The following is a 138662-nucleotide window of genomic DNA, read 5'->3' as shown; positions in this document are numbered from 1 at the left end:
AAGATTTGCTCGTCTCTTCCCAGAACAGCTTCACTCCGGAGAGCAAGAAACAGCTCCTGCCGAGTCCGTCTTGTAAGACAGACATAGAAATCCGCGACACGGTAAATACACTGACATTGTATAATTAATTCTGATGCTCAATCAAATCTGCGGAACACGTGCGGAGCGCAGTCCAGAGCACTATAAAGACTACATTTCCCACAAGCCCTGTGGCGACTTCCTTTTGACGTAATCGATTCGCGTCTTTTTATTTTTAATTATAACAACAATACATGCCATAAAAACAAGAATACATATAACACAGAGTATAGCCAGGGGTACATACGATAATACATGTACATGTTATGGAAAAAGATTAAACAAGTAATCTTGTTTAATAGTAAACAAAAGCAGATGAGGTCCGTACATGTTTCAAATTGTCTGTACAGACGCATTTACATCCGTTTTAAAGTGTTTAAACATGGGTCTCCTCTCACAGCATTTCGTTAATTATTATGAAGTATCATATTTTTTTAAATACAAACGATATTTTCATATTACTTTCAATAGGTTTAAAATGTAGTATTATTTAACTTCTTTAAAAGTAATGTCAATATTAGTTTCCTTCTTTACGTTATCTTTCAGAGTTGCTGTCACAAACGTCACAGTTATCATCTGTATTGATTTTCAATCTCTGCACAACGAGGATCTGTACGGAGGCGCTATTGGACTCGCCGCCATAGACTCGTGTATCTCTGTCGCCGCCCAGTGGACATTTCTCGAAAGTGCAGTTCTTTTTAACTTTTTATGGTAGCAATAAGAATAGATACAATACAAACAAGAGTATATTTATAGCACATCAATAATACCATCAGGGGTACATAGTATAATATATTTACACTTCTGAAAAAAAGATTAAACCAGGTTAATAAAGATAAGGGCTGATATAGTCTGTAAATACACTTTTACATCTATTTAAAATGTTCTAACGAAGCTGCCCGAGGAAAGAACTTACTGTTTTGATTACATGAATCAGAGATTGTGACTCTGCCTTTAGCTTCCCATTCCTTCCAAACAATTTCAATTTCACACCTCTGGTTGTGCCAGAGGGTCCTCAGTGGAAGAGATACCAGGGTCCCCAGCACTGCTGTCACCTCTTCTGTACTCCTCCTATGCTAACAGCTGTGTATCTACTGCTGACTCCGTGAAAGGAATCAAGACTCCAGATGATCCCACCCAAATAAAAAAAAAATTCTGGAGTGGAAGGAGGTCTCTGCTTTAGTCGGCTGGTGCCGTGAAAACAACCTCTAACTCTATATAACTCCAACTGCCTGTGTCTCAGGAAGCCCTGGTCCGTTTGTAATGGAAAACCATTGAGAGCACTAGAATGACTGATTTCCATCTTCACTCTAGGTCACTGTGCTGAACAGCACATTACTGTATTCTGCATATGATATGTCTGTTATTTACACCTTTTCTTTCTCACTTTGTCTCTCTGTCCGTTTGGATCAGGTATTTGGAGAGCACCACCACACCAGCCAAACTACCCAAACAGTTGCTTAGGCACTCAAGTGGACTTGATCAAATTAAACTTTCCAACCTAAACAGGGAAATGACAGTTTAAATGGATTCTACTGCCTTATTAATCATATTTCTCTTCTAAATTCTTTTAAAATAAAAACAAATATTTCTGACATGATACACACAAATAGCTATTTTTATACTTTCTGGTTATATTTCAATCTTATAAATGAAGCATTTCTTTCCTGCGGTTTGAGGTTGTTAAAGAGAAAGACCCCATACTATCACAACCCCCTTTACAGGCTGGTGAAAGAGGTGAAATGAGGTAGCGGAGGTGTAATTGAGTCGGACAGCAAACTCTCACCTGCTGCTTGCCAGGACAGGAATCTTACAAAGGTCCCCTCCTCCCAGGAGGGTCACAGTAACAAATACTAAACACGAATGATTACAGTTCAGGGCCCCAGCACTGCCACCCACTAAAATAAACATGACACACAAGAGAACCCATAAGACAGTCATAGAAATCCATGACACGACAAACACGCTGAAATGGTACAATATAATTAATTCTGATGTTCAATCAAATCACCGAAACACGTGGGCAGTGCGGGCCAGAGAACTACAGAAACTACATTACCCATACGCCCCGTGGGCGACTTCCTTCTGACGTCATCGACTCGCGCCTTTTGAACGTCATTTTAATTTTTGGTTTATTGTATTTATTTTGTATTTTGTATCCATGTACAATACATTCATTCATTACTCTTGTTTGCAAGGCAATGTATTCTTTGCTGTTGAAAATGCTTAAATATTTTTAAAATTAAAATAACTAATTAATACGAACATTACTAACGGTATTTTAATTAAAAAAAACCTTCGGTGAAATTTTGCTGAATGACCACCAAGCGGCGCCATTGGTACATCATTGTAAGAATAATCATTTCAAAGAAATTTTCCAGTTTAATTCCACTGACCGGCCATCAGAGGGGCACTTTACTCGTCCTGCTGCTTCTCTTGAATGAATAATTGCTTAAATTATTGTCTGGTTAAATTGCCTGGTGCTAAGTATTTGTAATATAGGATTGCTCATGTCTGATCTGGAACCCGAGATGGAAGTTTAACATGTGTGATTCACTGAGGTGGAGGGGTGGGAAATGACTGAAAGAAGTCTTGCCATGCTGTATTATTAATAGTAGTAGCAGTATTGTCATATTAACACGAATCCTCAGACTCACTAACATCTCCAATAGAACGACAAGCTCACACATCAAATATTAGAGGACCCTTCCTTTATACCTAAAAGCTTTCAGTTGTTGGACAATGAAAAGAGTGCTTGCAGGAATCTAATTACTGTTGTTATAAACTCATTACAAGCTAATTGTCTCATTTCTTTTTTTTTTTCTTTCTTCTCTTTTCAGCAGCAAATAAACCCATTACTTGATCCCTTACATTTCAAAACGCTCTGAATCAAACCAACAAATCGGGCATAAATTTATAAACCATGTTTTTGAGAAACTAGCCTTAAAATCAAAATGACTACATTCATATGAAACACACTCAGAAACAATATCAAATGGTTTGATACAGAGTGCAGAAACAACTGAAGAGAACTACCAGAACTAAAACAACACCACACCACTCTGAACTGCGCCTCAGATACTGTGAGATGGTTAGACACTACATGCACACCCTAAAGAAGATAAGCACATACACAAACAGACAACTCTCAGACCACAAAAGGTCTGTAGCCAAGACACAGTCAACAACGCTTGATCCAACTGCAGCTTAGACCTGCAGCAAAGCCTGCTCAAACTCCCCAACCTCGTCCTGACGGCCGGCTGTTTCCCTGAGGCCTGGAATCAAGGACTGATCACGCCCATCTGTAAGAATGGAGACAGACTCGACCCCAACAGGTACCGGAGCTTCAGTGTGAACAGTAACCTGGGGAAGGAACTCTGTCGTAACTTGAATATCTGATAACCGGCCCTCCTTATTGAGCACAATGTCCTGCATTAGAGTCAGACTGGCTTCCTACCAAACCGCCACACATCCCATCACATTCACACCTGGGCACTGCCAGCCCATCTGGACCCAGAACAGCAGAGCCTGGCATTGCTGGAGCAGGACTGTCACACCTGGGCACTGCCAGTCAATCTGGACAAGACAAGAGTTATGGTTTTCCAGGAGAAAGCCAGACCTCAGGGAAACAGGTACAAATTCACACTGAACAACAACACATTGGAGCACACATCCAGCTACACATATCTCGGTCTCACCATCAGCTCTTCTGGGAGTTTTGACCTGGCACTAAAGGCACTGAGGGAGAAGGCACTCAGGGCTTTCTACGCAATAAGAAGGAGGCTCTTCAATGTCAACCCACCAACAAGAATTTCGCTCCAAATATCTGAAAGTGTAATCCAACCCATTGCCCTATACGGCAGTGAAGTGTGGGGTCCCCTCACAGACCAGGAGTACACTCTGTAGAAACTCTAATCAATCTGTAGAAACATCCGCCTTGCGCAGAGAAAAACAGCTAACAGCGAGTGCAGGGCTGAATTAGGCCAGTACCCACTATTGATAAACATACTGTCACGCCCTCTGCAGCCAGAGGGCGCTCCTTCTCTGTCCTGTCCCTAGTTTCCGGTCTGCTGTCCTTCCTGTCCCTCTCTTTCCCTTGGGCTATATATTTCCGGGTCTTGCACTCTGTCCTCGCTCAGCATTGTTGTTCGGATGTCCTGAGACCTGCCTAGCACCAGGGCGCCCCACGTCCGCTCCCTGAGGGCATAGGTTTCTATACGGCATTCCTGAACTCTTTGCACTAATGAGCCCGGGCCTTTTTCCCGTCTCGCCGCTACGCATATGGGTCTTTTTCCGCTCTCCTGCTCCCTACGGTAAGTCCCTTTGGACGTCCGTGACACATACAGAACAGAGTAATCAAACACTTGTTACACCTGAGAAACAGAGGCCACAATTCATACCACCACTAGGCCCTGCTGATCCCAGAGTACAGCTGGTCTTGACACCAGTCAGTCTCAGGACAGCACAGCTACAGCAACACCAATCACAATCATCCAAATGCGGAGGGGACTGCAGTCCAGAGAAACCCAGCATTTGACAAGGACTGGAGGCCATTTCGCACCACAACTGTAGAACAGGATTCTTTCTGCACACCCAGTACTGGGGGCTGTGTTGGAGGCTCCTCACCAGAAGAGACTTGCATTCCTGTTGGCTCCTCTCGTTCTGTGATGATTTTAGACGTCGAATCGGGCAGGAGGCAGGCGCTCTTCGGGAGCTCTCGTCCCGTGCTATAACTCGGACCACGCGATGGCACAATTGCTTCCTACATACAAACAGAAACTTCAAACAACAAACCCCAACAAGAAATCTGTGCACACTTGGACTCCTGCTTCAGCTGAGGAGCTGTCACGCACACACCTCCTGTGTGGGTAGTGTTGGCCGTAGGACCTGTTGTTCACAGAGAGAAAAATACACCATAGCAAGTCAGCACTCAAACAAACCAAAAGGCCAGTTTTATTGAAGTTGACGCAGCTGGCCACTCAAACACTCACTGCGTCTCTTCACCAGGTATCAGAAACAAAATAAAGGAACAATCTTTTTATCATATCCACTCGCACCTTGCTCTCATTTCCAGACTCCTAACTCACCACTCCCAACAAACCCCAGTGCTCACAACACCCTTTAAATTGGATTTGGCCCATACCACTATGGATACAATAGGTGTAAAACAGAAAATTCAAAAGACAAACAACACATAGCACAGCAGTCCGGACTACTTGGACACACAAATACATGAAACCCTTAACAATTCACAGGACAGACAGTCAGCAGCCATATCACCCTGCAACTCACAACTGGCAACCCACTGAAGCTAAGCAGGTGTGAGCCTGGTCAGTACCTGGATGGGAGACCTCCTGGGAAAAACTAAGGTTGCTGCTGGAAGAGGTGTTAGTGGGGCCAGCAGGGGGTGCTCACCCTGTGGTCCATGTGGGTCCTAATGCCCCAGTATAGTGATGGGGACACTATACTGTAAACAGGCGCTGTCCTTCGGATGAGACGTAAAACCGAGGTCCTGACTCTCTGTGGTCATTAAAAATCTCGAAAAGAGTAGGGGTGTAGGTGTGCTTCTCGAAAAGAGTAGGGGTGTAACCCCGGCATCCTGGCCAAATTTCCAATTGGCCCTTACCAATCATGGCCTCCTAATAATCCCCTTCTATGAATTGGCTACATTACTCTGCTCTCCTCCCCACTGATAGCTGATGTGTGGTGAGCGTTCTGGCGCACTATGGCTGCCGTCGCATCATCCAGGTGGATGCTGCACATTGGTGGTGGTGGAGGGGAGTCCCCATTACCTGTAAAGTGCTTTGAGTGGAGTGTCCAGAAAAGCGCTATATAAGTGTAAGCAATTATTATTATTATTATTATTCAGCAGATCGTCTATGCCTAGTTGCCATTTTTCGCAATAACATTAGGCTCTGATAACCTCCCCTCTCTGAATTCCAGCAATGTTATGTTCCTCTAGCTAAGCTTCAGGCATGTAACCAGTCTCCTATCTGTTTGCAACCTTTTGACCTTTCTGAGGATCCCTCGGAACAAATAGACACTGGAGTCTCCTCTCATGCAGTGCTGTTAAGACTTAAGCTAGTGGCATCCTACACTATGCTTTGTTCCTTTAGGACCATTTCTCTAAAAATAGTGTTCTCTACCTTTTGTTTCCCCTCCTGTCCACAGCTGGAACAACTGTTTGCTAACAAAGACTGTTTATCTGTCTGGAAAGGTCTCCAAACTGTTACCAATTACAAAAGAAAATCCCCTCAGATACATCTTGATCACTCTCTACCAGATAACACATTTTACAGCAGGCCTGAAACACAAAGGATCTCCAACGACCTTGTCCATGGCAGTCTCGCAACTCCTCCAAATAATTCACATCCTGGGGATGAGCTATTGTCCCCCACTCAACTGGAGTGCCACACCCACTCACACTCAATCTCTCACGAAGACTTGACGCCGTTAACAAGTCTTGAGAATGCCCTGTGAAGCAAAGAACAGGATGTGTTAAGGCTATTCAAAAAGCAAAACTGTAAAAAGGCAGCAGGACCTGACTGTGTATCTCCAGCCACACTACAGCCCTGTGCTGGCCAACTCGCTCCAATCTTTACAGACGTTTGTAAGCAATCATTGTCCCAGTGCACAGTGCCAGACTGCTTCAAATCTTCTGTTATTGTTCCTGTTCCAAAAAAGGACACAAGAACCTGCCTTAATGCCTACAGACCCATCGCACTTACGTCAGAACTGGCGCGTCTTCCCAACACGTTCGTGTCAGAGTGAGGTGACCCCTCAAACAACAATTATTTCCTGCCTCATATATGACTACGGCACCTAGCAATGCAACAGGTTCTGTTGATCTTCCAGATCCACCAATGCCCACACAGACCAGCGACAAGCATGTGTATCGTATAAGTGACCTTTTTATTTTCTATCCACTTTCACCATCAGCCAAAGACACAACGAAAACAGCAGCAACAAAAGGTCCTTCCAAGGGTCATAATGAATCCAGAGGGACGGCAGTCTTTTCTGTCAAGTACCGAAGAGTGGCCACTCGAACGATTCTTCTTCGTACCTGTAAAGTCTTTGATGGCCCCAGTGAACGAGAGGCCGGTCCCATTTCCCCAGACTCCGTTCAGGTTCCACTAGAAATCCTCCCGCGAACTGTATTCCATTCCCCTCAGTTTGGAGCGGCTAGCCGGGCCGGTTTCTCGCTCCTTGCCTTCAGGTATTAAAAGTCTCTGTACAGTACCTCTGTTCCGATGCCACTGTCTCCCGTGGTCGTCAATCGGTCCTTGCCTCCGTGAACTCGAGCGCCACAGCTTCCCTTGTGCTGCCTGTGTCGTCTCCCGGGTCTAGTGGGAATCGGGAGCGCGCTCCGTTCCGGCTCAGATGGTTTTATTCCTCCCCTCAGCCCATCTCCCTCAGGGGGTTTTCCACTGTCCCTGTCAGAAAGGGGCTTGCCCAGTATTTTACCAGGAGGAAGCTCGTGTGGCTGAAGAGTGTGAGAGTGCCGAGCTTAGGTGTTATGGGCCCTTATCACTTCTTTGTTCACTCTCCGGGTCGGAGAAACCTGAAAAGAGACAAACGTTGTGAGACCATTTATAAGCTTGGTGACCTCGAATTAAACAGAACAATAGCAACACTGTTCTACAAACCTTTCATTGAAAGGGTTTTCAAACACTGTCCCACTTGCTGGTTCAGTAGCTGGAATTGAATATGCAGCCATTAGTCTGCCTGGCAAAAAACAACCGGTCTCTCCAGTGGTCTGCATACAAGTGAACACACAAACCCCATACTATTAAAACCCCTTTAGGGCACACTCACACCACAACACAATCAACCCGACAGACTCACCAACACTGGACTGCAGAAGCGGCAGGAAACCCTTGAGAACATGAGCAGAGCATGCAAACTCCACACAGACAGCACTCCAGGAAACCAGACACATGAGAACATGTGCAGAGCATGTGCGCCGTCTCTCAGCCTTTCACCTCCACATGCAGATCAGGACGCGACCGGAGACCGGAGACTCCTCACTCCTGCAGGAGGAGGCGCCGACGGACTCGCTCAGCCCAGCGCTTACATTTCCCCGACAGTCCTGTCACACAGCCTGCGACTCACCGTTTCTTCCTTTTCTTCTGCATAATGTCCACAAAATACTCAGCCAGCGCTTTTTAGACTAACGTTTCTGCTTTGCTCGCTGATTAGATTACAAAAGCCGACTGTTTACCTCCTAGAGGTCAGCTCGCAACAACTTCTGCAGCACCGTTTCCCCGGCAACCACGTTTTATTGACAAAGTAAAATAAACACAGGAGAAAAGTTTGCAAACAAGACGGGAGCTAAGAAACACGAGGACAGTGGGTTTGCTTTATGTGCCAAGTCGATTAACCAGCGCCGCAGACAAGTGAAATACAAGAAAACATACACACAAGGGAACACATAAGAGAGACAAAGAAATACAAGACACGATAAATACGCTGAAATTGTATTAATATAATTCATTCTAATGTTCAATGAAATCAGCGAAACACATGGGCAGGGAAGCCCAGTGAACTACAGAGACTACATTACCCATAAGCCCTGTGGGCGACACCATTTTGACGTCATCGACTCATACTTTTGTATTTTTTATGAGACCAAAAACTACAAGAAAACGTAACGTAGCAGTCGTATTGTCAGGGTACATGCAATAATACATGTACATTTTATGGAAAAAAAGATTCAACAAGGTAAATGCAGATAAGGCCCGTCCATGCTTCAACGTTCTTACAACACAGAAACAGACACATTTCAGAAAGACATTCTGAAATAAAATGTCTTTACATCCGTCTTAAACTGTTCAAACACGGTCTCCTCTCACACCATTCCCTTAATAATTATGTTGCGCAAGTATAATAATGTTTTAAAATACAAACGATATTTTCATCTTCCTTTTCAATGGGATTAAAACGTAACAAATGTATTTCTTTCCGATTTCAAGTCTTTCCGATAGCGCTTTGAGACTCAGCTCCGTGTATCTCTGTCGCCACCCAGTGGACATTTCTCGGAAGTGTCACCGCCCGCCGGAATTCGGAAAAGTCCCGGGACTGAAGCTGTGTGACTGGACAAGAGCCTGTCTCCCGCCTCCTGCTGAAATCTCAGCGCCGATTGGACAAAAGCTGCTCACAGTCCGGATCCAGTGGAAGGCCGATCCACTCCGGGTTTTCCGTAGCCGGCAGTCCGGATCCAGTGGGAGGCCGATCCACTCCGGGTTTTCCGTAGCCGGCAGTCCGGATCCAGTGGAAGGCCGATCCACTCCGGGTTTTCCGTAGCCGGCAGTCCGGATCCAGTGGAAGGCTGATCCACTCCGGGTTTTCCGTAGCCGGCAGTCCGGATCCAGTGGGAGGCCGATCCACTCCGGGTTTTCCGTAGCCGGAAGTCCGGATCCAGTGGGAGGCCGATCCACTCCGGGTTTTCCGTAGCCGGAAGTCCGGATCCGGTGGAAGGCCGATCCACTCCGGGTTTTTCGTAGCCGGAAGTCCGGGTCCGGTGCAATGGCTGATCCACTCCGGGTTTTCCGTAGCCGGAAGTCCGGATCCGGTGGAAGGCCGATCCACTCCGGGTTTTTCGTAGCCGGAAGTCCGGGTCCGGTGCAATGGCTGATCCACTCCGGGTTTTCCGTAGCCGGAAGTCCGGATCCTTTACGATGCACGCAAGACTACGTTACAGATCACCGGAGTACATTATACAGTCAAATAAAGAGAAGGTACGCACAGCTTTCATGTTGTGATACTTAGACATGGTTTGGAGACGTTCCCTCGTGTGTATTTTGAATTATTCAAATGCGTGTCGCTTTAATTTGGAAGCGCATCATTTCAGTGCATGAGCTTACCTGTTATATTGGGCGAGATTTCACACGGATAATCAAACAAGAACGAGTTTGCCCTGGAATCCAGTCCACTGCCCAACCTGAAAGTCAGAGCATGAGAACGGACGGATTGTATGGCGATTGTGGAGTTGCTCGACCACATCAAGTAGGCGAGAAGTACAATCTGCTACTACGACATACGGTCTAATTATTCAATTTTCGATTATTTCTCATCTTTAGGCTATTTCTACATCTAATAACGAGCGAGTATAATGATTAAGCCAATGATACATTATATTTTAGATTCGGTTCAGCAGTATTGAGCAGTAAAATAACATCAATTTGTCTACAGGAAATGTCAGAATTAGAAGCCTTCTTTACACCATTTTGCCGATCTGTTCAGAGTGTTTTAACAACAGAACAAAACAAAAACAAACGTAAGGTTTCTGGGCTGCTTTGAGATAGACAATTATCATCTATATTACTTTTAAATCTATGCACACTGTGTATCTTTACCGGGTCGATTCAATGTACAATTTTGTACTGACGCCTTAACCTTATTATTCATACAAAATCTGTTTGACAATAGTCATGTTTGATTCCACTCACTTTCCCCAAAGAGGTGCTCCAAAATAGTTTGACAAGATATTGTGAGATTGCGAGAGGGATCTGAAGTATTTATTAGTACACGTATAACTACATTGTTTTCCTTGTAGTCTAATAAAGGTTGTAAATTCTTCCATAGGTTCTGATGGGCTACTGTTAGTTTCTTAAAAGCATCAATACCTAGTTCCTGAATGATTAAATTAGGGAAACATACATCACCTACTTTGCTTAATTTTGTAAATAATACTGTCGGTATCGGTATTAGATGCTCTAAACCCTGTAGCATTTAGGCCTCCTTCTGCCCGTGTTTGACAAATAGCAACCATGAATAAAGTTTTTTTTTTATTTTACTAAGGTAGAGAACATCAAATCACAAAATCACCTTTTTGAAAATCTTAATACCAAGATATTTAATCACATCTTTTACATGAATATTACGTACGGAGCAGACACTTTCCAACAGCCACCAGTTCACTTTTCTGATATGTAAAGAAAGACCAGAAACAGAGGAAATGACTTGTAAACGCATTTAATTGCTTTGTCCACCTCTGTGTGCTTTCTCAGAGAGAGAGAGTTGTATCCTCAGCCAATCGGGAACACCTGTCATCTCTTTATCCTGTACTTGAATACCCTGAAACTATTTGTTATAGGGGTGTAAGCAGTGGGAAGAGGAGTGGGCTCGTGTCGAATTGCCTTACCCGTTCCCAATCTGCAGGAGGTCCCACGACGGCAGGTAGCTGCTCCAGTCGCTGGAGCTCAGTTCACTGTCGAGGGAGGACGAGGGCTCTGGCTCGGGGGAATCACGGCTCCACAGCTCCTACCTGTTGCAGAGTGTTTCTGCCCTCCCGATGGCCTCTGTGATTTAGAAGGATCTGTCTCTTTTCGCTTGCTTACACCACAGGTTTCATCGACGATAGTGTGCATCCTGAAGCAGTGAGTTATCGGTCTTATTTCTACTGAGAAACAGTTCAAGCACTCACAAAACAATAACCAGGAGACGGTGTATGAAAAAGAATTGTAAGACTTGCAGAGTAGATTTGAATAGACAGTGGACGTCACACTGCGTGCTTGAATATCAGAGATTCAATTCATTCTTTCCTGTAGGTTAACTTCCTGTTTGACATTGTTCCGCTGTCACTTCTTCACAAACTCATAACTCGCCGTGTTCAATTTTGTGTTGAGTTACAGGAACCTCAGCATCAGATGAAATCCTCTTCAGCGCCCCAGGGAGAGTGGGGGACTTGCCAGATTTTCAGCTTTATCACTGGGTCCTTTGGCTCAGGGCTGTTGAGCAAAGTGCTCCCCTCTGCTGGAGAGCCACAGGGGCACTACAGAGCGGCCTCGTGTTCCCTGCTCCTGCCCGTGCCTGTGGACGGCCAGTGTGACCGCGCGCGAGACAAAGTAGTGCATTCGTGGTGTAAATGCAGAATGTTCACTAGCTGACTGAGGAAAGTTACAGAGACGGGAGTATACGTTCTGAAATAATGTGAACCACTGTTACTACACACAGACAGACTACTTAAAAATCATGTGGCTTTTTAAGGTCGTTTTGTCTGCCTAAAGTACGTTAGATTTGTCACAGCAAAGAGTTTGAATACTTACAGAATGCAGCAGCTAGAATTGTTACTTGGAGCAGAAAGAATGACCACATAACCCCCATACTTCTCTCTCTTCATTGGCTTCCTCTCAGGTACAGGGCGGACTTCAAACTCCTTCTACTTACTTACAAGGCTCTCAGAGGTCAGGCACCTGTCCTGCCTCGCAGGGATACTGCAGAGGAGAAATACTGTCTGTCATGGGCTGGGCACCATGTGAGTTGAATGCTGCATCAGTGCCATGGATCCAAGAGGGGCATCATGGATACAGCTGTCGTTTAGGAGGATTCTGCTGGTCTGCAGAGACCTGCGTGGGGTACTGACATACAGATAATGTGATGGATGGATGGATTAATACCCGCATTCATTTCTTTCTTTTTTTTTAATGATATAATGTTAGCATGCCCAAAGGGGTTGGGCAGCCAGTTGACCTTGGACCCCTAGAGGATTTTATTCTCCTTACTGAGTCTTTGGTTCCTTTCCTCCATTGTCTTCAGTTCTGTATTCACAAAATGTATATTTACCTGCATTGTTAAGCGCCTTGGGGCAACCTTGTTGTGAAAGGTGCTATATGAAAATAAATTGAATTGAATGGAATGACAGAGTCACGGCTTTTCCAGTTTCCTCTCCTATTATCTTCTTTATCTGCACTCTAAAACACAGTGAAACCTTGAACCTTTCAACTGGACCACTGCCGTTCTACATCACAATGACTAACTAGGACGGAGACTTGAATGGGATGAAAAAGGAAAAGGCATTATTTGCAGGAAGAAATTAAACTGTTCCACCTGATCACTTGCTAAACAAAGTGATTCACTGGAGTGGAGGCGGTGAAAGCTTTGTGAATCAACTTACAAAAGGAAACATGTAAGAAACGTGGCTCCCATATTTAACCCTTGAAAAATCTATGAGTGTTATGTGGAGGTGAAAGTATTGTTAAATTATTCTAATAAAGCTCACTCAACTAAGACCCAGAAAAGTACCAGAGTATTCTCACCTAAGAGGAAATACTAACAAGTAGGATGTTCAAATGAAAAGCATTAAAAAGTGAATGATCTTCAGTAGCTGAAATGATTATTGAGCTCTGGGTCACAGTGCTCCTGAAAAAAAATCAAATTTCAGCAGACACCCAAGGACAGCAGGTGAGCACCATGCTGAGCCAGTGTATCAGTGTATGAATCACAGTTTCAAGGAGCTTTTTTCAGTTTCGTTCCACTGATCGGCCAACACGGGGGGAACTTCAGTCTTACTCGCCCTATTGCATTAAGAAACTGTACAACATTCTCCAATAAGAACTTGCGACCTCACCTAACGAAAAGCAATTTGCGTAGCAGGGAAAGACTGGACTCCCACTGGGGATTTTTGTTTTTCATCCCGATGGTGATGTGCACTATATAGAACGTTGCTGGACCCTCCTCGGGAAGCGTGCAGAGATCACATTAGATGTGTTGCTCAAGCTCTTTATTGTCACGTACAGTAAACCCAGCAGTGTGGTCAGTGCGGGATGTGTTCTGTCCTGACGGCAGGGTCAGCAGCCAGAGGAGACCTGAAACACAAGACGGAGAGGTAAGACATTGATTCCGACAGAGAGAGCTTTCACACCGGATTACTGACAAGAGGAGCAATAAGAGAAGAGTTGTAAAGACACGCCGAAGAGAATATTCTCATCTAAGAGGAAATATTAACAAGTAGGATGTTCAAATGAAAAGCATTAAAAACTGCATGATCTTCAGTAGTGAAATGATTACTGAGCTCTGGGTCACGGACAGCAGGGGAGTGAATGAGTTGTTTATTTTGTTTTCTGTGAATTATGTAGAATTCACAACGTGTTCCAATTGTACAGGAAAACCATTGAGAGCAGATTCATTTCTTCTGCACCAGAATGAATGATTTCCATCTTCACTCTAGGGTACTGTACTTTACAGCACTGTATTGTATTCTGCATATATGTCTGTTATGTACACATTTTCTTTCTCACTTTGTCTCTCTGTCCATTTGTATCAGTTTGTTGGAGAGCACCATCACACCAGCATCACAACATTTATTCTACTGCCTTATTAAGCAAATGTCTCTACTAAATTCTTTTTATATATAAAACATTTTTTGACATGATATACACAAATGGCTAATTATACTTTCTGATTATATTTCCATCTTAGAAATGAAGCATTTCTCTCCTGCAGTTTGAGGTTGTTAAATAGAAAAGTGGATCACTCCAGGGCCGAATCTTCTCCCTCTCTTACACTCTCTTACATTCGTTCACGAATGATCACAAGAGCAAACACACAGACTGGCTTCTCACAAAGTGTGTCGATGACACAGTCCCGGACAGCTTACTAAAGGACCCAGAAAATCACCACGGGCCAGTCTGAACAGTTTCACGGAATAGTCTGTTGACTTCTCTTTGATGTTTCATGTTACAAGAGCAAAACAATACTCACTGATTTGAGGATAATTGCGCCATCCCTCCAGCCTACTGAAATGAACCGTCAGACTGCAGAAGCTGTCAGTGACTACAGGTCCTTGGGCCTGGTCAGAGAAACCTGAGATGAGACAAACGTTGTGAGACCATTTATAAGCTTGTGACCTCAAATTAAACGGAAGTCAGACATTTTCAAAGGGGGCAACACTGCGGCACAGTGGTTAGCATCGCTGCCTCATAGCACCGGGGCCCTGGGTTTGATTCCAGGGCTGCTGTCTGTGTGGAGTCTGCATGTTTGTTCGCGCTGCAGGGGACACCTCACCCCCACAGACACAAACTCACACCACAACACAATCAACCCGCCAGTATCAGTTTGTGTTCAGTGCTGGGGAGGTGCCTTGTCCTTGCAGAACAAAAACAAGGTGATCAGGACTGACGGCAAGATTCAGGTATTCAAGTACCCAGTAAATCCAGGGCTCAAATGGGGGAACTGTTTCACGAGCTACACAACATCCTCACACACGATGACAGAGCCTTGGAAAGCCGTGTGGAGAGTGAGGTGCTCGTACCCAGCCGGAGTTAAAAGACCACGCATTGAGCAGAGCAACTGAGCAAAAGCACACTATCGATCTACCCAACCCAGAAGACATCTCTGTGATACAGAGGCTAAGGCAACATGTGAGTAAAGGATTTTGAATCAGCAATTGTGCTGATGAGCCAGTCAGCAATTTTTCAGAAACAGCAAACATGTCGTCAGCCTCCAGGAGCTGCAGAAGATTGTGAGATATAAAGGAGTGAAACCAGGGCAGGAGAAACTGATTCCTCGTGTAGGAAGCTGAGGAAAAAGATGCACACCCTGCAGACTGAAAGGAAGACAGCACAAACTATCAGTAATGTCAGCCTAGAAGAAAGTGTAGTGCAGTGTGTTGCAACTAAGTTTTTGTTCAATATTTGTTTTGTCTGAAAGAGACTGTTTTGATCAGATACATGCAATACTATTTCTTTCTCATTCTCTGTCTTTGTATGTCATATTTGGATCACACCATAAAGTTCATAACCCAGCCAGTTGCTTTGGCTCTGAAAGCATCCCTCAGCAGGGACAGCCCTGATCCCCAAACACAGGGCTGCCCTTCCCACTGCCCGTCTGCTCTCTGCCCAGTGGAAGTAGCGTTTCTGCCCCGCAGCTGTGTGAGAGAAGATGACCTGAGAGCACTAACCCACCTCTGGAGAGGGAAGAGTCTCAGCTGGAAGGGAGGAGGAGCTGCCGGGCTGCCGCAGACAAGGCGCCGCTGAAATGATAGAGAAATCTTTTAGAATCAAACGTCACCTGGCTCAGTGTTTAAGCTGTAGTACATGATCACATTAGATTATTAAAACATGCAGACTGCCATTTCCATTCTGTACAAACAAAGGGTTTTCCATTGTAGAAAACACCACTGCAAATCCAAAGCGGAGTGCACTGGGACTGCAGTCCAGAGAAACCCATCATGTTACAAGAACTGGAGGCCATTTCACACCAAAACTGTACAATAGGATTCTTTCTGCACACCCAGTACTGGGGGCTGTGTCAGAGGCTCCTCACCGTTCTGTGATGATTTTAGACGTCGAATCGGGCAGGAGGCAGGCGCTCTTCGGGAGCTCTCGTCCCGTGCTATAACTCGGACCACGCGATGGCACAATTGCTTCCTACATACAAACAGAAACTTCAAACAACAAAACCCAACAAGAAATCTGTGCACACTTGGACTCCTGCTGCAGCTGAGGAGCTGTCACGCACACACCTCCTGTGTGGGTAGTGTTGGCCGTAGGACGTGTTGTTCACAGAGAGAAAAAATACACCATAGCAAGTCAGCACTCAAACAAACCAAAAGGCCAGTTTTATTGAAGTTGACGCAGCTGGCCACACAAACACTCACTGGGTCTCTTCACCAGGTATCCACACAGACAGCACCCCAGGAAACCAGACCCATGAGAACAGGGGCAGAGCATGCAGACTCCACACAGACAGCACCCCAGGAACAGGACCCATGAGAACAGGGGCAGAGCATGCAGACTCCACACAGACAGCACCCCAGGAAACTGAACCCATGAGAACGGGGCAGAGCATGGAGACTCCACACAGACAGCACCCCAGGACACCAGACCCATGAGAACAGGGGCAGAGCATGCAGACTCCACACAGACAGCACCCCAGGACACCAGACCCATGAGAACAGGGGCAGAGCATGCAGACTCCACACAGACAGTACCCCAGGAAACCGAACCCATGAGAACAGGGGAAGAGCATGCAGACTCCACACAGACAGCACCCCAGGAAACCAGACCCATGAGAACAGGGGCAGAGCATGCAGACTCCACACAGACAGCACCCCAGGACACCAGACCCATGAGAACAGGGGCAGAGCATGCAGACTTCACACAGACAGCACCCCAGGAAACCAGACCCATGAGAACAGGGGCAGAGCATGCAGACTCCACACAGACAGCACCCCAGGAACAGGACCCATGAGAACAGGGGCAGAGCATGCAGACTCCACACAGACAGCACCCCAGGAACCAGACCCATGAGAACAGGGGCAGAGTATGCAGACTCCATACAGACAGCACCCCAGGAAACCAGACCCATGAGAACAGGAGCAGAGCATGCAGACTCCACACACACAGCACCCCAGGACACCAGACCCATGAGAACAGGGGCAGAGCATGCAGACTCCACACAGACAGCAGCCCAGGTAACACACCCCAGCAGGAGGAGGCGCCGACGGACTCGCTCATGGTGCAGTGAGCCCAGCGGTGTGAGGCTGGTGTCCAGCGCTGATGTGTCCCTGATAGTCCTGTCCCACAGCCTGCGAGTCACCGTTTCTTCCACAAAATACTCCAGCCAGCGCTTTTTAGACTAAAGTTTCTTAAGTTTCTGTTTTTCTCGCAGATTAGATTAAAAAAGCCGCCTGTTGACCTGCTGGAGGTCAGACCCGCTCCGGCAAACACTACTGCAGCTCCGTTGCCCCGGCAACCACGTTTTATTTAACAAAGTAAAATAAACACCGGAGAAAAGTTTGCAAACAAGACAAGAGAGCTCAGAAACCCACAGACACGACGGCAGTGGGTTTTGTTTCTGTGTCGAGTTGATAAACCAGGCAGGACGAGCGCTGCAAACACACTAGAGTACACATAACACAATCAGGGGTACACAAGACTCCTGCTTTTTACACAAACAGGTTCAACAGGCCTATAAAGAGCAGGTCGGCACAGCTGTCATGATGATGTCTCATTTACAAAGAGTCTAAAGATTTGCTCGTCTCTTCCCAGAGCAGCTTCACTCCGGAGAGCAAGGAACAGCTCCTGCCGAGTCCGTCTTGTAAGACAGACATAGAAATCCGCGACACGGTAAATACACTGACATTGTATAATTAATTCTGATGCTCAATCAAATCTGCGGAACACGTGCGGAGCGCAGTCCAGAGCACTATGGAGACTACATTTCCCACAAGCCCTGTGGCGACTTCCTTTTGACGTAATCGATTCGCGTCTTTTTATTTTTAATTATAACAACAATACATGCCATAAAAACAAGAATACATATAACACAGAGTATAGCCAGGGGTACATACGATAATACATGTACATGTTATGGAAAAAGATTAAACAAGTAATCTTGTTTAATAGTAAACAAAAGCAGATGAGGTCCGTACATGTTTCAAATTGTCTGTACAGACGCATTTACATCCGTTTTAAAGTGTTTAAACATGGGTCTCCTCTCACAGCATTTCGTTAATTATTATGAAGTATCATATTTTTTTAAATACAAACGATATTTTCATATTACTTTCAATAGGTTTAAAATGTAGTATTATTTAACTTCTTTAAAAGTAATGTCAATATTAGTTTCCTTCTTTACGTTATCTTTCAGAGTTGCTGTCACAAACGTCACAGTTATCATCTGTATTGATTTTCAATCTTTGCACAACGAGGATCTGTACGGAGGCGCTATTGGACTCGCCGCCATAGACTCGTGTATCTCTGTCGCCGCCCAGTGGACATTTCTCGAAAGTGCAGTTCTTTTTAACTTTTTATGGTAGCAATAAGAATAGATACAATACAAACAAGAGTATATTTATAGCACATCAATAATACCATCAGGGGTACATAGTATAATATATTTACACTTCTGAAAAAAAGATTAAACCAGGTTAATAAAGATAAGGGCTGATATAGTCTGTAAATACACTTTTACATCTATTTAAAATGTTCTAACGAAGCTGCCTGAGGAAAGAACTTACTGTTTTGATTACATGAATCAGAGATTGTGACTCTGCCTTTAGCTTCCCATTCCTTCCAAACAATTTCAATTTCACACCTCTGGTTGTGCCAGAGGGTCCTCAGTGGAAGAGATACCAGGGTCCCCAGCACTGCTGTCACCTCTTCTGTACTCCTCCTATGCTAACAGCTGTGTATCTACTGCTGACTCCGTGAAAGGAATCAAGACTCCAGATGATCCCACCCAAATAAAAAAAAAATTCTGGAGTGGAAGGAGGTCTCTGCTTTAGTCGGCTGGTGCCGTGAAAACAACCTCTAACTCTATATAACTCCAACTGCCTGTGTCTCAGGAAGCCCTGGTCCGTTTGTAATGGAAAACCATTGAGAGCACTAGAATGACTGATTTCCATCTTCACTCTAGGTCACTGTGCTGAACAGCACATTACTGTATTCTGCATATGATATATCTGTTATTTACACCTTTTCTTTCTCACTTTGTCTCTCTGTCCGTTTGGATCAGGTATTTGGAGAGCACCACCACACCAGCCAAACTACCCAAATAGTTGCTTAGGCACTCAAGTGGACTTGATCAAATTAAACTTTCCAACCTAAACAGGAAAATGACAGTTTAAATGGATTCTGCTGCCTTATTAATCATATTTCTCTTCTAAATTCTTTAAAAATAAAAACAAATATTTCTGACATGATACACACAAATAGCTATTTTTATACTTTCTGGTTATATTTCAATCTTATAAATGAAGCATTTCTTTCCTGCGGTTTGAGGTTGTTAAAGAGAAAGACCCCATACTATCACAACCCCCTTTACAGGCTGGTGAAAGAGGTGAAATGAGGTAGCGGAGGTGTAATTGAGTCGGACAGCAAACTGTCACCTGCTGCTTGCCAGGACAGGAATCTTACAAAGGTCCACTCCTCCCAGGAGGGTCACAGTAACAATGATGATGAGTAACACGAATGATTACAGTTCAGGGCCCCAGCACTGCCACCCACTAAAATAAACATGACACACAAGAGAACCCACAAGACAGTCATGGAAATCCATGACACGATAAACACGCTGAAATGGTACAATATAATTAATTCTGATGTTCAATCAAATCACCGAAACACGTGGGCAGTGCGGGCCAGAGAACTACAGAAACTACATTACCCATACGCCCTGTGGGCGACTTCCTTCTGACGTCATCGACTCGCGCCTTTTGAATGTTATTTTAATTTTGGGTTTATTGTATTTTTTTTGTATTTTGTATCCATGTACAATACATTCATTCATTCATTCATTACTCTTGTTTGCAATGCAATGTATTCTTTGCATTCTTTGCTGTTGAAAATGCTTAAATATATTTAAAATTAAAATAACGTATTAATACGAACATTACTAACGGTATTTTAATTAAACAAACTTTCGGTGAAATTTTGCTGAATGACCACCAAGCGGCGCCATTGGCACATTATTGTAAGAATAATCATTTCTAAGAAATTTTCCAGTTTAATTCCACGGACCGGCCATCAGAGGGGCACTTTACTCGTCCTGCTGCTTCTGTTGAATTAATAATTGCTTAAATTATTGTCTGGTTAAATTGTCTGGTGGTAAGTATTTGTAATATAGGATTGCTCATGTCTGATCTGGAACACGAGATGGAAGTTTAACATGTGTGATTCACTGAGGTGGAGGGGTGGGAAATGACTGAAAGAAGTCTTGCCATGCTGTATTATTAATAGTAGTAGCATTGTATTGTATTGTCATATTGTCATATTAACACAAATCCTCAGACTCACTAACATCTCCAATAGAACGACAATCTCACACATCAAATATTAGAGGACCCTTCCTTTATACCTAAAAGCTTTCAGTTGTTGGACAATGAAAAGAGTGCTTGCAGGAATCTAATTACTGTTGTTATAAACTCATTACAAGCTAATTGTCTCATTTCTTTTTTTTTCTTTCTTCTCTTTTCAGCAGCAAATAAACCCATTACTTGATCCCTTACATTTCAAAACGCTCTGTATCAAACCAACAAATCGTTCATAAATTTAAACCATGTTTTTGAGAAACTAGCCTTAAAATCAAAATTACTACATTCATATGAAACACACTCAGAAACAATATCAAATGGTTTGATACAGAGTGCAGAAACAACTGAAGAGAACTACCAGAACTAAAACAACACCACACCACTCTGAGCTGCGCCTCAGATACTGTGAGATGGTTAGACACTACATGCACACCCTAAAGAAGATAGGCACATACACAAACAGACAACTCTCAGACCACAAAAGGCCTGTAGCCAAGACACAGTCAACAACGCTTGACCCAACTGGAGCTCAGACCTGCAGCAAAGCCTGCTCAAACTCCTCAACCTCGTCCTGACGGCCGGCTGTTTCCCTGAGGCCTGGAATCAAGGACTGATCACGCCCGTCTGTAAGAATGGAGACAGACTCGACCCCAACAGGTACCGGGGCTTCAGTCTTGAATATCTGATAACCGGCCCTCCTTACTGAGCACAATGTCCTGCATTAGAGTCAGACTGGCTTCCTACCAAACCGCCACACATCCCATCACATTCACACCTGGGCTCTGATGGCCCATCTGGACCCAGAACAGCAGAGCCTGGCACTGCTGGAGCAGCACTGTCAGACCCAGGCACTGCCAGCCCATCTGGACCCAGAACAGCAGAGCCTGGCACTACTGGAGCAGCACTGTCAGACCTGGTCACTGCCAGCCCATCTGGACCCAGAACAGCAGAGCCTGGCACTGCTGGAGCAGGACTGTCACATCTGGGCACTGCCAGCCAAACTGGACCCAGAACAGCAGAGCCTGGCACTGCTGGGGCAGTACTGTCACACCTGGGCACTGCCAGCCCATCTGGACCCAGAACAGCAGAGCCTGGCACTGCTGGAGCAGGACTGTCAGACCTGGGCACTGCCAGTCAATCTGGACCCAGAACAGCAGAGCCTGGCACTGCCAGCCCATCTGGACCCAGAACAGCAGAGCCTGGCACTGCTGGAGCAGGACTGTCACACCTGGGCACTGCCAGTCAATCTGGACAAGACCAGAGTTATGGTTTTCCAGGAGAAAGCCAGACCTCAGGGAAACGGGTACAAAATTCACACTGAACAACAACACATTGGAGCACACATCCAGCTACACATATCTCGGTCTCACCATCAGCTCTTCTGGGAGCTTTGACCTGGCAGTGAAGGCACTGAGGGAGAAGGCACTCAGGGCTTTCTACGCAATAAGAAGGAGGCTCTTCAATGTCAACCCACCAACAAGAATTTGGCTCCAAATATCTGAAAGTGTAATCCAACCCATTGCCCTATACGGCAGTGAAGTGTGGGGTCCCCTCACAGACCAGGAGTACACTCTGTAGAAACTTTAATCAATCTGTAGAAACATCCGCCTTGCGCAGAGAAAAACAGCCAACAGCGAGTGCAGGGCTGAATTAGGCCAGTACCCACTATTGATAAACATACAGAACAGAGTAATCTAACACTTGTTACACCTGAGAAACAGAGGCCACAATTCATACCACCACTAGGCCCTGCTGATCCCAGAGTACAGCTGGTCTTGACACCAGTCAGTCTCAGGACAGCACAGCTACAGCAACACCAATCACAATCATCCAAATGCGGAGGGGACTGCAGTCCAGAGAAACCCAGCATTTGACAAGGACTGGAGGCCATTTCGCACCACAACTGTAGAACAGGATTCTTTCTGCACACCCAGTACTGGGGGCTGTGTCGGAGGCTCCTCACCAGAAGAGACTTGCATTCCTGTTGGCTCCTCTCGTTCTGTGATGATTTTAGACGTCGAATCGGGCAGGAGGCAGGCGCTCTTCGGGAGCTCTCGTCCCGTGCTATAACTCGGACCACGTATTGGCACAATTGCTTCCTACATCGAAACAGAAACTTCAAACAACAAACCCCAACAAGAAATCTGTGCACACTTGGACTCCTGCTGCAGCTGAGGAGCTGTCACGCACACACCTCCTGTGTGGGTAGTGTTGGCCGTAGGACGTGTTGTTCACAGAGAGAAAAAATACACCATAGCAAGTCAGCACTCAAACAAACCAAAAGGCCAGTTTTATTGAAGTTGACGCAGCTGGCCACACAAACACTCACTGCGTCTCTTCACCAGGTATCAGAAACAAAATAAAGGAACAATCTTTTTATCATATCCACTCGCACCTTGCTCTCATTTCCAGACTCCTAACTTACCACTCCCAACAAACCCCAGTGCTCGCAACACCCTTTAAATAGGATTTGGCCCGTACCACTATGGATACAATAGGTGTAAAACAGAAAATTCACAAGACAAACAACACATAGCACAGCAGTCCGGACTACTTGGACACACAATTACATGAAACCCCTAACAAATCACAGGACAGACATTCATCAGATCTTCTATACCTAGTTGCCATTTTTCGCAATAACATTAGGCTCTGATAACCTCCCCTCTCAGCATTCCAGCAATGTTATGTTCCTCTAGCTAAGCTTCAGGCATATAACCAGTCTCCTATCTGTTTGCAACCTTTTGACCTTTCTGAGGACCCCTCAGAACAAATAGACACTGGCTTCTCCTCTCATGCAGTGCTGTTAAGACTTAAGCTAGTGGCATCCTACACTATGCTTTGTTCCTTTAGGGCCATTTCTCTAAAAATAGTGTTCTCTACCTTTTGATTCCCCTCCTGTCCACAGCTAGAACAACTGTTTGCTAACAAAGACTGTTTATCTGTCTGGAAAGGTCTCCAAACTGTTACCAATTCCAAAAGAAAATCCCCTCAGATACATCTTGATCACTCTCTACCAGATAACACATTTTACAGCAGGTCTGAAACACAAAGGATCTCCAACGACCTTGTCCATGGCAGTCTCGCAACTCCTCCAAATAATTCACATCCTGGGGATGAGCTATTGTCCCCCACTCAACTGGAGTGCCACACCCACTCACACTCAATCTCTCACGAAGACTTGACGCCGTTTACAAGTCTTGAGAATGCCCTGTGAAGCAAAGAACAGGATGTGTTAAGGCTATTCAAAAAGCAAAACTGTAAAAAGGCAGCAGGACCTGACTGTGTATCTCCAGCCACACTACAGCCCTGTGCTGGCCAACTCGCTCCAATCTTTACAGACGTTTTTAAGCAATCATTGTCCCAGTGCACAGTGCCAGACTGCTTCAAATCTTCTGTTATTGTTCCTGTTCCAAAAAAGGACACAAGAACCTGCCTTAATGCCTACAGACCCGTCGCACTAACGTCAGAACTGGCGCGTCTTCCCAACACGTTCGTGTCACAGTGAGGTGACCCCTCAAACAAGAATTATTTCCTGCCTCATATATGACTACGGCACCTAGCAATGCAACAGGTTCTGTTGATCTTCCAGATCCACCAATGCCCACACAGACCAGCGACAAGCATGTGTATCGTATAAGTGACCTTTTTATTTTCTATCCACTTTCACCATCAGCCAAAGACACAACGAAAACAGCAGCAACAAAAGGTCCTTCCAAGGGTCATAATGAATCCAGAGGGACGGCAGTCTTTTCTGTCAAGTACCGAAGAGTGGCCACTCGAACGATTCTTCTTCGTACCTGTAAAGTCTTTGATGGCCCCAGTGAACGAGAGGCCGGTCCCATTTCCCCAGACTCCGTTCAGGTTCCACTAGAAATCCTCCCGCGAACTGTATTCCATTCCCCTCAGTTTGGAGCGGCTAGCGGGGCCGGTTTCTCGCTCCTTGCCTTCAGGTATTAAAAGTCTCTGTACAGTACCTCTGTTCCGATGCCACTGTCTCCCGTGGTCGTCAATCGGTCCTTGCCTCCGTGAACTCGAGCGCCGCAGCTTCCCTTGTGCTGCCTGTGTCGTCTCCCGGGTCTAGTGGGAATCGGGAGCGCGCTCCGTTCCGGCTCAGATGGTTTTATTCCTCCCCTCAGCCCATCTCCCTCAGGGGGTTTTCCACTGTCCCTGTCAGAAAGGGGCTTGCCCAGTATTTTACCAGGAGGAAGCTCGTGTGGCTGAAGAGTGTGAGAGTGCCGAGCTTAGGTGTTATGGGCCCTTATCACTTCTTTGTTCACTCTCCGGGTCGGAGAAACCTGAAAAGAGACAAACGTTGTGAGACCATTTATAAGCTTGGTGACCTCGAATTAAACAGAACAATAGCAACACTGTTCTACAAACCTTTCATTGAAAGGGTTTTCAAACACTGTCCCACTTGCTGGTTCAGTAGCTGGAATTGAATATGCAGCCATTAGTCTGCCTGGCAAAAAACAACCGGTCTCTCCAGTGGTCTGCATACAAGTGAACACACAAACCCCATACTATTAAAACCCCTTTAGGGCACACTCACACCACAACACAATCAACCCGACAGACTCACCAACACTGGACTGCAGAAGCGGCAGGAAACCCTTGAGAACATGAGCAGAGCATGCAAACTCCACACAGACAGCACTCCAGGAAACCAGACACATGAGAACATGTGCAGAGCATGTGCGCCGTCTCTCAGCCTTTCACCTCCACATGCAGATCAGGACGCGACCGGAGACCGGAGACTCCTCACTCCTGCAGGAGGAGGCGCCGACGGACTCGCTCAGCCCAGCGCTTACATTTCCCCGACAGTCCTGTCACACAGCCTGCGACTCACCGTTTCTTCCTTTTCTTCTGCATAATGTCCACAAAATACTCAGCCAGCGCTTTTTAGACTAACGTTTCTGCTTTGCTCGCTGATTAGATTACAAAAGCCGACTGTTTACCTCCTAGAGGTCAGCTCGCAACAACTTCTGCAGCACCGTTTCCCCGGCAACCACGTTTTATTGACAAAGTAAAATAAACACAGGAGAAAAGTTTGCAAACAAGACGGGAGCTAAGAAACACGAGGACGGTGGGTTTGCTTTATGTGCCAAGTCGATTAACCAGCGCCGCAGACAAGTGAAATACAAGAAAACATACACACAAGGGAACACATAAGAGAGACAAAGAAATACAAGACACGATAAATACGCTGAAATTGTATTAATATAATTCATTCTAATGTTCAATGAAATCAGCGAAACACATGGGCAGGGAAGCCCAGTGAACTACAGAGACTACATTACCCATAAGCCCTGTGGGCGACACCATTTTGACGTCATCGACTCATACTTTTGTATTTTTTATGAGACCAAAAACTACAAGAAAACGTAACGTAGCAGTCGTATTGTCAGGGTACATGCAATAATACATGTACATTTTATGGAAAAAAAGATTCAACAAGGTAAATGCAGATAAGGCCCGTCCATGCTTCAACGTTCTTACAACACAGAAACAGACACATTTCAGAAAGACATTCTGAAATAAAATGTCTTTACATCCGTCTTAAACTGTTCAAACACGGTCTCCTCTCACACCATTCCCTTAATAATTATGTTGCGCAAGTATAATAATGTTTTAAAATACAAACGATATTTTCATCTTCCTTTTCAATGGGATTAAAACGTAACAAATGTATTTCTTTCCGATTTCAAGTCTTTCCGATAGCGCTTTGAGACTCAGCTCCGTGTATCTCTGTCGCCACCCAGTGGACATTTCTCGGAAGTGTCACCGCCCGCCGGAATTCGGAAAAGTCCCGGGACTGAAGCTGTGTGACTGGACAAGAGCCTGTCTCCCGCCTCCTGCTGAAATCTCAGCGCCGATTGGACAAAAGCTGCTCACAGTCCGGATCCAGTGGAAGGCCGATCCACTCCGGGTTTTCCGTAGCCGGCAGTCCGGATCCAGTGGGAGGCCGATCCACTCCGGGTTTTCCGTAGCCGGCAGTCCGGATCCAGTGGAAGGCCGATCCACTCCGGGTTTTCCGTAGCCGGCAGTCCGGATCCAGTGGGAGGCCGATCCACTCCGGGTTTTCCGTAGCCGGCAGTCCGGATCCAGTGGAAGGCCGATCCACTCCGGGTTTTCCGTAGCCGGCAGTCCGGATCCAGTGGAACGGCCGATCCACTCCGGGTTTTTCGTAGCCGGAAGTCCGGGTCCGGTGGAAAGGCCGATCCACTCCGGGTTTTTCGTAGCCGGAAGTCCGGGTCCGGTGCAATGGCTGATCCACTCCGGGTTTTCCGTAGCCGGAAGTCCGGATCCTTTACGATGCACGCAAGACTACGTTACAGATCACCGGAGTACATTATACAGTCAAATAAAGAGAAGGTACGCACAGCTTTCATGTTGTGATACTTAGACATGGTTTGGAGACGTTCCCTCGTGTGTATTTTGAATTATTCAAATGCGTGTCGCTTTAATTTGGAAGCGCATCATTTCAGTGCATGAGCTTACCTGTTATATTGGGCGAGATTTCACACGGATAATCAAACAAGAACGAGTTTGCCCTGGAATCCAGTCCACTGCCCAACCTGAAAGTCAGAGCATGAGAACGGACGGATTGTATGGCGATTGTGGAGTTGCTCGACCACATCAAGTAGGCGAGAAGTACAATCTGCTACTACGACATACGGTCTAATTATTCAATTTTCGATTATTTCTCATCTTTAGGCTATTTCTACATCTAATAACGAGCGAGTATAATGATTAAGCCAATGATACATTATATTTTAGATTCGGTTCAGCAGTATTGAGCAGTAAAATAACGTCAATTTGTCTACAGGAAATGTCAGAATTAGAAGCCTTCTTTACACCATTTTGCCGATCTGTTCAGAGTGTTTTAACAACAGAACAAAACAAAAACAAACGTAAGGTTTCTGGGCTGCTTTGAGATAGACAATTATCATCTATATTACTTTTAAATCTATGCACACTGTGTATCTTTACCGGGTCGATTCAATGTACAATTTTGTACTGACGCCTTAACCTTATTATTCATACAAAATCTGTTTGACAATAGTCATGTTTGATTCCACTCACTTTCCCCAAAGAGGTGCTCCAAAATAGTTTGACAAGATATTGTGAGATTGCGAGAGGGATCTGAAGTATTTATTAGTACACGTATAACTACATTGTTTTCCTTGTAGTCTAATAAAGGTTGTAAATTCTTCCATAGGTTCTGATGGGCTACTGTTAGTTTCTTAAAAGCATCAATACCTAGTTCCTGAATGATTAAATTAGGGAAACATACATCACCTACTTTGCTTAATTTTGTAAATAATACTGTCGGTATCGGTATTAGATGCTCTAAACCCTGTAGCATTTAGGCCTCCTTCTGCCCGTGTTTGACAAATAGCAACCATGAATAAAGTTTTTTTTTTATTTTACTAAGGTAGAGAACATCAAATCACAAAATCACCTTTTTGAAAATCTTAATACCAAGATATTTAATCACATCTTTTACATGTATATTACGTACGGAGCAGACACTTTCCAACAGCCACCAGTTCACTTTTCTGATATGTAAAGAAAGACCAGAAACAGAGGAAATGACTTGTAAACGCATTTAATTGCTTTGTCCACCTCTGTGTGCTTTCTCAGAGAGAGAGAGTTGTATCCTCAGCCAATTGGGAACACCTGTCATCTCTTTATCCTGTACTTGAATACCCTGAAACTATTTGTTATAGGGGTGTAAGCAGTGGGAAGAGGAGTGGGCTCGTGTCGAATTGCCTTACCCGTTCCCAATCTGCAGGAGGTCCCACGACGGCAGGTAGCTGCTCCAGTCGCTGGAGCTCAGTTCGCTGTCGAGGGAGGACGAGGGCTCTGGCTCGGGGGAATCACGGCTCCACAGCTCCTACCTGTTGCAGAGTGTTTCTGCCCTCCCGATGGCCTCTGTGTTTTAGAAGGATCTGTCTCTTTTCGCTTGCTTACACCACAGGTTTCATCGACGATAGTGTGCATCCTGAAGCAGTGAGTTATCGGTCTTATTTCTACTGAGAAACAGTTCAATCACTCACAAAACAATAACCAGGAGACGGTGTATGAAAAAGAATTGTAAGACTTGCAGAGTAGATTTGAATAGACAGTGGACGTCACACTGCATGCTTGAATATCAGAGATTCAATTCATTCTTTCCTGTAGGTTAACTTCCTGTTTGACATTGTTCCGCTGTCACTTCTTCACAAACTCATAACTCGCCGTGTTCAATTTTGTGTTGAGTTACAGGAACCTCAGCATCAGATGAAATCCTCTTCAGCGCCCCAGGGAGACTGGGGGACTTGCCAGATTTTCAGCTTTATCACTGGGTCCTTTGGCTCAGGGCTGTTGAGCAAAGTGCTCCCCTCTGCTGGAGAGCCACAGGGGCACTACAGAGCGGCCTCGTGTTCCCTGCTCCTGCCCGTGCCTGTGGACGGCCAGTGTGACCGCGCGCGAGACAAAGTAGTGCATTCGTGGTGTAAATACAGAATGTTCAATAGCTGACTGAGGAAAGTTACAGAGACGGGAGTATACGTTCTGAAATAATGTGAACCACTGTTACTACACACAGACAGACTACTTAAAAATCATGTGGCTTTTTAAGGTCGTTTTGTCTGCCTAAAGTACGTTAGATTTGTCACAGCAAAGAGTTTGAATACTTACAGAATGCAGCAGCTAGAATTGTTACTTGGAGCAGAAAGAATGACCACATAACCCCCATACTTCTCTCTCTTCATTGGCTTCCTCTCGGGTACAGGGCGGACTTCAAACTCCTTCTACTTACTTACAAGGCTCTCAGAGGTCAGGCACCTGTCCTGCCTCGCAGGGATACTGCAGAGGAGAAATACTGTCTGTCATGGGCTGGGCACCATGTGAGTTGAATGCTGCATCAGTGCCATGGATCCAAGAGGGGCATCATGGATACAGCTGTCGTTTAGGAGGATTCTGCTTGTCTGCAGAGACCTGCATGGGGTACTGACATACAGATAACGTGATGGATGGATGGATTAATACCCGCATTCATTTCTTTCTTTTTTTTTAATGATATAATGTTAGCATGCCCAAAGGGGTTGGGCAGCCAGTTGACCTTGGACCCCTAGAGGATTTTATTCTCCTTACTGAGTCTTTGGTTCCTTTCCTCCATTGTCTTCAGTTCTGTATTCACAAAATGTATATTTACCTGCATTGTTAAGCGCCTTGGGGCAACCTTGTTGTGAAAGGTGCTATATGAAAATAAATTTAATTGAATGGAATGACAGAGTCACGGCTTTTCCAGTTTCCTCTCCTATTATCTTCTTTATCTGCACTCTAAAACACAGTGAAACCTTGAACCTTTCAACTGGACCACTGCCGTTCTACATCACAATGACTAACTAGGACGGAGACTTGAATGGGATGAAAAAGGAAAAGGCATTATTTGCAGGAAGAAATTAAACTGTTCCACCTGATCACTTGCTAAACAAAGTGATTCACTGGAGTGGAGGCGGTGAAAGCTTTGTGAATCAACTTACAAAAGGAAACATATAAGAAACGTGGCTCCCATATTTAACCCTTGAAAAATCTATGAGTGTTATGTGGAGGTGAAAGTATTGTTCAATTATTCTAATAAAGCTCACTCAACTAAGACCCAGAAAAGTACCAGAGTATTCTCACCTAAGAGGAAATACTAACAAGTAGGATGTTCAAATGAAAAGCATTAAAAACTGAATGATCTTCAGTAGCTGAAATGATTATTGAGCTCTGGGTCACAGTGCTCCTGAAAAAAAATCAAATTTCAGCAGACACCCAAGGACAGCAGGTGAGCACCATGCTGAGCCAGTGTATAAGTGTATGAATCACAGTTTCAAGGAGCTTTTTTCAGTTTCGTTCCACTGATCGGCCAACACGGGGGGAACTTCAGTCTTACTCGCCCTATTGCATTAAGAAACTGTACAACATTCTCCACTAAGAACTTGCGACCTCACCTAACGAAAAGCAATTTGCGTAGCAGGGAAAGACTGGACTCCCACTGGGGATTTTTGTTTTTCATCCCGATGGTGATGTGCACTATATAGAACGTTGCTGGACCCTCCTCGGGAAGCGTGCAGAGATCACATTAGATGTGTTGCTCAAGCTCTTTATTGTCACGTACAGTAAACCCAGCAGTGTGGTCAGTGCGGGATGTGTTCTGTCCTGACGGCAGGGTCAGCAGCCAGAGGAGACCTGAAACACAAGACGGAGAGGTAAGACATTGATTCCGACAGAGACAGCTTTCACACCGGATTACTGACAAGAGGAGCAATAAGAGAAGAGTTGTAAAGACACGCCGAAGAGAATATTCTCATCTAAGAGGAAATATTAACAAGTAGGATGTTCAAATGAAAAGCATTAAAAACTGCATGATCTTCAGTAGTGAAATGATTACTGAGCTCTGGGTCACGGACAGCAGGGGAGTGAATGAGTTGTTTATTTTGTTTTCTGTGAATTATGTAGAATTCACAACGTGTTCCAATTGTACAGGAAAACCATTGAGAGCAGATTCATTTCTTCTGCACCAGAATGAATGATTTCCATCTTCACTCTAGGGTACTGTACTTTACAGCACTGTATTGTATTCTGCATATATGTCTGTTATGTACACATTTTCTTTCTCACTTTGTCTCTCTGTCCATTTGTATCAGTTTGTTGGAGAGCACCATCACACCAGCATCACAAGATTTATTCTACTGCCTTATTAAGCAAATGTCTCTACTAAATTCTTTTTATATATAAAACATTTTTTGACATGATATACACAAATGGCTAATTATACTTTCTGATTATATTTCCATCTTAGAAATGAAGCATTTCTCTCCTGCAGTTTGAGGTTGTTAAATAGAAAAGTGGATCACTCCAGGGCCGAATCTTCTCCCTCTCTTACACTCTCTTACATTCGTTCACGAATGATCACAAGAGCAAACACACAGACTGGCTTCTCACAAAGTGTGTCGATGACACAGTCCCGGACAGCTTACTAAAGGACCCAGAAAATCACCACGGGCCAGTCTGAACAGTTTCACGGAATAGTCTGTTGACTTCTCTTTGATGTTTCATGTTACAAGAGCAAAACAATACTCACTGATTTGAGGATAATTGCGCCATCCCTCCAGCCTACTGAAATGAACCGTCAGACTGCAGAAGCTGTCAGTGACTACAGGTCCTTGGGCCTGGTCAGAGAAACCTGAGATGAGACAAACGTTGTGAGACCATTTATAAGCTTGTGACCTCAAATTAAACGGAAGTCAGACATTTTCAAAGGGGGCAACACTGCGGCACAGTGGTTAGCATCGCTGCCTCATAGCACCGGGGCCCTGGGTTTGATTCCAGGGCTGCTGTCTGTGTGGAGTCTGCATGTTTGTTCGCGCTGCAGGGGACACCTCACCCCCACAGACACAAACTCACACCACAACACAATCAACCCGCCAGTATCAGTTTGTGTTCAGTGCTGGGGAGGTGCCTTGTCCTTGCAGAACAAAAACAAGGTGATCAGGACTGACGGCAAGATTCAGGTATTCAAGTACCCAGTAAATCCAGGGCTCAAATGGGGGAACTGTTTCACGAGCTACACAACATCCTCACACACGATGACAGAGCCTTGGAAAGCCGTGTGGAGAGTGAGGTGCTCGTACCCAGCCGGAGTTAAAAGACCACGCATTGAGCAGAGCAACTGAGCAAAAGCACACTATCGATCTACCCAACCCAGAAGACATCTCTGTGATACAGAGGCTAAGGCAACATGTGAGTAAAGGATTTTGAATCAGCAATTGTGCTGATGAGCCAGTCAGCAATTTTTCAGAAACAGCAAACATGTCGTCAGCCTCCAGGAGCTGCAGAAGATTGTGAGATATAAAGGAGTGAAACCAGGGCAGGAGAAACTGATTCCTCGTGTAGGAAGCTGAGGAAAAAGATGCACACCCTGCAGACTGAAAGGAAGACAGCACAAACTATCAGTAATGTCAGCCTAGAAGAAAGTGTAGTGCAGTGTGTTGCAACTAAGTTTTTGTTCAATATTTGTTTTGTCTGAAAGAGACTGTTTTGATCAGATACATGCAATACTATTTCTTTCTCATTCTCTGTCTTTGTATGTCATATTTGGATCACACCATAAAGTTCATAACCCAGCCAGTTGCTTTGGCTCTGAAAGCATCCCTCAGCAGGGACAGCCCTGATCCCCAAACACAGGGCTGCCCTTCCCACTGCCCGTCTGCTCTCTGCCCAGTGGAAGTAGCGTTTCTGCCCCACAGCTGTGTGAGAGAAGATGACCTGAGAGCACTAACCCACCTCTGGAGAGGGAAGAGTCTCAGCTGGAAGGGAGGAGGAGCTGCCGGGCTGCCGCAGACAAGGCGCCGCTGAAATGATAGAGAAATCTTTTAGAATCAAACGTCACCTGGCTCAGTGTTTAAGCTGTAGTACATGATCACATTAGATTATTAAAACATGCAGACTGCCATTTCCATTCTGTACAAACAAAGGGTTTTCCATTGTAGAAAACACCACTGCAAATCCAAAGCGGAGTGCACTGGGACTGCAGTCCAGAGAAACCCATCATGTTACAAGAACTGGAGGCCATTTCACACCAAAACTGTACAATAGGATTATTTCTGCACACCCAGTACTGGGGGCTGTGTCAGAGGCTCCTCACCGTTCTGTGATGATTTTAGACGTCGAATCGGGCAGGAGGCAGGCGCTCTTCGGGAGCTCTGGTCGCGTGCTATAACTCGGACCACACGATGGCACAATTGCTTCCTACATACAAACAGAAACTTCAAACAACAAAACCCAACAAGAAATCTGTGCACACTTGGACTCCTGCTGCAGCTGAGGAGCTGTCACGCACACACCTCCTGTGTGGGTAGTGTTGGCCGTAGGACGTGTTGTTCACAGAGAGAAAAAATACACCATAGCAAGTCAGCACTCAAACAAACCAAAAGGCCAGTTTTATTGAAGTTGACGCAGCTGGCCACACAAACACTCACTGGGTCTCTTCACCAGGTATCCACACAGACAGCACCCCAGGAAACCAGACCCATGAGAACAGGGGCAGAGCATGCAGACTCCACACAGACAGCACCCCATGAACAGGACCCATGAGAACACAGGCAGAGCATGCAAACTCCACACAGACAGCACCACAGGAACTAAATCCAGGCTCCCAGCGCTGCCACCCACTGCGCCGCCGTCTCTCACCTCCACTTGCAGATCATGACGCGACCGGAGACCGGAGACTCCTCACTCCTGCAGTAACACACCCCAGCAGGAGGAGGCGCCGACGGACTCGCTCATGGTGCAGTGAGCCCAGCGGTGTGAGGCTGGTGTCCAGCGCTGATGTGTCCCTGATAGTCCTGTCCCACAGCCTGCGAGTCACCGTTTCTTCCACAAAATACTCCAGCCAGCGCTTTTTAGACTCAAGTTTCTTAAGTTTCTGTTTTTCTCGGAGATTAGATTAAAAAAGCCGCCTGTTGACCTGCTGGAGGTCAGACCCGCTCCGGCAACAACTACTGCAGCTCCGTTGCCCCGGCAACCACGCTTTATTTAACAAAGTAAAATAAACAAAGGAGACAAACAAGACAAGAGAGCTCAGAAACCCACAGACACGACGGCAGTGGGTTTTGTTTCTGTGTCGAGTTGATAAACCAGGCAGGACGAGCGCTGCAAACACACTAGAGTACACATAACACAATCAGGGGTACACAAGACTCCTGCTCTTTACACAAACAGGTTCAACAGGTCAATAAAGAGCAGGTCGGCACAGCTGTCATGATGATGTCTCATTTACAAAGAGTCTAAAGATTTGCTCGTCTCTTCCCAGAACAGCTTCACTCCGGAGAGCAAGAAACAGCTCCTGCCGAGTCCGTCTTGTAAGACAAACATAGAAATCCGCGACACGGTAAATACACTGACATTGTATAATTAATTCTGATGCTCAATCAAATCTGCGGAACACGTGTGGAGCGCAGTCCAGAGCACTATGGAGACTACATTTCCCACAAGCCCTGTGGCGACTTCCTTTTGACGTAATCGAGTCGCGTCTTTTTATTTTTAAATATAACAACAATACATGCCATAAAAACAAGAATACATATAACACAGAGTATAGTCAGGGGTACATACGATAATACATGTACATGTTATGGAAAAAGATTAAACAAGGAATCTTGTTTAATAGTAAACAAAAGCAGATGAGGTCCGTCCATGTTTCAAATTGTCTGTACAGACGCATTTACATCCGTTTTAAAGTGTTTAAACATGGGTCTCCTCTCACAGCATTTCGTTAATTATTATATCGTGGAAGTATCATATTTTTTTAAATACAAACGATATTTTCATATTACTTTCAATAGGTTTAAAATGTAGTATTATTTAACTTCTTTAAAAGTAATGTCAATATTAGTTTCCTTCTTTACGTTATCTTTCAGAGTTGCTGTCACAAACGTCACAGTTATCATCTGTATTGATTTTCAATCTCTGCACAACGAGGATCTGTACGGAGGCGCTATTGGACTCGCCGCCATAGACTCGTGTATCTCTGTCGCCGCCCAGTGGACATTTCTCGAAAGTGCAGTTCTTTTTAACTTTTTATTGTAGCAATAAAAATAGATACAATACAAACAAGAGTATATTTATAGCACATCAATAATTCCATCAGGGGTACATAGTATAATATATTTACACTTCTGAAAAAAAGATTAAACCAGGTAAATAAAGATAAGGGCTGATATAGTCTGTAAATACACTTTTACATCTATTTAAAATGTTCTAACGAAGCTGCCCGAGGAAAGAACTTACTGTTTTGATTACATGAATCAGAGATTGTGACTCTGCCTTTAGCTTCCCATTCCTTCCAAACAATTTCAATTTCACACCTCTGGTTGTGCCAGAGGGTCCCCAGCACTGCTGTCACCTCTTCTGTACTCCTCCTATGCTAACAGCTGTGTATCTACTGCTGACTCCGTGAAAGGAATCAAGACTCCAGATGATCCCACCCAAATAAAAAAAAAAATTCTGGAGTGGAAGGAGGTCTCTGCTTTAGTCGGCTGGTGCCGTGAAAACAACCTCTAACTCTATATAACTCCAACTGCCTGTGTCTCAGGAAGCCCTGGTCCGTTTGTAATGGAAAACCATTGAGAGCACTAGAATGACTGATTTCCATCTTCACTCTAGGTCACTGTGCTGAACAGCACATTACTGTATTCTGCAAATGATATATGATATGTCTGTTATTTACACCTTTTCTTTCTCACTTTGTCTCTCTGTCCGTTTGGATCAGGTATTTGGAGAGCACCACCACACCAGCCAAACTACCCAAACAGTTGCTTAGGCACTCAAGTGGACTTGATCAAATTAAACTTTCCAACCTAAACAGGAAAATGACAGTTTAAATGGATTCTACTGCCTTATTAATCATATTTCTCTTCTAAATTCTTTTAAAATAAAAACAAATATTTCTGACATGATACACACAAATAGCTATTTTTATACTTTCTGGTTATATTTCAATCTTATAAATGAAGCATTTCTTTCCTGCGGTTTGAGGTTGTTAAAGAGAAAGACCCCATACTATCACAACCCCCTTTACAGGCTGGTGAAAGAGGTGAAATGAGGTAGCGGAGGTGTAATTGAGTCGGACAGCAAACTCTCACCTGCTGCTTGCCAGGACAGGAATCTTACAAAGGTCCCCTCCTCCCCAGGAGGGTCACAGTAACAAATACTTAACACGAATGATTACAGTTCAGGGCCCCAGCACTGCCACCCACTAAAATAAACATGACACACAAGAGAACCCATAAGACAGTCATAGAAATCCATGACACGACAAACACGCTGAAATGGTACAATATAATTAATTCTGATGTTCAATCAAATCACCGAAACACGTGGGCAGTGCGGGCCAGAGAACTACAGAAACTACATTACCCATACGCCCCGTGGGCGACTTCCTTCTGACGTCATCGACTCGCGCCTTTTGAACGTCATTTTAATTTTTGGTTTATTGTATTTATTTTGTATTTTGTATCCATGTACAATACATTCATTCATTACTCTTGTTTGCAAGGCAATGTATTCTTTGCTGTTGAAAATGCTTAAATATTTTTAAAATTAAAATAACTAATTAATACGAACATTACTAACGGTATTTTAATTAAAAAAAACCTTCGGTGAAATTTTGCTGAATGACCACCAAGCGGCGCCATTGGTACATCATTGTAAGAATAATCATTTCTAAGAAATTTTCCAGTTTAATTCCACTGACCGGCCATCAGAGGGGCACTTTACTCGTCCTGCTGCTTCTCTTGAATGAATAATTGCTTAAATTATTGTCTGGTTAAATTGCCTGGTGCTAAGTATTTGTAATATAGGATTGCTCATGTCTGATCTGGAACCCGAGATGGAAGTTTAACATGTGTGATTCACTGAGGTGGAGGGGTGGGAAATGACTGAAAGAAGTCTTGCCATGCTGTATTATTAATAGTAGTAGCAGTATTGTCATATTAACACGAATCCTCAGACTCACTAACATCTCCAATAGAACGACAAGCTCACACATCAAATATTAGAGGACCCTTCCTTTATACCTAAAAGCTTTCAGTTGTTGGACAATGAAAAGAGTGCTTGCAGGAATCTAATTACTGTTGTTATAAACTCATTACAAGCTAATTGTCTCATTTCTTTTTTTTTTTCTTTCTTCTCTTTTCAGCAGCAAATAAACCCATTACTTGATCCCTTACATTTCAAAACGCTCTGAATCAAACCAACAAATCGGGCATAAATTTATAAACCATGTTTTTGAGAAACTAGCCTTAAAATCAAAATGACTACATTCATATGAAACACACTCAGAAACAATATCAAATGGTTTGATACAGAGTGCAGAAACAACTGAAGAGAACTACCAGAACTAAAACAACACCACACCACTCTGAACTGCGCCTCAGATACTGTGAGATGGTTAGACACTACATGCACACCCTAAAGAAGATAAGCACATACACAAACAGACAACTCTCAGACCACAAAAGGCCTGTAGCCAAGACACAGTCAACAACGCTTGATCCAACTGCAGCTCAGACCTGCAGCAAAGCCTGCTCAAACTCCCCAACCTCGTCCTGACGGCCGGCTGTTTCCCTGAGGCCTGGAATCAAGGACTGATCACGCCCGTCTGTAAGAATGGAGACAGACTCGACCCCAACAGGTACCGGAGCTTCAGTGTGAACAGTAACCTGGGGAAGGAACTCTGTCGTAACTTGAATATCTGATAACCGGCCCTCCTTACTGAGCACAATGTCCTGCATTAGAGTCAGACTGGCTTCCTACCAAACCGCCACACATCCCATCACATTCACACCTGGGCACTGCCAGCCCATCTGGACCCAGAACAGCAGAGCCTGGCATTGCTGGAGCAGGACTGTCACACCTGGGCACTGCCAGTCAATCTGGACAAGACCAGAGTTATGGTTTTCCAGGAGAAAGCCAGACCTCAGGGAAACAGGTACAAATTCACACTGAACAACAACACATTGGAGCACACATCCAGCTACACATATCTCGGTCTCACCATCAGCTCTTCTGGGAGTTTTGACCTGGCACTAAAGGCACTGAGGGAGAAGGCACTCAGGGCTTTCTACGCAATAAGAAGGAGGCTCTTCAATGTCAACCCACCAACAAGAATTTCGCTCCAAATATCTGAAAGTGTAATCCAACCCATTGCCCTATACGGCAGTGAAGTGTGGGGTCCCCTCACAGACCAGGAGTACACTCTGTAGAAACTCTAATCAATCTGTAGAAACATCCGCCTTGCGCAGAGAAAAACAGCTAACAGCGAGTGCAGGGCTGAATTAGGCCAGTACCCACTATTGATAAACATACTGTCACGCCCTCTGCAGCCAGAGGGCGCTCCTTCTCTGTCCTGTCCCTAGTTTCCGGTCTGCTGTCCTTCCTGTCCCTCTCTTTCCCTTGGGCTATATATTTCCGGGTCTTGCACTCTGTCCTCGCTCATCATTGTTGTTCGGATGTCCTGAGACCCGCCTAGCACCAGGGCGCCCCACGTCCGCTCCCTGAGGGCATAGGTTTCTATACGGCATTCCTGAACTCTTTGCACTAATGAGCCCGGGCCTTTTTCCCGTCTCGCCGCTACGCATATGGGTCTTTTTCCGCTCTCCTGCTCCCTACGGTAAGTCCCTTTGGACGTCCGTGACACATACAGAACAGAGTAATCAAACACTTGTTACACCTGAGAAACAGAGGCCACAATTCATACCACCACTAGGCCCTGCTGATCCCAGAGTACAGCTGGTCTTGACACCAGTCAGTCTCAGGACAGCACAGCTACAGCAACACCAATCACAATCATCCAAATGCGGAGGGGACTGCAGTCCAGAGAAACCCAGCATTTGACAAGGACTGGAGGCCATTTCGCACCACAACTGTAGAACAGGATTCTTTCTGCACACCCAGTACTGGGGGCTGTGTTGGAGGCTCCTCACCAGAAGAGACTTGCATTCCTGTTGGCTCCTCTCGTTCTGTGATGATTTTAGACGTCGAATCGGGCAGGAGGCAGGCGCTCTTCGGGAGCTCTCGTCCCGTGCTATAACTCGGACCACGCAATGGCACAATTGCTTCCTACATACAAACAGAAACTTCAAACAACAAACCCCAACAAGAAATCTGTGCACACTTGGACTCCTGCTTCAGCTGAGGAGCTGTCACGCACACACCTCCTGTGTGGGTAGTGTTGGCCGTAGGACCTGTTGTTCACAGAGAGAAAAAATACACCATAGCAAGTCAGCACTCAAACAAACCAAAAGGCCAGTTTTATTGAAGTTGACGCAGCTGGCCACTCAAACACTCACTGCGTCTCTTCACCAGGTATCAGAAACAAAATAAAGGAACAATCTTTTTATCATATCCACTCGCACCTTGCTCTCATTTCCAGACTCCTAACTCACCACTCCCAACAAACCCCAGTGCTCACAACACCCTTTAAATTGGATTTGGCCCATACCACTATGGATACAATAGGTGTAAAACAGAAAATTCAAAAGACAAACAACACATAGCACAGCAGTCCGGACTACTTGGACACACAAATACATGAAACCCTTAACAATTCACAGGACAGACAGTCAGCAGCCATATCACCCTCCAACTCACAACTGGCAACCCACTGAAGCTAAGCAGGTGTGAGCCTGGTCAGTACCTGGATGGGAGACCTCCTGGGAAAAACTAAGGTTGCTGCTGGAAGAGGTGTTAGTGGGGCCAGCAGGGGGTGCTCACCCTGTGGTCCATGTGGGTCCTAATGCCCCAGTATAGTGATGGGGACACTATACTGTAAACAGGCGCTGTCCTTCGGATGAGATGTAAAACCGAGGTCCTGACTCTCTGTGGTCATTAAAAATCTCGAAAAGAGTAGGGGTGTAGGTGTGCTTCTCGAAAAGAGTAGGGGTGTAACCCCGGCATCCTGGCCAAATTTCCAATTGGCCCTTACCAATCATGGCCTCCTAATAATCCCCTTCTATGAATTGGCTACATTACTCTGCTCTCCTCCCCACTGATAGCTGATGTGTGGTGAGCGTTCTGGCGCACTATGGCTGCCGTCGCATCATCCAGGTGGATGCTGCACATTGGTGGTGGTGGAGGGGAGTCCCCATTACCTGTAAAGTGCTTTGAGTGGAGTGTCCAGAAAAGCGCTATATAAGTGTAAGCAATTATTATTATTATTATTATTATTCAGCAGATCGTCTATGCCTAGTTGCCATTTTTCGCAATAACATTAGGCTCTGATAACCTCCCCTCTCAGAATTCCAGCACTGTTATGTTCCTCTAGCTAAGCTTCAGGCATGTAACCAGTCTCCTATCTGTTTGCAACCTTTTGACCTTTCTGAGGATCCCTCGGAACAAATAGACACTGGAGTCTCCTCTTATGCAGTGCTGTTAAGACTTAAGCTAGTGGCATCCTACAGTATGCTTTGTTCCTTTAGGACCATTTCTCTAAAAATAGTGTTCTCTACCTTTTGTTTCCCCTCCTGTCCACAGCTGGAACAACTGTTTGCTAACAAAGACTGTTTATCTGTCTGGAAAGGTCTCCAAACTGTTACCAATTACAAAAGAAAATCCCCTCAGATACATCTTGATCACTCTCTACCAGATAACACATTTTACAGCAGGCCTGAAACACAAAGGATCTCCAACGACCTTGTCCATGGCAGTCTCGCAACTCCTCCAAATAATTCACATCCTGGGGATGAGCTATTGTCCCCCACTCAACTGGAGTGCCACACCCACTCACACTCAATCTCTCACGAAGACTTGACGCCGTTAACAAGTCTTGAGAATGCCCTGTGAAGCAAAGAACAGGATGTGTTAAGGCTATTCAAAAAGCAAAACTGTAAAAAGGCAGCAGGACCTGACTGTGTATCTCCAGCCACACTACAGCCCTGTGCTGGCCAACTCGCTCCAATCTTTACAGACGTTTTTAAGCAATCATTGTCCCAGTGCACAGTGCCAGACTGCTTCAAATCTTCTGTTATTGTTCCTGTTCCAAAAAAGGACACAAGAACCTGCCTTAATGCCTACAGACCCATCGCACTAACGTCAGAACTGGCGCGTCTTCCCAACACGTTCGTGTCAGAGTGAGGTGACCCCTCAAACAACAATTATTTCCTGCCTCATATATGACTACGGCACCTAGCAATGCAACAGGTTCTGTTGATCTTCCAGATCCACCAATGCCCACACAGACCAGCGACAAGCATGTGTATCGTATAAGTGACCTTTTTATTTTCTATCCACTTTCACCATCAGCCAAAGACACAACGAAAACAGCAGCAACAAAAGGTCCTTCCAAGGGTCATAATGAATCCAGAGGGACGGCAGTCTTTTCTGTCAAGTACCGAAGAGTGGCCACTCGAACGATTCTTCTTCGTACCTGTAAAGTCTTTGATGGCCCCAGTGAACGAGAGGCCGGTCCCATTTCCCCAGACTCCGTTCAGGTTCCACTAGAAATCCTCCCGCGAACTGTATTCCATTCCCCTCAGTTTGGAGCGGCTAGCCGGGCCGGTTTCTCGCTCCTTGCCTTCAGGTATTAAAAGTCTCTGTACAGTACCTCTGTTCCGATGCCACTGTCTCCCGTGGTCGTCAATCGGTCCTTGCCTCCGTGAACTCGAGCGCCGCAGCTTCCCTTGTGCTGCCTGTGTCGTCTCCCGGGTCTAGTGGGAATCGGGAGCGCGCTCCGTTCCGGCTCAGATGGTTTTATTCCTCCCCTCAGCCCATCTCCCTCAGGGGGTTTTCCACTGTCCCTGTCAGAAAGGGGCTTGCCCAGTATTTTACCAGGAGGAAGCTCGTGTGGCTGAAGAGTGTGAGAGTGCCGAGCTTAGGTGTTATGGGCCCTTATCACTTCTTTGTTCACTCTCCGGGTCGGAGAAACCTGAAAAGAGACAAACGTTGTGAGACCATTTATAAGCTTGGTGACCTCGAATTAAACAGAACAATAGCAACACTGTTCTACAAACCTTTCATTGAAAGGGTTTTCAAACACTGTCCCACTTGCTGGTTCAGTAGCTGGAATTGAATATGCAGCCATTAGTCTGCCTGGCAAAAAACAACCGGTCTCTCCAGTGGTCTGCATACAAGTGAACACACAAACCCCATACTATTAAAACCCCTTTAGGGCACACTCACACCACAACACAATCAACCCGACAGACTCACCAACACTGGACTGCAGAAGCGGCAGGAAACCCTTGAGAACATGAGCAGAGCATGCAAACTCCACACAGACAGCACTCCAGGAAACCAGACACATGAGAACATGTGCAGAGCATGTGCGCCGTCTCTCAGCCTTTAACCTCCACATGCAGATCAGGACGCGACCGGAGACCGGAGACTCCTCACTCCTGCAGGAGGAGGCGCCGACGGACTCGCTCAGCCCAGCGCTTACATTTCCCCGACAGTCCTGTCACACAGCCTGCGACTCACCGCTTCTTCCTTTTCTTCCACAAAATGTCCACAAACTTCTCCAGCCAGCGCCTTTTAGACTAAAGTTTCGGCTTTGCCAGCTGTCTCCCTCCCGGAGGTCAGATCGCAACAACTTCTGCAGCACCGTTTCCCCAGCAACCACGTTTTATTTAACAAAGTAAAATAAACACAGGAGAAAAGTTTGCAAACATGCAGGCAGGATGAGCGCTGCAGACACATGCTGCTGCCCGGGTCCGTCTTGTGAAATAAACAGAATTTTGCACCCCAGAAAACTGGAGCCACGAGAACATGAGCAGAGCATGCAAACTCCACACAGACAGCACCCCAGGAACTAAATCCAGGCTCCCAGCGCTGCCACCCACTGCGCCGCCGTCTCTCACCTCCACCTGCAGATCATGACGCGACCGGAGACCGGAGACTCCTCACTCCTGCAGTAACACACCCCAGCAGGAGGAGGCGCCGACGGACTCGCTCATGGGGCAGTGAGCCCAGCGGTGTGAGGCTGGTGTCCAGCGCTGATATTTACCGACAGCCTGCGACTCACCGTTCCTTCCTTTTCTTCTGCATAATGTCCACAAAATACTCAGCCAGCGCTTTTTAGACTAACGTTTCTGCTTTGCTCGCTGATTAGATTACAAAAGCCGACTGTTTACCTCCTAGAGGTCAGCTCGCAACAACTTCTGCAGCACCGTTTCCCCGGCAACCACGTTTTATTGACAAAGTAAAATAAACACAGGAGAAAAGTTTGCAAACAAGACGGGAGCTAAGAAACACGAGGACAGTGGGTTTGCTTTATGTGCCAAGTCGATTAACCAGCGCCGCAGACAAGTGAAATACAAGAAAACATACACACAAGGGAACACATAAGAGAGACAAAGAAATACAAGACACGATAAATACGCTGAAATTGTATTAATATAATTCATTCTAATGTTCAATGAAATCAGCGAAACACATGGGCAGGGAAGCCCAGTGAACTACAGAGACTACATTACCCATAAGCCCTGTGGGCGACACCATTTTGACGTCATCGACTCATACTTTTGTATTTTTTATGAGACCAAAAACTACAAGAAAACGTAACGTAGCAGTCGTATTGTCAGGGTACATGCAATAATACATGTACATTTTATGGAAAAAAAGATTCAACAAGGTAAATGCAGATAAGGCCCGTCCATGCTTCAACGTTCTTACAACACAGAAACAGACACATTTCAGAAAGACATTCTGAAATAAAATGTCTTTACATCCGTCTTAAACTGTTCAAACACGGTCTCCTCTCACACCATTCCCTTAATAATTATGTTGCGCAAGTATAATAATGTTTTAAAATACAAACGATATTTTCATCTTCCTTTTCAATGGGATTAAAACGTAACAAATGTATTTCTTTCCGATTTCAAGTCTTTCCGATAGCGCTTTGAGACTCAGCTCCGTGTATCTCTGTCGCCACCCAGTGGACATTTCTCGGAAGTGTCACCGCCCGCCGGAATTCGGAAAAGTCCCGGGACTGAAGCTGTGTGACTGGACAAGAGCCTGTCTCCCGCCTCCTGCTGAAATCTCAGCGCCGATTGGACAAAAGCTGCTCACAGTCCGGATCCAGTGGGAGGCCGATCCACTCCGGGTTTTCCGTAGCCGGCAGTCCGGATCCAGTGGGAGGCCGATCCACTCCGGGTTTTCCGTAGCCGGCAGTCCGGATCCAGTGGAAGGCCGATCCACTCCGGGTTTTCCGTAGCCGGCAGTCCGGATCCAGTGGGAGGCCGATCCACTCCGGGTTTTCCGTAGCCGGCAGTCCGGATCCAGTGGAAGGCCGATCCACTCCGGGTTTTCCGTAGCCGGCAGTCCGGATCCAGTGGAACGGCCGATCCACTCCGGGTTTTCCGTAGCCGGAAGTCCGGATCCAGTGGGAGGCCGATCCACTCCGGGTTTTCCGTAGCCGGAAGTCCGGATCCGGTGGAAGGCCGATCCACTCCGGGTTTTTCGTAGCCGGAAGTCCGGGTCCGGTGGAAAGGCCGATCCACTCCGGGTTTTTCGTAGCCGGAAGTCCGGGTCCGGTGCAATGGCTGATCCACTCCGGGTTTTCCGTAGCCGGAAGTCCGGATCCTTTACGATGCACGCAAGACTACGTTACAGATCACCGGAGTACATTATACAGTCAAATAAAGAGAAGGTACGCACAGCTTTCATGTTGTGATACTTAGACATGGTTTGGAGACGTTCCCTCGTGTGTATTTTGAATTATTCAAATGCGTGTCGCTTTAATTTGGAAGCGCATCATTTCAGTGCATGAGCTTACCTGTTATATTGGGCGAGATTTCACACGGATAATCAAACAAGAACGAGTTTGCCCTGGAATCCAGTCCACTGCCCAACCTGAAAGTCAGAGCATGAGAACGGACGGATTGTATGGCGATTGTGGAGTTGCTCGACCACATCAAGTAGGCGAGAAGTACAATCTGCTACTACGACATACGGTCTAATTATTCAATTTTCGATTATTTCTCATCTTTAGGCTATTTCTACATCTAATAACGAGCGAGTATAATGATTAAGCCAATGATACATTATATTTTAGATTCGGTTCAGCAGTATTGAGCAGTAAAAGTTTATAAAGTTATAAAGTTTTTTTTTTATTTTACTAAGGTAGAGAACATCAAATCACAAAATCACCTTTTTGAAAATCTTAATACCAAGATATTTAATCACATCTTTTACATGTATATTACGTACGGAGCAGACACTTTCCAACAGCCACCAGTTCACTTTTCTGATATGTAAAGAAAGACCAGAAACAGAGGAAATGACTTGTAAACGCATTTAATTGCTTTGTCCACCTCTGTGTGCTTTCTCAGAGAGAGAGAGTTGTATCCTCAGCCAATTGGGAACACCTGTCATCTCTTTATCCTGTACTTGAATACCCTGAAACTATTTGTTATAGGGGTGTAAGCAGTGGGAAGAGGAGTGGGCTCGTGTCGAATTGCCTTACCCGTTCCCAATCTGCAGGAGGTCCCACGACGGCAGGTAGCTGCTCCAGTCGCTGGAGCTCAGTTCGCTGTCGAGGGAGGACGAGGGCTCTGGCTCGGGGGAATCACGGCTCCACAGCTCCTACCTGTTGCAGAGTGTTTCTGCCCTCCCGATGGCCTCTGTGTTTTAGAAGGATCTGTCTCTTTTCGCTTGCTTACACCACAGGTTTCATCGACGATAGTGTGCATCCTGAAGCAGTGAGTTATCGGTCTTATTTCTACTGAGAAACAGTTCAAGCACTCACAAAACAATAACCAGGAGACGGTGTATGAAAAAGAATTGTAAGACTTGCAGAGTAGATTTGAATAGACAGTGGACGTCACACTGCGTGCTTGAATATCAGAGATTCAATTCATTCTTTCCTGTAGGTTAACTTCCTGTTTGACATTGTTCCGCTGTCACTTCTTCACAAACTCATAACTCGCCGTGTTCAATTTTGTGTTGAGTTACAGGAACCTCAGCATCAGATGAAATCCTCTTCAGCGCCCCAGGGAGACTGGGGGACTTGCCAGATTTTCAGCTTTATCACTGGGTCCTTTGGCTCAGGGCTGTTGAGCAAAGTGCTCCCCTCTGCTGGAGAGCCACAGGGGCACTACAGAGCGGCCTCGTGTTCCCTGCTCCTGCCCGTGCCTGTGGACGGCCAGTGTGACCGCGCGCGAGACAAAGTAGTGCATTCGTGGTGTAAATACAGAATGTTCAATAGCTGACTGAGGAAAGTTACAGAGACGGGAGTATACGTTCTGAAATAATGTGAACCACTGTTACTACACACAGACTACTTAAAAATCATGTGGCTTTTTAAGGTCGTTTTGTCTGCCTAAAGTACGTTAGATTTGTCACAGCAAAGAGTTTGAATACTTACAGAATGCAGCAGCTAGAATTGTTACTTGGAGCAGAAAGAATGACCACATAACCCCCATACTTCTCTCTCTTCATTGGCTTCCTCTCGGGTACAGGGCGGACTTCAAACTCCTTCTACTTACTTACAAGGCTCTCAGAGGTCAGGCACCTGTCCTGCCTCGCAGGGATACTGCAGAGGAGAAATACTGTCTGTCATGGGCTGGGCACCATGTGAGTTGAATGCTGCATCAGTGCCATGGATCCAAGAGGGGCATCATGGATACAGCTGTCGTTTAGGAGGATTCTGCTTGTCTGCAGAGACCTGCATGGGGTACTGACATACAGATAACGTGATGGATGGATGGATTAATACCCGCATTCATTTCTTTCTTTTTTTTTAATGATATAATGTTAGCATGCCCAAAGGGGTTGGGCAGCCAGTTGACCTTGGACCCCTAGAGGATTTTATTCTCCTTACTGAGTCTTTGGTTCCTTTCCTCCATTGTCTTCAGTTCTGTATTCACAAAATGTATATTTACCTGCATTGTTAAGCGCCTTGGGGCAACCTTGTTGTGAAAGGTGCTATATGAAAATAAATTTAATTGAATGGAATGACAGAGTCACGGCTTTTCCAGTTTCCTCTCCTATTATCTTCTTTATCTGCACTCTAAAACACAGTGAAACCTTGAACCTTTCAACTGGACCACTGCCGTTCTACATCACAATGACTAACTAGGACGGAGACTTGAATGGGATGAAAAAGGAAAAGGCATTATTTGCAGGAAGAAATTAAACTGTTCCACCTGATCACTTGCTAAACAAAGTGATTCACTGGAGTGGAGGCGGTGAAAGCTTTGTGAATCAACTTACAAAAGGAAACATATAAGAAACGTGGCTCCCATATTTAACCCTTGAAAAATCTATGAGTGTTATGTGGAGGTGAAAGTATTGTTCAATTATTCTAATAAAGCTCACTCAACTAAGACCCAGAAAAGTACCAGAGTATTCTCACCTAAGAGGAAATACTAACAAGTAGGATGTTCAAATGAAAAGCATTAAAAACTGAATGATCTTCAGTAGCTGAAATGATTATTGAGCTCTGGGTCACAGTGCTCCTGAAAAAAAATCAAATTTCAGCAGACACCCAAGGACAGCAGGTGAGCACCATGCTGAGCCAGTGTATAAGTGTATGAATCACAGTTTCAAGGAGCTTTTTTCAGTTTCGTTCCACTGATCGGCCAACACGGGGGGAACTTCAGTCTTACTCGCCCTATTGCATTAAGAAACTGTACAACATTCTCCACTAAGAACTTGCGACCTCACCTAACGAAAAGCAATTTGCGTAGCAGGGAAAGACTGGACTCCCACTGGGGATTTTTGTTTTTCATCCCGATGGTGATGTGCACTATATAGAACGTTGCTGGACCCTCCTCGGGAAGCGTGCAGAGATCACATTAGATGTGTTGCTCAAGCTCTTTATTGTCACGTACAGTAAACCCAGCAGTGTGGTCAGTGCGGGATGTGTTCTGTCCTGACGGCAGGGTCAGCAGCCAGAGGAGACCTGAAACACAAGACGGAGAGGTAAGACATTGATTCCGACAGAGACAGCTTTCACACCGGATTACTGACAAGAGGAGCAATAAGAGAAGAGTTGTAAAGACACGCCGAAGAGAATATTCTCATCTAAGAGGAAATATTAACAAGTAGGATGTTCAAATGAAAAGCATTAAAAACTGCATGATCTTCAGTAGTGAAATGATTACTGAGCTCTGGGTCACGGACAGCAGGGGAGTGAATGAGTTGTTTATTTTGTTTTCTGTGAATTATGTAGAATTCACAACGTGTTCCAATTGTACAGGAAAACCATTGAGAGCAGATTCATTTCTTCTGCACCAGAATGAATGATTTCCATCTTCACTCTAGGGTACTGTACTTTACAGCACTGTATTGTATTCTGCATATATGTCTGTTATGTACACATTTTCTTTCTCACTTTGTCTCTCTGTCCATTTGTATCAGTTTGTTGGAGAGCACCATCACACCAGCATCACAAGATTTATTCTACTGCCTTATTAAGCAAATGTCTCTACTAAATTCTTTTTATATATAAAACATTTTTTGACATGATATACACAAATGGCTAATTATACTTTCTGATTATATTTCCATCTTAGAAATGAAGCATTTCTCTCCTGCAGTTTGAGGTTGTTAAATAGAAAAGTGGATCACTCCAGGGCCGAATCTTCTCCCTCTCTTACACTCTCTTACATTCGTTCACGAATGATCACAAGAGCAAACACACAGACTGGCTTCTCACAAAGTGTGTCGATGACACAGTCCCGGACAGCTTACTAAAGGACCCAGAAAATCACCACGGGCCAGTCTGAACAGTTTCACGGAATAGTCTGTTGACTTCTCTTTGATGTTTCATGTTACAAGAGCAAAACAATACTCACTGATTTGAGGATAATTGCGCCATCCCTCCAGCCTACTGAAATGAACCGTCAGACTGCAGAAGCTGTCAGTGACTACAGGTCCTTGGGCCTGGTCAGAGAAACCTGAGATGAGACAAACGTTGTGAGACCATTTATAAGCTTGTGACCTCAAATTAAACGGAAGTCAGACATTTTCAAAGGGGGCAACACTGCGGCACAGTGGTTAGCATCGCTGCCTCATAGCACCGGGGCCCTGGGTTTGATTCCAGGGCTGCTGTCTGTGTGGAGTCTGCATGTTTGTTCGCGCTGCAGGGGACACCTCACCCCCACAGACACAAACTCACACCACAACACAATCAACCCGCCAGTATCAGTTTGTGTTCAGTGCTGGGGAGGTGCCTTGTCCTTGCAGAACAAAAACAAGGTGATCAGGACTGACGGCAAGATTCAGGTATTCAAGTACCCAGTAAATCCAGGGCTCAAATGGGGGAACTGTTTCACGAGCTACACAACATCCTCACACACGATGACAGAGCCTTGGAAAGCCGTGTGGAGAGTGAGGTGCTCGTACCCAGCCGGAGTTAAAAGACCACGCATTGAGCAGAGCAACTGAGCAAAAGCACACTATCGATCTACCCAACCCAGAAGACATCTCTGTGATACAGAGGCTAAGGCAACATGTGAGTAAAGGATTTTGAATCAGCAATTGTGCTGATGAGCCAGTCAGCAATTTTTCAGAAACAGCAAACATGTCGTCAGCCTCCAGGAGCTGCAGAAGATTGTGAGATATAAAGGAGTGAAACCAGGGCAGGAGAAACTGATTCCTCGTGTAGGAAGCTGAGGAAAAAGATGCACACCCTGCAGACTGAAAGGAAGACAGCACAAACTATCAGTAATGTCAGCCTAGAAGAAAGTGTAGTGCAGTGTGTTGCAACTAAGTTTTTGTTCAATATTTGTTTTGTCTGAAAGAGACTGTTTTGATCAGATACATGCAATACTATTTCTTTCTCATTCTCTGTCTTTGTATGTCATATTTGGATCACACCATAAAGTTCATAACCCAGCCAGTTGCTTTGGCTCTGAAAGCATCCCTCAGCAGGGACAGCCCTGATCCCCAAACACAGGGCTGCCCTTCCCACTGCCCGTCTGCTCTCTGCCCAGTGGAAGTAGCGTTTCTGCCCCGCAGCTGTGTGAGAGAAGATGACCTGAGAGCACTAACCCACCTCTGGAGAGGGAAGAGTCTCAGCTGGAAGGGAGGAGGAGCTGCCGGGCTGCCGCAGACAAGGCGCCGCTGAAATGATAGAGAAATCTTTTAGAATCAAACGTCACCTGGCTCAGTGTTTAAGCTGTAGTACATGATCACATTAGATTATTAAAACATGCAGACTGCCATTTCCATTCTGTACAAACAAAGGGTTTTCCATTGTAGAAAACACCACTGCAAATCCAAAGCGGAGTGCACTGGGACTGCAGTCCAGAGAAACCCATCATGTTACAAGAACTGGAGGCCATTTCACACCAAAACTGTACAATAGGATTATTTCTGCACACCCAGTACTGGGGGCTGTGTCAGAGGCTCCTCACCGTTCTGTGATGATTTTAGACGTCGAATCGGGCAGGAGGCAGGCGCTCTTCGGGAGCTCTGGTCGCGTGCTATAACTCGGACCACACGATGGCACAATTGCTTCCTACATACAAACAGAAACTTCAAACAACAAAACCCAACAAGAAATCTGTGCACACTTGGACTCCTGCTGCAGCTGAGGAGCTGTCACGCACACACCTCCTGTGTGGGTAGTGTTGGCCGTAGGACGTGTTGTTCACAGAGAGAAAAAATACACCATAGCAAGTCAGCACTCAAACAAACCAAAAGGCCAGTTTTATTGAAGTTGACGCAGCTGGCCACACAAACACTCACTGGGTCTCTTCACCAGGTATCCACACAGACAGCACCCCAGGAAACCAGACCCATGAGAACAGGGGCAGAGCATGCAGACTCCACACAGACAGCACCCCATGAACAGGACCCATGAGAACACAGGCAGAGCATGCAAACTCCACACAGACAGCACCCCAGGAACTAAATCCAGGCTCCCAGCGCTGCCACCCACTGCGCCGCCGTCTCTCACCTCCACCTGCAGATCATGACGCGACCGGAGACCGGAGACTCCTCACTCCTGCAGTAACACACCCCAGCAGGCGGAGGCGCCGACGGACTCGCTCATGGTGCAGTGAGCCCAGCGGTGTGAGGCTGGTGTCCAGCGCTGATGTGTCCCTGATAGTTCTGTCCCACAGCCTGCGAGTCACCGTTTCTTCCACAAAATACTCCAGCCAGCGCTTTTTAGACTCAAGTTTCTTAAGTTTCTGTTTTTCTCGGAGATTAGATTAAAAAAGCCGCCTGTTGACCTGCTGGAGGTCAGACCCGCTCCGGCAACAACTACTGCAGCTCCGTTGCCCCGGCAACCACGTTTTATTTAACAAAGTAAAATAAACAAAGGAGACAAACAAGACAAGAGAGCTCAGAAACCCACAGACACGACGGCAGTGGGTTTTGTTTCTGTGTCGAGTTGATAAACCAGGCAGGACGAGCGCTGCAAACACACTAGAGTACACATAACACAATCAGGGGTACACAAGACTCCTGCTCTTTACACAAACAGGTTCAACAGGTCAATAAAGAGCAGGTCGGCACAGCTGTCATGATGATGTCTCATTTACAAAGAGTCTAAAGATTTGCTCGTCTCTTCCCAGAACAGCTTCACTCCGGAGAGCAAGAAACAGCTCCTGCCGAGTCCGTCTTGTAAGACAAACATAGAAATCCGCGACACGGTAAATACACTGACATTGTATAATTAATTCTGATGCTCAATCAAATCTGCGGAACACGTGTGGAGCGCAGTCCAGAGCACTATGGAGACTACATTTCCCACAAGCCCTGTGGCGACTTCCTTTTGACGTAATCGAGTCGCGTCTTTTTATTTTTAAATATAACAACAATACATGCCATAAAAACAAGAATACATATAACACAGAGTATAGTCAGGGGTACATACGATAATACATGTACATGTTATGGAAAAAGATTAAACAAGGAATCTTGTTTAATAGTAAACAAAAGCAGATGAGGTCCGTCCATGTTTCAAATTGTCTGTACAGACGCATTTACATCCGTTTTAAAGTGTTTAAACATGGGTCTCCTCTCACAGCATTTCGTTAATTATTATATCGTGGAAGTATCATATTTTTTTAAATACAAACGATATTTTCATATTACTTTCAATAGGTTTAAAATGTAGTATTATTTAACTTCTTTAAAAGTAATGTCAATATTAGTTTCCTTCTTTACGTTATCTTTCAGAGTTGCTGTCACAAACGTCACAGTTATCATCTGTATTGATTTTCAATCTCTGCACAACGAGGATCTGTACGGAGGCGCTATTGGACTCGCCGCCATAGACTCGTGTATCTCTGTCGCCGCCCAGTGGACATTTCTCGAAAGTGCAGTTCTTTTTAACTTTTTATGGTAGCAATAAAAAGAGATACAATACAAACAAGAGTATATTTATAGCACATCAATAATACCATCAGGGGTACATAGTATAATATATTTACACTTCTGAAAAAAAGATTAAACCAGGTAAATAAAGATAAGGGCTGATATAGTCTGTAAATACACTTTTACATCTATTTAAAATGTTCTAACGAAGCTGCCCGAGGAAAGAACTTACTGTTTTGATTACATGAATCAGAGATTGTGACTCTGCCTTTAGCTTCCCATTCCTTCCAAACAATTTCAATTTCACACCTCTGGTTGTGCCAGAGGGTCCCCAGCACTGCTGTCACCTCTTCTGTACTCCTCCTATGCTAACAGCTGTGTATCTACTGCTGACTCCGTGAAAGGAATCAAGACTCCAGATGATCCCACCCAAATAAAAAAAAAAATTCTGGAGTGGAAGGAGGTCTCTGCTTTAGTCGGCTGGTGCCGTGAAAACAACCTCTAACTCTATATAACTCCAACTGCCTGTGTCTCAGGAAGCCCTGGTCCGTTTGTAATGGAAAACCATTGAGAGCACTAGAATGACTGATTTCCATCTTCACTCTAGGTCACTGTGCTGAACAGCACATTACTGTATTCTGCAAATGATATATGATATGTCTGTTATTTACACCTTTTCTTTCTCACTTTGTCTCTCTGTCCGTTTGGATCAGGTATTTGGAGAGCACCACCACACCAGCCAAACTACCCAAACAGTTGCTTAGGCACTCAAGTGGACTTGATCAAATTAAACTTTCCAACCTAAACAGGAAAATGACAGTTTAAATGGATTCTACTGCCTTATTAATCATATTTCTCTTCTAAATTCTTTTAAAATAAAAACAAATATTTCTGACATGATACACACAAATAGCTATTTTTATACTTTCTGGTTATATTTCAATCTTATAAATGAAGCATTTCTTTCCTGCGGTTTGAGGTTGTTAAAGAGAAAGACCCCATACTATCACAACCCCCTTTACAGGCTGGTGAAAGAGGTGAAATGAGGTAGCGGAGGTGTAATTGAGTCGGACAGCAAACTCTCACCTGCTGCTTGCCAGGACAGGAATCTTACAAAGGTCCCCTCCTCCCAGGAGGGTCACAGTAACAAATACTTAACACGAATGATTACAGTTCAGGGCCCCAGCACTGCCACCCACTAAAATAAACATGACACACAAGAGAACCCATAAGACAGTCATAGAAATCCATGACACGACAAACACGCTGAAATGGTACAATATAATTAATTCTGATGTTCAATCAAATCACCGAAACACGTGGGCAGTGCGGGCCAGAGAACTACAGAAACTACATTACCCATACGCCCCGTGGGCGACTTCCTTCTGACGTCATCGACTCGCGCCTTTTGAACGTCATTTTAATTTTTGGTTTATTGTATTTATTTTGTATTTTGTATCCATGTACAATACATTCATTCATTACTCTTGTTTGCAAGGCAATGTATTCTTTGCTGTTGAAAATGCTTAAATATTTTTAAAATTAAAATAACTAATTAATACGAACATTACTAACGGTATTTTAATTAAAAAAAACCTTCGGTGAAATTTTGCTGAATGACCACCAAGCGGCGCCATTGGTACATCATTGTAAGAATAATCATTTCTAAGAAATTTTCCAGTTTAATTCCACTGACCGGCCATCAGAGGGGCACTTTACTCGTCCTGCTGCTTCTCTTGAATGAATAATTGCTTAAATTATTGTCTGGTTAAATTGCCTGGTGCTAAGTATTTGTAATATAGGATTGCTCATGTCTGATCTGGAACCCGAGATGGAAGTTTAACATGTGTGATTCACTGAGGTGGAGGGGTGGGAAATGACTGAAAGAAGTCTTGCCATGCTGTATTATTAATAGTAGTAGCAGTATTGTCATATTAACACGAATCCTCAGACTCACTAACATCTCCAATAGAACGACAAGCTCACACATCAAATATTAGAGGACCCTTCCTTTATACCTAAAAGCTTTCAGTTGTTGGACAATGAAAAGAGTGCTTGCAGGAATCTAATTACTGTTGTTATAAACTCATTACAAGCTAATTGTCTCATTTCTTTTTTTTTTTCTTTCTTCTCTTTTCAGCAGCAAATAAACCCATTACTTGATCCCTTACATTTCAAAACGCTCTGAATCAAACCAACAAATCGGGCATAAATTTATAAACCATGTTTTTGAGAAACTAGCCTTAAAATCAAAATGACTACATTCATATGAAACACACTCAGAAACAATATCAAATGGTTTGATACAGAGTGCAGAAACAACTGAAGAGAACTACCAGAACTAAAACAACACCACACCACTCTGAACTGCGCCTCAGATACTGTGAGATGGTTAGACACTACATGCACACCCTAAAGAAGATAAGCACATACACAAACAGACAACTCTCAGACCACAAAAGGCCTGTAGCCAAGACACAGTCAACAACGCTTGATCCAACTGCAGCTCAGACCTGCAGCAAAGCCTGCTCAAACTCCCCAACCTCGTCCTGACGGCCGGCTGTTTCCCTGAGGCCTGGAATCAAGGACTGATCACGCCCGTCTGTAAGAATGGAGACAGACTCGACCCCAACAGGTACCGGAGCTTCAGTGTGAACAGTAACCTGGGGAAGGAACTCTGTCGTAACTTGAATATCTGATAACCGGCCCTCCTTACTGAGCACAATGTCCTGCATTAGAGTCAGACTGGCTTCCTACCAAACCGCCACACATCCCATCACATTCACACCTGGGCACTGCCAGCCCATCTGGACCCAGAACAGCAGAGCCTGGCATTGCTGGAGCAGGACTGTCACACCTGGGCACTGCCAGTCAATCTGGACAAGACCAGAGTTATGGTTTTCCAGGAGAAAGCCAGACCTCAGGGAAACAGGTACAAATTCACACTGAACAACAACACATTGGAGCACACATCCAGCTACACATATCTCGGTCTCACCATCAGCTCTTCTGGGAGTTTTGACCTGGCACTAAAGGCACTGAGGGAGAAGGCACTCAGGGCTTTCTACGCAATAAGAAGGAGGCTCTTCAATGTCAACCCACCAACAAGAATTTCGCTCCAAATATCTGAAAGTGTAATCCAACCCATTGCCCTATACGGCAGTGAAGTGTGGGGTCCCCTCACAGACCAGGAGTACACTCTGTAGAAACTCTAATCAATCTGTAGAAACATCCGCCTTGCGCAGAGAAAAACAGCTAACAGCGAGTGCAGGGCTGAATTAGGCCAGTACCCACTATTGATAAACATACTGTCACGCCCTCTGCAGCCAGAGGGCGCTCCTTCTCTGTCCTGTCCCTAGTTTCCGGTCTGCTGTCCTTCCTGTCCCTCTCTTTCCCTTGGGCTATATATTTCCGGGTCTTGCACTCTGTCCTCGCTCAGCATTGTTGTTCGGATGTCCTGAGACCCGCCTAGCACCAGGGCGCCCCACGTCCGCTCCCTGAGGGCATAGGTTTCTATACGGCATTCCTGAACTCTTTGCACTAATGAGCCCGGGCCTTTTTCCCGTCTCGCCGCTACGCATATGGGTCTTTTTCCGCTCTCCTGCTCCCTACGGTAAGTCCCTTTGGACGTCCGTGACACATACAGAACAGAGTAATCAAACACTTGTTACACCTGAGAAACAGAGGCCACAATTCATACCACCACTAGGCCCTGCTGATCCCAGAGTACAGCTGGTCTTGACACCAGTCAGTCTCAGGACAGCACAGCTACAGCAACACCAATCACAATCATCCAAATGCGGAGGGGACTGCAGTCCAGAGAAACCCAGCATTTGACAAGGACTGGAGGCCATTTCGCACCACAACTGTAGAACAGGATTCTTTCTGCACACCCAGTACTGGGGGCTGTGTTGGAGGCTCCTCACCAGAAGAGACTTGCATTCCTGTTGGCTCCTCTCGTTCTGTGATGATTTTAGACGTCGAATCGGGCAGGAGGCAGGCGCTCTTCGGGAGCTCTCGTCCCGTGCTATAACTCGGGCCACGCGATGGCACAATTGCTTCCTACATACAAACAGAAACTTCAAACAACAAACCCCAACAAGAAATCTGTGCACACTTGGACTCCTGCTTCAGCTGAGGAGCTGTCACGCACACACCTCCTGTGTGGGTAGTGTTGGCCGTAGGACCTGTTGTTCACAGAGAGAAAAAATACACCATAGCAAGTCAGCACTCAAACAAACCAAAAGGCCAGTTTTATTGAAGTTGACGCAGCTGGCCACTCAAACACTCACTGCGTCTCTTCACCAGGTATCAGAAACAAAATAAAGGAACAATCTTTTTATCATATCCACTCGCACCTTGCTCTCATTTCCAGACTCCTAACTCACCACTCCCAACAAACCCCAGTGCTCACAACACCCTTTAAATTGGATTTGGCCCATACCACTATGGATACAATAGGTGTAAAACAGAAAATTCAAAAGACAAACAACACATAGCACAGCAGTCCGGACTACTTGGACACACAAATACATGAAACCCTTAACAATTCACAGGACAGACAGTCAGCAGCCATATCACCCTGCAACTCACAACTGGCAACCCACTGAAGCTAAGCAGGTGTGAGCCTGGTCAGTACCTGGATGGGAGACCTCCTGGGAAAAACTAAGGTTGCTGCTGGAAGAGGTGTTAGTGGGGCCAGCAGGGGGTGCTCACCCTGTGGTCCATGTGGGTCCTAATGCCCCAGTATAGTGATGGGGACACTATACTGTAAACAGGCGCTGTCCTTCGGATGAGATGTAAAACCGAGGTCCTGACTCTCTGTGGTCATTAAAAATCTCGAAAAGAGTAGGGGTGTAGGTGTGCTTCTCGAAAAGAGTAGGGGTGTAACCCCGGCATCCTGGCCAAATTTCCAATTGGCCCTTACCAATCATGGCCTCCTAATAATCCCCTTCTATGAATTGGCTACATTACTCTGCTCTCCTCCCCACTGATAGCTGATGTGTGGTGAGCGTTCTGGCGCACTATGGCTGCCGTCGCATCATCCAGGTGGATGCTGCACATTGGTGGTGGTGGAGGGGAGTCCCCATTACCTGTAAAGTGCTTTGAGTGGAGTGTCCAGAAAAGCGCTATATAAGTGTAAGCAATTATTATTATTATTATTATTATTATTCAGCAGATCGTCTATGCCTAGTTGCCATTTTTCGCAATAACATTAGGCTCTGATAACCTCCCCTCTCAGAATTCCAGCACTGTTATGTTCCTCTAGCTAAGCTTCAGGCATGTAACCAGTCTCCTATCTGTTTGCAACCTTTTGACCTTTCTGAGGATCCCTCGGAACAAATAGACACTGGAGTCTCCTCTTATGCAGTGCTGTTAAGACTTAAGCTAGTGGCATCCTACAGTATGCTTTGTTCCTTTAGGACCATTTCTCTAAAAATAGTGTTCTCTACCTTTTGTTTCCCCTCCTGTCCACAGCTGGAACAACTGTTTGCTAACAAAGACTGTTTATCTGTCTGGAAAGGTCTCCAAACTGTTACCAATTACAAAAGAAAATCCCCTCAGATACATCTTGATCACTCTCTACCAGATAACACATTTTACAGCAGGCCTGAAACACAAAGGATCTCCAACGACCTTGTCCATGGCAGTCTCGCAACTCCTCCAAATAATTCACATCCTGGGGATGAGCTATTGTCCCCCACTCAACTGGAGTGCCACACCCACTCACACTCAATCTCTCACGAAGACTTGACGCCGTTAACAAGTCTTGAGAATGCCCTGTGAAGCAAAGAACAGGATGTGTTAAGGCTATTCAAAAAGCAAAACTGTAAAAAGGCAGCAGGACCTGACTGTGTATCTCCAGCCACACTACAGCCCTGTGCTGGCCAACTCGCTCCAATCTTTACAGACGTTTTTAAGCAATCATTGTCCCAGTGCACAGTGCCAGACTGCTTCAAATCTTCTGTTATTGTTCCTGTTCCAAAAAAGGACACAAGAACCTGCCTTAATGCCTACAGACCCATCGCACTAACGTCAGAACTGGCGCGTCTTCCCAACACGTTCGTGTCAGAGTGAGGTGACCCCTCAAACAACAATTATTTCCTGCCTCATATATGACTACGGCACCTAGCAATGCAACAGGTTCTGTTGATCTTCCAGATCCACCAATGCCCACACAGACCAGCGACAAGCATGTGTATCGTATAAGTGACCTTTTTATTTTCTATCCACTTTCACCATCAGCCAAAGACACAACGAAAACAGCAGCAACAAAAGGTCCTTCCAAGGGTCATAATGAATCCAGAGGGACGGCAGTCTTTTCTGTCAAGTACCGAAGAGTGGCCACTCGAACGATTCTTCTTCGTACCTGTAAAGTCTTTGATGGCCCCAGTGAACGAGAGGCCGGTCCCATTTCCCCAGACTCCGTTCAGGTTCCACTAGAAATCCTCCCGCGAACTGTATTCCATTCCCCTCAGTTTGGAGCGGCTAGCCGGGCCGGTTTCTCGCTCCTTGCCTTCAGGTATTAAAAGTCTCTGTACAGTACCTCTGTTCCGATGCCACTGTCTCCCGTGGTCGTCAATCGGTCCTTGCCTCCGTGAACTCGAGCGCCGCAGCTTCCCTTGTGCTGCCTGTGTCGTCTCCCGGGTCTAGTGGGAATCGGGAGCGCGCTCCGTTCCGGCTCAGATGGTTTTATTCCTCCCCTCAGCCCATCTCCCTCAGGGGGTTTTCCACTGTCCCTGTCAGAAAGGGGCTTGCCCAGTATTTTACCAGGAGGAAGCTCGTGTGGCTGAAGAGTGTGAGAGTGCCGAGCTTAGGTGTTATGGGCCCTTATCACTTCTTTGTTCACTCTCCGGGTCGGAGAAACCTGAAAAGAGACAAACGTTGTGAGACCATTTATAAGCTTGGTGACCTCGAATTAAACAGAACAATAGCAACACTGTTCTACAAACCTTTCATTGAAAGGGTTTTCAAACACTGTCCCACTTGCTGGTTCAGTAGCTGGAATTGAATATGCAGCCATTAGTCTGCCTGGCAAAAAACAACCGGTCTCTCCAGTGGTCTGCATACAAGTGAACACACAAACCCCATACTATTAAAACCCCTTTAGGGCACACTCACACCACAACACAATCAACCCGACAGACTCACCAACACTGGACTGCAGAAGCGGCAGGAAACCCTTGAGAACATGAGCAGAGCATGCAAACTCCACACAGACAGCACTCCAGGAAACCAGACACATGAGAACATGTGCAGAGCATGTGCGCCGTCTCTCAGCCTTTAACCTCCACATGCAGATCAGGACGCGACCGGAGACCGGAGACTCCTCACTCCTGCAGGAGGAGGCGCCGACGGACTCGCTCAGCCCAGCGCTTACATTTCCCCGACAGTCCTGTCACACAGCCTGCGACTCACCGCTTCTTCCTTTTCTTCCACAAAATGTCCACAAACTTCTCCAGCCAGCGCCTTTTAGACTAAAGTTTCGGCTTTGCCAGCTGTCTCCCTCCCGGAGGTCAGATCGCAACAACTTCTGCAGCACCGTTTCCCCAGCAACCACGTTTTATTTAACAAAGTAAAATAAACACAGGAGAAAAGTTTGCAAACATGCAGGCAGGATGAGCGCTGCAGACACATGCTGCTGCCCGGGTCCGTCTTGTGAAATAAACAGAATTTTGCACCCCAGAAAACTGGAGCCACGAGAACATGAGCAGAGCATGCAAACTCCACACAGACAGCACCCCAGGAACTAAATCCAGGCTCCCAGCGCTGCCACCCACTGCGCCGCCGTCTCTCACCTCCACTTGCAGATCATGACGCGACCGGAGACCGGAGACTCCTCACTCCTGCAGTAACACACCCCAGCAGGAGGAGGCGCCGACGGACTCGCTCATGGGGCAGTGAGCCCAGCGGTGTGAGGCTGGTGTCCAGCGCTGATATTTACCGACAGCCTGCGACTCACCGTTCCTTCCTTTTCTTCTGCATAATGTCCACAAAATACTCAGCCAGCGCTTTTTAGACTAACGTTTCTGCTTTTCTCGCTGATTAGATTACAAAAGCCGACTGTTTACCTCCTAGAGGTCAGCTCGCAACAACTTCTGCAGCACCGTTTCCCCGGCAACCACGTTTTATTGACAAAGTAAAATAAACACAGGAGAAAAGTTTGCAAACAAGACGGGAGCTAAGAAACACGAGGACGGTGGGTTTGCTTTATGTGCCAAGTCGATTAACCAGCGCCGCAGACAAGTGAAATACAAGAAAACATACACACAAGGGAACACATAAGAGAGACAAAGAAATACAAGACACGATAAATACGCTGAAATTGTATTAATATAATTCATTCTAATGTTCAATGAAATCAGCGAAACACATGGGCAGGGAAGCCCAGTGAACTACAGAGACTACATTACCCATAAGCCCTGTGGGCGACACCATTTTGACGTCATCGACTCATACTTTTGTATTTTTTATGAGACCAAAAACTACAAGAAAACGTAACGTAGCAGTCGTATTGTCAGGGTACATGCAATAATACATGTACATTTTATGGAAAAAAAGATTCAACAAGGTAAATGCAGATAAGGCCCGTCCATGCTTCAACGTTCTTACAACACAGAAACAGACACATTTCAGAAAGACATTCTGAAATAAAATGTCTTTACATCCGTCTTAAACTGTTCAAACACGGTCTCCTCTCACACCATTCCCTTAATAATTATGTTGCGCAAGTATAATAATGTTTTAAAATACAAACGATATTTTCATCTTCCTTTTCAATGGGATTAAAACGTAACAAATGTATTTCTTTCCGATTTCAAGTCTTTCCGATAGCGCTTTGAGACTCAGCTCCGTGTATCTCTGTCGCCACCCAGTGGACATTTCTCGGAAGTGTCACCGCCCGCCGGAATTCGGAAAAGTCCCGGGACTGAAGCTGTGTGACTGGACAAGAGCCTGTCTCCCGCCTCCTGCTGAAATCTCAGCGCCGATTGGACAAAAGCTGCTCACAGTCCGGATCCAGTGGGAGGCCGATCCACTCCGGGTTTTCCGTAGCCGGCAGTCCGGATCCAGTGGGAGGCCGATCCACTCCGGGTTTTCCGTAGCCGGCAGTCCGGATCCAGTGGAAGGCCGATCCACTCCGGGTTTTCCGTAGCCGGCAGTCCGGATCCAGTGGGAGGCCGATCCACTCCGGGTTTTCCGTAGCCGGCAGTCCGGATCCAGTGGAAGGCCGATCCACTCCGGGTTTTCCGTAGCCGGCAGTCCGGATCCAGTGGAACGGCCGATCCACTCCGGGTTTTCCGTAGCCGGAAGTCCGGATCCAGTGGGAGGCCGATCCACTCCGGGTTTTCCGTAGCCGGAAGTCCGGATCCGGTGGAAGGCCGATCCACTCCGGGTTTTTCGTAGCCGGAAGTCCGGGTCCGGTGGAAAGGCCGATCCACTCCGGGTTTTTCGTAGCCGGAAGTCCGGGTCCGGTGCAATGGCTGATCCACTCCGGGTTTTCCGTAGCCGGAAGTCCGGATCCTTTACGATGCACGCAAGACTACGTTACAGATCACCGGAGTACATTATACAGTCAAATAAAGATAAGGTACGCACAGCTTTCATGTTGTGATACTTAGGCATGGTTTGGAGACGTTCCCTCGTGTGTATTTTGAATTATTCAAATGCGTGTCGCTTTAATTTGGAAGCGCATCATTTCAGTGCATGAGTTTACCTGTTATATTGGGCGAGATTTCACACGGATAATCAAACAAGAACGAGTTTGCCCTGGAATCCAGTCCACTGCCCAACCTGAAAGTCAGAGCATGAGAACGGACGGATTGTATGGCGATTGTGGAGTTGCTCGACCACATCAAGTAGGCGAGAAGTACAATCTGCTACTACGACATACGGTCTAATTATTCAATTTTCGATTATTTCTCATCTTTAGGCTATTTCTACATCTAATAACGAGCGAGTATAATGATTAAGCCAATGATACATTATATTTTAGATTCGGTTCAGCAGTATTGAGCAGTAAAATAACGTCAATTTGTCTACAGGAAATGTCAGAATTAGAAGCCTTCTTTACACCATTTTGCCGATCTGTTCAGAGTGTTTTAACAACAGAACAAAACAAAAACAAACGTAAGGTTTCTGGGCTGCTTTGAGATAGACAATTATCATCTATATTACTTTTAAATCTATGCACACTGTGTATCTTTACCGGGTCGATTCAATGTACAATTTTGTACTGACGCCTTAACCTTATTATTCATACAAAATCTGTTTGACAATAGTCATGTTTGATTCCACTCACTTTCCCCAAAGAGGTGCTCCAAAATAGTTTGACAAGATATTGTGAGATTGCGAGAGGGATCTGAAGTATTTATTAGTACACGTATAACTACATTGTTTTCCTTGTAGTCTAATAAAGGTTGTAAATTCTTCCATAGGTTCTGATGGGCTACTGTTAGTTTCTTAAAAGCATCAATACCTAGTTCCTGAATGATTAAATTAGGGAAACATACATCACCTACTTTGCTTAATTTTGTAAATAATACTGTCGGTATCGGTATTAGATGCTCTAAACCCTGTAGCATTTAGGCCTCCTTCTGCCCGTGTTTGACAAATAGCAACCATGAATAAAGTTTTTTTTTTTATTTTACTAAGGTAGAGAACATCAAATCACAAAATCACCTTTTTGAAAATCTTAATACCAAGATATTTAATCACATCTTTTACATGTATATTACGTACGGAGCAGACACTTTCCAACAGCCACCAGTTCACTTTTCTGATATGTAAAGAAAGACCAGAAACAGAGGAAATGACTTGTAAACGCATTTAATTGCTTTGTCCACCTCTGTGTGCTTTCTCAGAGAGAGAGAGTTGTATCCTCAGCCAATTGGGAACACCTGTCATCTCTTTATCCTGTACTTGAATACCCTGAAACTATTTGTTATAGGGGTGTAAGCAGTGGGAAGAGGAGTGGGCTCGTGTCGAATTGCCTTACCCGTTCCCAATCTGCAGGAGGTCCCACGACGGCAGGTAGCTGCTCCAGTCGCTGGAGCTCAGTTCGCTGTCGAGGGAGGACGAGGGCTCTGGCTCGGGGGAATCACGGCTCCACAGCTCCTACCTGTTGCAGAGTGTTTCTGCCCTCCCGATGGCCTCTGTGTTTTAGAAGGATCTGTCTTTTTTCGCTTGCTTACACCACAGGTTTCATCGACGATAGTGTGCATCCTGAAGCAGTGAGTTATCGGTCTTATTTCTACTGAGAAACAGTTCAAGCACTCACAAAACAATAACCAGGAGACGGTGTATGAAAAAGAATTGTAAGACTTGCAGAGTAGATTTGAATAGACAGTGGACGTCACACTGCATGCTTGAATATCAGAGATTCAATTCATTCTTTCCTGTAGGTTAACTTCCTGTTTGACATTGTTCCGCTGTCACTTCTTCACAAACTCATAACTCGCCGTGTTCAATTTTGTGTTGAGTTACAGGAACCTCAGCATCAGATGAAATCCTCTTCAGCGCCCCAGGGAGACTGGGGGACTTGCCAGATTTTCAGCTTTATCACTGGGTCCTTTGGCTCAGGGCTGTTGAGCAAAGTGCTCCCCTCTGCTGGAGAGCCACAGGGGCACTACAGAGCGGCCTCGTGTTCCCTGCTCCTGCCCGTGCCTGTGGACGGCCAGTGTGACCGCGCGCGAGACAAAGTAGTGCATTCGTGGTGTAAATACAGAATGTTCAATAGCTGACTGAGGAAAGTTACAGAGACGGGAGTATACGTTCTGAAATAATGTGAACCACTGTTACTACACACAGACTACTTAAAAATCATGTGGCTTTTTAAGGTCGTTTTGTCTGCCTAAAGTACGTTAGATTTGTCACAGCAAAGAGTTTGAATACTTACAGAATGCAGCAGCTAGAATTGTTACTTGGAGCAGAAAGAATGACCACATAACCCCCATACTTCTCTCTCTTCATTGGCTTCCTCTCGGGTACAGGGCGGACTTCAAACTCCTTCTACTTACTTACAAGGCTCTCAGAGGTCAGGCACCTGTCCTGCCTCGCAGGGATACTGCAGAGGAGAAATACTGTCTGTCATGGGCTGGGCACCATGTGAGTTGAATGCTGCATCAGTGCCATGGATCCAAGAGGGGCATCATGGATACAGCTGTCGTTTAGGAGGATTCTGCTTGTCTGCAGAGACCTGCATGGGGTACTGACATACAGATAACGTGATGGATGGATGGATTAATACCCGCATTCATTTCTTTCTTTTTTTTTAATGATATAATGTTAGCATGCCCAAAGGGGTTGGGCAGCCAGTTGACCTTGGACCCCTAGAGGATTTTATTCTCCTTACTGAGTCTTTGGTTCCTTTCCTCCATTGTCTTCAGTTCTGTATTCACAAAATGTATATTTACCTGCATTGTTAAGCGCCTTGGGGCAACCTTGTTGTGAAAGGTGCTATATGAAAATAAATTTAATTGAATGGAATGACAGAGTCACGGCTTTTCCAGTTTCCTCTCCTATTATCTTCTTTATCTGCACTCTAAAACACAGTGAAACCTTGAACCTTTCAACTGGACCACTGCCGTTCTACATCACAATGACTAACTAGGACGGAGACTTGAATGGGATGAAAAAGGAAAAGGCATTATTTGCAGGAAGAAATTAAACTGTTCCACCTGATCACTTGCTAAACAAAGTGATTCACTGGAGTGGAGGCGGTGAAAGCTTTGTGAATCAACTTACAAAAGGAAACATATAAGAAACGTGGCTCCCATATTTAACCCTTGAAAAATCTATGAGTGTTATGTGGAGGTGAAAGTATTGTTCAATTATTCTAATAAAGCTCACTCAACTAAGACCCAGAAAAGTACCAGAGTATTCTCACCTAAGAGGAAATACTAACAAGTAGGATGTTCAAATGAAAAGCATTAAAAACTGAATGATCTTCAGTAGCTGAAATGATTATTGAGCTCTGGGTCACAGTGCTCCTGAAAAAAAATCAAATTTCAGCAGACACCCAAGGACAGCAGGTGAGCACCATGCTGAGCCAGTGTATAAGTGTATGAATCACAGTTTCAAGGAGCTTTTTTCAGTTTCGTTCCACTGATCGGCCAACACGGGGGGAACTTCAGTCTTACTCGCCCTATTGCATTAAGAAACTGTACAACATTCTCCACTAAGAACTTGCGACCTCACCTAACGAAAAGCAATTTGCGTAGCAGGGAAAGACTGGACTCCCACTGGGGATTTTTGTTTTTCATCCCGATGGTGATGTGCACTATATAGAACGTTGCTGGACCCTCCTCGGGAAGCGTGCAGAGATCACATTAGATGTGTTGCTCAAGCTCTTTATTGTCACGTACAGTAAACCCAGCAGTGTGGTCAGTGCGGGATGTGTTCTGTCCTGACGGCAGGGTCAGCAGCCAGAGGAGACCTGAAACACAAGACGGAGAGGTAAGACATTGATTCCGACAGAGACAGCTTTCACACCGGATTACTGACAAGAGGAGCAATAAGAGAAGAGTTGTAAAGACACGCCGAAGAGAATATTCTCATCTAAGAGGAAATATTAACAAGTAGGATGTTCAAATGAAAAGCATTAAAAACTGCATGATCTTCAGTAGTGAAATGATTACTGAGCTCTGGGTCACGGACAGCAGGGGAGTGAATGAGTTGTTTATTTTGTTTTCTGTGAATTATGTAGAATTCACAACGTGTTCCAATTGTACAGGAAAACCATTGAGAGCAGATTCATTTCTTCTGCACCAGAATGAATGATTTCCATCTTCACTCTAGGGTACTGTACTTTACAGCACTGTATTGTATTCTGCATATATGTCTGTTATGTACACATTTTCTTTCTCACTTTGTCTCTCTGTCCATTTGTATCAGTTTGTTGGAGAGCACCATCACACCAGCATCACAAGATTTATTCTACTGCCTTATTAAGCAAATGTCTCTACTAAATTCTTTTTATATATAAAACATTTTTTGACATGATATACACAAATGGCTAATTATACTTTCTGATTATATTTCCATCTTAGAAATGAAGCATTTCTCTCCTGCAGTTTGAGGTTGTTAAATAGAAAAGTGGATCACTCCAGGGCCGAATCTTCTCCCTCTCTTACACTCTCTTACATTCGTTCACGAATGATCACAAGAGCAAACACACAGACTGGCTTCTCACAAAGTGTGTCGATGACACAGTCCCGGACAGCTTACTAAAGGACCCAGAAAATCACCACGGGCCAGTCTGAACAGTTTCACGGAATAGTCTGTTGACTTTTCTTTGATGTTTCATGTTACAAGAGCAAAACAATACTCACTGATTTGAGGATAATTGCGCCATCCCTCCAGCCTACTGAAATGAACCGTCAGACTGCAGAAGCTGTCAGTGACTACAGGTCCTTGGGCCTGGTCAGAGAAACCTGAGATGAGACAAACGTTGTGAGACCATTTATAAGCTTGTGACCTCAAATTAAACGGAAGTCAGACATTTTCAAAGGGGGCAACACTGCGGCACAGTGGTTAGCATCGCTGCCTCATAGCACCGGGGCCCTGGGTTTGATTCCAGGGCTGCTGTCTGTGTGGAGTCTGCATGTTTGTTCGCGCTGCAGGGGACACCTCACCCCCACAGACACAAACTCACACCACAACACAATCAACCCGCCAGTATCAGTTTGTGTTCAGTGCTGGGGAGGTGCCTTGTCCTTGCAGAACAAAAACAAGGTGATCAGGACTGACGGCAAGATTCAGGTATTCAAGTACCCAGTAAATCCAGGGCTCAAATGGGGGAACTGTTTCACGAGCTACACAACATCCTCACACACGATGACAGAGCCTTGGAAAGCCGTGTGGAGAGTGAGGTGCTCGTACCCAGCCGGAGTTAAAAGACCACGCATTGAGCAGAGCAACTGAGCAAAAGCACACTATCGATCTACCCAACCCAGAAGACATCTCTGTGATACAGAGGCTAAGGCAACATGTGAGTAAAGGATTTTGAATCAGCAATTGTGCTGATGAGCCAGTCAGCAATTTTTCAGAAACAGCAAACATGTCGTCAGCCTCCAGGAGCTGCAGAAGATTGTGAGATATAAAGGAGTGAAACCAGGGCAGGAGAAACTGATTCCTCGTGTAGGAAGCTGAGGAAAAAGATGCACACCCTGCAGACTGAAAGGAAGACAGCACAAACTATCAGTAATGTCAGCCTAGAAGAAAGTGTAGTGCAGTGTGTTGCAACTAAGTTTTTGTTCAATATTTGTTTTGTCTGAAAGAGACTGTTTTGATCAGATACATGCAATACTATTTCTTTCTCATTCTCTGTCTTTGTATGTCATATTTGGATCACACCATAAAGTTCATAACCCAGCCAGTTGCTTTGGCTCTGAAAGCATCCCTCAGCAGGGACAGCCCTGATCCCCAAACACAGGGCTGCCCTTCCCACTGCCCGTCTGCTCTCTGCCCAGTGGAAGTAGCGTTTCTGCCCCACAGCTGTGTGAGAGAAGATGACCTGAGAGCACTAACCCACCTCTGGAGAGGGAAGAGTCTCAGCTGGAAGGGAGGAGGAGCTGCCGGGCTGCCGCAGACAAGGCGCCGCTGAAATGATAGAGAAATCTTTTAGAATCAAACGTCACCTGGCTCAGTGTTTAAGCTGTAGTACATGATCACATTAGATTATTAAAACATGCAGACTGCCATTTCCATTCTGTACAAACAAAGGGTTTTCCATTGTAGAAAACACCACTGCAAATCCAAAGCGGAGTGCACTGGGACTGCAGTCCAGAGAAACCCATCATGTTACAAGAACTGGAGGCCATTTCACACCAAAACTGTACAATAGGATTATTTCTGCACACCCAGTACTGGGGGCTGTGTCAGAGGCTCCTCACCGTTCTGTGATGATTTTAGACGTCGAATCGGGCAGGAGGCAGGCGCTCTTCGGGAGCTCTGGTCGCGTGCTATAACTCGGACCACACGATGGCACAATTGCTTCCTACATACAAACAGAAACTTCAAACAACAAAACCCAACAAGAAATCTGTGCACACTTGGACTCCTGCTGCAGCTGAGGAGCTGTCACGCACACACCTCCTGTGTGGGTAGTGTTGGCCGTAGGACGTGTTGTTCACAGAGAGAAAAAATACACCATAGCAAGTCAGCACTCAAACAAACCAAAAGGCCAGTTTTATTGAAGTTGACGCAGCTGGCCACACAAACACTCACTGGGTCTCTTCACCAGGTATCCACACAGACAGCACCCCAGGAAACCAGACCCATGAGAACAGGGGCAGAGCATGCAGACTCCACACAGACAGCACCCCATGAACAGGACCCATGAGAACACAGGCAGAGCATGCAAACTCCACACAGACAGCACCCCAGGAACTAAATCCAGGCTCCCAGCGCTGCCGCCGTCTCTCACCTCCACCTGCAGATCATGACGCGACCGGAGACCGGAGACTCCTCACTCCTGCAGTAACACACCCCAGCAGGAGGAGGCGCCGACGGACTCGCTCATGGTGCAGTGAGCCCAGCGGTGTGAGGCTGGTGTCCAGCGCTGATGTGTCCCTGATAGTTCTGTCCCACAGCCTGCGAGTCACCGTTTCTTCCACAAAATACTCCAGCCAGCGCTTTTTAGACTCAAGTTTCTTAAGTTTCTGTTTTTCTCGGAGATTAGATTAAAAAAGCCGCCTGTTGACCTGCTGGAGGTCAGACCCGCTCCGGCAACAACTACTGCAGCTCCGTTGCCCCGGCAACCACGTTTTATTTAACAAAGTAAAATAAACAAAGGAGACAAACAAGACAAGAGAGCTCAGAAACCCACAGACACGACGGCAGTGGGTTTTGTTTCTGTGTCGAGTTGATAAACCAGGCAGGACGAGCGCTGCAAACACACTAGAGTACACATAACACAATCAGGGGTACACAAGACTCCTGCTCTTTACACAAACAGGTTCAACAGGTCAATAAAGAGCAGGTCGGCACAGCTGTCATGATGATGTCTCATTTACAAAGAGTCTAAAGATTTGCTCGTCTCTTCCCAGAACAGCTTCACTCCGGAGAGCAAGAAACAGCTCCTGCCGAGTCCGTCTTGTAAGACAAACATAGAAATCCGCGACACGGTAAATACACTGACATTGTATAATTAATTCTGATGCTCAATCAAATCTGCGGAACACGTGTGGAGCGCAGTCCAGAGCACTATGGAGACTACATTTCCCACAAGCCCTGTGGCGACTTCCTTTTGACGTAATCGAGTCGCGTCTTTTTATTTTTAAATATAACAACAATACATGCCATAAAAACAAGAATACATATAACACAGAGTATAGTCAGGGGTACATACGATAATACATGTACATGTTATGGAAAAAGATTAAACAAGTAATCTTGTTTAATAGTAAACAAAAGCAGATGAGGTCCGTCCATGTTTCAAATTGTCTGTACAGACGCATTTACATCCGTTTTAAAGTGTTTAAACATGGGTCTCCTCTCACAGCATTTCGTTAATTATTATATCGTGGAAGTATCATATTTTTTTAAATACAAACGATATTTTCATATTACTTTCAATAGGTTTAAAATGTAGTATTATTTAACTTCTTTAAAAGTAATGTCAATATTAGTTTCCTTCTTTACGTTATCTTTCAGAGTTGCTGTCACAAACGTCACAGTTATCATCTGTATTGATTTTCAATCTCTGCACAACGAGGATCTGTACGGAGGCGCTATTGGACTCGCCGCCATAGACTCGTGTATCTCTGTCGCCGCCCAGTGGACATTTCTCGAAAGTGCAGTTCTTTTTAACTTTTTATTGTAGCAATAAAAATAGATACAATACAAACAAGAGTATATTTATAGCACATCAATAATTCCATCAGGGGTACATAGTATAATATATTTACACTTCTGAAAAAAAGATTAAACCAGGTAAATAAAGATAAGGGCTGATATAGTCTGTAAATACACTTTTACATCTATTTAAAATGTTCTAACGAAGCTGCCCGAGGAAAGAACTTACTGTTTTGATTACATGAATCAGAGATTGTGACTCTGCCTTTAGCTTCCCATTCCTTCCAAACAATTTCAATTTCACACCTCTGGTTGTGCCAGAGGGTCCCCAGCACTGCTGTCACCTCTTCTGTACTCCTCCTATGCTAACAGCTGTGTATCTACTGCTGACTCCGTGAAAGGAATCAAGACTCCAGATGATCCCACCCAAATAAAAAAAAAAATTCTGGAGTGGAAGGAGGTCTCTGCTTTAGTCGGCTGGTGCCGTGAAAACAACCTCTAACTCTATATAACTCCAACTGCCTGTGTCTCAGGAAGCCCTGGTCCGTTTGTAATGGAAAACCATTGAGAGCACTAGAATGACTGATTTCCATCTTCACTCTAGGTCACTGTGCTGAACAGCACATTACTGTATTCTGCAAATGATATATGATATGTCTGTTATTTACACCTTTTCTTTCTCACTTTGTCTCTCTGTCCGTTTGGATCAGGTATTTGGAGAGCACCACCACACCAGCCAAACTACCCAAACAGTTGCTTAGGCACTCAAGTGGACTTGATCAAATTAAACTTTCCAACCTAAACAGGAAAATGACAGTTTAAATGGATTCTACTGCCTTATTAATCATATTTCTCTTCTAAATTCTTTTAAAATAAAAACAAATATTTCTGACATGATACACACAAATAGCTATTTTTATACTTTCTGGTTATATTTCAATCTTATAAATGAAGCATTTCTTTCCTGCGGTTTGAGGTTGTTAAAGAGAAAGACCCCATACTATCACAACCCCCTTTACAGGCTGGTGAAAGAGGTGAAATGAGGTAGCGGAGGTGTAATTGAGTCGGACAGCAAACTCTCACCTGCTGCTTGCCAGGACAGGAATCTTACAAAGGTCCCCTCCTCCCAGGAGGGTCACAGTAACAAATACTTAACACGAATGATTACAGTTCAGGGCCCCAGCACTGCCACCCACTAAAATAAACATGACACACAAGAGAACCCATAAGACAGTCATAGAAATCCATGACACGACAAACACGCTGAAATGGTACAATATAATTAATTCTGATGTTCAATCAAATCACCGAAACACGTGGGCAGTGCGGGCCAGAGAACTACAGAAACTACATTACCCATACGCCCCGTGGGCGACTTCCTTCTGACGTCATCGACTCGCGCCTTTTGAACGTCATTTTAATTTTTGGTTTATTGTATTTATTTTGTATTTTGTATCCATGTACAATACATTCATTCATTACTCTTGTTTGCAAGGCAATGTATTCTTTGCTGTTGAAAATGCTTAAATATTTTTAAAATTAAAATAACTAATTAATACGAACATTACTAACGGTATTTTAATTAAAAAAAACCTTCGGTGAAATTTTGCTGAATGACCACCAAGCGGCGCCATTGGTACATCATTGTAAGAATAATCATTTCTAAGAAATTTTCCAGTTTAATTCCACTGACCGGCCATCAGAGGGGCACTTTACTCGTCCTGCTGCTTCTCTTGAATGAATAATTGCTTAAATTATTGTCTGGTTAAATTGCCTGGTGCTAAGTATTTGTAATATAGGATTGCTCATGTCTGATCTGGAACCCGAGATGGAAGTTTAACATGTGTGATTCACTGAGGTGGAGGGGTGGGAAATGACTGAAAGAAGTCTTGCCATGCTGTATTATTAATAGTAGTAGCAGTATTGTCATATTAACACGAATCCTCAGACTCACTAACATCTCCAATAGAACGACAAGCTCACACATCAAATATTAGAGGACCCTTCCTTTATACCTAAAAGCTTTCAGTTGTTGGACAATGAAAAGAGTGCTTGCAGGAATCTAATTACTGTTGTTATAAACTCATTACAAGCTAATTGTCTCATTTCTTTTTTTTTTTCTTTCTTCTCTTTTCAGCAGCAAATAAACCCATTACTTGATCCCTTACATTTCAAAACGCTCTGAATCAAACCAACAAATCGGGCATAAATTTATAAACCATGTTTTTGAGAAACTAGCCTTAAAATCAAAATAACTACATTCATATGAAACACACTCAGAAACAATATCAAATGGTTTGATACAGAGTGCAGAAACAACTGAAGAGAACTACCAGAACTAAAACAACACCACACCACTCTGAACTGCGCCTCAGATACTGTGAGATGGTTAGACACTACATGCACACCCTAAAGAAGATAAGCACATACACAAACAGACAACTCTCAGACCACAAAAGGCCTGTAGCCAAGACACAGTCAACAACGCTTGATCCAACTGCAGCTCAGACCTGCAGCAAAGCCTGCTCAAACTCCCCAACCTCGTCCTGACGGCCGGCTGTTTCCCTGAGGCCTGGAATCAAGGACTGATCACGCCCGTCTGTAAGAATGGAGACAGACTCGACCCCAACAGGTACCGGAGCTTCAGTGTGAACAGTAACCTGGGGAAGGAACTCTGTCGTAACTTGAATATCTGATAACCGGCCCTCCTTACTGAGCACAATGTCCTGCATTAGAGTCAGACTGGCTTCCTACCAAACCGCCACACATCCCATCACATTCACACCTGGGCACTGCCAGCCCATCTGGACCCAGAACAGCAGAGCCTGGCATTGCTGGAGCAGGACTGTCACACCTGGGCACTGCCAGTCAATCTGGACAAGACCAGAGTTATGGTTTTCCAGGAGAAAGCCAGACCTCAGGGAAACAGGTACAAATTCACACTGAACAACAACACATTGGAGCACACATCCAGCTACACATATCTCGGTCTCACCATCAGCTCTTCTGGGAGTTTTGACCTGGCACTAAAGGCACTGAGGGAGAAGGCACTCAGGGCTTTCTACGCAATAAGAAGGAGGCTCTTCAATGTCAACCCACCAACAAGAATTTCGCTCCAAATATCTGAAAGTGTAATCCAACCCATTGCCCTATACGGCAGTGAAGTGTGGGGTCCCCTCACAGACCAGGAGTACACTCTGTAGAAACTCTAATCAATCTGTAGAAACATCCGCCTTGCGCAGAGAAAAACAGCTAACAGCGAGTGCAGGGCTGAATTAGGCCAGTACCCACTATTGATAAACATACTGTCACGCCCTCTGCAGCCAGAGGGCGCTCCTTCTCTGTCCTGTCCCTAGTTTCCGGTCTGCTGTCCTTCCTGTCCCTCTCTTTCCCTTGGGCTATATATTTCCGGGTCTTGCACTCTGTCCTCGCTCAGCATTGTTGTTCGGATGTCCTGAGACCCGCCTAGCACCAGGGCGCCCCACGTCCGCTCCCTGAGGGCATAGGTTTCTATACGGCATTCCTGAACTCTTTGCACTAATGAGCCCGGGCCTTTTTCCCGTCTCGCCGCTACGCATATGGGTCTTTTTCCGCTCTCCTGCTCCCTACGGTAAGTCCCTTTGGACGTCCGTGACACATACAGAACAGAGTAATCAAACACTTGTTACACCTGAGAAACAGAGGCCACAATTCATACCACCACTAGGCCCTGCTGATCCCAGAGTACAGCTGGTCTTGACACCAGTCAGTCTCAGGACAGCACAGCTACAGCAACACCAATCACAATCATCCAAATGCGGAGGGGACTGCAGTCCAGAGAAACCCAGCATTTGACAAGGACTGGAGGCCATTTCGCACCACAACTGTAGAACAGGATTCTTTCTGCACACCCAGTACTGGGGGCTGTGTTGGAGGCTCCTCACCAGAAGAGACTTGCATTCCTGTTGGCTCCTCTCGTTCTGTGATGATTTTAGACGTCGAATCGGGCAGGAGGCAGGCGCTCTTCGGGAGCTCTCGTCCCGTGCTATAACTCGGGCCACGCGATGGCACAATTGCTTCCTACATACAAACAGAAACTTCAAACAACAAACCCCAACAAGAAATCTGTGCACACTTGGACTCCTGCTTCAGCTGAGGAGCTGTCACGCACACACCTCCTGTGTGGGTAGTGTTGGCCGTAGGACCTGTTGTTCACAGAGAGAAAAAATACACCATAGCAAGTCAGCACTCAAACAAACCAAAAGGCCAGTTTTATTGAAGTTGACGCAGCTGGCCACTCAAACACTCACTGCGTCTCTTCACCAGGTATCAGAAACAAAATAAAGGAACAATCTTTTTATCATATCCACTCGCACCTTGCTCTCATTTCCAGACTCCTAACTCACCACTCCCAACAAACCCCAGTGCTCACAACACCCTTTAAATTGGATTTGGCCCATACCACTATGGATACAATAGGTGTAAAACAGAAAATTCAAAAGACAAACAACACATAGCACAGCAGTCCGGACTACTTGGACACACAAATACATGAAACCCTTAACAATTCACAGGACAGACAGTCAGCAGCCATATCACCCTGCAACTCACAACTGGCAACCCACTGAAGCTAAGCAGGTGTGAGCCTGGTCAGTACCTGGATGGGAGACCTCCTGGGAAAAACTAAGGTTGCTGCTGGAAGAGGTGTTAGTGGGGCCAGCAGGGGGTGCTCACCCTGTGGTCCATGTGGGTCCTAATGCCCCAGTATAGTGATGGGGACACTATACTGTAAACAGGCGCTGTCCTTCGGATGAGATGTAAAACCGAGGTCCTGACTCTCTGTGGTCATTAAAAATCTCGAAAAGAGTAGGGGTGTAGGTGTGCTTCTCGAAAAGAGTAGGGGGTGTAACCCCGGCATCCTGGCCAAATTTCCAATTGGCCCTTACCAATCATGGCCTCCTAATAATCCCCTTCTATGAATTGGCTACATTACTCTGCTCTCCTCCCCACTGATAGCTGATGTGTGGTGAGCGTTCTGGCGCACTATGGCTGCCGTCGCATCATCCAGGTGGATGCTGCACATTGGTGGTGGTGGAGGGGAGTCCCCATTACCTGTAAAGTGCTTTGAGTGGAGTGTCCAGAAAAGCGCTATATAAGTGTAAGCAATTATTATTATTATTATTATTATTATTCAGCAGATCGTCTATGCCTAGTTGCCATTTTTCGCAATAACATTAGGCTCTGATAACCTCCCCTCTCAGAATTCCAGCACTGTTATGTTCCTCTAGCTAAGCTTCAGGCATGTAACCAGTCTCCTATCTGTTTGCAACCTTTTGACCTTTCTGAGGATCCCTCGGAACAAATAGACACTGGAGTCTCCTCTTATGCAGTGCTGTTAAGACTTAAGCTAGTGGCATCCTACAGTATGCTTTGTTCCTTTAGGACCATTTCTCTAAAAATAGTGTTCTCTACCTTTTGTTTCCCCTCCTGTCCACAGCTGGAACAACTGTTTGCTAACAAAGACTGTTTATCTGTCTGGAAAGGTCTCCAAACTGTTACCAATTACAAAAGAAAATCCCCTCAGATACATCTTGATCACTCTCTACCAGATAACACATTTTACAGCAGGCCTGAAACACAAAGGATCTCCAACGACCTTGTCCATGGCAGTCTCGCAACTCCTCCAAATAATTCACATCCTGGGGATGAGCTATTGTCCCCCACTCAACTGGAGTGCCACACCCACTCACACTCAATCTCTCACGAAGACTTGACGCCGTTAACAAGTCTTGAGAATGCCCTGTGAAGCAAAGAACAGGATGTGTTAAGGCTATTCAAAAAGCAAAACTGTAAAAAGGCAGCAGGACCTGACTGTGTATCTCCAGCCACACTACAGCCCTGTGCTGGCCAACTCGCTCCAATCTTTACAGACGTTTTTAAGCAATCATTGTCCCAGTGCACAGTGCCAGACTGCTTCAAATCTTCTGTTATTGTTCCTGTTCCAAAAAAGGACACAAGAACCTGCCTTAATGCCTACAGACCCATCGCACTAACGTCAGAACTGGCGCGTCTTCCCAACACGTTCGTGTCAGAGTGAGGTGACCCCTCAAACAACAATTATTTCCTGCCTCATATATGACTACGGCACCTAGCAATGCAACAGGTTCTGTTGATCTTCCAGATCCACCAATGCCCACACAGACCAGCGACAAGCATGTGTATCGTATAAGTGACCTTTTTATTTTCTATCCACTTTCACCATCAGCCAAAGACACAACGAAAACAGCAGCAACAAAAGGTCCTTCCAAGGGTCATAATGAATCCAGAGGGACGGCAGTCTTTTCTGTCAAGTACCGAAGAGTGGCCACTCGAACGATTCTTCTTCGTACCTGTAAAGTCTTTGATGGCCCCAGTGAACGAGAGGCCGGTCCCATTTCCCCAGACTCCGTTCAGGTTCCACTAGAAATCCTCCCGCGAACTGTATTCCATTCCCCTCAGTTTGGAGCGGCTAGCCGGGCCGGTTTCTCGCTCCTTGCCTTCAGGTATTAAAAGTCTCTGTACAGTACCTCTGTTCCGATGCCACTGTCTCCCGTGGTCGTCAATCGGTCCTTGCCTCCGTGAACTCGAGCACCGCAGCTTCCCTTGTGCTGCCTGTGTCGTCTCCCGGGTCTAGTGGGAATCGGGAGCGCGCTCCGTTCCGGCTCAGATGGTTTTATTCCTCCCCTCAGCCCATCTCCCTCAGGGGGTTTTCCACTGTCCCTGTCAGAAAGGGGCTTGCCCAGTATTTTACCAGGAGGAAGCTCGTGTGGCTGAAGAGTGTGAGAGTGCCGAGCTTAGGTGTTATGGGCCCTTATCACTTCTTTGTTCACTCTCCGGGTCGGAGAAACCTGAAAAGAGACAAACGTTGTGAGACCATTTATAAGCTTGGTGACCTCGAATTAAACAGAACAATAGCAACACTGTTCTACAAACCTTTCATTGAAAGGGTTTTCAAACACTGTCCCACTTGCTGGTTCAGTAGCTGGAATTGAATATGCAGCCATTAGTCTGCCTGGCAAAAAACAACCGGTCTCTCCAGTGGTCTGCATACAAGTGAACACACAAACCCCATACTATTAAAACCCCTTTAGGGCACACTCACACCACAACACAATCAACCCGACAGACTCACCAACACTGGACTGCAGAAGTGGCAGGAAACCCTTGAGAACATGAGCAGAGCATGCAAACTCCACACAGACAGCACTCCAGGAAACCAGACACATGAGAACATGTGCAGAGCATGTGCGCCGTCTCTCAGCCTTTCACCTCCACATGCAGATCAGGACGCGACCGGAGACCGGAGACTCCTCACTCCTGCAGGAGGAGGCGCCGACGGACTCGCTCAGCCCAGCGCTTACATTTCCCCGACAGTCCTGTCACACAGCCTGCGACTCACCGCTTCTTCCTTTTCTTCCGCAAAATGTCCACAAACTTCTCCAGCCAGCGCCTTTTAGACTAAAGTTTCGGCTTTGCCAGCTGTCTCCCTCCCGGAGGTCAGATCGCAACAACTTCTGCAGCACCGTTTCCCCAGCAACCACGTTTTATTTAACAAAGTAAAATAAACACAGGAGAAAAGTTTGCAAACATGCAGGCAGGATGAGCGCTGCAGACACATGCTGCTGCCCGGGTCCGTCTTGTGAAATAAACAGAATTTTGCACCCCAGAAAACTGGAGCCACGAGAACATGAGCAGAGCATGCAAACTCCACACAGACAGCACCCCAGGAACTAAATCCAGGCTCCCAGCGCTGCCACCCACTGCGCCGCCGTCTCTCACCTCCACTTGCAGATCATGACGCGACCGGAGACCGGAGACTCCTCACTCCTGCAGTAACACACCCCAGCAGGCGGAGGCGCCGACGGACTCGCTCATGGGGCAGTGAGCCCAGCGGTGTGAGGCTGGTGTCCAGCGCTGATATTTACCGACAGCCTGCGACTCACCGTTTCTTCCTTTTCTTCTGCATAATGTCCACAAAATACTCAGCCAGCGCTTTTTAGACTAACGTTTCTGCTTTGCTCGCTGATTAGATTACAAAAGCCGACTGTTTACCTCCTAGAGGTCAGCTCGCAACAACTTCTGCAGCACCGTTTCCCCGGCAACCACGTTTTATTGACAAAGTAAAATAAACACAGGAGAAAAGTTTGCAAACAAGACGGGAGCTAAGAAACACGAGGACGAGTGGGTTTGCTTTATGTGCCAAGTCGATTAACCAGCGCCGCAGACAAGTGAAATACAAGAAAACATACACACAAGGGAACACATAAGAGAGACAAAGAAATACAAGACACGATAAATACGCTGAAATTGTATTAATATAATTCATTCTAATGTTCAATGAAATCAGCGAAACACATGGGCAGGGAAGCCCAGTGAACTACAGAGACTACATTACCCATAAGCCCTGTGGGCGACACCATTTTGACGTCATCGACTCATACTTTTGTATTTTTTATGAGACCAAAAACTACAAGAAAACGTAACGTAGCAGTCGTATTGTCAGGGTACATGCAATAATACATGTACATTTTATGGAAAAAAAGATTCAACAAGGTAAATGCAGATAAGGCCCGTCCATGCTTCAACGTTCTTACAACACAGAAACAGACACATTTCAGAAAGACATTCTGAAATAAAATGTCTTTACATCCGTCTTAAACTGTTCAAACACGGTCTCCTCTCACACCATTCCCTTAATAATTATGTTGCGCAAGTATAATAATGTTTTAAAATACAAACGATATTTTCATCTTCCTTTTCAATGGGATTAAAACGTAACAAATGTATTTCTTTCCGATTTCAAGTCTTTCCGATAGCGCTTTGAGACTCAGCTCCGTGTATCTCTGTCGCCACCCAGTGGACATTTCTCGGAAGTGTCACCGCCCGCCGGAATTCGGAAAAGTCCCGGGACTGAAGCTGTGTGACTGGACAAGAGCCTGTCTCCCGCCTCCTGCTGAAATCTCAGCGCCGATTGGACAAAAGCTGCTCACAGTCCGGATCCAGTGGAAGGCCGATCCACTCCGGGTTTTCCGTAGCCGGCAGTCCGGATCCAGTGGGAGGCCGATCCACTCCGGGTTTTCCGTAGCCGGCAGTCCGGATCCAGTGGAAGGCCGATCCACTCCGGGTTTTCCGTAGCCGGCAGTCCGGATCCAGTGGAAGGCCGATCCACTCCGGGTTTTCCGTAGCCGGCAGTCCGGATCCAGTGGAAGGCCGATCCACTCCGGGTTTTCCGTAGCCGGCAGTCCGGATCCAGTGGAACGGCCGATCCACTCCGGGTTTTTCGTAGCCGGAAGTCCGGGTCCGGTGGAAAGGCCGATCCACTCCGGGTTTTTCGTAGCCGGAAGTCCGGGTCCGGTGCAAAGGCTGATCCACTCCGGGTTTTCCGTAGCCGGAAGTCCGGATCCTTTACGATGCACGCAAGAGTACGTTACAGATCACCGGAGTACATTATACAGTCAAATAAAGATAAGGTACGCACAGCTTTCATGTTGTGATACTTAGGCATGGTTTGGAGACGTTCCCTCGTGTGTATTTTGAATTATTCAAATGCGTGTCGCTTTAATTTGGAAGCGCATCATTTCAGTGCATGAGCTTACCTGTTATATTGGGCGAGATTTCACACGGATAATCAAACAAGAACGAGTTTGCCCTGGAATCCAGTCCACTGCCCAACCTGAAAGTCAGAGCATGAGAACGGACGGATTGTATGGCGATTGTGGAGTTGCTCGACCACATCAAGTAGGCGAGAAGTACAATCTGCTACTACGACATACGGTCTAATTATTCAATTTTCGATTATTTCTCATCTTTAGGCTATTTCTACATCTAATAACGAGCGAGTATAATGATTAAGCCAATGATACATTATATTTTAGATTCGGTTCAGCAGTATTGAGCAGTAAAATAACATCAATTTGTCTACAGGAAATGTCAGAATTAGAAGCCTTCTTTACACCATTTTGCCGATCTGTTCAGAGTGTTTTAACAACAGAACAAAACAAAAACAAACGTAAGGTTTCTGGGCTGCTTTGAGATAGACAATTATCATCTATATTACTTTTAAATCTATGCACACTGTGTATCTTTACCGGGTCGATTCAATGTACAATTTTGTACTGACGCCTTAACCTTATTATTCATACAAAATCTGTTTGACAATAGTCATGTTTGATTCCACTCACTTTCCCCAAAGAGGTGCTCCAAAATAGTTTGACAAGATATTGTGAGATTGCGAGAGGGATCTGAAGTATTTATTAGTACACGTATAACTACATTGTTTTCCTTGTAGTCTAATAAAGGTTGTAAATTCTTCCATAGGTTCTGATGGGCTACTGTTAGTTTCTTAAAAGCATCAATACCTAGTTCCTGAATGATTAAATTAGGGAAACATACATCACCTACTTTGCTTAATTTTGTAAATAATACTGTCGGTATCGGTATTAGATGCTCTAAACCCTGTAGCATTTAGGCCTCCTTCTGCCCGTGTTTGACAAATAGCAACCATGAATAAAGTTTTTTTTTTTATTTTACTAAGGTAGAGAACATCAAATCACAAAATCACCTTTTTGAAAATCTTAATACCAAGATATTTAATCACATCTTTTACATGTATATTACGTACGGAGCAGACACTTTCCAACAGCCACCAGTTCACTTTTCTGATATGTAAAGAAAGACCAGAAACAGAGGAAATGACTTGTAAACGCATTTAATTGCTTTGTCCACCTCTGTGTGCTTTCTCAGAGAGAGAGAGTTGTATCCTCAGCCAATTGGGAACACCTGTCATCTCTTTATCCTGTACTTGAATACCCTGAAACTATTTGTTATAGGGGTGTAAGCAGTGGGAAGAGGAGTGGGCTCGTGTCGAATTGCCTTACCCGTTCCCAATCTGCAGGAGGTCCCACGACGGCAGGTAGCTGCTCCAGTCGCTGGAGCTCAGTTCGCTGTCGAGGGAGGACGAGGGCTCTGGCTCGGGGGAATCACGGCTCCACAGCTCCTACCTGTTGCAGAGTGTTTCTGCCCTCCCGATGGCCTCTGTGTTTTAGAAGGATCTGTCTCTTTTCGCTTGCTTACACCACAGGTTTCATCGACGATAGTGTGCATCCTGAAGCAGTGAGTTATCGGTCTTATTTCTACTGAGAAACAGTTCAAGCACTCACAAAACAATAACCAGGAGACGGTGTATGAAAAAGAATTGTAAGACTTGCAGAGTAGATTTGAATAGACAGTGGACGTCACACTGCATGCTTGAATATCAGAGATTCAATTCATTCTTTCCTGTAGGTTAACTTCCTGTTTGACATTGTTCCGCTGTCACTTCTTCACAAACTCATAACTCGCCGTGTTCAATTTTGTGTTGAGTTACAGGAACCTCAGCATCAGATGAAATCCTCTTCAGCGCCCCAGGGAGACTGGGGGACTTGCCAGATTTTCAGCTTTATCACTGGGTCCTTTGGCTCAGGGCTGTTGAGCAAAGTGCTCCCCTCTGCTGGAGAGCCACAGGGGCACTACAGAGCGGCCTCGTGTTCCCTGCTCCTGCCCGTGCCTGTGGACGGCCAGTGTGACCGCGCGCGAGACAAAGTAGTGCATTCGTGGTGTAAATACAGAATGTTCAATAGCTGACTGAGGAAAGTTACAGAGACGGGAGTATACGTTCTGAAATAATGTGAACCACTGTTACTACACACAGACTACTTAAAAATCATGTGGCTTTTTAAGGTCGTTTTGTCTGCCTAAAGTACGTTAGATTTGTCACAGCAAAGAGTTTGAATACTTACAGAATGCAGCAGCTAGAATTGTTACTTGGAGCAGAAAGAATGACCACATAACCCCCATACTTCTCTCTCTTCATTGGCTTCCTCTCGGGTACAGGGCGGACTTCAAACTCCTTCTACTTACTTACAAGGCTCTCAGAGGTCAGGCACCTGTCCTGCCTCGCAGGGATACTGCAGAGGAGAAATACTGTCTGTCATGGGCTGGGCACCATGTGAGTTGAATGCTGCATCAGTGCCATGGATCCAAGAGGGGCATCATGGATACAGCTGTCGTTTAGGAGGATTCTGCTTGTCTGCAGAGACCTGCATGGGGTACTGACATACAGATAACGTGATGGATGGATGGATTAATACCCGCATTCATTTCTTTCTTTTTTTTTAATGATATAATGTTAGCATGCCCAAAGGGGTTGGGCAGCCAGTTGACCTTGGACCCCTAGAGGATTTTATTCTCCTTACTGAGTCTTTGGTTCCTTTCCTCCATTGTCTTCAGTTCTGTATTCACAAAATGTATATTTACCTGCATTGTTAAGCGCCTTGGGGCAACCTTGTTGTGAAAGGTGCTATATGAAAATAAATTGAATTGAATGGAATGACAGAGTCACGGCTTTTCCAGTTTCCTCTCCTATTATCTTCTTTATCTGCACTCTAAAACACAGTGAAACCTTGAACCTTTCAACTGGACCACTGCCGTTCTACATCACAATGACTAACTAGGACGGAGACTTGAATGGGATGAAAAAGGAAAAGGCATTATTTGCAGGAAGAAATTAAACTGTTCCACCTGATCACTTGCTAAACAAAGTGATTCACTGGAGTGGAGGCGGTGAAAGCTTTGTGAATCAACTTACAAAAGGAAACATGTAAGAAACGTGGCTCCCATATTTAACCCTTGAAAAATCTATGAGTGTTATGTGGAGGTGAAAGTATTGTTCAATTATTCTAATAAAGCTCACTCAACTAAGACCCAGAAAAGTACCAGAGTATTCTCACCTAAGAGGAAATACTAACAAGTAGGATGTTCAAATGAAAAGCATTAAAAACTGAATGATCTTCAGTAGCTGAAATGATTATTGAGCTCTGGGTCACAGTGCTCCTGAAAAAAAATCAAATTTCAGCAGACACCCAAGGACAGCAGGTGAGCACCATGCTGAGCCAGTGTATAAGTGTATGAATCACAGTTTCAAGGAGCTTTTTTCAGTTTCGTTCCACTGATCGGCCAACACGGAGGGAACTTCAGTCTTACTCGCCCTATTGCATTAAGAAACTGTACAACATTCTCCACTAAGAACTTGCGACCTCACCTAACGAAAAGCAATTTGCGTAGCAGGGAAAGACTGGACTCCCACTGGGGATTTTTGTTTTTCATCCCGATGGTGATGTGCACTATATAGAACGTTGCTGGACCCTCCTCGGGAAGCGTGCAGAGATCACATTAGATGTGTTGCTCAAGCTCTTTATTGTCACGTACAGTAAACCCAGCAGTGTGGTCAGTGCGGGATGTGTTCTGTCCTGACGGCAGGGTCAGCAGCCAGAGGAGACCTGAAACACAAGACGGAGAGGTAAGACATTGATTCCGACAGAGACAGCTTTCACACCGGATTACTGACAAGAGGAGCAATAAGAGAAGAGTTGTAAAGACACGCCGAAGAGAATATTCTCATCTAAGAGGAAATATTAACAAGTAGGATGTTCAAATGAAAAGCATTAAAAACTGCATGATCTTCAGTAGTGAAATGATTACTGAGCTCTGGGTCACGGACAGCAGGGGAGTGAATGAGTTGTTTATTTTGTTTTCTGTGAATTATGTAGAATTCACAACGTGTTCCAATTGTACAGGAAAACCATTGAGAGCAGATTCATTTCTTCTGCACCAGAATGAATGATTTCCATCTTCACTCTAGGGTACTGTACTTTACAGCACTGTATTGTATTCTGCATATATGTCTGTTATGTACACATTTTCTTTCTCACTTTGTCTCTCTGTCCATTTGTATCAGTTTGTTGGAGAGCACCATCACACCAGCATCACAACATTTATTCTACTGCCTTATTAAGCAAATGTCTCTACTAAATTCTTTTTATATATAAAACATTTTTTGACATGATATACACAAATGGCTAATTATACTTTCTGATTATATTTCCATCTTAGAAATGAAGCATTTCTCTCCTGCAGTTTGAGGTTGTTAAATAGAAAACTGGATCACTCCAGGGCCGAATCTTCTCCCTCTCTTACACTCTCTTACATTCGTTCACGAATGATCACAAGAGCAAACACACAGACTGGCTTCTCACAAAGTGTTTCGATGACACAGTCCCGGACAGCTTACTAAAGGACCCAGAAAATCACCACGGGCCAGTCTGAACAGTTTCACGGAATAGTCTGTTGACTTCTCTTTGATGTTTCATGTTACAAGAGCAAAACAATACTCACTGATTTGAGGATAATTGCGCCATCCCTCCAGCCTACTGAAATGAACCGTCAGACTGCAGAAGCTGTCAGTGACTACAGGTCCTTGGGCCTGGTCAGAGAAACCTGAGATGAGACAAACGTTGTGAGACCATTTATAAGCTTGTGACCTCAAATTAAACGGAAGTCAGACATTTTCAAAGGGGGCAACACTGCGGCACAGTGGTTAGCATCGCTGCCTCATAGCACCGGGGCCCTGGGTTTGATTCCAGGGGTGCTGTCTGTGTGGAGTCTGCATGTTTGTTCGCGCTGCAGGGGACACCTCACCCCCACAGACACAAACTCACACCACAACACAATCAACCCGCCAGTATCAGTTTGTGTTCAGTGCTGGGGAGGTGCCTTGTCCTTGCAGAACAAAAACAAGGTGATCAGGACTGACGGCAAGATTCAGGTATTCAAGTACCCAGTAAATCCAGGGCTCAAATGGGGGAACTGTTTCACGAGCTACACAACATCCTCACACACGATGACAGAGCCTTGGAAAGCCGTGTGGAGAGTGAGGTGCTCGTACCCAGCCGGAGTTAAAAGACCACGCATTGAGCAGAGCAACTGAGCAAAAGCACACTATCGATCTACCCAACCCAGAAGACATCTCTGTGATACAGAGGCTAAGGCAACATGTGAGTAAAGGATTTTGAATCAGCAATTGTGCTGATGAGCCAGTCAGCAATTTTTCAGAAACAGCAAACATGTCGTCAGCCTCCAGGAGCTGCAGAAGATTGTGAGATATAAAGGAGTGAAACCAGGGCAGGAGAAACTGATTCCTCGTGTAGGAAGCTGAGGAAAAAGATGCACACCCTGCAGACTGAAAGGAAGACAGCACAAACTATCAGTAATGTCAGCCTAGAAGAAAGTGTAGTGCAGTGTGTTGCAACTAAGTTTTTGTTCAATATTTGTTTTGTCTGAAAGAGACTGTTTTGATCAGATACATGCAATACTATTTCTTTCTCATTCTCTGTCTTTGTATGTCATATTTGGATCACACCATAAAGTTCATAACCCAGCCAGTTGCTTTGGCTCTGAAAGCATCCCTCAGCAGGGACAGCCCTGATCCCCAAACACAGGGCTGCCCTTCCCACTGCCCGTCTGCTCTCTGCCCAGTGGAAGTAGCGTTTCCGCCCCACAGCTGTGTGAGAGAAGATGACCTGAGAGCACTAACCCACCTCTGGAGAGGGAAGAGTCTCAGCTGGAAGGGAGGAGGAGCTGCCGGGCTGCCGCAGACAAGGCGCCGCTGAAATGATAGAGAAATCTTTTAGAATCAAACGTCACCTGGCTCAGTGTTTAAGCTGTAGTACATGATCACATTAGATTATTAAAACATGCAGACTGCCATTTCCATTCTGTACAAACAAAGGGTTTTCCATTGTAGAAAACACCACTGCAAATCCAAAGCGGAGTGCACTGGGACTGCAGTCCAGAGAAACCCATCATGTTACAAGAACTGGAGGCCATTTCACACCAAAACTGTACAATAGGATTCTTTCTGCACACCCAGTACTTGGGGCTGTGTCAGAGGCTCCTCACCGTTCTGTGATGATTTTAGACGTTGAATCGGGCAGGAGGCAGGCGCTCTTCGGGAGCTCTGGTCGCGTGCTATAACTCGGACCACACGATGGCACAATTGCTTCCTACATACAAACAGAAACTTCAAACAACAAAACCCAACAAGAAATCTGTGCACACTTGGACTCCTGCTGCAGCTGAGGAGCTGTCACGCACACACCTCCTGTGTGGGTAGTGTTGGCCGTAGGACGTGTTGTTCACAGAGAGAAAAAATACACCATAGCAAGTCAGCACTCAAACAAACCAAAAGGCCAGTTTTATTGAAGTTGACGCAGCTGGCCACACAAACACTCACTGGGTCTCTTCACCAGGTATCCACACAGACAGCACCCCAGGAAACCAGACCCATGAGAACAGGGGCAGAGCATGCAGACTCCACACAGACAGCACCCCATGAACAGGACCCATGAGAACAGGGGCAGAGCATGCAGACTCCACACAGACAGCACCCCAGGAAACTGAACCCATGAGAACGGGGCAGAGCATGGAGACTCCACACAGACAGCACCCCAGGACACCAGACCCATGAGAACAGGGGCAGAGCATGCAGACTCCACACAGACAGCACCCCAGGACACCAGACCCATGAGAACAGGGGCAGAGCATGCAGACTCCACACAGACAGTACCCCAGGAAACCGAACCCATGAGAACAGGGGAAGAGCATGCAGACTCCACACAGACAGCACCCCAGGAAACCAGACCCATGAGAACAGGGGCAGAGCATGCAGACTCCACACAGACAGCACCCCAGGACACCAGACCCATGAGAACAGGGGCAGAGCATGCAGACTTCACACAGACAGCACCCCAGGAAACCAGACCCATGAGAACAGGGGCAGAGCATGCAGACTCCACACAGACAGCACCCCAGGAACAGGACCCATGAGAACAGGGGCAGAGCATGCAGACTCCACACAGACAGCACCCCAGGAACCAGACCCATGAGAACAGGGGCAGAGTATGCAGACTCCATACAGACAGCACCCCAGGAAACCAGACCCATGAGAACAGGAGCAGAGCATGCAGACTCCACACACACAGCACCCCAGGACACCAGACCCATGAGAACAGGGGCAGAGCATGCAGACTCCACACAGACAGCAGCCCAGGTAACACACCCCAGCAGGAGGAGGCGCCGACGGACTCGCTCATGGTGCAGTGAGCCCAGCGGTGTGAGGCTGGTGTCCAGCGCTGATGTGTCCCTGATAGTCCTGTCCCACAGCCTGCGAGTCACCGTTTCTTCCACAAAATACTCCAGCCAGCGCTTTTTAGACTAAAGTTTCTTAAGTTTCTGTTTTTCTCGCAGATTAGATTAAAAAAGCCGCCTGTTGACCTGCTGGAGGTCAGACCCGCTCCGGCAAACACTACTGCAGCTCCGTTGCCCCGGCAACCACGTTTTATTTAACAAAGTAAAATAAACACCGGAGAAAAGTTTGCAAACAAGACAAGAGAGCTCAGAAACCCACAGACACGACGGCAGTGGGTTTTGTTTCTGTGTCGAGTTGATAAACCAGGCAGGACGAGCGCTGCAAACACACTAGAGTACACATAACACAATCAGGGGTACACAAGACTCCTGCTTTTTACACAAACAGGTTCAACAGGCCTATAAAGAGCAGGTCGGCACAGCTGTCATGATGATGTCTCATTTACAAAGAGTCTAAAGATTTGCTCGTCTCTTCCCAGAACAGCTTCACTCCGGAGAGCAAGGAACAGCTCCTGCCGAGTCCGTCTTGTAAGACAGACATAGAAATCCGCGACACGGTAAATACACTGACATTGTATAATTAATTCTGATGCTCAATCAAATCTGCGGAACACGTGCGGAGCGCAGTCCAGAGCACTATGGAGACTACATTTCCCACAAGCCCTGTGGCGACTTCCTTTTGACGTAATCGATTCGCGTCTTTTTATTTTTAATTATAACAACAATACATGCCATAAAAACAAGAATACATATAACACAGAGTATAGCCAGGGGTACATACGATAATACATGTACATGTTATGGAAAAAGATTAAACAAGTAATCTTGTTTAATAGTAAACAAAAGCAGATGAGGTCCGTACATGTTTCAAATTGTCTGTACAGACGCATTTACATCCGTTTTAAAGTGTTTAAACATGGGTCTCCTCTCACAGCATTTCGTTAATTATTATGAAGTATCATATTTTTTTAAATACAAACGATATTTTCATATTACTTTCAATAGGTTTAAAATGTAGTATTATTTAACTTCTTTAAAAGTAATGTCAATATTAGTTTCCTTCTTTACGTTATCTTTCAGAGTTGCTGTCACAAACGTCACAGTTATCATCTGTATTGATTTTCAATCTTTGCACAACGAGGATCTGTACGGAGGCGCTATTGGACTCGCCGCCATAGACTCGTGTATCTCTGTCGCCGCCCAGTGGACATTTCTCGAAAGTGCAGTTCTTTTTAACTTTTTATGGTAGCAATAAGAATAGATACAATACAAACAAGAGTATATTTATAGCACATCAATAATACCATCAGGGGTACATAGTATAATATATTTACACTTCTGAAAAAAAGATTAAACCAGGTTAATAAAGATAAGGGCTGATATAGTCTGTAAATACACTTTTACATCTATTTAAAATGTTCTAACGAAGCTGCCTGAGGAAAGAACTTACTGTTTTGATTACATGAATCAGAGATTGTGACTCTGCCTTTAGCTTCCCATTCCTTCCAAACAATTTCAATTTCACACCTCTGGTTGTGCCAGAGGGTCCTCAGTGGAAGAGATACCAGGGTCCCCAGCACTGCTGTCACCTCTTCTGTACTCCTCCTATGCTAACAGCTGTGTATCTACTGCTGACTCCGTGAAAGGAATCAAGACTCCAGATGATCCCACCCAAATAAAAAAAAAATTCTGGAGTGGAAGGAGGTCTCTGCTTTAGTCGGCTGGTGCCGTGAAAACAACCTCTAACTCTATATAACTCCAACTGCCTGTGTCTCAGGAAGCCCTGGTCCGTTTGTAATGGAAAACCATTGAGAGCACTAGAATGACTGATTTCCATCTTCACTCTAGGTCACTGTGCTGAACAGCACATTACTGTATTCTGCATATGATATATCTGTTATTTACACCTTTTCTTTCTCACTTTGTCTCTCTGTCCGTTTGGATCAGGTATTTGGAGAGCACCACCACACCAGCCAAACTACCCAAATAGTTGCTTAGGCACTCAAGTGGACTTGATCAAATTAAACTTTCCAACCTAAACAGGAAAATGACAGTTTAAATGGATTCTGCTGCCTTATTAATCATATTTCTCTTCTAAATTCTTTAAAAATAAAAACAAATATTTCTGACATGATACACACAAATAGCTATTTTTATACTTTCTGGTTATATTTCAATCTTATAAATGAAGCATTTCTTTCCTGCGGTTTGAGGTTGTTAAAGAGAAAGACCCCATACTATCACAACCCCCTTTACAGGCTGGTGAAAGAGGTGAAATGAGGTAGCGGAGGTGTAATTGAGTCGGACAGCAAACTGTCACCTGCTGCTTGCCAGGACAGGAATCTTACAAAGGTCCACTCCTCCCAGGAGGGTCACAGTAACAATGATGATGAGTAACACGAATGATTACAGTTCAGGGCCCCAGCACTGCCACCCACTAAAATAAACATGACACACAAGAGAACCCACAAGACAGTCATGGAAATCCATGACACGATAAACACGCTGAAATGGTACAATATAATTAATTCTGATGTTCAATCAAATCACCGAAACACGTGGGCAGTGCGGGCCAGAGAACTACAGAAACTACATTACCCATACGCCCTGTGGGCGACTTCCTTCTGACGTCATCGACTCGCGCCTTTTGAATGTTATTTTAATTTTGGGTTTATTGTATTTTTTTTGTATTTTGTATCCATGTACAATACATTCATTCATTCATTCATTACTCTTGTTTGCAATGCAATGTATTCTTTGCATTCTTTGCTGTTGAAAATGCTTAAATATATTTAAAATTAAAATAACGTATTAATACGAACATTACTAACGGTATTTTAATTAAACAAACTTTCGGTGAAATTTTGCTGAATGACCACCAAGCGGCGCCATTGGCACATTATTGTAAGAATAATCATTTCTAAGAAATTTTCCAGTTTAATTCCACGGACCGGCCATCAGAGGGGCACTTTACTCGTCCTGCTGCTTCTGTTGAATTAATAATTGCTTAAATTATTGTCTGGTTAAATTGTCTGGTGGTAAGTATTTGTAATATAGGATTGCTCATGTCTGATCTGGAACACGAGATGGAAGTTTAACATGTGTGATTCACTGAGGTGGAGGGGTGGGAAATGACTGAAAGAAGTCTTGCCATGCTGTATTATTAATAGTAGTAGCAGTATTGTCATATTAACACGAATCCTCAGACTCACTAACATCTCCAATAGAACGACAAGCTCACACATCAAATATTAGAGGACCCTTCCTTTATACCTAAAAGCTTTCAGTTGTTGGACAATGAAAAGAGTGCTTGCAGGAATCTAATTACTGTTGTTATAAACTCATTACAAGCTAATTGTCTCATTTCTTTTTTTTTCTTTCTTCTCTTTTCAGCAGCAAATAAACCCATTACTTGATCCCTTACATTTCAAAACGCTCTGTATCAAACCAACAAATCGTTCATAAATTTAAACCATGTTTTTGAGAAACTAGCCTTAAAATCAAAATTACTACATTCATATGAAACACACTCAGAAACAATATCAAATGGTTTGATACAGAGTGCAGAAACAACTGAAGAGAACTACCAGAACTAAAACAACACCACACCACTCTGAGCTGCGCCTCAGATACTGTGAGATGGTTAGACACTACATGCACACCCTAAAGAAGATAGGCACATACACAAACAGACAACTCTCAGACCACAAAAGGCCTGTAGCCAAGACACAGTCAACAACGCTTGACCCAACTGGAGCTCAGACCTGCAGCAAAGCCTGCTCAAACTCCTCAACCTCGTCCTGACGGCCGGCTGTTTCCCTGAGGCCTGGAATCAAGGACTGATCACGCCCGTCTGTAAGAATGGAGACAGACTCGACCCCAACAGGTACCGGGGCTTCAGTCTTGAATATCTGATAACCGGCCCTCCTTACTGAGCACAATGTCCTGCATTAGAGTCAGACTGGCTTCCTACCAAACCGCCACACATCCCATCACATTCACACCTGGGCTCTGATGGCCCATCTGGACCCAGAACAGCAGAGCCTGGCACTGCTGGAGCAGCACTGTCAGACCCAGGCACTGCCAGCCCATCTGGACCCAGAACAGCAGAGCCTGGCACTACTGGAGCAGCACTGTCAGACCTGGTCACTGCCAGCCCATCTGGACCCAGAACAGCAGAGCCTGGCACTGCTGGAGCAGGACTGTCACATCTGGGCACTGCCAGCCAAACTGGACCCAGAACAGCAGAGCCTGGCACTGCTGGGGCAGTACTATCACACCTGGGCACTGCCAGCCCATCTGGACCCAGAACAGCAGAGCCTGGCACTGCTGGAGCAGGACTGTCAGACCTGGGCACTGCCAGTCAATCTGGACCCAGAACAGCAGAGCCTGGCACTGCCAGCCCATCTGGACCCAGAACAGCAGAGCCTGGCACTGCTGGAGCAGGACTGTCACACCTGGGCACTGCCAGTCAATCTGGACAAGACCAGAGTTATGGTTTTCCAGGAGAAAGCCAGACCTCAGGGAAACGGGTACAAAATTCACACTGAACAACAACACATTGGAGCACACATCCAGCTACACATATCTCGGTCTCACCATCAGCTCTTCTGGGAGCTTTGACCTGGCAGTGAAGGCACTGAGGGAGAAGGCACTCAGGGCTTTCTACGCAATAAGAAGGAGGCTCTTCAATGTCAACCCACCAACAAGAATTTGGCTCCAAATATCTGAAAGTGTAATCCAACCCATTGCCCTATACGGCAGTGAAGTGTGGGGTCCCCTCACAGACCAGGAGTACACTCTGTAGAAACTTTAATCAATCTGTAGAAACATCCGCCTTGCGCAGAGAAAAACAGCCAACAGCGAGTGCAGGGCTGAATTAGGCCAGTACCCACTATTGATAAACATACAGAACAGAGTAATCTAACACTTGTTACACCTGAGAAACAGAGGCCACAATTCATACCACCACTAGGCCCTGCTGATCCCAGAGTACAGCTGGTCTTGACACCAGTCAGTCTCAGGACAGCACAGCTACAGCAACACCAATCACAATCATCCAAATGCGGAGGGGACTGCAGTCCAGAGAAACCCAGCATTTGACAAGGACTGGAGGCCATTTCGCACCACAACTGTAGAACAGGATTCTTTCTGCACACCCAGTACTGGGGGCTGTGTCGGAGGCTCCTCACCAGAAGAGACTTGCATTCCTGTTGGCTCCTCTCGTTCTGTGATGATTTTAGACGTCGAATCGGGCAGGAGGCAGGCGCTCTTCGGGAGCTCTCGTCCCGTGCTATAACTCGGACCACGTATTGGCACAATTGCTTCCTACATCGAAACAGAAACTTCAAACAACAAACCCCAACAAGAAATCTGTGCACACTTGGACTCCTGCTGCAGCTGAGGAGCTGTCACGCACACACCTCCTGTGTGGGTAGTGTTGGCCGTAGGACGTGTTGTTCACAGAGAGAAAAAATACACCATAGCAAGTCAGCACTCAAACAAACCAAAAGGCCAGTTTTATTGAAGTTGACGCAGCTGGCCACACAAACACTCACTGCGTCTCTTCACCAGGTATCAGAAACAAAATAAAGGAACAATCTTTTTATCATATCCACTCGCACCTTGCTCTCATTTCCAGACTCCTAACTTACCACTCCCAACAAACCCCAGTGCTCGCAACACCCTTTAAATAGGATTTGGCCCGTACCACTATGGATACAATAGGTGTAAAACAGAAAATTCACAAGACAAACAACACATAGCACAGCAGTCCGGACTACTTGGACACACAATTACATGAAACCCCTAACAAATCACAGGACAGACATTCATCAGATCTTCTATACCTAGTTGCCATTTTTCGCAATAACATTAGGCTCTGATAACCTCCCCTCTCAGCATTCCAGCAATGTTATGTTCCTCTAGCTAAGCTTCAGGCATATAACCAGTCTCCTATCTGTTTGCAACCTTTTGACCTTTCTGAGGACCCCTCAGAACAAATAGACACTGGCTTCTCCTCTCATGCAGTGCTGTTAAGACTTAAGCTAGTGGCATCCTACACTATGCTTTGTTCCTTTAGGGCCATTTCTCTAAAAATAGTGTTCTCTACCTTTTGATTCCCCTCCTGTCCACAGCTAGAACAACTGTTTGCTAACAAAGACTGTTTATCTGTCTGGAAAGGTCTCCAAACTGTTACCAATTCCAAAAGAAAATCCCCTCAGATACATCTTGATCACTCTCTACCAGATAACACATTTTACAGCAGGTCTGAAACACAAAGGATCTCCAACGACCTTGTCCATGGCAGTCTCGCAACTCCTCCAAATAATTCACATCCTGGGGATGAGCTATTGTCCCCCACTCAACTGGAGTGCCACACCCACTCACACTCAATCTCTCACGAAGACTTGACGCCGTTTACAAGTCTTGAGAATGCCCTGTGAAGCAAAGAACAGGATGTGTTAAGGCTATTCAAAAAGCAAAACTGTAAAAAGGCAGCAGGACCTGACTGTGTATCTCCAGCCACACTACAGCCCTGTGCTGGCCAACTCGCTCCAATCTTTACAGACGTTTTTAAGCAATCATTGTCCCAGTGCACAGTGCCAGACTGCTTCAAATCTTCTGTTATTGTTCCTGTTCCAAAAAAGGACACAAGAACCTGCCTTAATGCCTACAGACCCGTCGCACTAACGTCAGAACTGGCGCGTCTTCCCAACACGTTCGTGTCACAGTGAGGTGACCCCTCAAACAAGAATTATTTCCTGCCTCATATATGACTACGGCACCTAGCAATGCAACAGGTTCTGTTGATCTTCCAGATCCACCAATGCCCACACAGACCAGCGACAAGCATGTGTATCGTATAAGTGACCTTTTTATTTTCTATCCACTTTCACCATCAGCCAAAGACACAACGAAAACAGCAGCAACAAAAGGTCCTTCCAAGGGTCATAATGAATCCAGAGGGACGGCAGTCTTTTCTGTCAAGTACCGAAGAGTGGCCACTCGAACGATTCTTCTTCGTACCTGTAAAGTCTTTGATGGCCCCAGTGAACGAGAGGCCGGTCCCATTTCCCCAGACTCCGTTCAGGTTCCACTAGAAATCCTCCCGCGAACTGTATTCCATTCCCCTCAGTTTGGAGCGGCTAGCCGGGCCGGTTTCTCGCTCCTTGCCTTCAGGTATTAAAAGTCTCTGTACAGTACCTCTGTTCCGATGCCACTGTCTCCCGTGGTCGTCAATCGGTCCTTGCCTCCGTGAACTCGAGCGCCGCAGCTTCCCTTGTGCTGCCTGTGTCGTCTCCCGGGTCTAGTGGGAATCGGGAGCGCGCTCCGTTCCGGCTCAGATGGTTTTATTCCTCCCCTCAGCCCATCTCCCTCAGGGGGTTTTCCACTGTCCCTGTCAGAAAGGGGCTTGCCCAGTATTTTACCAGGAGGAAGCTCGTGTGGCTGAAGAGTGTGAGAGTGCCGAGCTTAGGTGTTATGGGCCCTTATCACTTCTTTGTTCACTCTCCGGGTCGGAGAAACCTGAAAAGAGACAAACGTTGTGAGACCATTTATAAGCTTGGTGACCTCGAATTAAACAGAACAATAGCAACACTGTTCTACAAACCTTTCATTGAAAGGGTTTTCAAACACTGTCCCACTTGCTGGTTCAGTAGCTGGAATTGAATATGCAGCCATTAGTCTGCCTGGCAAAAAACAACCGGTCTCTCCAGTGGTCTGCATACAAGTGAACACACAAACCCCATACTATTAAAACCCCTTTAGGGCACACTCACACCACAACACAATCAACCCGACAGACTCACCAACACTGGACTGCAGAAGTGGCAGGAAACCCTTGAGAACATGAGCAGAGCATGCAAACTCCACACAGACAGCACTCCAGGAAACCAGACACATGAGAACATGTGCAGAGCATGTGCGCCGTCTCTCAGCCTTTCACCTCCACATGCAGATCAGGACGCGACCGGAGACCGGAGACTCCTCACTCCTGCAGGAGGAGGCGCCGACGGACTCGCTCAGCCCAGCGCTTACATTTCCCCGACAGTCCTGTCACACAGCCTGCGACTCACCGCTTCTTCCTTTTCTTCCGCAAAATGTCCACAAACTTCTCCAGCCAGCGCCTTTTAGACTAAAGTTTCGGCTTTGCCAGCTGTCTCCCTCCCGGAGGTCAGATCGCAACAACTTCTGCAGCACCGTTTCCCCAGCAACCACGTTTTATTTAACAAAGTAAAATAAACACAGGAGAAAAGTTTGCAAACATGCAGGCAGGATGAGCGCTGCAGACACATGCTGCTGCCCGGGTCCGTCTTGTGAAATAAACAGAATTTTGCACCCCAGAAAACTGGAGCCACGAGAACATGAGCAGAGCATGCAAACTCCACACAGACAGCACCCCAGGAACTAAATCCAGGCTCCCAGCGCTGCCACCCACTGCGCCGCCGTCTCTCACCTCCACTTGCAGATCATGACGCGACCGGAGACCGGAGACTCCTCACTCCTGCAGTAACACACCCCAGCAGGAGGAGGCGCCGACGGACTCGCTCATGGTGCAGTGAGCCCAGCGGTGTGAGGCTGGTGTCCAGCGCTGATATTTACCGACAGCCTGCGACTCACCGTTCCTTCCTTTTCTTCTGCATAATGTCCACAAAATACTCAGCCAGCGCTTTTTAGACTAACGTTTCTGCTTTGCTCGCTGATTAGATTACAAAAGCCGACTGTTTACCTCCTAGAGGTCAGCTCGCAACAACTTCTGCAGCACCGTTTCCCCGGCAACCACGTTTTATTGACAAAGTAAAATAAACACAGGAGAAAAGTTTGCAAACAAGACGGGAGCTAAGAAACACGAGGACGGTGGGTTTGCTTTATGTGCCAAGTCGATTAACCAGCGCCGCAGACAAGTGAAATACAAGAAAACATACACACAAGGGAACACATAAGAGAGACAAAGAAATACAAGACACGATAAATACGCTGAAATTGTATTAATATAATTCATTCTAATGTTCAATGAAATCAGCGAAACACATGGGCAGGGAAGCCCAGTGAACTACAGAGACTACATTACCCATAAGCCCTGTGGGCGACACCATTTTGACGTCATCGACTCATACTTTTGTATTTTTTATGAGACCAAAAACTACAAGAAAACGTAACGTAGCAGTCGTATTGTCAGGGTACATGCAATAATACATGTACATTTTATGGAAAAAAAGATTCAACAAGGTAAATGCAGATAAGGCCCGTCCATGCTTCAACGTTCTTACAACACAGAAACAGACACATTTCAGAAAGACATTCTGAAATAAAATGTCTTTACATCCGTCTTAAACTGTTCAAACACGGTCTCCTCTCACACCATTCCCTTAATAATTATGTTGCGCAAGTATAATAATGTTTTAAAATACAAACGATATTTTCATCTTCCTTTTCAATGGGATTAAAACGTAACAAATGTATTTCTTTCCGATTTCAAGTCTTTCCGATAGCGCTTTGAGACTCAGCTCCGTGTATCTCTGTCGCCACCCAGTGGACATTTCTCGGAAGTGTCACCGCCCGCCGGAATTCGGAAAAGTCCCGGGACTGAAGCTGTGTGACTGGACAAGAGCCTGTCTCCCGCCTCCTGCTGAAATCTCAGCGCCAATTGGACAAAAGCTGCTCACAGTCCGGATCCAGTGGAAGGCCGATCCACTCCGGGTTTTCCGTAGCCGGCAGTCCGGATCCAGTGGGAGGCCGATCCACTCCGGGTTTTCCGTAGCCGGCAGTCCGGATCCAGTGGAAGGCCGATCCACTCCGGGTTTTCCGTAGCCGGCAGTCCGGATCCAGTGGAAGGCTGATCCACTCCGGGTTTTCCGTAGCCGGCAGTCCGGATCCAGTGGGAGGCCGATCCACTCCGGGTTTTCCGTAGCCGGCAGTCCGGATCCAGTGGAAGGCCGATCCACTCCGGGTTTTCCGTAGCCGGCAGTCCGGATCCAGTGGAACGGCCGATCCACTCCGGGTTTTCCGTAGCCGGAAGTCCGGATCCAGTGGGAGGCCGATCCACTCCGGGTTTTCCGTAGCCGGAAGTCCGGATCCGGTGGAAGGCCGATCCACTCCGGGTTTTTCGTAGCCGGAAGTCCGGGTCCGGTGGAAAGGCCGATCCACTCCGGGTTTTTCGTAGCCGGAAGTCCGGGTCCGGTGCAATGGCTGATCCACTCCGGGTTTTCCGTAGCCGGAAGTCCGGATCCTTTACGATGCACGCAAGACTACGTTACAGATCACCGGAGTACATTATACAGTCAAATAAAGAGAAGGTACGCACAGCTTTCATGTTGTGATACTTAGACATGGTTTGGAGACGTTCCCTCGTGTGTATTTTGAATTATTCAAATGCGTGTCGCTTTAATTTGGAAGCGCATCATTTCAGTGCATGAGCTTACCTGTTATATTGGGCGAGATTTCACACGGATAATCAAACAAGAACGAGTTTGCCCTGGAATCCAGTCCACTGCCCAACCTGAAAGTCAGAGCATGAGAACGGACGGATTGTATGGCGATTGTGGAGTTGCTCGACCACATCAAGTAGGCGAGAAGTACAATCTGCTACTACGACATACGGTCTAATTATTCAATTTTCGATTATTTCTCATCTTTAGGCTATTTCTACATCTAATAACGAGCGAGTATAATGATTAAGCCAATGATACATTATATTTTAGATTCGGTTCAGCAGTATTGAGCAGTAAAATAACGTCAATTTGTCTACAGGAAATGTCAGAATTAGAAGCCTTCTTTACACCATTTTGCCGATCTGTTCAGAGTGTTTTAACAACAGAACAAAACAAAAACAAACGTAAGGTTTCTGGGCTGCTTTGAGATAGACAATTATCATCTATATTACTTTTAAATCTATGCACACTGTGTATCTTTACCGGGTCGATTCAATGTACAATTTTGTACTGACGCCTTAACCTTATTATTCATACAAAATCTGTTTGACAATAGTCATGTTTGATTCCACTCACTTTCCCCAAAGAGGTGCTCCAAAATAGTTTGACAAGATATTGTGAGATTGCGAGAGGGATCTGAAGTATTTATTAGTACACGTATAACTACATTGTTTTCCTTGTAGTCTAATAAAGGTTGTAAATTCTTCCATAGGTTCTGATGGGCTACTGTTAGTTTCTTAAAAGCATCAATACCTAGTTCCTGAATGATTAAATTAGGGAAACATACATCACCTACTTTGCTTAATTTTGTAAATAATACTGTCGGTATCGGTATTAGATGCTCTAAACCCTGTAGCATTTAGGCCTCCTTCTGCCCGTGTTTGACAAATAGCAACCATGAATAAAGTTTTTTTTTTATTTTACTAAGGTAGAGAACATCAAATCACAAAATCACCTTTTTGAAAATCTTAATACCAAGATATTTAATCACATCTTTTACATGTATATTACGTACGGAGCAGACACTTTCCAACAGCCACCAGTTCACTTTTCTGATATGTAAAGAAAGACCAGAAACAGAGGAAATGACTTGTAAACGCATTTAATTGCTTTGTCCACCTCTGTGTGCTTTCTCAGAGAGAGAGAGTTGTATCCTCAGCCAATTGGGAACACCTGTCATCTCTTTATCCTGTACTTGAATACCCTGAAACTATTTGTTATAGGGGTGTAAGCAGTGGGAAGAGGAGTGGGCTCGTGTCGAATTGCCTTACCCGTTCCCAATCTGCAGGAGGTCCCACGACGGCAGGTAGCTGCTCCAGTCGCTGGAGCTCAGTTCGCTGTCGAGGGAGGACGAGGGCTCTGGCTCGGGGGAATCACGGCTCCACAGCTCCTACCTGTTGCAGAGTGTTTCTGCCCTCCCTATGGCCTCTGTGTTTTAGAAGGATCTGTCTCTTTTCGCTTGCTTACACCACAGGTTTCATCGACGATAGTGTGCATCCTGAAGCAGTGAGTTATCGGTCTTATTTCTACTGAGAAACAGTTCAAGCACTCACAAAACAATAACCAGGAGACGGTGTATGAAAAAGAATTGTAAGACTTGCAGAGTAGATTTGAATAGACAGTGGACGTCACACTGCATGCTTGAATATCAGAGATTCAATTCATTCTTTCCTGTAGGTTAACTTCCTGTTTGACATTGTTCCGCTGTCACTTCTTCACAAACTCATAACTCGCCGTGTTCAATTTTGTGTTGAGTTACAGGAACCTCAGCATCAGATGAAATCCTCTTCAGCGCCCCAGGGAGACTGGGGGACTTGCCAGATTTTCAGCTTTATCACTGGGTCCTTTGGCTCAGGGCTGTTGAGCAAAGTGCTCCCCTCTGCTGGAGAGCCACAGGGGCACTACAGAGCGGCCTCGTGTTCCCTGCTCCTGCCCGTGCCTGTGGACGGCCAGTGTGACCGCGCGCGAGACAAAGTAGTGCATTCGTGGTGTAAATACAGAATGTTCAATAGCTGACTGAGGAAAGTTACAGAGACGGGAGTATACGTTCTGAAATAATGTGAACCACTGTTACTACACACAGACAGACTACTTAAAAATCATGTGGCTTTTTAAGGTCGTTTTGTCTGCCTAAAGTACGTTAGATTTGTCACAGCAAAGAGTTTGAATACTTACAGAATGCAGCAGCTAGAATTGTTACTTGGAGCAGAAAGAATGACCACATAACCCCCATACTTCTCTCTCTTCATTGGCTTCCTCTCGGGTACAGGGCGGACTTCAAACTCCTTCTACTTACTTACAAGGCTCTCAGAGGTCAGGCACCTGTCCTGCCTCGCAGGGATACTGCAGAGGAGAAATACTGTCTGTCATGGGCTGGGCACCATGTGAGTTGAATGCTGCATCAGTGCCATGGATCCAAGAGGGGCATCATGGATACAGCTGTCGTTTAGGAGGATTCTGCTTGTCTGCAGAGACCTGCATGGGGTACTGACATACAGATAACGTGATGGATGGATGGATTAATACCCGCATTCATTTCTTTCTTTTTTTTTAATGATATAATGTTAGCATGCCCAAAGGGGTTGGGCAGCCAGTTGACCTTGGACCCCTAGAGGATTTTATTCTCCTTACTGAGTCTTTGGTTCCTTTCCTCCATTGTCTTCAGTTCTGTATTCACAAAATGTATATTTACCTGCATTGTTAAGCGCCTTGGGGCAACCTTGTTGTGAAAGGTGCTATATGAAAATAAATTTAATTGAATGGAATGACAGAGTCACGGCTTTTCCAGTTTCCTCTCCTATTATCTTCTTTATCTGCACTCTAAAACACAGTGAAACCTTGAACCTTTCAACTGGACCACTGCCGTTCTACATCACAATGACTAACTAGGACGGAGACTTGAATGGGATGAAAAAGGAAAAGGCATTATTTGCAGGAAGAAATTAAACTGTTCCACCTGATCACTTGCTAAACAAAGTGATTCACTGGAGTGGAGGCGGTGAAAGCTTTGTGAATCAACTTACAAAAGGAAACATATAAGAAACGTGGCTCCCATATTTAACCCTTGAAAAATCTATGAGTGTTATGTGGAGGTGAAAGTATTGTTCAATTATTCTAATAAAGCTCACTCAACTAAGACCCAGAAAAGTACCAGAGTATTCTCACCTAAGAGGAAATACTAACAAGTAGGATGTTCAAATGAAAAGCATTAAAAACTGAATGATCTTCAGTAGCTGAAATGATTATTGAGCTCTGGGTCACAGTGCTCCTGAAAAAAAATCAAATTTCAGCAGACACCCAAGGACAGCAGGTGAGCACCATGCTGAGCCAGTGTATAAGTGTATGAATCACAGTTTCAAGGAGCTTTTTTCAGTTTCGTTCCACTGATCGGCCAACACGGGGGGAACTTCAGTCTTACTCGCCCTATTGCATTAAGAAACTGTACAACATTCTCCACTAAGAACTTGCGACCTCACCTAACGAAAAGCAATTTGCGTAGCAGGGAAAGACTGGACTCCCACTGGGGATTTTTGTTTTTCATCCCGATGGTGATGTGCACTATATAGAACGTTGCTGGACCCTCCTCGGGAAGCGTGCAGAGATCACATTAGATGTGTTGCTCAAGCTCTTTATTGTCACGTACAGTAAACCCAGCAGTGTGGTCAGTGCGGGATGTGTTCTGTCCTGACGGCAGGGTCAGCAGCCAGAGGAGACCTGAAACACAAGACGGAGAGGTAAGACATTGATTCCGACAGAGACAGCTTTCACACCGGATTACTGACAAGAGGAGCAATAAGAGAAGAGTTGTAAAGACACGCCGAAGAGAATATTCTCATCTAAGAGGAAATATTAACAAGTAGGATGTTCAAATGAAAAGCATTAAAAACTGCATGATCTTCAGTAGTGAAATGATTACTGAGCTCTGGGTCACGGACAGCAGGGGAGTGAATGAGTTGTTTATTTTGTTTTCTGTGAATTATGTAGAATTCACAACGTGTTCCAATTGTACAGGAAAACCATTGAGAGCAGATTCATTTCTTCTGCACCAGAATGAATGATTTCCATCTTCACTCTAGGGTACTGTACTTTACAGCACTGTATTGTATTCTGCATATATGTCTGTTATGTACACATTTTCTTTCTCACTTTGTCTCTCTGTCCATTTGTATCAGTTTGTTGGAGAGCACCATCACACCAGCATCACAAGATTTATTCTACTGCCTTATTAAGCAAATGTCTCTACTAAATTCTTTTTATATATAAAACATTTTTTGACATGATATACACAAATGGCTAATTATACTTTCTGATTATATTTCCATCTTAGAAATGAAGCATTTCTCTCCTGCAGTTTGAGGTTGTTAAATAGAAAAGTGGATCACTCCAGGGCCGAATCTTCTCCCTCTCTTACACTCTCTTACATTCGTTCACGAATGATCACAAGAGCAAACACACAGACTGGCTTCTCACAAAGTGTGTCGATGACACAGTCCCGGACAGCTTACTAAAGGACCCAGAAAATCACCACGGGCCAGTCTGAACAGTTTCACGGAATAGTCTGTTGACTTCTCTTTGATGTTTCATGTTACAAGAGCAAAACAATACTCACTGATTTGAGGATAATTGCGCCATCCCTCCAGCCTACTGAAATGAACCGTCAGACTGCAGAAGCTGTCAGTGACTACAGGTCCTTGGGCCTGGTCAGAGAAACCTGAGATGAGACAAACGTTGTGAGACCATTTATAAGCTTGTGACCTCAAATTAAACGGAAGTCAGACATTTTCAAAGGGGGCAACACTGCGGCACAGTGGTTAGCATCGCTGCCTCATAGCACCGGGGCCCTGGGTTTGATTCCAGGGCTGCTGTCTGTGTGGAGTCTGCATGTTTGTTCGCGCTGCAGGGGACACCTCACCCCCACAGACACAAACTCACACCACAACACAATCAACCCGCCAGTATCAGTTTGTGTTCAGTGCTGGGGAGGTGCCTTGTCCTTGCAGAACAAAAACAAGGTGATCAGGACTGACGGCAAGATTCAGGTATTCAAGTACCCAGTAAATCCAGGGCTCAAATGGGGGAACTGTTTCACGAGCTACACAACATCCTCACACACGATGACAGAGCCTTGGAAAGCCGTGTGGAGAGTGAGGTGCTCGTACCCAGCCGGAGTTAAAAGACCACGCATTGAGCAGAGCAACTGAGCAAAAGCACACTATCGATCTACCCAACCCAGAAGACATCTCTGTGATACAGAGGCTAAGGCAACATGTGAGTAAAGGATTTTGAATCAGCAATTGTGCTGATGAGCCAGTCAGCAATTTTTCAGAAACAGCAAACATGTCGTCAGCCTCCAGGAGCTGCAGAAGATTGTGAGATATAAAGGAGTGAAACCAGGGCAGGAGAAACTGATTCCTCGTGTAGGAAGCTGAGGAAAAAGATGCACACCCTGCAGACTGAAAGGAAGACAGCACAAACTATCAGTAATGTCAGCCTAGAAGAAAGTGTAGTGCAGTGTGTTGCAACTAAGTTTTTGTTCAATATTTGTTTTGTCTGAAAGAGACTGTTTTGATCAGATACATGCAATACTATTTCTTTCTCATTCTCTGTCTTTGTATGTCATATTTGGATCACACCATAAAGTTCATAACCCAGCCAGTTGCTTTGGCTCTGAAAGCATCCCTCAGCAGGGACAGCCCTGATCCCCAAACACAGGGCTGCCCTTCCCACTGCCCGTCTGCTCTCTGCCCAGTGGAAGTAGCGTTTCTGCCCCACAGCTGTGTGAGAGAAGATGACCTGAGAGCACTAACCCACCTCTGGAGAGGGAAGAGTCTCAGCTGGAAGGGAGGAGGAGCTGCCGGGCTGCCGCAGACAAGGCGCCGCTGAAATGATAGAGAAATCTTTTAGAATCAAACGTCACCTGGCTCAGTGTTTAAGCTGTAGTACATGATCACATTAGATTATTAAAACATGCAGACTGCCATTTCCATTCTGTACAAACAAAGGGTTTTCCATTGTAGAAAACACCACTGCAAATCCAAAGCGGAGTGCACTGGGACTGCAGTCCAGAGAAACCCATCATGTTACAAGAACTGGAGGCCATTTCACACCAAAACTGTACAATAGGATTATTTCTGCACACCCAGTACTGGGGGCTGTGTCAGAGGCTCCTCACCGTTCTGTGATGATTTTAGACGTCGAATCGGGCAGGAGGCAGGCGCTCTTCGGGAGCTCTGGTCGCGTGCTATAACTCGGACCACACGATGGCACAATTGCTTCCTACATACAAACAGAAACTTCAAACAACAAAACCCAACAAGAAATCTGTGCACACTTGGACTCCTGCTGCAGCTGAGGAGCTGTCACGCACACACCTCCTGTGTGGGTAGTGTTGGCCGTAGGACGTGTTGTTCACAGAGAGAAAAAATACACCATAGCAAGTCAGCACTCAAACAAACCAAAAGGCCAGTTTTATTGAAGTTGACGCAGCTGGCCACACAAACACTCACTGGGTCTCTTCACCAGGTATCCACACAGACAGCACCCCAGGAAACCAGACCCATGAGAACAGGGGCAGAGCATGCAGACTCCACACAGACAGCACCCCATGAACAGGACCCATGAGAACACAGGCAGAGCATGCAAACTCCACACAGACAGCACCACAGGAACTAAATCCAGGCTCCCAGCGCTGCCACCCACTGCGCCGCCGTCTCTCACCTCCACTTGCAGATCATGACGCGACCGGAGACCGGAGACTCCTCACTCCTGCAGTAACACACCCCAGCAGGAGGAGGCGCCGACGGACTCGCTCATGGTGCAGTGAGCCCAGCGGTGTGAGGCTGGTGTCCAGCGCTGATGTGTCCCTGATAGTTCTGTCCCACAGCCTGCGAGTCACCGTTTCTTCCACAAAATACTCCAGCCAGCGCTTTTTAGACTCAAGTTTCTTAAGTTTCTGTTTTTCTCGGAGATTAGATTAAAAAAGCCGCCTGTTGACCTGCTGGAGGTCAGACCCGCTCCGGCAACAACTACTGCAGCTCCGTTGCCCCGGCAACCACGCTTTATTTAACAAAGTAAAATAAACAAAGGAGACAAACAAGACAAGAGAGCTCAGAAACCCACAGACACGACGGCAGTGGGTTTTGTTTCTGTGTCGAGTTGATAAACCAGGCAGGACGAGCGCTGCAAACACACTAGAGTACACATAACACAATCAGGGGTACACAAGACTCCTGCTCTTTACACAAACAGGTTCAACAGGTCAATAAAGAGCAGGTCGGCACAGCTGTCATGATGATGTCTCATTTACAAAGAGTCTAAAGATTTGCTCGTCTCTTCCCAGAACAGCTTCACTCCGGAGAGCAAGAAACAGCTCCTGCCGAGTCCGTCTTGTAAGACAAACATAGAAATCCGCGACACGGTAAATACACTGACATTGTATAATTAATTCTGATGCTCAATCAAATCTGCGGAACACGTGTGGAGCGCAGTCCAGAGCACTATGGAGACTACATTTCCCACAAGCCCTGTGGCGACTTCCTTTTGACGTAATCGAGTCGCGTCTTTTTATTTTTAAATATAACAACAATACATGCCATAAAAACAAGAATACATATAACACAGAGTATAGTCAGGGGTACATACGATAATACATGTACATGTTATGGAAAAAGATTAAACAAGTAATCTTGTTTAATAGTAAACAAAAGCAGATGAGGTCCGTCCATGTTTCAAATTGTCTGTACAGACGCATTTACATCCGTTTTAAAGTGTTTAAACATGGGTCTCCTCTCACAGCATTTCGTTAATTATTATATCGTGGAAGTATCATATTTTTTTAAATACAAACGATATTTTCATATTACTTTCAATAGGTTTAAAATGTAGTATTATTTAACTTCTTTAAAAGTAATGTCAATATTAGTTTCCTTCTTTACGTTATCTTTCAGAGTTGCTGTCACAAACGTCACAGTTATCATCTGTATTGATTTTCAATCTCTGCACAACGAGGATCTGTACGGAGGCGCTATTGGACTCGCCGCCATAGACTCGTGTATCTCTGTCGCCGCCCAGTGGACATTTCTCGAAAGTGCAGTTCTTTTTAACTTTTTATTGTAGCAATAAAAATAGATACAATACAAACAAGAGTATATTTATAGCACATCAATAATTCCATCAGGGGTACATAGTATAATATATTTACACTTCTGAAAAAAAGATTAAACCAGGTAAATAAAGATAAGGGCTGATATAGTCTGTAAATACACTTTTACATCTATTTAAAATGTTCTAACGAAGCTGCCCGAGGAAAGAACTTACTGTTTTGATTACATGAATCAGAGATTGTGACTCTGCCTTTAGCTTCCCATTCCTTCCAAACAATTTCAATTTCACACCTCTGGTTGTGCCAGAGGGTCCCCAGCACTGCTGTCACCTCTTCTGTACTCCTCCTATGCTAACAGCTGTGTATCTACTGCTGACTCCGTGAAAGGAATCAAGACTCCAGATGATCCCACCCAAATAAAAAAAAAAATTCTGGAGTGGAAGGAGGTCTCTGCTTTAGTCGGCTGGTGCCGTGAAAACAACCTCTAACTCTATATAACTCCAACTGCCTGTGTCTCAGGAAGCCCTGGTCCGTTTGTAATGGAAAACCATTGAGAGCACTAGAATGACTGATTTCCATCTTCACTCTAGGTCACTGTGCTGAACAGCACATTACTGTATTCTGCAAATGATATATGATATGTCTGTTATTTACACCTTTTCTTTCTCACTTTGTCTCTCTGTCCGTTTGGATCAGGTATTTGGAGAGCACCACCACACCAGCCAAACTACCCAAACAGTTGCTTAGGCACTCAAGTGGACTTGATCAAATTAAACTTTCCAACCTAAACAGGAAAATGACAGTTTAAATGGATTCTACTGCCTTATTAATCATATTTCTCTTCTAAATTCTTTTAAAATAAAAACAAATATTTCTGACATGATACACACAAATAGCTATTTTTATACTTTCTGGTTATATTTCAATCTTATAAATGAAGCATTTCTTTCCTGCGGTTTGAGGTTGTTAAAGAGAAAGACCCCATACTATCACAACCCCCTTTACAGGCTGGTGAAAGAGGTGAAATGAGGTAGCGGAGGTGTAATTGAGTCGGACAGCAAACTCTCACCTGCTGCTTGCCAGGACAGGAATCTTACAAAGGTCCCCTCCTCCCAGGAGGGTCACAGTAACAAATACTTAACACGAATGATTACAGTTCAGGGCCCCAGCACTGCCACCCACTAAAATAAACATGACACACAAGAGAACCCATAAGACAGTCATAGAAATCCATGACACGACAAACACGCTGAAATGGTACAATATAATTAATTCTGATGTTCAATCAAATCACCGAAACACGTGGGCAGTGCGGGCCAGAGAACTACAGAAACTACATTACCCATACGCCCCGTGGGCGACTTCCTTCTGACGTCATCGACTCGCGCCTTTTGAACGTCATTTTAATTTTTGGTTTATTGTATTTATTTTGTATTTTGTATCCATGTACAATACATTCATTCATTACTCTTGTTTGCAAGGCAATGTATTCTTTGCTGTTGAAAATGCTTAAATATTTTTAAAATTAAAATAACTAATTAATACGAACATTACTAACGGTATTTTAATTAAAAAAAACCTTCGGTGAAATTTTGCTGAATGACCACCAAGCGGCGCCATTGGTACATCATTGTAAGAATAATCATTTCTAAGAAATTTTCCAGTTTAATTCCACTGACCGGCCATCAGAGGGGCACTTTACTCGTCCTGCTGCTTCTCTTGAATGAATAATTGCTTAAATTATTGTCTGGTTAAATTGCCTGGTGCTAAGTATTTGTAATATAGGATTGCTCATGTCTGATCTGGAACCCGAGATGGAAGTTTAACATGTGTGATTCACTGAGGTGGAGGGGTGGGAAATGACTGAAAGAAGTCTTGCCATGCTGTATTATTAATAGTAGTAGCAGTATTGTCATATTAACACGAATCCTCAGACTCACTAACATCTCCAATAGAACGACAAGCTCACACATCAAATATTAGAGGACCCTTCCTTTATACCTAAAAGCTTTCAGTTGTTGGACAATGAAAAGAGTGCTTGCAGGAATCTAATTACTGTTGTTATAAACTCATTACAAGCTAATTGTCTCATTTCTTTTTTTTTTTCTTTCTTCTCTTTTCAGCAGCAAATAAACCCATTACTTGATCCCTTACATTTCAAAACGCTCTGAATCAAACCAACAAATCGGGCATAAATTTATAAACCATGTTTTTGAGAAACTAGCCTTAAAATCAAAATGACTACATTCATATGAAACACACTCAGAAACAATATCAAATGGTTTGATACAGAGTGCAGAAACAACTGAAGAGAACTACCAGAACTAAAACAACACCACACCACTCTGAACTGCGCCTCAGATACTGTGAGATGGTTAGACACTACATGCACACCCTAAAGAAGATAAGCACATACACAAACAGACAACTCTCAGACCACAAAAGGCCTGTAGCCAAGACACAGTCAACAACGCTTGATCCAACTGCAGCTCAGACCTGCAGCAAAGCCTGCTCAAACTCCCCAACCTCGTCCTGACGGCCGGCTGTTTCCCTGAGGCCTGGAATCAAGGACTGATCACGCCCGTCTGTAAGAATGGAGACAGACTCGACCCCAACAGGTACCGGAGCTTCAGTGTGAACAGTAACCTGGGGAAGGAACTCTGTCGTAACTTGAATATCTGATAACCGGCCCTCCTTACTGAGCACAATGTCCTGCATTAGAGTCAGACTGGCTTCCTACCAAACCGCCACACATCCCATCACATTCACACCTGGGCACTGCCAGCCCATCTGGACCCAGAACAGCAGAGCCTGGCATTGCTGGAGCAGGACTGTCACACCTGGGCACTGCCAGTCAATCTGGACAAGACCAGAGTTATGGTTTTCCAGGAGAAAGCCAGACCTCAGGGAAACAGGTACAAATTCACACTGAACAACAACACATTGGAGCACACATCCAGCTACACATATCTCGGTCTCACCATCAGCTCTTCTGGGAGTTTTGACCTGGCACTAAAGGCACTGAGGGAGAAGGCACTCAGGGCTTTCTACGCAATAAGAAGGAGGCTCTTCAATGTCAACCCACCAACAAGAATTTCGCTCCAAATATCTGAAAGTGTAATCCAACCCATTGCCCTATACGGCAGTGAAGTGTGGGGTCCCCTCACAGACCAGGAGTACACTCTGTAGAAACTCTAATCAATCTGTAGAAACATCCGCCTTGCGCAGAGAAAAACAGCTAACAGCGAGTGCAGGGCTGAATTAGGCCAGTACCCACTATTGATAAACATACTGTCACGCCCTCTGCAGCCAGAGGGCGCTCCTTCTCTGTCCTGTCCCTAGTTTCCGGTCTGCTGTCCTTCCTGTCCCTCTCTTTCCCTTGGGCTATATATTTCCGGGTCTTGCACTCTATCCTCGCTCAGCATTGTTGTTCGGATGTCCTGAGACCCGCCTAGCACCAGGGCGCCCCACGTCCGCTCCCTGAGGGCATAGGTTTCTATACGGCATTCCTGAACTCTTTGCACTAATGAGCCCGGGCCTTTTTCCCGTCTCGCCGCTACGCATATGGGTCTTTTTCCGCTCTCCTGCTCCCTACGGTAAGTCCCTTTGGACGTCCGTGACACATACAGAACAGAGTAATCAAACACTTGTTACACCTGAGAAACAGAGGCCACAATTCATACCACCACTAGGCCCTGCTGATCCCAGAGTACAGCTGGTCTTGACACCAGTCAGTCTCAGGACAGCACAGCTACAGCAACACCAATCACAATCATCCAAATGCGGAGGGGACTGCAGTCCAGAGAAACCCAGCATTTGACAAGGACTGGAGGCCATTTCGCACCACAACTGTAGAACAGGATTCTTTCTGCACACCCAGTACTGGGGGCTGTGTTGGAGGCTCCTCACCAGAAGAGACTTGCATTCCTGTTGGCTCCTCTCGTTCTGTGATGATTTTAGACGTCGAATCGGGCAGGAGGCAGGCGCTCTTCGGGAGCTCTCGTCCCGTGCTATAACTCGGACCACGCGATGGCACAATTGCTTCCTACATACAAACAGAAACTTCAAACAACAAACCCCAACAAGAAATCTGTGCACACTTGGACTCCTGCTTCAGCTGAGGAGCTGTCACGCACACACCTCCTGTGTGGGTAGTGTTGGCCGTAGGACCTGTTGTTCACAGAGAGAAAAAATACACCATAGCAAGTCAGCACTCAAACAAACCAAAAGGCCAGTTTTATTGAAGTTGACGCAGCTGGCCACTCAAACACTCACTGCGTCTCTTCACCAGGTATCAGAAACAAAATAAAGGAACAATCTTTTTATCATATCCACTCGCACCTTGCTCTCATTTCCAGACTCCTAACTCACCACTCCCAACAAACCCCAGTGCTCACAACACCCTTTAAATTGGATTTGGCCCATACCACTATGGATACAATAGGTGTAAAACAGAAAATTCAAAAGACAAACAACACATAGCACAGCAGTCCGGACTACTTGGACACACAAATACATGAAACCCTTAACAATTCACAGGACAGACAGTCAGCAGCCATATCACCCTGCAACTCACAACTGGCAACCCACTGAAGCTAAGCAGGTGTGAGCCTGGTCAGTACCTGGATGGGAGACCTCCTGGGAAAAACTAAGGTTGCTGCTGGAAGAGGTGTTAGTGGGGCCAGCAGGGGGTGCTCACCCTGTGGTCCATGTGGGTCCTAATGCCCCAGTATAGTGATGGGGACACTATACTGTAAACAGGCGCTGTCCTTCGGATGAGATGTAAAACCGAGGTCCTGACTCTCTGTGGTCATTAAAAATCTCGAAAAGAGTAGGGGTGTAGGTGTGCTTCTCGAAAAGAGTAGGGGTGTAACCCCGGCATCCTGGCCAAATTTCCAATTGGCCCTTACCAATCATGGCCTCCTAATAATCCCCTTCTATGAATTGGCTACATTACTCTGCTCTCCTCCCCACTGATAGCTGATGTGTGGTGAGCGTTCTGGCGCACTATGGCTGCCGTCGCATCATCCAGGTGGATGCTGCACATTGGTGGTGGTGGAGGGGAGTCCCCATTACCTGTAAAGTGCTTTGAGTGGAGTGTCCAGAAAAGCGCTATATAAGTGTAAGCAATTATTATTATTATTATTATTATTATTATTCAGCAGATCGTCTATGCCTAGTTGCCATTTTTCGCAATAACATTAGGCTCTGATAACCTCCCCTCTCAGAATTCCAGCACTGTTATGTTCCTCTAGCTAAGCTTCAGGCATGTAACCAGTCTCCTATCTGTTTGCAACCTTTTGACCTTTCTGAGGATCCCTCGGAACAAATAGACACTGGAGTCTCCTCTTATGCAGTGCTGTTAAGACTTAAGCTAGTGGCATCCTACACTATGCTTTGTTCCTTTAGGACCATTTCTCTAAAAATAGTGTTCTCTACCTTTTGTTTCCCCTCCTGTCCACAGCTGGAACAACTGTTTGCTAACAAAGACTGTTTATCTGTCTGGAAAGGTCTCCAAACTGTTACCAATTACAAAAGAAAATCCCCTCAGATACATCTTGATCACTCTCTACCAGATAACACATTTTACAGCAGGCCTGAAACACAAAGGATCTCCAACGACCTTGTCCATGGCAGTCTCGCAACTCCTCCAAATAATTCACATCCTGGGGATGAGCTATTGTCCCCCACTCAACTGGAGTGCCACACCCACTCACACTCAATCTCTCACGAAGACTTGACGCCGTTAACAAGTCTTGAGAATGCCCTGTGAAGCAAAGAACAGGATGTGTTAAGGCTATTCAAAAAGCAAAACTGTAAAAAGGCAGCAGGACCTGACTGTGTATCTCCAGCCACACTACAGCCCTGTGCTGGCCAACTCGCTCCAATCTTTACAGACGTTTTTAAGCAATCATTGTCCCAGTGCACAGTGCCAGACTGCTTCAAATCTTCTGTTATTGTTCCTGTTCCAAAAAAGGACACAAGAACCTGCCTTAATGCCTACAGACCCATCGCACTAACGTCAGAACTGGCGCGTCTTCCCAACACGTTCGTGTCAGAGTGAGGTGACCCCTCAAACAACAATTATTTCCTGCCTCATATATGACTACGGCACCTAGCAATGCAACAGGTTCTGTTGATCTTCCAGATCCACCAATGCCCACACAGACCAGCGACAAGCATGTGTATCGTATAAGTGACCTTTTTATTTTCTATCCACTTTCACCATCAGCCAAAGACACAACGAAAACAGCAGCAACAAAAGGTCCTTCCAAGGGTCATAATGAATCCAGAGGGACGGCAGTCTTTTCTGTCAAGTACCGAAGAGTGGCCACTCGAACGATTCTTCTTCGTACCTGTAAAGTCTTTGATGGCCCCAGTGAACGAGAGGCCGGTCCCATTTCCCCAGACTCCGTTCAGGTTCCACTAGAAATCCTCCCGCGAACTGTATTCCATTCCCCTCAGTTTGGAGCGGCTAGCCGGGCCGGTTTCTCGCTCCTTGCCTTCAGGTATTAAAAGTCTCTGTACAGTACCTCTGTTCCGATGCCACTGTCTCCCGTGGTCGTCAATCGGTCCTTGCCTCCGTGAACTCGAGCGCCGCAGCTTCCCTTGTGCTGCCTGTGTCGTCTCCCGGGTCTAGTGGGAATCGGGAGCGCGCTCCGTTCCGGCTCAGATGGTTTTATTCCTCCCCTCAGCCCATCTCCCTCAGGGGGTTTTCCACTGTCCCTGTCAGAAAGGGGCTTGCCCAGTATTTTACCAGGAGGAAGCTCGTGTGGCTGAAGAGTGTGAGAGTGCCGAGCTTAGGTGTTATGGGCCCTTATCACTTCTTTGTTCACTCTCCGGGTCGGAGAAACCTGAAAAGAGACAAACGTTGTGAGACCATTTATAAGCTTGGTGACCTCGAATTAAACAGAACAATAGCAACACTGTTCTACAAACCTTTCATTGAAAGGGTTTTCAAACACTGTCCCACTTGCTGGTTCAGTAGCTGGAATTGAATATGCAGCCATTAGTCTGCCTGGCAAAAAACAACCGGTCTCTCCAGTGGTCTGCATACAAGTGAACACACAAACCCCATACTATTAAAACCCCTTTAGGGCACACTCACACCACAACACAATCAACCCGACAGACTCACCAACACTGGACTGCAGAAGCGGCAGGAAACCCTTGAGAACATGAGCAGAGCATGCAAACTCCACACAGACAGCACTCCAGGAAACCAGACACATGAGAACATGTGCAGAGCATGTGCACCGTCTCTCAGCCTTTCACCTCCACATGCAGATCAGGACGCGACCGGAGACCGGAGACTCCTCACTCCTGCAGGAGGAGGCGCCGACGGACTCGCTCAGCCCAGCGCTTACATTTCCCCGACAGTCCTGTCACACAGCCTGCGACTCACCGCTTCTTCCTTTTCTTCCACAAAATGTCCACAAACTTCTCCAGCCAGCGCCTTTTAGACTAAAGTTTCGGCTTTGCCAGCTGTCTCCCTCCCGGAGGTCAGATCGCAACAACTTCTGCAGCACCGTTTCCCCAGCAACCACGTTTTATTTAACAAAGTAAAATAAACACAGGAGAAAAGTTTGCAAACATGCAGGCAGGATGAGCGCTGCAGACACATGCTGCTGCCCGGGTCCGTCTTGTGAAATAAACAGAATTTTGCACCCCAGAAAACTGGAGCCACGAGAACATGAGCAGAGCATGCAAACTCCACACAGACAGCACCCCAGGAACTAAATCCAGGCTCCCAGCGCTGCCACCCACTGCGCCGCCGTCTCTCACCTCCACTTGCAGATCATGACGCGACCGGAGACCGGAGACTCCTCACTCCTGCAGTAACACACCCCAGCAGGAGGAGGCGCCGACGGACTCGCTCATGGGGCAGTGAGCCCAGCGGTGTGAGGCTGGTGTCCGGCGCTGATATTTACCGACAGCCTGCGACTCACCGTTCCTTCCTTTTCTTCTGCATAATGTCCACAAAATACTCAGCCAGCGCTTTTTAGACTAACGTTTCTGCTTTGCTCGCTGATTAGATTACAAAAGCCGACTGTTTACCTCCTAGAGGTCAGCTCGCAACAACTTCTGCAGCACCGTTTCCCCGGCAACCACGTTTTATTGACAAAGTAAAATAAACACAGGAGAAAAGTTTGCAAACAAGACGGGAGCTAAGAAACACGAGGACGGTGGGTTTGCTTTATGTGCCAAGTCGATTAACCAGCGCCGCAGACAAGTGAAATACAAGAAAACATACACACAAGGGAACACATAAGAGAGACAAAGAAATACAAGACACGATAAATACGCTGAAATTGTATTAATATAATTCATTCTAATGTTCAATGAAATCAGCGAAACACATGGGCAGGGAAGCCCAGTGAACTACAGAGACTACATTACCCATAAGCCCTGTGGGCGACACCATTTTGACGTCATCGACTCATACTTTTGTATTTTTTATGAGACCAAAAACTACAAGAAAACGTAACGTAGCAGTCGTATTGTCAGGGTACATGCAATAATACATGTACATTTTATGGAAAAAAAGATTCAACAAGGTAAATGCAGATAAGGCCCGTCCATGCTTCAACGTTCTTACAACACAGAAACAGACACATTTCAGAAAGACATTCTGAAATAAAATGTCTTTACATCCGTCTTAAACTGTTCAAACACGGTCTCCTCTCACACCATTCCCTTAATAATTATGTTGCGCAAGTATAATAATGTTTTAAAATACAAACGATATTTTCATCTTCCTTTTCAATGGGATTAAAACGTAACAAATGTATTTCTTTCCGATTTCAAGTCTTTCCGATAGCGCTTTGAGACTCAGCTCCGTGTATCTCTGTCGCCACCCAGTGGACATTTCTCGGAAGTGTCACCGCCCGCCGGAATTCGGAAAAGTCCCGGGACTGAAGCTGTGTGACTGGACAAGAGCCTGTCTCCCGCCTCCTGCTGAAATCTCAGCGCCGATTGGACAAAAGCTGCTCACAGTCCGGATCCAGTGGGAGGCCGATCCACTCCGGGTTTTCCGTAGCCGGCAGTCCGGATCCAGTGGGAGGCCGATCCACTCCGGGTTTTCCGTAGCCGGCAGTCCGGATCCAGTGGAAGGCCGATCCACTCCGGGTTTTCCGTAGCCGGCAGTCCGGATCCAGTGGGAGGCCGATCCACTCCGGGTTTTCCGTAGCCGGCAGTCCGGATCCGGTGGAAGGCCGATCCACTCCGGGTTTTCCGTAGCCGGAAGTCCGGATCCAGTGGAACGGCCGATCCACTCCGGGTTTTCCGTAGCCGGAAGTCCGGATCCAGTGGGAGGCCGATCCACTCCGGGTTTTCCGTAGCCGGAAGTCCGGATCCGGTGGAAGGCCGAGCCACTCCGGGTTTTTCGTAGCCGGAAGTCCGGGTCCGGTGGAAAGGCCGATCCACTCCGGGTTTTTCGTAGCCGGAAGTCCGGGTCCGGTGCAATGGCTGATCCACTCCGGGTTTTTCGTAGCCGGAAGTCCGGATCCTTTACGATGCACGCAAGACTACGTTACAGATCACCGGAGTACATTATACAGTCAAATAAAGATAAGGTACGCACAGCTTTCATGTTGTGATACTTAGACATGGTTTGGAGACGTTCCCTCGTGTGTATTTTGAATTATTCAAATGCGTGTCGCTTTAATTTGGAAGCGCATCATTTCAGTGCATGAGCTTACCTGTTATATTGGGCGAGATTTCACACGGATAATCAAACAAGAACGAGTTTGCCCTGGAATCCAGTCCACTGCCCAACCTGAAAGTCAGAGCATGAGAACGGACGGATTGTATGGCGATTGTGGAGTTGCTCGACCACATCAAGTAGGCGAGAAGTACAATCTGCTACTACGACATACGGTCTAATTATTCAATTTTCGATTATTTCTCATCTTTAGGCTATTTCTACATCTAATAACGAGCGAGTATAATGATTAAGCCAATGATACATTATATTTTAGATTCGGTTCAGCAGTATTGAGCAGTAAAATAACGTCAATTTGTCTACAGGAAATGTCAGAATTAGAAGCCTTCTTTACACCATTTTGCCGATCTGTTCAGAGTGTTTTAACAACAGAACAAAACAAAAACAAACGTAAGGTTTCTGGGCTGCTTTGAGATAGACAATTATCATCTATATTACTTTTAAATCTATGCACACTGTGTATCTTTACCGGGTCGATTCAATGTACAATTTTGTACTGACGCCTTAACCTTATTATTCATACAAAATCTGTTTGACAATAGTCATGTTTGATTCCACTCACTTTCCCCAAAGAGGTGCTCCAAAATAGTTTGACAAGATATTGTGAGATTGCGAGAGGGATCTGAAGTATTTATTAGTACACGTATAACTACATTGTTTTCCTTGTAGTCTAATAAAGGTTGTAAATTCTTCCATAGGTTCTGATGGGCTACTGTTAGTTTCTTAAAAGCATCAATACCTAGTTCCTGAATGATTAAATTAGGGAAACATACATCACCTACTTTGCTTAATTTTGTAAATAATACTGTCGGTATCGGTATTAGATGCTCTAAACCCTGTAGCATTTAGGCCTCCTTCTGCCCGTGTTTGACAAATAGCAACCATGAATAAAGTTTTTTTTTTTATTTTACTAAGGTAGAGAACATCAAATCACAAAATCACCTTTTTGAAAATCTTAATACCAAGATATTTAATCACATCTTTTACATGTATATTACGTACGGAGCAGACACTTTCCAACAGCCACCAGTTCACTTTTCTGATATGTAAAGAAAGACCAGAAACAGAGGAAATGACTTGTAAACGCATTTAATTGCTTTGTCCACCTCTGTGTGCTTTCTCAGAGAGAGAGAGTTGTATCCTCAGCCAATTGGGAACACCTGTCATCTCTTTATCCTGTACTTGAATACCCTGAAACTATTTGTTATAGGGGTGTAAGCAGTGGGAAGAGGAGTGGGCTCGTGTCGAATTGCCTTACCCGTTCCCAATCTGCAGGAGGTCCCACGACGGCAGGTAGCTGCTCCAGTCGCTGGAGCTCAGTTCGCTGTCGAGGGAGGACGAGGGCTCTGGCTCGGGGGAATCACGGCTCCACAGCTCCTACCTGTTGCAGAGTGTTTCTGCCCTCCCGATGGCCTCTGTGTTTTAGAAGGATCTGTCTCTTTTCGCTTGCTTACACCACAGGTTTCATCGACGATAGTGTGCATCCTGAAGCAGTGAGTTATCGGTCTTATTTCTACTGAGAAACAGTTCAAGCACTCACAAAACAATAACCAGGAGACGGTGTATGAAAAAGAATTGTAAGACTTGCAGAGTAGATTTGAATAGACAGTGGACGTCACACTGCATGCTTGAATATCAGAGATTCAATTCATTCTTTCCTGTAGGTTAACTTCCTGTTTGACATTGTTCCGCTGTCACTTCTTCACAAACTCATAACTCGCCGTGTTCAATTTTGTGTTGAGTTACAGGAACCTCAGCATCAGATGAAATCCTCTTCAGCGCCCCAGGGAGACTGGGGGACTTGCCAGATTTTCAGCTTTATCACTGGGTCCTTTGGCTCAGGGCTGTTGAGCAAAGTGCTCCCCTCTGCTGGAGAGCCACAGGGGCACTACAGAGCGGCCTCGTGTTCCCTGCTCCTGCCCGTGCCTGTGGACGGCCAGTGTGACCGCGCGCGAGACAAAGTAGTGCATTCGTGGTGTAAATACAGAATGTTCAATAGCTGACTGAGGAAAGTTACAGAGACGGGAGTATACGTTCTGAAATAATGTGAACCACTGTTACTACACACAGACTACTTAAAAATCATGTGGCTTTTTAAGGTCGTTTTGTCTGCCTAAAGTACGTTAGATTTGTCACAGCAAAGAGTTTGAATACTTACAGAATGCAGCAGCTAGAATTGTTACTTGGAGCAGAAAGAATGACCACATAACCCCCATACTTCTCTCTCTTCATTGGCTTCCTCTCGGGTACAGGGCGGACTTCAAACTCCTTCTACTTACTTACAAGGCTCTCAGAGGTCAGGCACCTGTCCTGCCTCGCAGGGATACTGCAGAGGAGAAATACTGTCTGTCATGGGCTGGGCACCATGTGAGTTGAATGCTGCATCAGTGCCATGGATCCAAGAGGGGCATCATGGATACAGCTGTCGTTTAGGAGGATTCTGCTTGTCTGCAGAGACCTGCATGGGGTACTGACATACAGATAACGTGATGGATGGATGGATTTATACCCGCATTCATTTCTTTCTTTTTTTTTAATGATATAATGTTAGCATGCCCAAAGGGGTTGGGCAGCCAGTTGACCTTGGACCCCTAGAGGATTTTATTCTCCTTACTGAGTCTTTGGTTCCTTTCCTCCATTGTCTTCAGTTCTGTATTCACAAAATGTATATTTACCTGCATTGTTAAGCGCCTTGGGGCAACCTTGTTGTGAAAGGTGCTATATGAAAATAAATTTAATTGAATGGAATGACAGAGTCACGGCTTTTCCAGTTTCCTCTCCTATTATCTTCTTTATCTGCACTCTAAAACACAGTGAAACCTTGAACCTTTCAACTGGACCACTGCCGTTCTACATCACAATGACTAACTAGGACGGAGACTTGAATGGGATGAAAAAGGAAAAGGCATTATTTGCAGGAAGAAATTAAACTGTTCCACCTGATCACTTGCTAAACAAAGTGATTCACTGGAGTGGAGGCGGTGAAAGCTTTGTGAATCAACTTACAAAAGGAAACATGTAAGAAACGTGGCTCCCATATTTAACCCTTGAAAAATCTATGAGTGTTATGTGGAGGTGAAAGTATTGTTCAATTATTCTAATAAAGCTCACTCAACTAAGACCCAGAAAAGTACCAGAGTATTCTCACCTAAGAGGAAATACTAACAAGTAGGATGTTCAAATGAAAAGCATTAAAAACTGAATGATCTTCAGTAGCTGAAATGATTATTGAGCTCTGGGTCACAGTGCTCCTGAAAAAAAATCAAATTTCAGCAGACACCCAAGGACAGCAGGTGAGCACCATGCTGAGCCAGTGTATCAGTGTATGAATCACAGTTTCAAGGAGCTTTTTTCAGTTTCGTTCCACTGATCGGCCAACACGGGGGGAACTTCAGTCTTACTCGCCCTATTGCATTAAGAAACTGTACAACATTCTCCACTAAGAACTTGCGACCTCACCTAACGAAAAGCAATTTGCGTAGCAGGGAAAGACTGGACTCCCACTGGGGATTTTTGTTTTTCATCCCGATGGTGATGTGCACTATATAGAACGTTGCTGGACCCTCCTCGGGAAGCGTGCAGAGATCACATTAGATGTGTTGCTCAAGCTCTTTATTGTCACGTACAGTAAACCCAGCAGTGTGGTCAGTGCGGGATGTGTTCTGTCCTGACGGCAGGGTCAGCAGCCAGAGGAGACCTGAAACACAAGACGGAGAGGTAAGACATTGATTCCGACAGAGACAGCTTTCACACCGGATTACTGACAAGAGGAGCAATAAGAGAAGAGTTGTAAAGACACGCCGAAGAGAATATTCTCATCTAAGAGGAAATATTAACAAGTAGGATGTTCAAATGAAAAGCATTAAAAACTGCATGATCTTCAGTAGTGAAATGATTACTGAGCTCTGGGTCACGGACAGCAGGGGAGTGAATGAGTTGTTTATTTTGTTTTCTGTGAATTATGTAGAATTCACAACGTGTTCCAATTGTACAGGAAAACCATTGAGAGCAGATTCATTTCTTCTGCACCAGAATGAATGATTTCCATCTTCACTCTAGGGTACTGTACTTTACAGCACTGTATTGTATTCTGCATATATGTCTGTTATGTACACATTTTCTTTCTCACTTTGTCTCTCTGTCCATTTGTATCAGTTTGTTGGAGAGCACCATCACACCAGCATCACAAGATTTATTCTACTGCCTTATTAAGCAAATGTCTCTACTAAATTCTTTTTATATATAAAACATTTTTTGACATGATATACACAAATGGCTAATTATACTTTCTGATTATATTTCCATCTTAGAAATGAAGCATTTCTCTCCTGCAGTTTGAGGTTGTTAAATAGAAAAGTGGATCACTCCAGGGCCGAATCTTCTCCCTCTCTTACACTCTCTTACATTCGTTCACGAATGATCACAAGAGCAAACACACAGACTGGCTTCTCACAAAGTGTGTCGATGACACAGTCCCGGACAGCTTACTAAAGGACCCAGAAAATCACCACGGGCCAGTCTGAACAGTTTCACGGAATAGTCTGTTGACTTCTCTTTGATGTTTCATGTTACAAGAGCAAAACAATACTCACTGATTTGAGGATAATTGCGCCATCCCTCCAGCCTACTGAAATGAACCGTCAGACTGCAGAAGCTGTCAGTGACTACAGGTCCTTGGGCCTGGTCAGAGAAACCTGAGATGAGACAAACGTTGTGAGACCATTTATAAGCTTGTGACCTCAAATTAAACGGAAGTCAGACATTTTCAAAGGGGGCAACACTGCGGCACAGTGGTTAGCATCGCTGCCTCATAGCACCGGGGCCCTGGGTTTGATTCCAGGGCTGCTGTCTGTGTGGAGTCTGCATGTTTGTTCGCGCTGCAGGGGACACCTCACCCCCACAGACACAAACTCACACCACAACACAATCAACCCGCCAGTATCAGTTTGTGTTCAGTGCTGGGGAGGTGCCTTGTCCTTGCAGAACAAAAACAAGGTGATCAGGACTGACGGCAAGATTCAGGTATTCAAGTACCCAGTAAATCCAGGGCTCAAATGGGGGAACTGTTTCACGAGCTACACAACATCCTCACACACGATGACAGAGCCTTGGAAAGCCGTGTGGAGAGTGAGGTGCTCGTACCCAGCCGGAGTTAAAAGACCACGCATTGAGCAGAGCAACTGAGCAAAAGCACACTATCGATCTACCCAACCCAGAAGACATCTCTGTGATACAGAGGCTAAGGCAACATGTGAGTAAAGGATTTTGAATCAGCAATTGTGCTGATGAGCCAGTCAGCAATTTTTCAGAAACAGCAAACATGTCGTCAGCCTCCAGGAGCTGCAGAAGATTGTGAGATATAAAGGAGTGAAACCAGGGCAGGAGAAACTGATTCCTCGTGTAGGAAGCTGAGGAAAAAGATGCACACCCTGCAGACTGAAAGGAAGACAGCACAAACTATCAGTAATGTCAGCCTAGAAGAAAGTGTAGTGCAGTGTGTTGCAACTAAGTTTTTGTTCAATATTTGTTTTGTCTGAAAGAGACTGTTTTGATCAGATACATGCAATACTATTTCTTTCTCATTCTCTGTCTTTGTATGTCATATTTGGATCACACCATAAAGTTCATAACCCAGCCAGTTGCTTTGGCTCTGAAAGCATCCCTCAGCAGGGACAGCCCTGATCCCCAAACACAGGGCTGCCCTTCCCACTGCCCGTCTGCTCTCTGCCCAGTGGAAGTAGCGTTTCTGCCCCACAGCTGTGTGAGAGAAGATGACCTGAGAGCACTAACCCACCTCTGGAGAGGGAAGAGTCTCAGCTGGAAGGGAGGAGGAGCTGCCGGGCTGCCGCAGACAAGGCGCCGCTGAAATGATAGAGAAATCTTTTAGAATCAAACGTCACCTGGCTCAGTGTTTAAGCTGTAGTACATGATCACATTAGATTATTAAAACATGCAGACTGCCATTTCCATTCTGTACAAACAAAGGGTTTTCCATTGTAGAAAACACCACTGCAAATCCAAAGCGGAGTGCACTGGGACTGCAGTCCAGAGAAACCCATCATGTTACAAGAACTGGAGGCCATTTCACACCAAGACTGTACAATAGGATTCTTTCTGCACACCCAGTACTGGGGGCTGTGTCAGAGGCTCCTCACCGTTCTGTGATGATTTTAGACGTTGAATCGGGCAGGAGGCAGGCGCTCTTCGGGAGCTCTCGTCCCGTGCTATAACTCGGACCACGCGATGGCACAATTGCTTCCTACATACAAACAGAAACTTCAAACAACAAAACCCAACAAGAAATCTGTGCACACTTGGACTCCTGCTGCAGCTGAGGAGCTGTCACGCACACACCTCCTGTGTGGGTAGTGTTGGCCGTAGGACGTGTTGTTCACAGAGAGAAAAAATACACCATAGCAAGTCAGCACTCAAACAAACCAAAAGGCCAGTTTTATTGAAGTTGACGCAGCTGGCCACACAAACACTCACTGGGTCTCTTCACCAGGTATCCACACAGACAGCACCCCAGGAAACCAGACCCATGAGAACAGGGGCAGAGCATGCAGACTCCACACAGACAGCACCCCATGAACAGGACCCATGAGAACACAGGCAGAGCATGCAAACTCCACACAGACAGCACCCCAGGAACTAAATCCAGGCTCCCAGCGCTGCCGCCGTCTCTCACCTCCACCTGCAGATCATGACGCGACCGGAGACCGGAGACTCCTCACTCCTGCAGTAACACACCCCAGCAGGAGGAGGCGCCGACGGACTCGCTCATGGTGCAGTGAGCCCAGCGGTGTGAGGCTGGTGTCCAGCGCTGATGTGTCCCTGATAGTTCTGTCCCACAGCCTGCGAGTCACCGTTTCTTCCACAAAATACTCCAGCCAGCGCTTTTTAGACTCAAGTTTCTTAAGTTTCTGTTTTTCTCGGAGATTAGATTAAAAAAGCCGCCTGTTGACCTGCTGGAGGTCAGACCCGCTCCGGCAACAACTACTGCAGCTCCGTTGCCCCGGCAACCACGTTTTATTTAACAAAGTAAAATAAACAAAGGAGACAAACAAGACAAGAGAGCTCAGAAACCCACAGACACGACGGCAGTGGGTTTTGTTTCTGTGTCGAGTTGATAAACCAGGCAGGACGAGCGCTGCAAACACACTAGAGTACACATAACACAATCAGGGGTACACAAGACTCCTGCTCTTTACACAAACAGGTTCAACAGGTCAATAAAGAGCAGGTCGGCACAGCTGTCATGATGATGTCTCATTTACAAAGAGTCTAAAGATTTGCTCGTCTCTTCCCAGAACAGCTTCACTCCGGAGAGCAAGAAACAGCTCCTGCCGAGTCCGTCTTGTAAGACAAACATAGAAATCCGCGACACGGTAAATACACTGACATTGTATAATTAATTCTGATGCTCAATCAAATCTGCGGAACACGTGTGGAGCGCAGTCCAGAGCACTATGGAGACTACATTTCCCACAAGCCCTGTGGCGACTTCCTTTTGACGTAATCGAGTCGCGTCTTTTTATTTTTAAATATAACAACAATACATGCCATAAAAACAAGAATACATATAACACAGAGTATAGTCAGGGGTACATACGATAATACATGTACATGTTATGGAAAAAGATTAAACAAGTAATCTTGTTTAATAGTAAACAAAAGCAGATGAGGTCCGTCCATGTTTCAAATTGTCTGTACAGACGCATTTACATCCGTTTTAAAGTGTTTAAACATGGGTCTCCTCTCACAGCATTTCGTTAATTATTATATCGTGGAAGTATCATATTTTTTTAAATACAAACGATATTTTCATATTACTTTCAATAGGTTTAAAATGTAGTATTATTTAACTTCTTTAAAAGTAATGTCAATATTAGTTTCCTTCTTTACGTTATCTTTCAGAGTTGCTGTCACAAACGTCACAGTTATCATCTGTATTGATTTTCAATCTCTGCACAACGAGGATCTGTACGGAGGCGCTATTGGACTCGCCGCCATAGACTCGTGTATCTCTGTCGCCGCCCAGTGGACATTTCTCGAAAGTGCAGTTCTTTTTAACTTTTTATTGTAGCAATAAAAATAGATACAATACAAACAAGAGTATATTTATAGCACATCAATAATTCCATCAGGGGTACATAGTATAATATATTTACACTTCTGAAAAAAAGATTAAACCAGGTAAATAAAGATAAGGGCTGATATAGTCTGTAAATACACTTTTACATCTATTTAAAATGTTCTAACGAAGCTGCCCGAGGAAAGAACTTACTGTTTTGATTACATGAATCAGAGATTGTGACTCTGCCTTTAGCTTCCCATTCCTTCCAAACAATTTCAATTTCACACCTCTGGTTGTGCCAGAGGGTCCCCAGCACTGCTGTCACCTCTTCTGTACTCCTCCTATGCTAACAGCTGTGTATCTACTGCTGACTCCGTGAAAGGAATCAAGACTCCAGATGATCCCACCCAAATAAAAAAAAAAATTCTGGAGTGGAAGGAGGTCTCTGCTTTAGTCGGCTGGTGCCGTGAAAACAACCTCTAACTCTATATAACTCCAACTGCCTGTGTCTCAGGAAGCCCTGGTCCGTTTGTAATGGAAAACCATTGAGAGCACTAGAATGACTGATTTCCATCTTCACTCTAGGTCACTGTGCTGAACAGCACATTACTGTATTCTGCAAATGATATATGATATGTCTGTTATTTACACCTTTTCTTTCTCACTTTGTCTCTCTGTCCGTTTGGATCAGGTATTTGGAGAGCACCACCACACCAGCCAAACTACCCAAACAGTTGCTTAGGCACTCAAGTGGACTTGATCAAATTAAACTTTCCAACCTAAACAGGAAAATGACAGTTTAAATGGATTCTACTGCCTTATTAATCATATTTCTCTTCTAAATTCTTTTAAAATAAAAACAAATATTTCTGACATGATACACACAAATAGCTATTTTTATACTTTCTGGTTATATTTCAATCTTATAAATGAAGCATTTCTTTCCTGCGGTTTGAGGTTGTTAAAGAGAAAGACCCCATACTATCACAACCCCCTTTACAGGCTGGTGAAAGAGGTGAAATGAGGTAGCGGAGGTGTAATTGAGTCGGACAGCAAACTCTCACCTGCTGCTTGCCAGGACAGGAATCTTACAAAGGTCCCCTCCTCCCAGGAGGGTCACAGTAACAAATACTTAACACGAAGGATTACAGTTCAGGGCCCCAGCACTGCCACCCACTAAAATAAACATGACACACAAGAGAACCCATAAGACAGTCATAGAAATCCATGACACGACAAACACGCTGAAATGGTACAATATAATTAATTCTGATGTTCAATCAAATCACCGAAACACGTTGGCAGTGCGGGCCAGAGAACTACAGAAACTACATTACCCATACGCCCCGTGGGCGACTTCCTTCTGACGTCATCGACTCGCGCCTTTTGAACGTCATTTTAATTTTTGGTTTATTGTATTTATTTTGTATTTTGTATCCATGTACAATACATTCATTCATTACTCTTGTTTGCAAGGCAATGTATTCTTTGCTGTTGAAAATGCTTAAATATTTTTAAAATTAAAATAACTAATTAATACGAACATTACTAACGGTATTTTAATTAAAAAAAACCTTCGGTGAAATTTTGCTGAATGACCACCAAGCGGCGCCATTGGTACATCATTGTAAGAATAATCATTTCTAAGAAATTTTCCAGTTTAATTCCACTGACCGGCCATCAGAGGGGCACTTTACTCGTCCTGCTGCTTCTCTTGAATGAATAATTGCTTAAATTATTGTCTGGTTAAATTGCCTGGTGCTAAGTATTTGTAATATAGGATTGCTCATGTCTGATCTGGAACCCGAGATGGAAGTTTAACATGTGTGATTCACTGAGGTGGAGGGGTGGGAAATGACTGAAAGAAGTCTTGCCATGCTGTATTATTAATAGTAGTAGCAGTATTGTCATATTAACACGAATCCTCAGACTCACTAACATCTCCAATAGAACGACAAGCTCACACATCAAATATTAGAGGACCCTTCCTTTATACCTAAAAGCTTTCAGTTGTTGGACAATGAAAAGAGTGCTTGCAGGAATCTAATTACTGTTGTTATAAACTCATTACAAGCTAATTGTCTCATTTCTTTTTTTTTTTCTTTCTTCTCTTTTCAGCAGCAAATAAACCCATTACTTGATCCCTTACATTTCAAAACGCTCTGAATCAAACCAACAAATCGGGCATAAATTTATAAACCATGTTTTTGAGAAACTAGCCTTAAAATCAAAATGACTACATTCATATGAAACACACTCAGAAACAATATCAAATGGTTTGATACAGAGTGCAGAAACAACTGAAGAGAACTACCAGAACTAAAACAACACCACACCACTCTGAACTGCGCCTCAGATACTGTGAGATGGTTAGACACTACATGCACACCCTAAAGAAGATAAGCACATACACAAACAGACAACTCTCAGACCACAAAAGGCCTGTAGCCAAGACACAGTCAACAACGCTTGATCCAACTGCAGCTCAGACCTGCAGCAAAGCCTGCTCAAACTCCCCAACCTCGTCCTGACGGCCGGCTGTTTCCCTGAGGCCTGGAATCAAGGACTGATCACGCCCGTCTGTAAGAATGGAGACAGACTCGACCCCAACAGGTACCGGAGCTTCAGTGTGAACAGTAACCTGGGGAAGGAACTCTGTCGTAACTTGAATATCTGATAACCGGCCCTCCTTACTGAGCACAATGTCCTGCATTAGAGTCAGACTGGCTTCCTACCAAACCGCCACACATCCCATCACATTCACACCTGGGCACTGCCAGCCCATCTGGACCCAGAACAGCAGAGCCTGGCATTGCTGGAGCAGGACTGTCACACCTGGGCACTGCCAGTCAATCTGGACAAGACCAGAGTTATGGTTTTCCAGGAGAAAGCCAGACCTCAGGGAAACAGGTACAAATTCACACTGAACAACAACACATTGGAGCACACATCCAGCTACACATATCTCGGTCTCACCATCAGCTCTTCTGGGAGTTTTGACCTGGCACTAAAGGCACTGAGGGAGAAGGCACTCAGGGCTTTCTACGCAATAAGAAGGAGGCTCTTCAATGTCAACCCACCAACAAGAATTTCGCTCCAAATATCTGAAAGTGTAATCCAACCCATTGCCCTATACGGCAGTGAAGTGTGGGGTCCCCTCACAGACCAGGAGTACACTCTGTAGAAACTCTAATCAATCTGTAGAAACATCCGCCTTGCGCAGAGAAAAACAGCTAACAGCGAGTGCAGGGCTGAATTAGGCCAGTACCCACTATTGATAAACATACTGTCACGCCCTCTGCAGCCAGAGGGCGCTCCTTCTCTGTCCTGTCCCTAGTTTCCGGTCTGCTGTCCTTCCTGTCCCTCTCTTTCCCTTGGGCTATATATTTCCGGGTCTTGCACTCTGTCCTCGCTCAGCATTGTTGTCCGGATGTCCTGAGACCCGCCTAGCACCAGGGCGCCCCACGTCCGCTCCCTGAGGGCATAGGTTTCTATACGGCATTCCTGAACTCTTTGCACTAATGAGCCCGGGCCTTTTTCCCGTCTCGCCGCTACGCATATGGGTCTTTTTCCGCTCTCCTGCTCCCTACGGTAAGTCCCTTTGGACGTCCGTGACACATACAGAACAGAGTAATCAAACACTTGTTACACCTGAGAAACAGAGGCCACAATTCATACCACCACTAGGCCCTGCTGATCCCAGAGTACAGCTGGTCTTGACACCAGTCAGTCTCAGGACAGCACAGCTACAGCAACACCAATCACAATCATCCAAATGCGGAGGGGACTGCAGTCCAGAGAAACCCAGCATTTGACAAGGACTGGAGGCCATTTCGCACCACAACTGTAGAACAGGATTCTTTCTGCACACCCAGTACTGGGGGCTGTGTTGGAGGCTCCTCACCAGAAGAGACTTGCATTCCTGTTGGCTCCTCTCGTTCTGTGATGATTTTAGACGTCGAATCGGGCAGGAGGCAGGCGCTCTTCGGGAGCTCTCGTCCCGTGCTATAACTCGGGCCACGCGATGGCACAATTGCTTCCTACATACAAACAGAAACTTCAAACAACAAACCCCAACAAGAAATCTGTGCACACTTGGACTCCTGCTTCAGCTGAGGAGCTGTCACGCACACACCTCCTGTGTGGGTAGTGTTGGCCGTAGGACCTGTTGTTCACAGAGAGAAAAAATACACCATAGCAAGTCAGCACTCAAACAAACCAAAAGGCCAGTTTTATTGAAGTTGACGCAGCTGGCCACTCAAACACTCACTGCGTCTCTTCACCAGGTATCAGAAACAAAATAAAGGAACAATCTTTTTATCATATCCACTCGCACCTTGCTCTCATTTCCAGACTCCTAACTCACCACTCCCAACAAACCCCAGTGCTCACAACACCCTTTAAATTGGATTTGGCCCATACCACTATGGATACAATAGGTGTAAAACAGAAAATTCAAAAGACAAACAACACATAGCACAGCAGTCCGGACTACTTGGACACACAAATACATGAAACCCTTAACAATTCACAGGACAGACAGTCAGCAGCCATATCACCCTGCAACTCACAACTGGCAACCCACTGAAGCTAAGCAGGTGTGAGCCTGGTCAGTACCTGGATGGGAGACCTCCTGGGAAAAACTAAGGTTGCTGCTGGAAGAGGTGTTAGTGGGGCCAGCAGGGGGTGCTCACCCTGTGGTCCATGTGGGTCCTAATGCCCCAGTATAGTGATGGGGACACTATACTGTAAACAGGCGCTGTCCTTCGGATGAGATGTAAAACCGAGGTCCTGACTCTCTGTGGTCATTAAAAATCTCGAAAAGAGTAGGGGTGTAGGTGTGCTTCTCGAAAAGAGTAGGGGTGTAACCCCGGCATCCTGGCCAAATTTCCAATTGGCCCTTACCAATCATGGCCTCCTAATAATCCCCTTCTATGAATTGGCTACATTACTCTGCTCTCCTCCCCACTGATAGCTGATGTGTGGTGAGCGTTCTGGCGCACTATGGCTGCCGTCGCATCATCCAGGTGGATGCTGCACATTGGTGGTGGTGGAGGGGAGTCCCCATTACCTGTAAAGTGCTTTGAGTGGAGTGTCCAGAAAAGCGCTATATAAGTGTAAGCAATTATTATTATTATTATTATTATTATTCAGCAGATCGTCTATGCCTAGTTGCCATTTTTCGCAATAACATTAGGCTCTGATAACCTCCCCTCTCAGAATTCCAGCACTGTTATGTTCCTCTAGCTAAGCTTCAGGCATGTAACCAGTCTCCTATCTGTTTGCAACCTTTTGACCTTTCTGAGGATCCCTCGGAACAAATAGACACTGGAGTCTCCTCTTATGCAGTGCTGTTAAGACTTAAGCTAGTGGCATCCTACAGTATGCTTTGTTCCTTTAGGACCATTTCTCTAAAAATAGTGTTCTCTACCTTTTGTTTCCCCTCCTGTCCACAGCTGGAACAACTGTTTGCTAACAAAGACTGTTTATCTGTCTGGAAAGGTCTCCAAACTGTTACCAATTACAAAAGAAAATCCCCTCAGATACATCTTGATCACTCTCTACCAGATAACACATTTTACAGCAGGCCTGAAACACAAAGGATCTCCAACGACCTTGTCCATGGCAGTCTCGCAACTCCTCCAAATAATTCACATCCTGGGGATGAGCTATTGTCCCCCACTCAACTGGAGTGCCACACCCACTCACACTCAATCTCTCACGAAGACTTGACGCCGTTAACAAGTCTTGAGAATGCCCTGTGAAGCAAAGAACAGGATGTGTTAAGGCTATTCAAAAAGCAAAACTGTAAAAAGGCAGCAGGACCTGACTGTGTATCTCCAGCCACACTACAGCCCTGTGCTGGCCAACTCGCTCCAATCTTTACAGACGTTTTTAAGCAATCATTGTCCCAGTGCACAGTGCCAGACTGCTTCAAATCTTCTGTTATTGTTCCTGTTCCAAAAAAGGACACAAGAACCTGCCTTAATGCCTACAGACCCATCGCACTAACGTCAGAACTGGCGCGTCTTCCCAACACGTTCGTGTCAGAGTGAGGTGACCCCTCAAACAACAATTATTTCCTGCCTCATATATGACTACGGCACCTAGCAATGCAACAGGTTCTGTTGATCTTCCAGATCCACCAATGCCCACACAGACCAGCGACAAGCATGTGTATCGTATAAGTGACCTTTTTATTTTCTATCCACTTTCACCATCAGCCAAAGACACAACGAAAACAGCAGCAACAAAAGGTCCTTCCAAGGGTCATAATGAATCCAGAGGGACGGCAGTCTTTTCTGTCAAGTACCGAAGAGTGGCCACTCGAACGATTCTTCTTCGTACCTGTAAAGTCTTTGATGGCCCCAGTGAACGAGAGGCCGGTCCCATTTCCCCAGACTCCGTTCAGGTTCCACTAGAAATCCTCCCGCGAACTGTATTCCATTCCCCTCAGTTTGGAGCGGCTAGCCGGGCCGGTTTCTCGCTCCTTGCCTTCAGGTATTAAAAGTCTCTGTACAGTACCTCTGTTCCGATGCCACTGTCTCCCGTGGTCGTCAATCGGTCCTTGCCTCCGTGAACTCGAGCGCCGCAGCTTCCCTTGTGCTGCCTGTGTCGTCTCCCGGGTCTAGTGGGAATCGGGAGCGCGCTCCGTTCCGGCTCAGATGGTTTTATTCCTCCCCTCAGCCCATCTCCCTCAGGGGGTTTTCCACTGTCCCTGTCAGAAAGGGGCTTGCCCAGTATTTTACCAGGAGGAAGCTCGTGTGGCTGAAGAGTGTGAGAGTGCCGAGCTTAGGTGTTATGGGCCCTTATCACTTCTTTGTTCACTCTCCGGGTCGGAGAAACCTGAAAAGAGACAAACGTTGTGAGACCATTTATAAGCTTGGTGACCTCGAATTAAACAGAACAATAGCAACACTGTTCTACAAACCTTTCATTGAAAGGGTTTTCAAACACTGTCCCACTTGCTGGTTCAGTAGCTGGAATTGAATATGCAGCCATTAGTCTGCCTGGCAAAAAACAACCGGTCTCTCCAGTGGTCTGCATACAAGTGAACACACAAACCCCATACTATTAAAACCCCTTTAGGGCACACTCACACCACAACACAATCAACCCGACAGACTCACCAACACTGGACTGCAGAAGCGGCAGGAAACCCTTGAGAACATGAGCAGAGCATGCAAACTCCACACAGACAGCACTCCAGGAAACCAGACACATGAGAACATGTGCAGAGCATGTGCACCGTCTCTCAGCCTTTCACCTCCACATGCAGATCAGGACGCGACCGGAGACCGGAGACTCCTCACTCCTGCAGGAGGAGGCGCCGACGGACTCGCTCAGCCCAGCGCTTACATTTCCCCGACAGTCCTGTCACACAGCCTGCGACTCACCGCTTCTTCCTTTTCTTCCGCAAAATGTCCACAAACTTCTCCAGCCAGCGCCTTTTAGACTAAAGTTTCGGCTTTGCCAGCTGTCTCCCTCCCGGAGGTCAGATCGCAACAACTTCTGCAGCACCGTTTCCCCAGCAACCACGTTTTATTTAACAAAGTAAAATAAACACAGGAGAAAAGTTTGCAAACATGCAGGCAGGATGAGCGCTGCAGACACATGCTGCTGCCCGGGTCCGTCTTGTGAAATAAACAGAATTTTGCACCCCAGAAAACTGGAGCCACGAGAACATGAGCAGAGCATGCAAACTCCACACAGACAGCACCCCAGGAACTAAATCCAGGCTCCCAGCGCTGCCACCCACTGCGCCGCCGTCTCTCACCTCCACTTGCAGATCATGACGCGACCGGAGACCGGAGACTCCTCACTCCTGCAGTAACACACCCCAGCAGGAGGAGGCGCCGACGGACTCGCTCATGGGGCAGTGAGCCCAGCGGTGTGAGGCTGGTGTCCGGCGCTGATATTTACCGACAGCCTGCGACTCACCGTTCCTTCCTTTTCTTCTGCATAATGTCCACAAAATACTCAGCCAGCGCTTTTTAGACTAACGTTTCTGCTTTGCTCGCTGATTAGATTACAAAAGCCGACTGTTTACCTCCTAGAGGTCAGCTCGCAACAACTTCTGCAGCACCGTTTCCCCGGCAACCACGTTTTATTGACAAAGTAAAATAAACACAGGAGAAAAGTTTGCAAACAAGACGGGAGCTAAGAAACACGAGGACAGTGGGTTTGCTTTATGTGCCAAGTCGATTAACCAGCGCCGCAGACAAGTGAAATACAAGAAAACATACACACAAGGGAACACATAAGAGAGACAAAGAAATACAAGACACGATAAATACGCTGAAATTGTATTAATATAATTCATTCTAATGTTCAATGAAATCAGCGAAACACATGGGCAGGGAAGCCCAGTGAACTACAGAGACTACATTACCCATAAGCCCTGTGGGCGACACCATTTTGACGTCATCGACTCATACTTTTGTATTTTTTATGAGACCAAAAACTACAAGAAAACGTAACGTAGCAGTCGTATTGTCAGGGTACATGCAATAATACATGTACATTTTATGGAAAAAAAGATTCAACAAGGTAAATGCAGATAAGGCCCGTCCATGCTTCAACGTTCTTACAACACAGAAACAGACACATTTCAGAAAGACATTCTGAAATAAAATGTCTTTACATCCGTCTTAAACTGTTCAAACACGGTCTCCTCTCACACCATTCCCTTAATAATTATGTTGCGCAAGTATAATAATGTTTTAAAATACAAACGATATTTTCATCTTCCTTTTCAATGGGATTAAAACGTAACAAATGTATTTCTTTCCGATTTCAAGTCTTTCCGATAGCGCTTTGAGACTCAGCTCCGTGTATCTCTGTCGCCACCCAGTGGACATTTCTCGGAAGTGTCACCGCCCGCCGGAATTCGGAAAAGTCCCGGGACTGAAGCTGTGTGACTGGACAAGAGCCTGTCTCCCGCCTCCTGCTGAAATCTCAGCGCCGATTGGACAAAAGCTGCTCACAGTCCGGATCCAGTGGGAGGCCGATCCACTCCGGGTTTTCCGTAGCCGGCAGTCCGGATCCAGTGGGAGGCCGATCCACTCCGGGTTTTCCGTAGCCGGCAGTCCGGATCCAGTGGAAGGCCGATCCACTCCGGGTTTTCCGTAGCCGGCAGTCCGGATCCAGTGGAAGGCCGATCCACTCCGGGTTTTCCGTAGCCGGCAGTCCGGATCCAGTGGAAGGCCGATCCACTCCGGGTTTTCCGTAGCCGGAAGTCCGGATCCAGTGGGAGGCCGATCCACTCCGGGTTTTCCGTAGCCGGAAGTCCGGATCCGGTGGAAGGCCGATCCACTCCGGGTTTTTCGTAGCCGGAAGTCCGGGTCCGGTGGAAAGGCCGATCCACTCCGGGTTTTTCGTAGCCGGAAGTCCGGGTCCGGTGCAAAGGCTGATCCACTCCGGGTTTTCCGTAGCCGGAAGTCCGGATCCTTTACGATGCACGCAAGAGTACGTTACAGATCACCGGAGTACATTATACAGTCAAATAAAGATAAGGTACGCACAGCTTTCATGTTGTGATACTTAGGCATGGTTTGGAGACGTTCCCTCGTGTGTATTTTGAATTATTCAAATGCGTGTCGCTTTAATTTGGAAGCGCATCATTTCAGTGCATGAGCTTACCTGTTATATTGGGCGAGATTTCACACGGATAATCAAACAAGAACGAGTTTGCCCTGGAATCCAGTCCACTGCCCAACCTGAAAGTCAGAGCATGAGAACGGACGGATTGTATGGCGATTGTGGAGTTGCTCGACCACATCAAGTAGGCGAGAAGTACAATCTGCTACTACGACATACGGTCTAATTATTCAATTTTCGATTATTTCTCATCTTTAGGCTATTTCTACATCTAATAACGAGCGAGTATAATGATTAAGCCAATGATACATTATATTTTAGATTCGGTTCAGCAGTATTGAGCAGTAAAATAACATCAATTTGTCTACAGGAAATGTCAGAATTAGAAGCCTTCTTTACACCATTTTGCCGATCTGTTCAGAGTGTTTTAACAACAGAACAAAACAAAAACAAACGTAAGGTTTCTGGGCTGCTTTGAGATAGACAATTATCATCTATATTACTTTTAAATCTATGCACACTGTGTATCTTTACCGGGTCGATTCAATGTACAATTTTGTACTGACGCCTTAACCTTATTATTCATACAAAATCTGTTTGACAATAGTCATGTTTGATTCCACTCACTTTCCCCAAAGAGGTGCTCCAAAATAGTTTGACAAAATATTGTGAGATTGCGAGAGGGATCTGAAGTATTTATTAGTACACGTATAACTACATTGTTTTCCTTGTAGTCTAATAAAGGTTGTAAATTCTTCCATAGGTTCTGATGGGCTACTGTTAGTTTCTTAAAAGCATCAATACCTAGTTCCTGAATGATTAAATTAGGGAAACATACATCACCTACTTTGCTTAATTTTGTAAATAATACTGTCGGTATCGGTATTAGATGCTCTAAACCCTGTAGCATTTAGGCCTCCTTCTGCCCGTGTTTGACAAATAGCAACCATGAATAAAGTTTTTTTTTTTATTTTACTAAGGTAGAGAACATCAAATCACAAAATCACCTTTTTGAAAATCTTAATACCAAGATATTTAATCACATCTTTTACATGTATATTACGTACGGAGCAGACACTTTCCAACAGCCACCAGTTCACTTTTCTGATATGTAAAGAAAGACCAGAAACAGAGGAAATGACTTGTAAACGCATTTAATTGCTTTGTCCACCTCTGTGTGCTTTCTCAGAGAGAGAGAGTTGTATCCTCAGCCAATTGGGAACACCTGTCATCTCTTTATCCTGTACTTGAATACCCTGAAACTATTTGTTATAGGGGTGTAAGCAGTGGGAAGAGGAGTGGGCTCGTGTCGAATTGCCTTACCCGTTCCCAATCTGCAGGAGGTCCCACGACGGCAGGTAGCTGCTCCAGTCGCTGGAGCTCAGTTCGCTGTCGAGGGAGGACGAGGGCTCTGGCTCGGGGGAATCACGGCTCCACAGCTCCTACCTGTTGCAGAGTGTTTCTGCCCTCCCGATGGCCTCTGTGTTTTAGAAGGATCTGTCTCTTTTCGCTTGCTTACACCACAGGTTTCATCGACGATAGTGTGCATCCTGAAGCAGTGAGTTATCGGTCTTATTTCTACTGAGAAACAGTTCAAGCACTCACAAAACAATAACCAGGAGACGGTGTATGAAAAAGAATTGTAAGACTTGCAGAGTAGATTTGAATAGACAGTGGACGTCACACTGCATGCTTGAATATCAGAGATTCAATTCATTCTTTCCTGTAGGTTAACTTCCTGTTTGACATTGTTCCGCTGTCACTTCTTCACAAACTCATAACTCGCCGTGTTCAATTTTGTGTTGAGTTACAGGAACCTCAGCATCAGATGAAATCCTCTTCAGCGCCCCAGGGAGACTGGGGGACTTGCCAGATTTTCAGCTTTATCACTGGGTCCTTTGGCTCAGGGCTGTTGAGCAAAGTGCTCCCCTCTGCTGGAGAGCCACAGGGGCACTACAGAGCGGCCTCGTGTTCCCTGCTCCTGCCCGTGCCTGTGGACGGCCAGTGTGACCGCGCGCGAGACAAAGTAGTGCATTCGTGGTGTAAATACAGAATGTTCAATAGCTGACTGAGGAAAGTTACAGAGACGGGAGTATACGTTCTGAAATAATGTGAACCACTGTTACTACACACAGACTACTTAAAAATCATGTGGCTTTTTAAGGTCGTTTTGTCTGCCTAAAGTACGTTAGATTTGTCACAGCAAAGAGTTTGAATACTTACAGAATGCAGCAGCTAGAATTGTTACTTGGAGCAGAAAGAATGACCACATAACCCCCATACTTCTCTCTCTTCATTGGCTTCCTCTCGGGTACAGGGCGGACTTCAAACTCCTTCTACTTACTTACAAGGCTCTCAGAGGTCAGGCACCTGTCCTGCCTCGCAGGGATACTGCAGAGGAGAAATACTGTCTGTCATGGGCTGGGCACCATGTGAGTTGAATGCTGCATCAGTGCCATGGATCCAAGAGGGGCATCATGGATACAGCTGTCGTTTAGGAGGATTCTGCTTGTCTGCAGAGACCTGCATGGGGTACTGACATACAGATAACGTGATGGATGGATGGATTAATACCCGCATTCATTTCTTTCTTTTTTTTTAATGATATAATGTTAGCATGCCCAAAGGGGTTGGGCAGCCAGTTGACCTTGGACCCCTAGAGGATTTTATTCTCCTTACTGAGTCTTTGGTTCCTTTCCTCCATTGTCTTCAGTTCTGTATTCACAAAATGTATATTTACCTGCATTGTTAAGCGCCTTGGGGCAACCTTGTTGTGAAAGGTGCTATATGAAAATAAATTTAATTGAATGGAATGACAGAGTCACGGCTTTTCCAGTTTCCTCTCCTATTATCTTCTTTATCTGCACTCTAAAACACAGTGAAACCTTGAACCTTTCAACTGGACCACTGCCGTTCTACATCACAATGACTAACTAGGACGGAGACTTGAATGGGATGAAAAAGGAAAAGGCATTATTTGCAGGAAGAAATTAAACTGTTCCACCTGATCACTTGCTAAACAAAGTGATTCACTGGAGTGGAGGCGGTGAAAGCTTTGTGAATCAACTTACAAAAGGAAACATGTAAGAAACGTGGCTCCCATATTTAACCCTTGAAAAATCTATGAGTGTTATGTGGAGGTGAAAGTATTGTTCAATTATTCTAATAAAGCTCACTCAACTAAGACCCAGAAAAGTACCAGAGTATTCTCACCTAAGAGGAAATACTAACAAGTAGGATGTTCAAATGAAAAGCATTAAAAACTGAATGATCTTCAGTAGCTGAAATGATTATTGAGCTCTGGGTCACAGTGCTCCTGAAAAAAAATCAAATTTCAGCAGACACCCAAGGACAGCAGGTGAGCACCATGCTGAGCCAGTGTATCAGTGTATGAATCACAGTTTCAAGGAGCTTTTTTCAGTTTCGTTCCACTGATCGGCCAACACGGGGGGAACTTCAGTCTTACTCGCCCTATTGCATTAAGAAACTGTACAACATTCTCCACTAAGAACTTGCGACCTCACCTAACGAAAAGCAATTTGCGTAGCAGGGAAAGACTGGACTCCCACTGGGGATTTTTGTTTTTCATCCCGATGGTGATGTGCACTATATAGAACGTTGCTGGACCCTCCTCGGGAAGCGTGCAGAGATCACATTAGATGTGTTGCTCAAGCTCTTTATTGTCACGTACAGTAAACCCAGCAGTGTGGTCAGTGCGGGATGTGTTCTGTCCTGACGGCAGGGTCAGCAGCCAGAGGAGACCTGAAACACAAGACGGAGAGGTAAGACATTGATTCCGACAGAGACAGCTTTCACACCGGATTACTGACAAGAGGAGCAATAAGAGAAGAGTTGTAAAGACACGCCGAAGAGAATATTCTCATCTAAGAGGAAATATTAACAAGTAGGATGTTCAAATGAAAAGCATTAAAAACTGCATGATCTTCAGTAGTGAAATGATTACTGAGCTCTGGGTCACGGACAGCAGGGGAGTGAATGAGTTGTTTATTTTGTTTTCTGTGAATTATGTAGAATTCACAACGTGTTCCAATTGTACAGGAAAACCATTGAGAGCAGATTCATTTCTTCTGCACCAGAATGAATGATTTCCATCTTCACTCTAGGGTACTGTACTTTACAGCACTGTATTGTATTCTGCATATATGTCTGTTATGTACACATTTTCTTTCTCACTTTGTCTCTCTGTCCATTTGTATCAGTTTGTTGGAGAGCACCATCACACCAGCATCACAAGATTTATTCTACTGCCTTATTAAGCAAATGTCTCTACTAAATTCTTTTTATATATAAAACATTTTTTGACATGATATACACAAATGGCTAATTATACTTTCTGATTATATTTCCATCTTAGAAATGAAGCATTTCTCTCCTGCAGTTTGAGGTTGTTAAATAGAAAAGTGGATCACTCCAGGGCCGAATCTTCTCCCTCTCTTACACTCTCTTACATTCGTTCACGAATGATCACAAGAGCAAACACACAGACTGGCTTCTCACAAAGTGTGTCGATGACACAGTCCCGGACAGCTTACTAAAGGACCCAGAAAATCACCACGGGCCAGTCTGAACAGTTTCACGGAATAGTCTGTTGACTTCTCTTTGATGTTTCATGTTACAAGAGCAAAACAATACTCACTGATTTGAGGATAATTGCGCCATCCCTCCAGCCTACTGAAATGAACCGTCAGACTGCAGAAGCTGTCAGTGACTACAGGTCCTTGGGCCTGGTCAGAGAAACCTGAGATGAGACAAACGTTGTGAGACCATTTATAAGCTTGTGACCTCAAATTAAACGGAAGTCAGACATTTTCAAAGGGGGCAACACTGCGGCACAGTGGTTAGCATCGCTGCCTCATAGCACCGGGGCCCTGGGTTTGATTCCAGGGCTGCTGTCTGTGTGGAGTCTGCATGTTTGTTCGCGCTGCAGGGGACACCTCACCCCCACAGACACAAACTCACACCACAACACAATCAACCCGCCAGTATCAGTTTGTGTTCAGTGCTGGGGAGGTGCCTTGTCCTTGCAGAACAAAAACAAGGTGATCAGGACTGACGGCAAGATTCAGGTATTCAAGTACCCAGTAAATCCAGGGCTCAAATGGGGGAACTGTTTCACGAGCTACACAACATCCTCACACACGATGACAGAGCCTTGGAAAGCCGTGTGGAGAGTGAGGTGCTCGTACCCAGCCGGAGTTAAAAGACCACGCATTGAGCAGAGCAACTGAGCAAAAGCACACTATCGATCTACCCAACCCAGAAGACATCTCTGTGATACAGAGGCTAAGGCAACATGTGAGTAAAGGATTTTGAATCAGCAATTGTGCTGATGAGCCAGTCAGCAATTTTTCAGAAACAGCAAACATGTCGTCAGCCTCCAGGAGCTGCAGAAGATTGTGAGATATAAAGGAGTGAAACCAGGGCAGGAGAAACTGATTCCTCGTGTAGGA

General features: G+C 45.5%; 20 long non-coding RNA genes across 20 annotated transcripts; 2 read left to right on the top strand and 18 right to left on the bottom strand.

Moving 5' to 3' along the window:
- Positions 1-11120: 11120 nt before the first annotated feature.
- Positions 11121-12720, top strand: LOC138224859 (uncharacterized). The gene is made up of 2 exons (XR_011183318.1): positions 11121-11456; positions 11712-12720. It is a non-coding gene; the product is annotated as an uncharacterized lncRNA (long non-coding RNA).
- An 844-nt stretch (positions 12721-13564) lies between these two features.
- On the bottom strand, positions 13565-14657 carry LOC138224874 (uncharacterized). Its single transcript, XR_011183333.1, has 2 exons — positions 14560-14657; positions 13565-13664 (listed from the first exon to the last, which is right to left on the bottom strand). It is a non-coding gene; the product is annotated as an uncharacterized lncRNA (long non-coding RNA).
- A 9587-nt stretch (positions 14658-24244) lies between these two features.
- LOC138224802 (uncharacterized) lies at positions 24245-25112 on the bottom strand. Its single transcript, XR_011183243.1, has 2 exons — positions 24998-25112; positions 24245-24912 (listed from the first exon to the last, which is right to left on the bottom strand). It is a non-coding gene; the product is annotated as an uncharacterized lncRNA (long non-coding RNA).
- A 5626-nt stretch (positions 25113-30738) lies between these two features.
- On the bottom strand, positions 30739-31831 carry LOC138224856 (uncharacterized). Its single transcript, XR_011183315.1, has 2 exons — positions 31734-31831; positions 30739-30838 (listed from the first exon to the last, which is right to left on the bottom strand). It is a non-coding gene; the product is annotated as an uncharacterized lncRNA (long non-coding RNA).
- A 957-nt stretch (positions 31832-32788) lies between these two features.
- LOC138224743 (uncharacterized) lies at positions 32789-34722 on the bottom strand. The gene is made up of 3 exons (XR_011183164.1): positions 33842-34722; positions 33297-33400; positions 32789-32983 (listed from the first exon to the last, which is right to left on the bottom strand). It is a non-coding gene; the product is annotated as an uncharacterized lncRNA (long non-coding RNA).
- Positions 34723-41406: 6684 nt separating this feature from the next.
- LOC138224704 (uncharacterized) lies at positions 41407-42274 on the bottom strand. Its single transcript, XR_011183130.1, has 2 exons — positions 42160-42274; positions 41407-42074 (listed from the first exon to the last, which is right to left on the bottom strand). It is a non-coding gene; the product is annotated as an uncharacterized lncRNA (long non-coding RNA).
- A 5676-nt stretch (positions 42275-47950) lies between these two features.
- LOC138224855 (uncharacterized) lies at positions 47951-49043 on the bottom strand. The gene is made up of 2 exons (XR_011183314.1): positions 48946-49043; positions 47951-48050 (listed from the first exon to the last, which is right to left on the bottom strand). It is a non-coding gene; the product is annotated as an uncharacterized lncRNA (long non-coding RNA).
- Positions 49044-50147: 1104 nt separating this feature from the next.
- LOC138224762 (uncharacterized) lies at positions 50148-51934 on the bottom strand. The gene is made up of 3 exons (XR_011183190.1): positions 51054-51934; positions 50509-50612; positions 50148-50195 (listed from the first exon to the last, which is right to left on the bottom strand). It is a non-coding gene; the product is annotated as an uncharacterized lncRNA (long non-coding RNA).
- Positions 51935-58620: 6686 nt separating this feature from the next.
- Positions 58621-59488, bottom strand: LOC138224735 (uncharacterized). Its single transcript, XR_011183161.1, has 2 exons — positions 59374-59488; positions 58621-59288 (listed from the first exon to the last, which is right to left on the bottom strand). It is a non-coding gene; the product is annotated as an uncharacterized lncRNA (long non-coding RNA).
- A 6267-nt stretch (positions 59489-65755) lies between these two features.
- LOC138224854 (uncharacterized) lies at positions 65756-66848 on the bottom strand. Its single transcript, XR_011183313.1, has 2 exons — positions 66751-66848; positions 65756-65855 (listed from the first exon to the last, which is right to left on the bottom strand). It is a non-coding gene; the product is annotated as an uncharacterized lncRNA (long non-coding RNA).
- Positions 66849-76414: 9566 nt separating this feature from the next.
- Positions 76415-77310, bottom strand: LOC138224692 (uncharacterized). Its single transcript, XR_011183129.1, has 2 exons — positions 77168-77310; positions 76415-77082 (listed from the first exon to the last, which is right to left on the bottom strand). It is a non-coding gene; the product is annotated as an uncharacterized lncRNA (long non-coding RNA).
- Positions 77311-83450: 6140 nt separating this feature from the next.
- LOC138224878 (uncharacterized) lies at positions 83451-84543 on the bottom strand. The gene is made up of 2 exons (XR_011183337.1): positions 84446-84543; positions 83451-83550 (listed from the first exon to the last, which is right to left on the bottom strand). It is a non-coding gene; the product is annotated as an uncharacterized lncRNA (long non-coding RNA).
- Positions 84544-94115: 9572 nt separating this feature from the next.
- On the bottom strand, positions 94116-95011 carry LOC138224730 (uncharacterized). The gene is made up of 2 exons (XR_011183155.1): positions 94869-95011; positions 94116-94783 (listed from the first exon to the last, which is right to left on the bottom strand). It is a non-coding gene; the product is annotated as an uncharacterized lncRNA (long non-coding RNA).
- A 2436-nt stretch (positions 95012-97447) lies between these two features.
- On the top strand, positions 97448-100454 carry LOC138224850 (uncharacterized). The gene is made up of 2 exons (XR_011183306.1): positions 97448-99195; positions 99451-100454. It is a non-coding gene; the product is annotated as an uncharacterized lncRNA (long non-coding RNA).
- Positions 100455-101303: 849 nt separating this feature from the next.
- Positions 101304-102396, bottom strand: LOC138224857 (uncharacterized). Its single transcript, XR_011183316.1, has 2 exons — positions 102299-102396; positions 101304-101403 (listed from the first exon to the last, which is right to left on the bottom strand). It is a non-coding gene; the product is annotated as an uncharacterized lncRNA (long non-coding RNA).
- A 957-nt stretch (positions 102397-103353) lies between these two features.
- Positions 103354-104549, bottom strand: LOC138224758 (uncharacterized). The gene is made up of 3 exons (XR_011183187.1): positions 104407-104549; positions 103862-103965; positions 103354-103548 (listed from the first exon to the last, which is right to left on the bottom strand). It is a non-coding gene; the product is annotated as an uncharacterized lncRNA (long non-coding RNA).
- A 7427-nt stretch (positions 104550-111976) lies between these two features.
- Positions 111977-112872, bottom strand: LOC138224707 (uncharacterized). The gene is made up of 2 exons (XR_011183140.1): positions 112730-112872; positions 111977-112644 (listed from the first exon to the last, which is right to left on the bottom strand). It is a non-coding gene; the product is annotated as an uncharacterized lncRNA (long non-coding RNA).
- Positions 112873-119111: 6239 nt separating this feature from the next.
- LOC138224845 (uncharacterized) lies at positions 119112-120204 on the bottom strand. Its single transcript, XR_011183300.1, has 2 exons — positions 120107-120204; positions 119112-119211 (listed from the first exon to the last, which is right to left on the bottom strand). It is a non-coding gene; the product is annotated as an uncharacterized lncRNA (long non-coding RNA).
- A 9565-nt stretch (positions 120205-129769) lies between these two features.
- Positions 129770-130666, bottom strand: LOC138224684 (uncharacterized). The gene is made up of 2 exons (XR_011183125.1): positions 130523-130666; positions 129770-130437 (listed from the first exon to the last, which is right to left on the bottom strand). It is a non-coding gene; the product is annotated as an uncharacterized lncRNA (long non-coding RNA).
- A 6187-nt stretch (positions 130667-136853) lies between these two features.
- Positions 136854-137946, bottom strand: LOC138224846 (uncharacterized). Its single transcript, XR_011183301.1, has 2 exons — positions 137849-137946; positions 136854-136953 (listed from the first exon to the last, which is right to left on the bottom strand). It is a non-coding gene; the product is annotated as an uncharacterized lncRNA (long non-coding RNA).
- Between the last annotated feature and the right edge of the window lie 716 nt (positions 137947-138662).

The sequence above is a fragment of the Lepisosteus oculatus genome, chromosome 23 (genome assembly GCF_040954835.1).
Source record: "Lepisosteus oculatus isolate fLepOcu1 chromosome 23, fLepOcu1.hap2, whole genome shotgun sequence".
Lineage (NCBI taxonomy): Eukaryota > Metazoa > Chordata > Actinopteri > Semionotiformes > Lepisosteidae > Lepisosteus > Lepisosteus oculatus.
The sequence above is the reverse complement of the archived record's forward strand: the minus strand, read 5'-3'. Positions and strand labels throughout refer to the sequence as shown.